Here is a 127110-nt window from a genome sequence, read left to right as displayed (position 1 = left end):
AAGCCTCTGCTTTCTCCTCTGAGGCCGGGTAACCATGGGAGCTCCCTCGTACACAGTGTGGGAATTAAATGAAGGATATGTCCAGGAGCAGTAAACCAGGCGCCGCAGGCACTCGGTCGGTGTCAGTGGCTGGGATGCAGACAGGGTGACAAGGATCATGATGACTTGGTTAATTGATTCTTTTTACATGTTTCCCCCCCTTTTTTTTATTAATTTAACAGAAGAAGGGAGAGGAAGAGAGAGATAGAAACATCAATGGTGAGAGAGAATCATTGATCGGCTGCCTCCTGCACGCCCCCCACTGGGGATGGAGCCTGCAACCCAGGCATGTGCCCTGCCCGGGAATCAAACCGTGACTCCTGGTTCATAGGGCGATGCTCAGCTGCTGCGCCACGCCGGCCGGGCCCCGTCTCCCCTTCTTCGCCAGAACCTCTGAGGAGGAGGAAATGGGTCTGAGTTCTGTCGCCAACACCTGCTGTGCGCCCGGACTGTGGTGCACACGCAGCAAATGTCTCCTAAAATGCAGTGAGACGAACCAGAGTACACCCCCAGACTTTCCCCCCTCCCCCTCCATTGATGGCTGTGTTTGCTGGAGCGGCTGCCCGCCGGGGAGGGGTGGCGGGGGGAGGGGGAGCTGGCGGAGGAGGAGATGCTGGGCGGGCTCACGCCTCCAGGTCTCCGGTTCTCGCTGAGGCTTTGTCCTCAGGTCCGAGTTCCTGTGGTTTTCATTACAGGATGCAGGGCTGTGGCGGAGGGGCCTGAGCCCTTCTTTGGGAGCCAGCTTTGCCTGCGAGTTAAACACCACCCCACCCCACTCTGGATGACCCGCCGGGGAAGGGGCCAAGGCCAGGCTCGCGCGCACACACACACACACACACACAGACACACACCCATCAGCGTCCGCCCCAGGGATCGGGCTGGCCTGGCTTCCCCTTTGGCGTGGGGCCACAGCCGTGTCTGCGCTGCCCCCGGGGAGCTGCGGCCGGACATGGTGAGTGATTGATGTGGGGCCACGTGAGTGAGTTCCCGAGGGCTGCAAAGCCCGTGGAATGGCTGCCCTCCTTCCTCGCCGGCGGCCGGCGGTTTCCGGAAACGTCCAGGAGGAACTTCATTCATTGCGGCGGCTCCTCAGGCGGTTTTGTCTTTCCCGCAACCTCCCCCTCCCGGCCTTCCAGCCACGGCCACCGACGTGATGTGCATTAAAATATATATATATATATATATATATATATATATATATATATATATATATATATTTATTGATTTTTTTACAGAGAGGAAGGAAGAGGGACAGAGAGTTAGAAACATCCATGAGAGAGATACACCGACAGCTGCCTCCTGCACACCTCCTATTGGGGATGTGCCTGCAACCAAGGTACATGCCGCAGACCGGAATCGAACCCGGGACCTTTCAGTCCACAGGCCGACGCTCTATCCACTGAGCCACACCGGTTTTGGCGTGATGTGCATTTTAAACGTGACTGTGTGAAACTCCGCACGTGAAAAATGTCCCACCGTACCATGTTAGGTCAAGTGTCTTTGCGATCGGATCCGCCACGTGGGTGGCGTGTGTGAATGTCTACACTGGTGAGATGCCCTACCGGAGTGGACCATGAGGCGGGGCTAATCTTCGGGGAGCCCTCTGGCTCCCCAGCAGCAAAGCATGGCTCTGAGTCCGCACCTGAGTGCGCCCTGCCCGGTCTGCCCGCCGCTATGACACAGTCAGAACCAGAGCAATTCTCCCTTCGGACAATGAGGTCCCGGGAAAAACCCAAACATAGACCGGGACACACTGCTTCTGTGAAACGCAGGGGTCCCATCGGCAGCTATCCGGCTGTGGAATATATTTTGAGTGGCTTTTTTTACTTATTATTATTTTATTTTTTTTATCACAAAGGTGTTGCTAATGTGCTTGCTATTTCGTAGCTTTCTCCGGCAGTTTTCTTGGGACGGTAAAGAGTGTTCTCCGCCCTACCTTCCTAGTGGTTGCAGAGTATTTCATTGGCGGATTGTTCCACAATCTATTTACCCAAAGCATCGTTGCGGGACGTTTGGGATCATTCTATGGTCATGCAGTCCACTTGTGTGTCTGCCCCGCGTGCAGCAGGCACTGGCCACCAGCCAGGCCTCCTGAGCTCTGTGCCTGGGGAGCTCCCTCCTGGCATCCTGGCAGCCCACAGCCCTGCAGCAGCCACTTATTCCCTCAATAATCTCCAGAGAACAGGCCAGGGTTGACCTGTGCCAGGAAGAGAATTCTACCCACAAACACACCGACCACGGGACAGCCTTCCCTAATGGGCGGGGACGCCTCTGAAAGCCTGCTGTCCCCTCACCCCTGACCTGCACCTGTGGGAAGCGGGAGGTGGGACGCTCCCATTGTCCTGGCTGGTGAGGAACAAGCAGGAACGGGGCTTGTGCAGTGGCTGCTGATCACTACTGAGCAATCGGCTCTCAACATCTATATATATTGTATAAAGGCCTAAGTGACCATTATGACCAAACGACCGAACGACTGGCCACTATAACACACACTGACCACTAGGGGGCAGACGCTCAATGCAGGAGCGGCCCCCTGGTGGTCAGTGTGCTCCGACAGGGAAAGTGCCACCCCCTCCTGGCATCCTGGCAGCCCACCAGCCCTGCAGCAGCCACTCACTCCCTCAATAGTCCTGCAAGTCCAATCTCTAGAGAACGGGCCAGGCGCCGATAGACCAGAGCTGCCAGCATGATCTCGACAGCGCCACCAGCCTCCTGGAGATGGGGCTTGGGCACCGCGGCTGCCTCCCCTCCCTAGACGCTCCACAAGGAAGAAAGGCTATAAAAGGGGCCGCCAGGTGGCTCCCGGCAGCCAGTGGGAACGTCAGTGGGATGGATCCGGATCCCAGGCTGGCAAGGGCGTCCTACCTCCCACCCGGAGGGCCAATCATATCCCGCCTCTCCCCCCTCCCCCCATCGGGACTCCACCTATGCATGGATTCATGCACCGGGCCTCTAGTATATGCAGAACTGCACATGCACAGAGTTAGTTATAAACGTCACTGGTACAAAGCATGTGTGGACGGAAGGGGCCACAGGCCACCTCACCAGCTCAGGGGAGGCCTGCATGGCGGCCTTGCAAGCTCTAAGACCTAAAGTCACCACGGGGACGGTCTGAAGTGAAAACTCTTAACGAAAAGCAGTGATGGTGGACAGGCAGGTCCGAGGCCGGTACCTCCCCTGACAAGGTCAACCTGTACCTTCACCGAGCCTGTTGTCTTTTTGCATCCATGAGAGCATCTCGTTGGAATGTCCCAGTAATTTCCGTTTTTCCGGACTCGCCAAAGCACGGGCACGGCTCCGCGGAGTCCACACATCCCCTCATTGTTACTGAGCTAATTACTGACGGTTCCCTACCCTGACCCGCCCGAGGGAAAGAAGTGTATGTCTGTCATTTACTTTTTATCCAGTCCCAGAGGCCTCCCCTCGCCGCCATCTCCCGCCTCCCTGACCTGTCCCCAGTGGAGGTCATGTCACCCACTCCGGCTCCTCTCTGGCTTGTCAGATGTGAAACGAGGCGAAAAGCCGCCTTTCTCCGGACATTACCCCAGCCTGCTGAGGCCCTGCTTCCCGGGGACTGTGGACAGTTTGGCTCAAATAAACGCACAAAAATCCTTTAAGGCTTGAATGCCTTTTTACGTTAACAGGTGTATAGGACGCAGCTTATCCATCGCTAAAATCGCCTAACAAAAACCAGGGCAGTGAGACGCAGGGACTCTCACTGGGAGGAAGAAGGTATAAAAGCGGCTGCCAGGTGGTTCCCGACAGCCAGCGGGAACTGGGGCTGGGGATGGCACCCCAGTACCCCGACTGGGGCCGGGGACGGAGCCCGCAGCCTAGCGCGTGCCCTGGCTAGAAACTCGCCCCTTCAGTGTCGGGGCAGCAGCCTCACTCACTGAGCCGCACTGGCCAGGGCCGTTCTCTGTATTTAACGACGCGGTGGCATCCTGGGGCCTTGGGGACCTTTCAGCGAATTCCCGGAGATGGCAGCCAACGTGCTCGCCCGCCTCCTTTACCAAACTCTCACACCCAGTCATCCTGGCCCGGCCCTACATCTCCTAGGGCCCATAGCAGACAGCCAGGGACCCCCTGCCGTCCAGGCTCTGCCGGAACTGTCCAAAGGGTTCAGTCCTGAACTCACGTGGTGCCCCTGCCATGCCTCACCCATTCTAACCCACATTAACCACCAGGAAGACTGTGGCAGGCGCCGGCCCCGCCCCGCATCCTGCTCACCCCTGCTGCTCCCCACCCCCCGGCCCCCAGGGCCCCCAGCCCCTGCCTCCTGAGGGCTGTGAGTCTGTGAGTCACACACCCCTTTCCCACGCTGTCCGCTCCCGTCTGTCCTCTGACCGCGCGGACCCAAACCAAATCTTGGATACATTTGAAAACAATGAACTGGGCTCCGGCGGGGGGAGGTGGGGTGGGGGGCAGGGCCCACCTTAGCTTTTCCTCCTGGGCCCTCTGCCCGCACCACCGCCCCGGCATCCGCCTTCAACTGCTCGCTGTGAGGCTCCTCCAGGAATCCCCCCAAGCCGGCCAAGTCTAGGCTGTGATGCTTTGAGCTAAATGCCTTCCGTTTCCACAACACTGCTCCTGGGCGCTCACTGCCCTGCAGAGATTCCCACAAAAACTTCAGATCAGAACAATCGCGATGTCCCCAAGGCCACACGGGGCCGGGGTGGGGACAGGGGTGGGGGCAGGGGTGGGGGCAGGGGTGGGGGCAGGGGTGGGGACAGGGGTGGGGACGGGGTGGGGACAGGGGTGGGGACAGGGGTGGGGGCAGGGGTGGGGACAGGGTCTCGTTGGGGAGACGGCCTTTCTGCCCGGCTCCCGGGGGCCGGGGCTGGAGTCCGCAGTGGGCAGCCTGGCCGTGGCGCCGGCGGCAGCACGAAGATGCTCGCGTGTGTGACGTCACCTGCTGGAAGGGGAGAGCTGAGCAGGGAGGCGACTGCCCAGAGCTCTGTCCTCGGGCCTTTGGGGGCTGGCAGCTTAGACTCAAAGCTCCACCCGTTCTCCCGGTTCGCTCCGGCTGCAGGAGGCCTCCTCAGCCTGCATCTGAAGAGAGGGCCTCGCCTTAGCTGGTGTGGCTCTGTGGATAGAGCGTCAGTCAGCCCGTGGACCGAGAGGTCCCGGGGTTCGATTCTGGTCAGGGCACATGCCTGTGTTGCAGGCTCGATCCCCAGTGTGGGGCGTGCAGGAGGCAGCCGGCCCATGGTTCTCTCTCATCACTGATGTTTCCATCTCTCTGTCCCTCTCCCTTCCTCGCTGGCATCAGTAAAATATGTTTTTTAAAAAAAATAAATAATAAATAAAGTGAGGGCCTTGCTTGAGGTCACCCAGTAGGTCAGCACCCCAATGCCAGCTCCGCCCCCACCTCCACAACCCTGACTCCCAGCCGCCCAGTCCTCCAGCCCGCCAGTCCCCCCAGCCCCCCAGCCCCCTATGCCCCCAGCTCCCCATCCCCCCAGGCCCCCAACCCCCCGCCCCAGCCCCCCAGCCTCCCAGCACCGCAGCCCCCAGCCCCCCAGCCTCCCAGCACCGCAGCCCCCAGCCCCCCCAGCCCCCCAGCTCCTTAGGCCCCAAGCTCCCCAGCCCCCCAGCTCCCCAACCCCCTGCCCCCAGCCCCGAGTCCCTCAGCCCCCCAGCCTCCCAGCACCGCAGCCCTCAGCCCCCCAGCCCCTTAGGCCCCTAGCCCCCCAGACCCCCAGCCTCCTAGCCCCTTAGGCCCCCAGCCCCCCAGCCCCTTAGGCCCTCAGCTCCCCAGCCCCCCAGCACCGCAGCTCCCCGGCCCCACAGCCCCCCAGCCCCCCAGCCCCCAGCCCACCCCCTCCAGCCTCTGCATCCAAAGAGGGCGGGAAGGTAGCCCCTTCCCCAGGGCCCTCCAGGAAAACGAGAGAACCGCCCGCAGGAGAGTTCCCTCCTTCGGATGCCCCAGCGTGTGACTCACGCCCTCACACCCGGCTGTCGACTGTCCGGCTGCGAAGACAAAGCCGGGGCCGGAGGCCAGGCCGCAGGAAGCCTGGCGGCAGCCCAGCAGCCTTTGAAGAGCTGCTTCCTCCAGCCCAGGCCAGGCCGGCCACTCACCCCCCTCCTCCCCGTCCCCCAGCCCCCTGTCTCCGTGTCTTCGCGGAGAACGTCTCCCTATATGGTGCCGTTTGCTCCGCGCTGGCTCCCAAAATAGGAGCTGGAAGCCGCTCCCTCGCTCACCGAGGGAGGGAAGGGCGTTGTCCTGGGAAGGAGCGGCGGAGGGACAAGTGGCCTGGGGTGGTCACTGGGGGGAGACGGTCTGTCTAGTGCTGTGGCCTCCACGCCCACAGTCAGCTGGGAAGGGGCAGGGCGGGCCAGGGCCGGTTCCTGAGCGGCCGGAGGTGGTTGCACCGAGATCTGGCTCTGTCCTCAAAGGATCCCAGAATCGTCTCTTCTTTAAATTAAGGTGAAATCCACACTCACCTCCATCTGCCATTTTAAAGCGTACAATCCAGTGGCACGTGGTACATTCACAGGGCTGTGCAACCACCATCTCTACCTGCGTCCCCAAGCCTGCTCGTCACCCCCAAAGAACACCCTGTACCTGGTAGGCAGTTAGCCCCTACTCCTCTCTCCGCCCCACCCAACCCCCAAACCCTGGCAGGGAGAGTGACAGAGAAACATCAATGATGAGAGAGAAGTATCAATGATGAGAGAGAACTATTGATCGGCTGCCTCCTGCACCCCCACACTGGGATCGAGCCTACAACCTGGGCACGTGCCCTGACTGGGAATTAAACCATGACCTCCTAGTTCATAGGTTAACACTCAACCACTGAGCCATGCTGGCCGGAACTGGACATCCTATATAATAAAAGGCTAATATGCAAATAGACCCAACGGTGGAATGACCAGTCGCTATGATGCACACTGACCACCAGGGGGCAGACGCTCAACACAGAAGCTGCCCCCTGGTGGTCAGTATGCTACCACAGGGGGAGCACCGCTCAACCATGAGCTGGGCTGACGCTGTCAGTTGGGTACCCCCTGAGGGCTCCCAGACTGCTAAGGGGCACAGGCCGAGCTGAGGGACCCCCTCCCCTGTCAGTGCACGAATGTCATGCACCAGGCCTCCAGTTTTATGTTTTGAAGGTTCACTCACGCTGTAACATGTGTCAGTACTTCATTATTTTTTTCAAAATTGAGATACAATTTACATGGAACATTATATTGGTTTCAGGTGTACAATATAATGTTTCGATATAAATATATATTGAGAAACGTTCAGTACACTGAGTCCAGTTAACATCGATCACCACCCATAGCTACACTTTTTTTCTTATGATGAGAACCTTTAAGATCTACTCTCTTAGCAACTTTAAAACACACCATACAGTATTGTTAACTGTAGCCACTATTCTGTACATCACAGGGGACAGCAAGGGGCGCTCTGTCCCCTCAGGGTTAGCACAGGGCTCGGTGCAAGCAGAAACCACCATGCCAAATCAAGAGACGGCAGAAGAAAGAAAAAGCTTTATTTTTTAGGGTCTTCAATGGCATTTTTCTTCCAGTTTGTTTGTTTGTTTGTTTGTAACCAGGCTCCATATTTTCATTTTGACCTGGGCCCTCCAAATGATGTCTCTGGCTCTGAGGTCTGGGTCCAGCCAAAGCAAAATTGCCCCAGTCTCTGGGCGACAGACAACAGCAGGGACCCCTGGGGTCAGGGGAGGAGACAGGCCTGTGCAGACCCAGAAGTCTCTTGAAGAGAGGAAGTGACTCATGGGGAAATGAGTTTTCTGCTATAAATAGTGAGGGCTCTGGTTCTGGAAGATTCCAACCAAAAAGAGAGCTGTAGGAGATGCAGTAGAGGTGATTACTGACGTGAATGCCAGTGACCTCAGAGACCTCATCGAAGGCTAACAGCTCTGCCACTGTGAGCTGGGAGAGCAGTTTTGTGTCCCTTTTCCCTGCTCCTGTGGGGCATGCTAGGGCTGTTAGAAATAAGGCGAGCCCCCCAAGTCAGGGGTCCTGGTAGAACAAAAAACATACTCAGGAGGCAGGCAGCAAGGCAAATGTATTCACATCTATGTAGAAGGGTGCACACATGTGGTCTGGAAACGCATGCACACCAAGCAGGTGGGCTACTTTGAGTTTATAGTCCCTGACTCATGTGACCTGTCCCTTGCTCTTGATTGGAGCTCAGGCGCACAGTCTTTTGTGATTGGCTAATTCAGAGGGACTCGTTGGTCTTTGCTGTTTCAAGATGGCAGTCCCCAGGGGAGCTGCAAGCCATGCGGCCAACATGGCAGCTGCCAAGTCATGCAGTCCAAAATGGCGGCCGTCTAAACTGTTCTTTGACAGAAAAGATGACTTGCTTATTCTCACAGAGGGGATGGTATTGGGGTTTTGTCCCCGGTTTCAGACACAGGGCTGCCAATGCCTTTCGCCTTGTCTGAGTGATACAAGTGTCTTCCTTGGTTCATAAGACGCCCCTTCTTCCTTACGGGAGTTTATGCTAATGAGGCTCCTCTTAGGGAGGCCCAGGTGGTAGCTTCAGGATGGGGGCTGCTTGCCAGAGAAACCACGCCTGTGATGGGAGGGTTGGCACACCCAGCCTCAGCCTCAGACTCCAGGTAGGAGAGAGGGGCTGGGGGTGGAGCTTCATCATCAGTGGCCAACCATGTAATCGCGGGTGTGTTTGTCATGGAACCTCCATGGAAACCCCTAAGTGATGGGGTGGGGGGACTTCTGAGATGGGAGCCCATCCAGGTGCCAGGAGAGTTGTGCACCCCCAAATCCACAGAAACTCCTGTGCTCAGGACTCTTCCAGGCCTGCCCTGTGCAACCTTCCCGAGCCCGTTTGTTGGCATCCTTTACAATAAACCCCTAGGAGTGGAGTGTTTTCTGGAGTTTCGTGAACCGTTCTAGCAAACGACACAACCTAAAGGGAGGCGAGGCGGTGGGAGCACCTCAACTTTGTAACCATGATGGTCAGACGTGGAGGCCACCCGGGCGTTCGAAGTGGGGCGTCCTGTGGGCTGAGCCCGCACAGCGGGGCTCTGAGGCTAAGGCCGGGCAGTGGGTGTCAGCATTGAATGGACTGCATTGTTAGACGCCCGGTGAGGATCCGGAGCTGGGCGAATTGGTGACTTCCGCACCCCCACCTGTTGCCGGCGGCAGTGGGCTTCTTGGGGTGCAGTGGGAATAAGAACTTCCGGAGCCACACCCCCCCCCCCCCCCCAGGAGGATGAGGCATGGTGCACAGCTTTATTTCTGTGGGATTGAACCCTCCATCTCCCTCAGCAGAAGTAGGATCAAAGCCAGTGCCCCGAGCTTCTGGCCCATATTTGCTCAGCCCAGCAGGGCATCTGGTTAGGTGAGCCTGTGTTCCAGCTGCAGGTGTGCAGGTGGGCTCTGCCTGGGCATGGGAGCATGGGCCAGGGCAAGGAAGCAGGAGCAAAGCAAGAGAAACGAGAGAGGGGGGGCGGGGGCGGAGGAAGAGAATCCTTTGTTCTGGGGATTTTAAGTAGGAGCTTATCCAATGAATCCTTCAGGATTGTGAGCACTTGCGGTGTCTCCTCTCCCTGTAGTCAATTATCTGTTCCCCGGATTAGACTGACAGGCCTCTTCCCTGTGCCACCCCGACTTGACTGCGTATGCACCCTCCTCCCTTTTATGTGACTCCTGCCCCCAGTGACCTGCAGGGGCTGGGCGGCGGGTCCCTGTGGAGGTCGACGTTGCAGCTTCCTGGTGAAGCTTCCTCCCCCCCCCCCATCCCCCCCGACGACCAGTGCATAGAACGTCTGGCCTGCCTGTCTCCTTCCCTGTGACTAACATGAGTAACCGGCTCGTGGCCATGGTAACTATCGGAGGCAGAAGGCCCCACGCATTTGGTGTCAGCAGTGTGAGCAAACACAGCCCACCCTGGGATCAGTGCCTCCAGCATCAGACTTGCCTCATCTGAGGAAGAAAACACTGTGCACCTTCCATTGTCAACCTAAAATATATATATAATAAAGAGTTACTTTATCAGCAAAAACATGCGTTTATTTGGGAACAGCACAGAATTGCCATTCAGGACAGGCAAGGTATAGCCAACATCCAAAGACAAGTCTAGAGAACGAAGGAGAGGAATGTATTTTGCAGAGAAAAGGATGAGGGGTGGAGGGGCTGGGAGGAGCAATTCCAGAGCCCATTGGAGGAGGCCGAGGTTAGGATGAGGGGCGTCCCCTTGGCACACCTGCCTGGACCTCCCAACCCGCTGGGGTTTTGTTAGACACACAGACCCGGGCCCCCCGGGCCTGCCGCAGAGCGAGCATCGCTGAGCAGGGCCCGGGAGCTGCGCGGTGCACGGGCTCCCCAGGTGAGTCCCGCCGCAGGCAAGTTTGGGGGTCGGCATGGCATTCCACTGGTGTTGGTAAGACAGACCGACTCACTTCCGTCTGGGGGTGCAACAGCCATGTCTCTGTTGCTCACCCGTAAGCCCCTTGACAGACCAGAGCTCCTGGCCCTAGCGATGTCGGCTTCTGGCAGCCACGCCCGCCCTTTGTCGATGCCCGTGCATCTCCGGACCCCGTGCCCAGTCCCGCCCGCTCCCTGCACTGAGCGGCGGCGCAGCGCCCACCGCTGGCCGCACAGCCATCCGGTGAGCACGGCTGGCTTTGCCCCGTCCCATCCCCGGGGTCTCAGAAACCGTGGGCTCCCGCCCCAGGCCTTCAACCCCCAACGCCCAGCCCATCGGTGCTGCCCAGCTCCGAATTGGCTTGTTTCGGCGGCGATCTGGGGAGGGTTCTGAGCCGGGGGGATGCCCACGTGTCCTCTTGCAGGATGTGGCGGCGGCGTGGTCACCGGAGGAAGCGGCCACCGCCACGGCCGCTCACAAACACTGCGGCCGGCTCCATGGCCACGCGCTCGTATCCCAAACAGCCGGTGGTAAACAGAACGCCTGGCTTTTTCATGTTTATCTCTCTCCGAAGGATGAGGAAATGTGCGGGCGGATGGAATATTTTTTTTTTTTTTTTTTTTTTTTTTGGCCGGGGAGGGGGGCATTCTTAGCCCCAGATGCTGCCAAGAAGAAGTGAAATGATTTTTTCTGTGTGGGTCTCAGGAAGCAATCCGTCACAGTTGAGATCTCTTCAGAAGTGTTTGCTCCTCGTAAACTTCCTGTCCCTCCCTCCTCCAATCTGTGGATCCCGTGAGGTTACGGAGAGAGGGATAGCGGTGCCAGCAGCGTGAAATCCCGGGCGTTCCTCACAAGCGGTTAGGAGCTGGAGCGTGCGGGCCCTGCCATGTGCCGCCCACAGAAAGGCGACTCAGTTTCTCCGAAGCTCAGCTTTGTTTTTTTTGCACAAAAAAGGAATCATCACTGCACTAGGTTACAAAAGTGGCCACAGTCCTCCCCGCCTCCCCCATTCTCCCCTTTTCAGTGTGCTTTGCAGGTCCTCCTGCCAGGAAGTAGCATCTAGCCTGGCCGGCCTGGCTCCATGGTTGAGCATCAACCTATGAACCAGGAGGTCAGGGTTCCATTCCTGGTCAGGGCACATGACAGTAGGGGGCGTGCAGGAGGCAGCTGACTGTTGGTTCTCTCTCAGCCTCATTGTTCATGCCTGCCTCTCTCTCCCTCTCTCCCTCTCTCTCTCTCTCTCTCTCCCTCTCTCTCTCTCTCTCAAAACAATAATAATAATTAAAAAAAAAAAGAAGTGGCGCTCTGACTGTTTTGGCTCAGTGGATAGAGCAGTGGTCGGCAAACTCATTAGTCAACAGAGTCAAATATCAACAATACAACGATTGAAATTTCTTTTGAGAGCAGAAAACCGACTTCTCCGCATGGGCCACGAAGTTTCAATCGCACTATACCTGCGCGCCTGTATGTGGTGTTTTGTGGAAGAGCCTCACACAAGGGGCAAAAGAGCCTCATGTGGCCTGCGAGCTGCAGTTTGCAAACCACTGGGATAGAGCATCGGCCTGCGGAATGAAGGGTCCCAGGTTCGATTCCGGTCAAGGGCATGTACCTTGGTTGTGGGCATGTCCCCAGTTGGGGATGTGCAGGAGGCAGCTGATGTTTCTAACTCTCTATCCCTCTCCCTTCCTCTCTTAAAAAAAAAAAAAATCAATGAAATATATAAAAAGAAGAAGAAGAAGAAGAAGAAGAAGAAGAAGAAGAAGAAGAAGAAGAAGAAGAATCAGCATATATCTCCCAAATCTCTGAATCTGGGTGGGGCTTTTCATTTGCTTTGCCCAAAACAGATGACAGGTACCAGGTTCAAGGTTTAGGCTGCAGAAGCCTTGTGCACATCTGCTCTCTCCTAGAACCCTGCTCAGCTGCCGTGTGGGCAAACGGGAAGATCTACTGGAGGATTAGAGCCTTGTGGAGCAGAAATGAGCCGGGGAGGCCACCCTAGATCAGCTTGCCTCCAGCCTATGTGGCTGCTGAATACAGAGCTGTTAGTGAGCTCAGTTCAGGCCAGAAGAATCTCCATGCTGAGCCCAGCCCAAACTGTCTTACCTGCAGATTGGGGAGCCATGTACGTGGTCACTTTTTTGAGGCCATTAGGTGGACTCCCCATGGCCGCAGGGATCCCAGTGCTGGACCTGACCAAGGTAGAACTCTTTGTGTCCCTAGGTTTGTCTGCTACATCCCCTGCCTCAGGCCCAAACCCAGGCCTTTCCCCCACCAAGGCACTTAGCGCACACCATGGGTGAGTTTGCACAGCCTGAACAATGCTGACTCAGGCTGGGCTGCCTTGTGCTCCAATGTGGAGTGGATGACTTGAGTCCATTGCCATCAACAGTTGTGTATTGTGGTCGGCTGTGCTGGGTGGGCAGGACATGAGGATTCAAAGACTACAAGCCACTCGTCAAGCATGTGAACAGCTCCTAATAAGGAAAGGAAACAGTTACAGGGTTCATCTTCCCCAAAAGGCACTTTGTCTGAAAATCTTTGCTGGCCTGCGGAAAACCTACTGCTTCACAGCCCTTCCTGATCTCCCCACGACCCGCCCGCTCAGACGGCTCTCCCTGTGGCTGCGAATCTAACCACACCCAGACCCTCCCACCATAGCCAACGCCTGTCCCGGCACCTGTAGATAGCACCTAGAAAAAGCACGTGGGCATTTCTTTAGTTATCGTCAGCTGAACTCAGGGCGACAGGCAGAGCTGCGCCCCGGGAACACACTTTGCCAAAAAGGAAAGAGTGTTATCAGCTTGGCCTTCATATCAGCCCAGGTGCTGGAGGTAGTGGGCTTAGATATGTAAATTCAGCCAAGCACCAGGAATGCTAGGGCCTACTCAAGAATGCAAATAAGCTCCTTTGATCCTAAGTTTTGGTGATACTTCCTGGAATTTGGGGTATAAAATAAATGCCCTGCGTGGGCTCGGGGTCCTGTCCCTCCATCAGAGAGGCAGTGTCCCACCTGGATCCCAGCTTGCTTCTATTTCTGAGTCTTGTTTTCTTTCTTTTATTTCTTAATCTCCAGCTTCTCCACTCAGAAACCGGACCCGTTCCTTTTCTGTGCTGGACGCAGAGAAGAGAGAAACACCCCAAATGCACCCTTGCACAACCCCGGGAGACTTTTGCTTCTGGCCGCAGTGTGGGCTGCAGGACGTTTGGTTGAGGGCTGGGACATGGGTTTGGGATCTGGAGCAGAGAGATGTGCATTCGTTTGCTGGGGCTCCATCACCACAGACCGCAGCTTGGCTGGTTGGACAACAGAGATTCCCAGTCTCACAGCTCTGGAGGCCGGAGCCCCAAGAGGAGGTGCCGGCAGGGCTGGTGCCCTCCGAGGCCCCGCTCGTTGGCCTGCAGGCGGCAGCCCTCCTGCTGCTGCTCCACAGGGCCGTGCCCCTGTGCACACATGTCCCTGTGGCTCTCTCTCTGTGTCCCGACCTCCTCTTCTCACAAGGACACGCGCCAGAAGGCACGAGGACTCCCTCTAAGGACCCCAACTTCACTTAATCAATCCTTCAAAGTCCCCGTCTCCAAGCACAGCCACCCTTCCAGGTACTCGGGGGTGAGGGCTTCACCGTGAATTCTGGAGGGACACAGCTCAGCTGGGAACAGGATGGGAGCTGAAATCCTGGGGGTGAACCATCTCGCAGAGGGAGGGGGTAAACAGGGCACAAACTCAACGGAGACCAATGGCCCAAGTGGGCATATTCTTTTAATACAGCGACTTTATTTTACTATGATTCTTATTTTTAGAGCAAGTGGCATTCACCCGGAAAAGTTCTTAATGTTGCTATTTTTTTTTTTTAAATACGTTTTTTGTTTGTTTGTTTGTTTTTTATTGATTTCAGAGAGGAAGGGAGAGTGAGAGAAAAAAACACATCAATGATGAGAGATAATCATGGATCAGCCGCCTCCTGCACACTCCACACTGGGGAATGAGCCCACAACCCGGGTATGTGCCCTGACTGGGAACTGAACCATGACCTCCTGGTTCATAGGTTGATGCTTAAACCACTGAGCCATGCCAGCTAGGCGGTGTTAGTTTCTGAAAACCAACTTGCTCTCGGTATTTCCTCCGCTCCCTCTCTTGATAGCAGCCTTTGCCTGGAGAACAGTGTCTCTATCGTAATAAAACCTATCCAGCAAGTGCCTGTGAAATGCAAATGATGCTCAGTCTCAGCTTTGGGGACAGAGGTGGGTGTGGCAGGGACACAGAGGACCAGAATGGCACACTGTGTCTCAGCCATTCATCCAGCCCCTAAGCTGCCACCCTGTGGTAGAAATGACCCATTGCAGTTAGATTCAGATCGATCTATCTATCTATCTATCTATCTATATATATATATATATATATATTTTAAGGAAGCGGAAAAGATGCATTTTTAAAGTGTACAATACCCCTACTTTATTTATTTATTTTTAAATATATTTTATTGAGATTTTCACAAAGAGGAAGGAAGAGGATGTGCCCTCAACCACTCTGGATGTGCCCTCAACCAAGGTACATGCCCTTGACCATAATCGAACCTAGGACCTTGAGTCTGCAGGCCGACGCTCTATCCACTGAGCCACACCGGTTTCGGTAGCAATACCCCTACTTTAAAATAAAGTTCCAACTGATTCAAACACATGCTGATGGGACAGACTGTGGAATCTCAGAGGGAAGGCAGGGGAGGATGGGGGAGTGGGAAGAGATCAACTAAAACCTTGTATGCACATATGCATCGCCCATGGACACAGGCTCGGGTGGTGAAGGCCTGGGGCAGGGGAGGGGGCAGGAGTCAATGGGGGAAAGGGAGGACACATAATACTTTTAACAATAAAGATTAAAGAGTAAAAAAGATGCTGGAGATCAAGAAAAATAGATCTTAGGCGGTTTGGAGGGTGAGCCACCTGTTTCTAACCTTAGACACAACACGAGAGAAGAAGGGGGTGGGGCGCCAGGAGCTCAGGGGGCCCTGTCTTTTCAGGGGCAGCTGGGGTTTTGTCACCTCTCGGGGCCCAGGTGAGAGCCAGGCTGGGAGCTGAAATGGTCAGAGGAAGGTGGATTCTTCCCGAGGGTCTTACCCTGCTCGCTGGGGCAGAGACAAGCTGCGTCTCCTCGGTGTGAGGTGCACGGCAGGAAGCACCCAGTTCCCCTGTCAATACCTTTTGCCAAACTGACTCCAATCAGGGACCCATCCGCTGACATGACACCGATGGAGGAAATTCCACTGATGTTTTCAGTGAGAAAAAGGGGGGGGGGGGGGAGAGAAGGGCTGTTTCTGTAACTTCACCTGTTTACTACCCCAAACCCAAACCTCTGTCTTTCAGTTCTTCACAAACGGATGGTTCCTTTGACTAAAAATATATAGAAGCCTCCTGCTTTGGTTCTCTCTCTCTCTCTCTTATTTATTGACTTCAGAGAGGAAGGGAGAGGGAGAGAGAGATAGAAACTTCAATGATGAAAGAGAAAAAGTGACCGGCTGCCTCCTGCACGGCCCCCACTAGGGATCGAGCCCACAACCCAGGCATGTGCCCTGCCCAGGAAACAGAGCGTGACCTCCTGGGTCACAGGTCGACGCTCAGCCACTGAGCCATGCCCACCTGGCTGGCCGTTTCTTTTGGTCTCATCTTTTCTGGGGGCGCGCTCAAGTACAAAATTAAATACATCTTCTCCTATTAACCTCCTGTTTGATGTCCATTTAACTGGTATCAGAGCAGCCGAAGCACGCGGGAGGGAAGAGGGGACCGTCTGCCCCGACAGCCGTTACAGGCGCCAGGACCTGTGTCACTGGACGGCCAGCCCCCGGAGTGGAAGGGAGAGACCGTCCCTCCTTCTTAGTTCTCGTCAGTCTCGTGGGAAAGTTGCAAAGGCTGGTAAACCCGGTCTGCTCTGGAGGCTGAGCCACGGTGGGGACATGAACATTCTGGAAGCGTGTTTCTCAGCCGTGGGTCTGGCCCGGTGCCCAGTCTGAGTCTGTGCCTTCCCAGGTCCAAATGCTCCTCACTTCCCTGTGCCCGACAGTCCACGGGTCCGCCTGCCACTGTGCCGGAGCCGTGCTCACCTCCGAGGGCCGAGCGCATTTCCTGATGCCCACTGTGCGCGGAGCAGCTTTCCTCAGCGTCTGAGGTCCCCGTGGTAAGGACAGATCACAAGAGAACAATAAGCAGGAATTAGGAACATGTCTGCTTCCTGTCCACTTGGGAGAGTTGGGGGTCGGAGGCGGGGGGACGGGGTACCAGCACTGGATCACACACAACGCCAGGGCTCGCTGCGGGCAGCCACGGGCACCCGGAGGACAGCAGCTGGGCCCGGCACCCCCTCCGCTCACGGATGATGGAGGAGGCCCGTTTCACAGAGGAGGAGTGGAGGCTGAGGAAGGCTGAGGGGCATGCCAGAATGACAGGTGGTAGACCTGAATTCAAACCCAGGCCTGTTTTCCCGTGGGCAGCACCGTGGGGCAGGAGCCTCTGGATGCTGCTGTCATGATGGGGGGCAGAGGGGTGTGTGTGTGTGTGTGTGTGTGTGTGGGAAGCCCACACAGGTGGCCTGCTTCCTTTGAGAAAAATAATATACTGGGTCATTCAAAATGGAATCAGCGCTGCCGTCCCAGAGGAGCTGCCTGGCTGGCCTTGCACCTCAAACATCTCAAATATTTGAGGTGGGGAAATTGCCCACCTGGACAGGCTCAGTGCTTGAGCGTAAACCAATGAGCCAGGAGGGCATGGTTTGATCCCCACTCAAGGGCAAATGCCTGGATGGCAAGCTTGATGGCCAGTGGGGAGTGTGCAGGAGGCAGCAGATCACTGATTTTATCATCAATGATGTTTCTCTCTCTCTTTCTCTCTCTCTCTCTTTCTTCATCTCAGAAATCAACAAAAATACATTTTTTTAAAAACTTGCCACATGCCATTGTTTCCTCGTAACCCACACTCTTGGGGTTACTCAGACCTATTGTACCTGTGTGGGGGTGATATCATAGAGCAGGGTGGCACCGCACACCTATTCCCATCTCCCATTCCCATTAGGGACACCGTGTCACCAGGTTGAAGTGGACACTGGTGAGAATGTTTACACCGTAGGAATTGGCCAATGTTACCAAACCAGGACTTGATTTGTTTTCTGCTGTGCCTATTGTCTCTAGATGTGAGAAAGTGATGAAGAAAATGTTAATAGTAAAGATTAAACCTACAAGTGTGTCCTGAGTGAATGTTATGGCACGTAAACGGTCTCCCTGGTTTTAAAAAGATGTCTGTAGGCATTCCAGGGCAAACACATCACAGGAATGGAAGGACTCGGGATTGCACCCAGAAAAGCACTACGCCACTGAGCGGTCACTCACCTCGTGAACAAAAGAGTGAGGATCCCACACACACCTTCCGCTTGTCTTACCTGCCAACGGGAGAGAAAGCATCACCCAACCTTCTCGTGGGAAAGACACTCACCCGTCAGAGGAGGGCAAGCACAGCTTGGCTGTAAGTACATCTGTTTGGCGAAAATCAATGAGAGCTTTCTAAGGGAATTAATGAGCTGCGTATATGTTTATATACGTGTGTGTGTGTGTATGTGTGTGTGTGTGTGTACATATAAAGGTATTTCCTCCTTTTCCTCTAGTTGTTGGTAAACATTTGGCTGGATCCTTCTTTCCCGAGGTGTGCCCAACCTGTTCCCATTTCCTCACTGTCCTGCTCTCCCAGGGGGAGCCCCTCTGGGGCCACAGGTGACCCCACCCTCTCTGCAGGCAGACCTCAGCCCTGAGCATCACCTGGATGTTTCCCACCCCCAGACCACACAGCTCCCAGCCAGTGCAGGGTGGGGGGCATGGAGGTCAGGAGGGCGTGGTTAGGGAGTCCTCTCAGCAAGAGGACCCCGTGGTACCGCCCAGGGGCCCAGCACCTGGGTTCCATGGTCTGTGAGCCAGACGTCAGAATTGGAAGCAGCTGAGGGAGTGATGGATGGGAAACAGGGAAGAGGCGGGGGGGGGGGGGGGGGGGGGGTACCCAGCAGGGTCTGGGTGCGGGGGACAAGGTGAGAGAGGAGGCTCACAGAGGCTTTGGTGAGAGGATGGGAAACGGTCTGCTGAGCATTTAGGGTAGGCGGTGTCTTGGGACATCCAAGCTGGAACAGGTCTGGAGGCTCCCAGGGAGGCCTGGGCTAGAGGTGCTCCCAGCCTCGGGGAAGATTGCAGGGAAAGCTGTGGGAGTGCACCAGCTGGTCTGGGGCTGGGGGAGGGGTGATAGCAGAGGGGGTGCACTCATTGGTGAGCCCCATGGAGCACCTGGTCCTCAGAGGGATGGGTGTAGCTAGTGTGGAGGCTGAGGGAGGGAAGTTCAAAGAGGAAGGTCATTGGGTGGTTGCCCAGAGATGCCATGAGGCTGAGGAGCTGTGGGAGGCAGGCAGACCAGTTGGCAAGTCCCTGCCAAGACCCAGGGACAGGGGTGTCGGGGTCCTGGGATGAGAACAGTCAGCTAAGAGGGCGGCAGATTCCAGACCCATTCCCAGTTCAGGGGAGCTACCACCTGTGGGAAGCGGAGAGAGGAGGGGCCCCCCTGCACCACAGGCTTTGGGCTTCTGTGAAGGACAGCTGGTGCCTTGGGTAAGCAGGGAGCCCAGAGGAGGCAGGGGGAGAGGGGGAAGCCTGCAGCCCGGGCAGGGGGTCCAGGCAGCCGACCTCAGGCCTGAAGCTCAGGAGTGGTCAGTGCTAGGGGAGCAGGTGGTCAGCCCTGCAGAGGGGGCGGGGTGAGGGGGGACTGCCTGCACGGTGCAACCCGGGAGCCAGCACCCAGGAAGCTTTCAGTGAGTGTCTGTGGAGGGGATATGGAGTGCCCCAGGGGCTGGCCAGTGGGAGCCCTGGAGAGCTGTCCCAGGCGGGAGAGAGTCAGGGACAGAGGCTGAGTGCTCCCAGGGGGGGCCTGGCCAGAGTCAAACCCTGCAGCAGCCCAAGGCCAGGGGAGGCGGCCTGCAGGGCCTGCGCTCAGTTTGGGTCCAGCACGGGGAGGGCGGCGCGCTGAGTGCAGCTCCCACAGAGCTGGGCCACGGGAAAGAACGGGAAGGAGGGCGAGGAGGCACCTGCCAGCAGAGGCTGGTGAGGAAGGAAGGGTCACGCAGGTGGCAGCTGGACAGCCCGCCATGAGAGTGGGTCGGGGGATCTCAGGTGCCTCCCTCCCTCCTCTGCCTCTTCCCCGTGGAGTAGCCTTGGAAAATCCAAAGGAAGGTCTGGAGCTGAGCTCGCGCTGTGCTGTAGACCCCAAATCAAAATGGATTAAACTCACATGAGCTTACAACACACCCAGGACTGGGACGGCTGCTGCCTGGTGAACAGGAAGCCTCCTTCCTCATCCTCCCACCGCCTGGCCCCGGGAGGTCTGCGTTCCAGGGCCCAGGAGCCTGGGGGCCGACTCGGGGAGCCCGGAGCCCCGACATCGCTGCCAGTGATGCGCAGAGAGGAAAACGAGGACTCAATTCTACACCAACTCACTTTATTAAAAACTCAATTCTACTCCAACTCACTTTCGTACAAGCCATCCTGGATCCGCCCTACAGACTGCTCAGTACAATCTCCAAACACTCGGAAGAAAAGCCTGTCAGTGCTCAGCACATGAGCTCCAAAGGAAAACCTCCTTCAGAACCCCGTCACCAGGCTGACCCCATCCCAGGAAGAGCACCCCAGGAACAACAGGACCCGAACGTGCAGGCACCCGGTCGCAAACATACAGCAGGTGCGAGTCCCCATGGCAAAGATTGACGCCAATTGATGTAAATACAGGCTGTCCCCCAAAACACTATAAAGAGGCGAGGCTGCTGCAGGACAGTAAGTCTCCACTCCCTGTAAATACAGGCTGTCCCCCAAAACACTATTTAGAGGTTAGGCTGCTGCTGGACAATGTGTCCCCGCTGCATGCAAATACAGGCTGTCCCCCAAAACAGGTACAGAGGTCACATGGAAACGGACACTCACAGGATGTAAATATAGGTGTCCCCCCAAAAAGGTATACCAAGGTTAGACACATGGTGGAAATTGCACCCCACTGAGTGGAAATATAGTGTCCCCCCAAATGTACACACTTTAACAACCGCTAAAGCACTCAATTGTCACTCCTTTTCAGGTTTAACCGACTTGAAGAAATGGGTGAAGACAGACTAAGATTTGGATGAAGAACATTTCTCCGTGAGGCTTTCTACGGGGACACACACAAGTTAAAGTTTAGGGACTCACGCCCAGCAGGCGAGGAATCCAGGGCAGCTGCTGGAAGAGATGCGCACAAACACCAAACCGAAGGAGCGATTCTTGATGTTTGGACTCCATGGCCGCGGTAGTCTGGTCCAGGCGCTGCTGCTGAGGAAGCAATGGAACCGCAAACACCGAGAATCGCTGTGTTCGTGTTTCTGCGCATCCTCTGTCCACAGCGGCCCTGGATGCCTGCACTGTGGCCCGGGCGGGACCAGACCCTTCACCTTGTATGTGTCCCCAAAAGATAGTCCAGAGGATACATCTTTGTCCAAAGCTTAGTCTGGTGTCACCCATCCCGTCAAATCCGTTAACCTGAAAAGGAGTGAAAATGGAGGTATCAGCTGTTAAACTGTGTGTACATTTGGGGGGACATGCTGGGTGCATATAGTATTTGGGGGACACCCTGTAGTACCATACATTTGGGGAACAGCCTGTACTACATACATTTGGGGGGGCACCTTAAAGCACAGTGGCTGAGGGGCAGGCCCGTGCTGCCATGGTGGGAGCGTGACCCTGGGGCTGGCACAGCGCTGTCTCTAACAGAGGGATGGAAGCAGCAGAAAGCCTTCCTCGTTCCGAAGGCGATCCCGGCCCCTCAGGTGGATGGGAGAGGGGGCCCAGGCGGTCAGAAGGCTGGTCGGGGTTCGTAAGGTTCAGGAGCTGCGGGGCCAGGAGACGAGTCACCACGGCCACGCTCCATCCTCAGACACCGTCTGCCGGGCCCACGCTGCTGTGGGGCTGCCGCCTGCTCGCTGCCACCTGTTGTTCCCAGGACCCATGTCCTCAGGGGCCGTTGGCAGGGAACCATGTCGGGATCCCTGTATGATCTAGTGGCAGGGAGCCCCGCTCTGTGCTCCTGCCCTGGACCCGTCCCCTCGGAGAGGCTGAGGTCCGCTGGGAAGGGGCCACGGGGCCACTTGCCCTGAGTGTCGGGGCTGGGGCTGGTCCTGGCAGCCGGGGCTGCGTGGTGCTGGGCTGGAGCTGCCGCCTCCTGTGGCCATGGCGGGCTGTGACGGTGGGCAGCAGAAGAACCAGCCTCTCTTCCTTTGGGGGAGCCAGTGAGAAGGACCTCCTGTCCAGGGGTCAGCAGTGGGGCCCAAGCCCTGAAGGAGCTGAAGGAGGAGAGGCAGGGGGTGGCTGGCAGGTTCTCTGCCCCCCAAGGCCTCAGAACCGCCTGAAGGGAGACTCCTGTTTTCACGCCTCTAGCCCGCGGGCTCCAAGCAGCCGGGCCGAGGCCAGGCTGAAGAACCTGTTCAGGGAAGCGCCCGCGGGCAGCTGTGCGGGCGGTCGGACAGCCGCGTGGCGTCCGGCTCTGCCCAGAAACAGGCTCAGGGAGGCGGGCTGCCTCAGGTGCACTGGGTGGGCCTCGGCCTCAGCAGGTCTCAAGCCGGGCTTTACATCCTGCCCCCCTCCAGCAGCTCCCCGGAGGGGCTGGCAGTCCTCCTGCGGGCACAGAGCTGGAGGAGTCCTCCCTCCTCTCCTGGCAGCTGGGCCTGCTGGCCTCCGGTGGTCAGTGGTAGGGAGAGCGTGGTGGTTCTGACCAGGCACCTTGGAAGGTTATCAGGCAACTGGGAGTTTCCTAGAGAGAAGAGAACAGGACAGAAAGGCATGAGTGAGGACAGGAGGGTCCTCGGAGAGCCCTCCCCTCCACCCCCGCGGGCGGCCCCTGCTCAGGCCACATGGCCAGCCCCAAAGTTCCCGCTCCTGCTGGGCCTGCTCACAGCCCAGCGTGGCCCCAGCAAACACAGGCCTTGGCCAGGACGCCAGGGCTGGGTCTGGGTCAGCAGAGGCATGTGTACAGACCAGGCTGCCTCCCAGGGGTGCGGGAGGCTCCAGTCAGTATTAGGTGCCCAGGGCTTGGGGCAGAGAAGGACGGTGAGAAATGGGCTGCCACATCCCATGCCAAGGTGGGCGACCACACCGAGGCCTAGAGCAGAGGCACCAGGGCACACGGAGCCCAGGACAAAAGTGGGCCTGTGCCTCACGGCCGTGGTCTGAGCGGGAGGCCCTGGCCGCAGACCGGAGCCAAGGCCCCGGGAGGCCGGCCCTCACTTTAACCCTCACTCACAGCACGGGCCCTGAGCAGCTGGGAGAACGTGAAGGATCAACTCACGAGGCTCCACCAAATGTCGGCACAAGGCCAGCACAGCAAGTCCTGGGCACAGCTGCTGTGTGACGCTGTGTCCTCAGATCCCTGACCCGTGTCCGCTCAGGACCACCGAGACCTGTGGGCCGGGCCCTCACGGGCCAGGACGGCACACTGAGGACTTGACAACCAAGACGGTGGCCACCCCAACAGCCGTGGGCTTAAGAAGTCCTCATCTCCGCATGGTGCCTTTACTGCACAAGGAGCTCACCTTGTGTTTTGTGCTTTTCTGCAATCTGTGCATTTAGTCGTGAACAATACTCTTATCAAAGGCAAACAGAACCCTAATTTTAAGACACCATGAGGGAAAAACCCCTAAAAAGCCTCCAGCTACCTCGCACTGGGACAAGATGTGCTCTCCAAACCCAAGTGGCCAATGCACGCGGCTGGAGGTCCAGGAGCAGGAGGACAAGGCTGTTTTGCACAGCGTCCGGCTCCAGGCAGCCCGGGGCTGTGGGCCCGGAGCCCCCTCCCTGTCCGGATTGCAGGCCGTCTCCTCACTCTGCCAGGACCTGCCCCCTGCCCCTCAGCTCCTCAAGGTGTACACCCACCATGAGGGCGGAAGCACCTCGTGTTACAACTTGAAATCAGGCATCCAGTGCGTGAACTCACCATGGGGAGAGTGAGGCGGCGATGGACAGACAGCAGCCAAGCCAGAGTAACTTCGCGTTTCCCAATGCGCCTACGGGAGCCCGGCGGAGGCAGGAGCAGGCCGTGGCAGCCCAAGAAGCGGGGCCAGTGCCGGAGTCCAAGTAGATGACACAGAAGTTAGTGGGACACACCGATGGCGGGTCCTTGGCTTTGATGTGGCCTTGTTGTCATGGCGATAGAGGTTTCCATTTGCTACGGGATCTTTTTTTTTTTTTTTTTCCATAAGTACTGATTTTCTTTGGGCTTGTTTCTTTGGTGTTTGTTGTTGTTGATTTTGCCTTTTTTTTTTTTTAAATTTTCAGAAATAAAGGGTATATGGTCAAGACAGGGATAAAGGGGAAGGATATTAAGTCTTCGGGGTCAGAAAAAGGGAAAGGCTAGTTAGGGGGGTGGGGGGGAATTTAACAGTTGCAGCAACATATTAGGTTAGACAAAGTCGAGCTGGCCCTGGGAGGCTGGTCTTTGACTTTGTCCTTCTTCCTGCTCCAAAAGGCACTCCTTTGTTGCCCGGTTGCTAAATTGTTAAGCCAAGGGAGGAAAGATAAAAAACACAGAAAATAGCAAATGAATGAATTGAATAATGACCAATGACGCTACGTTCGCTAAATGTACTTGGGCAATCAGAATCCTGTCCGGCCCAGGAGAGATGCCACATTCCCCACGGCACACCCCGAACCAGGACTCCGTGAGTCACTTGTGCTCTGACTCCACTGAGCCCCCGGAGTGGCGCCTGGAGCCGGTGCTCTGCGGAGCTCCAGAGGAGAACTCTGTGTTGCTGGAGGAGACGACGCATTAGACCACTTTCCAATGTCACCGGGTGACATTATTAAACAAGCTGTTTATCGATTTAGGGCTCGGCTTTTCTTACTCCTCCATGTTTTGGTCCAATGTGTTTTTACTGATTGTCAGAGAGGGGGAGGGAGAGGGAGATAGAAACATCAATGATGAGAAAGATGGATCGACTGTCTTCTGCACGCCCCGTACTGGGGATGGAGCCCGCATCCCGGGCCTGCGCCCTGACCGGGAATCAGAGGGTGCTCTCCTGGTTCACGGGACGATGCTCAACCAACGCAGCCTCACCAGCTGGGCTTACTCATCCATTTTAGAGACAGGCTCCCTGACAACTTGGCTCACACACAACCAACTCCTGCTCCTCCGCAAAGACCTTGGGACACTTAGGGCATGTTTCCGGCCTGCTGCATGCAGTGACGTAGTCCACCCGAACTACTCAGTCGTAATACTTCTTTTTAAAAAGTCCTCACGGGAGGGTATAGTTTTCATTGATCTTTAGAGAGAGAGTGGAAGGGAGGACATAGGTGGAGGGAGGGAGAGAGAGAGAGGGAAACATGGATGTGAGAGAGATACATCCACTGGTTGCCTCTCTCACAAACCCCAACTGTGGTTGTGGATCAATTCTGCAACCGAGGTATGTGCGCCAGACTGGAAAGCAAAGTTGTGCCCCTTTGGTCCTGTGATGCTATCAGCACTGAGCCACACGGGCAGGGCTCACTCAGGATTCTTTTTATTTTTTTACAATTTTATTTTAAAAATATATTTTCCTGCTGTAACCGGTTTGGCTCAGTGGTAGAGCGTTGGTCTGCAGACTGAAAGGTCCCGGGTTCGATTCCGGTCAAGGGCATGTATTATATGTACCTGGGTTGCAGGCACAGCCCCAGTGGGGGGGGTGCAGAAGGCGGCTGATCGGTGACTCTCTCTCATCGATGTTTCTAACTCTCTATCCCTCTCTCTTCTTCTCTACAAAAAAATCAATAAAATATACTTTTAAAAAAGAAAAGAAAAAAGAAAATGTCTACCTCTATTTCATACCCAAACACCCTCAAAACTAAGGATCATCGCAGTTTAGATCCTGACACATCCTCTCCTCTAGGTTTGCCCTTCACAACCTTCAAATCATAGTCTCATGAGAGCAGGCGAGTGGTCTGACTTCCTCAACTCGTCATGTACATGGATGAATAGAAGGGATTTCTCCCAGTTCTCACTGAGGATTCAAGTGCAGGGCTGCACCCCTGTTATTTCTGCCCCCACAGCACCACCTGCTGGCCACAGCTCACACCAAAGGAGAAGGGACCCACTCTTCAGTGCTGGTGCCCCAAGATGGTGTAGCATCTTCAGGGACCAAAGCAGCTGGGAGTGCAGGCCCTGCTCACAGTGGTGAAGAGCTCGGGCCCGTAATCTGTCAGGCCCGGTTTGGAACCCAGCTCCAACACTTGTCCTCTGGGCCAGTGCTTACCCTTGTCAAGCCTCACCTTCCCGGCTCTGAACAGGGGACAGGAAGCATGCCCAGCTCACCCTGCAGTTAGACTCAAGGAGACGGGTTAGGCGGGTCACCTACAGAAAGGCCGCTGAGCCCAGAAAGCACCATCGCGCGGCTGCGGTTACTAACATCAACCACAGACCTGCTCACTCATGGATCCAACCACAGCTGGATCTGTCAAGCAGTTCTTTCTCAGAAAGTGTTGCTAACTCAATTAGGCTGATTATAGCTCACTAATCAACTTAGCCAATCCCAGGAGTTGACGTAGTACATGTCAAAGAGTTTGAAGGGCCAGTATGAAAACCTGAGGCTACAGAACCGTCTGGATAAAACAATGTCAATAAGTCAATAAGCTTCATGATCATTTACCTGCACGTGAGGGTTTCACCCAATTCGCCTCCTGAGAGGCTGGGAATGCAAACACCAGTCCCCAGACAGTGGGTCCGGGAGTGAACACTTCATGGCTGCATCTCGAGCCACACGGCAGGACCTGAAGTGGTGACGGCCCCCCGGAACGGCTGTTGCGCCAGTCACGCTCACACGGCGGCTTGTCCCTGGCCCTTGGTCCTGTCGGATCCTGTAATGCCAGCCCCTGGGAGCGCACGAGTCTCAGGCCTGGCCCGTCTTCAGAAAGTCCCAGTGTCCTTCAGCAAATTGCACTTTCCCAGGGCGCACGTTTGGAGGGTTTACAGGTGAACTAGAGGCCCGGTGAAGAAAATTTGTGCACAGGGGGCAGGGTGTCCCCCAGCCCAGCCTACACCCTCTCCAATCTGAAGATGTTCCACTGCCTACCGGGATCAGGCCTAAATGTGCAGTCGGACATCCTTCTCACAATCCAGGATTGCTGGCTCCCAACTGCTTGCCTGCCTTCCTTCCTGATTGCCCCCAGCTGCTTCTGCCTGCCAGCCTGATCACCCCCTAACCACTCCCCTGTGAGCCGGATTGATGCCTAACGTTCACAACTACTTTCCCCTGCAGGCTTAGGTCCCCGCCACCCAACTGCCCTTTCCTCCAGTCGCCCCACAATTTCCCTCCTCTGCTGCCTGGTCATGCCTAACTGCCCTCTCCTACAGTCTTCAATGCCCCCAACGGCCCTCCCTTGCAGACCTGGTCCCTCCCAACTGCCCTCCCCTGCGGGCCATCTTGTTGTGTCCATATTGTGTCCACATGAGGTCAGTCATCTTTGACTCCAATGGGGCAGCCATTTTGAATTTTGGCGTGACAGTCAATTTTCATATTATTCATTTATTAGATAAGAGGATTAGATAGGATGGAGGGCTGGTGAACGGGTGGGGGCCGGCTGGTTTGCCCTGAAGGGTGCCTCGGACCAGGGTGGTGGTTCCCTTGAGGTGTGAGGTGGCCTGGGCCAGGGGCCTTTTGTGGTTTGCACGCAGGCCACGCCCCCTATCAACCCAAGAGGAGGTCCTGGTATCTGCGATTCATTCATCCTCTATAATTGAAACTTTGTAGCCTTGAGCAGAGCTAAGCCTCCTGCTCACTCTGTGGCTGCAACCATTTTTTGCTGGGATTTATGCATCTTCTATAATTGAAACTTTGTAGGCATTAGCAGAAGCCAAGGCAGACCATGGCAGGCAGAAAGCTTGATTTCCTCCATTGCCGGAGAAACCCAAGCCTTCTGCTCTCTCTGTGGCCGCAGCCACCTTGGTTGGGTTAATTTGCATACTCAATCCTGATAGGATGGTGGGCATGGCTTGTTGGTGTGGCAGAGATATATCAATTTGCATATAACTCTTTAATTAGATAGAATAACCAATAAAATAATATTTCCAAGTGAATTTGAAAACTAATTTAAGCCACCACATTTAAGGCGATGGCTCTCTTCGGTCGGTTGTAAGATGAACAACACCCCCCCCACCCCCCACATACACACCACCACCACCACCACGCCTCACTTCTCTGAAACCAGGATGCAGTCGGGGCATCTCACAGTCACTGTCAGCAAGCTGGCAATGCTGACAAAACCGTCACTGCCACCACCCATTCATTTTCTTTTTATGAGCACGAAATGGGGCAGCTCACAGCTGCCAGCCTCTTGGGTCCCAGGAAACGCAAGCAGCACATGCAGCTAGAAAACCCCTGGCACCTCTGGATCATGCCCGCCACAGTCCTAAATGCGCGCCCCCTGGTGGGAGGATTCAGGGCCGGATCAGGAGGAAGGAGAACCCCACCTGCTTTTAGAGGCCCGGGAAGAGCAGAGCCTGAGCCTTGCTGAAGACCCGGCAGATGTCCATGACGTGTTACATGCGTGGGATCTCCCTACAGAAATGGCTAATCCGAGGCCTGGCACAGACCAGGAAGCCCACAAACATACTCTCCTGAGCTTGTCTCTGCGGTAACTGTCGGGAGATCCGCTCTGGATACTCGAGGACCCACCACAGTGTGCGTGATGGATGGGGAGGCTTCTCATGCTGAAGGTACTAAATGGTTCTGGGACGAAACCACCACAACAGAGACGGGGGTTCACATTCTCTACTTGGGTGTCCACACACGTAAGGGGCCCGACGTGGGTGGGTGTGTGCGGAGCACCCCTTTCAGACTCCAAGCACACGTGTGCACACCCAGCTGGCTCCTCGATGCTTCTGCCCTGCCCACGAGGGAGGCCTGCCATCCTCCCCTTCACTGCCCTCCTGCAGCCAGGCCAGCGCCTCCTACCTTTTGGCAGGGGCTCACTGCCGGTGTCTCTGTCTTCCAGCCGGCCCGAGCCGGCTGGGGTGGCCTCCGGGGACCCGGGAGCACTCTCTGCGGGTGACTTGGCTTGTCCTCTTGAGCCGTGTCTCTGGCGTTGGAAGAATCTGAGGAACGCTCTTAGTCGACTCCTGCGCTGTTTCCTATTAGAAGCAGAGGTTCAGGACATGCCAACCCTCGCTGTCCCTTCAACCGGGAAAGTGGCCGTTAACTGGGGCTTCAGCACCAGGTTCCCACGAACGTGTCACCAGCACCATGACCGTCGCATGTGGCCTCAGGGCATGGGACACATTTGCAGTTCATTGGCACAGACCCAGGGAGGGGAGAAGCGTTCCCGGTGGCAGGAACCACACTAGCCTCTCTCTCGGGAACCAGAACTTCACATGCGGCCTCCACTCTGGGTCCCTGGGAGGCACCGGAACAGGTGCCGTGCTCATCTAGCTGTGCTGGCAATTGTGCATCCAAGGGCCATTTCCATAAGAGCAGGACCTCCTCATTTCCGGCCAGAGCTAATAGTACGTGGGACAGGCGGGCAGACTTTGCCCCTTCCCGGCAGTGAGGAATTGGGGTGAGGGGGCAAGAGGGCAGGCCCAGTGGGCCATTTGGATGAAAAAGAGTGAACACTGACCAGCGTGCCGCAGGGGTTAGAGCACTGGCCTGAGCACCCAAGGGTCCAGGGTTTGATTCTGGGTCAAGGGCATGTACCTGGGTTACAGATTTATCCCTGGGCCCAGTGGGGGGGTGTGGGCTGGCAACCATTCAATGTGTCTCTCTCATATTGAGGTCTCTCTCTCTCTTTCCCACCCCGAGGTGATGTTTAAAAAAACTTAAAATAGCCCTAGCCAGTTGGGCTCAGTGGATAGAGTGATGGTCTCTGGACTAAAGGGTCCTGGGTTCCATTCTGGTCAAGGTTCACATGCCCGGGTTTCGGGCTTAATTCCCCATGTAGGACGTGCAGGAGGCAGCCAATTAATGATTCGCTCTCATCATTGGTGTTTCTCTCTCTCCCTTCCTCTCTGAAAACAATAAAAATGTTTTTCCAAATATATAGACTAGAGGCTCAGTGCACCAATTGGTGCATGGGTGGGGTTTGGCCAGCCCAACCCGATACCGGGCCCCATCTGGCCTGGCCTGCCTGGAGGAGGGACCGCAGGCTGTTGGCTGGCTGTCCCCGTTCCCTGGTCAAACTCCCAGTGAGTGCACAAGTTGCATATTAGCCTGTTATTATAGAGAATAAATAAAATGAAATAAAAATAAATAAATGGAAGCAGTGAACTTAAAGGGTAATCATTGCAGCGAACTTCAAATGGCATTCTCATGTCACAAGAAGAACCGCATCTGGTTCAATCCCGGCTCTGCAGCAGAGCAGCACTGTGCTTCCTCAGCTCCCTCCCTTTCCCCACTGATGCCTTGATGTGCTATCCACTCCAGGGCCGGGCGGAGGCTGGGAAATGCTGAGCTTCTGGGATGTCCACAGGAGGCCTTGCGGGATTCATGGTGATTTGACCCCAAGGCTGGGCTGGGGCAGGACAGCCTGAAGGCCCAACTCTTGGGGCTCAGGCTCGGACCCAGCTGCATTCGCCATGCCCCCGATGGCGATGGCGGGACAGAAAGAAACTCCATTCTTTCAGAGCTGGGAGGGACGTTAGCACAGGGGACCTGCCACAGAAGGGAAGGTGGAGGCCCACCAAACAGGCCCCTGCTCCAGGTGGCTTTTCCCACTCCTGACAGGGCAGCTCTCTGTTCTGAGTTTAAGTTACCGCCGCTGAGAACAACTCACATCTCAGCAGCAGGTTCCTTGGCCTCTTTTGCTTCTTTCCTTAAGTCTTCGTCCTCCTCCTCCTCCGCATTTCCTGGAGGCACTGGTTTCAGTGAGCCTCTGTAAACAGAGGAGAAAGGGAAAACAATTTCATTTATTTTTATTTATTTTTTAAAAATATAATATTTATTGATTTTTTTACAGAGAGGAAGAGAGGGATAGAGAGTTAGAGTCATCGATGAGTCATCGATCAGCCTCGTCTTGCACACCCACTACTGGAGATGTGCTTGCAACCGAGGTACATGCCCTTGACCATAATCGAACCAAGGACCTTTCAGTCCAAAGGCCCATGCACTATCCACTGAGCCAAATCGGTTTCGGCAACATTTTGATGTTAAATAAAATGTGTATATTGACTAATGAGCACAGGCTGGGACCTGGCCCAGAATGGCCGGCATTTCCCTGGGACTCAGACATCACGGAGCTCATGACTGTCATGCTCGCCACGTTTAAATACGGGGATGGAAGCAAGTTGCGTGGGCCCACCGACCTGGCCCCTGCTCCAGGTGGCTTTCCCCACTCGTGACAGGGCAGCCCTCTGTTCTGAGTTTAAGTTACCGCCGCTGAGAACAACTCACATCTCGGCAGCAGGTTCCTTGACCTCCTTTGCTACTTTCATTAAGTCTACGTCCTCCTCCTCCTCCGCATTTCCTGGAGGAACTGGTTTCAGTGAGCCTCTGTAAACAGCGGAGAAAGAGAAAACAATCTGATTTATTTTCATTTATTTTTTCAAATTATATTTATTGATTTTTTACAGAGAGGATGAGAGGGATAGAGAGTTAGAGACATCGATGAGAGAGTCATCGATCAGCCTCGTCTTGCACACCCACTACTGGAGATGTGCCTGCAACCGAAGTATATGCCCTTGACAGTAATCAAACCAGGGACCTTTCAATCCACAGGCCCATGCTCTATCCACTGAGCCAAATCGGTTTTGGCAACATTTTGATGTTAAATAAAATGTGTATATTGACTAATGAGCACAGGCTAGGACCTGGCCAGAATGGCCGCATTTCCCTGGGACTCAGACATCACGGAGCTCATGACTGTCATGCTCACCACGTTTAAATACGGGGATGGAAGCAAGTGGCGTGGGCCCACCGACCTGGCCCCTGCTCCAGGTGGCTTTCCCCACTCGTGACAGGGCAGCCCTCTGTTCTGAGTTAAGTTACCGCCGCTGAGAACAACTCACATCTCGGCAGCAGTTTCCTTGGCCTCTTTGGCTTCTTTGGTTAAGTCTTTGTCCTCCTCCTCCTCCTCCTCCTCATTTCCTGGAGGCACTGGTTTCAGTGAGCTTCTGTAAACAGCGGAGAAAGAAAAAACAATTTGATTTATTTTCATTTATTTTTTCAAATTATATTTCTTGATTTTTTACAGAGAGGAAGAGAGGGATAGAGAGTTAGAGACATCGATGAGAGAGTCATCGATCAGCCTCGTCTTGCACACCCACTACTGGAGATGTGCCTGCAACCGAGGTATATGCCCTTGACAGTAATCAAAGCAGGGACCTTTCAGTCCACAGGCCCAGGCTCTATCCACTGAGCCAAATCGGTTTCGGCAACATTTTGATGTTAAATAAAATGTGTATATTGACCAATGAGCACAGGCTGGGACCTGGCCCAGAATGGCCGGCATTTCCCTGGGACTCAGACATCACGGACCTCATGACTGTCATGCTCGCCACGTTTAAATACGGGGATGGAAGCAAGTGGCGTGGGCCCACCGACCTGGCCCCTGCTCCAGGTGGCTTTCCACACTCGTGACAGGGCAGCCCAATGTTCTGAGTTTAAGTTACCGCCGCTGAGAACAACTCACATCTCGGCAGCAGTTTCCTTGGCCTCTTTTGTTTCTTTCATTAAGTCTTCGTCCTCCTCCTCGTCCGCATTTCCTGGAGGCACTGGTTTCAGTGAGCCTCTGTAAACAGCGGAGAAAGAGAAAACAATTTGATTTATTTTTATTTATTTTTTCAAAATATATTTATTGATTTTTTTTTACAGAGAGGAAGAGAGGGATAGAGAGTTAGAGTCATTGATGAGTCATCGATCAGTCTCCTCTTGCACACCCACTACTGGAGATGTGTTTGCAACAGAGGTACATGCCCTTGACCGTAATCAAACCAGGGACATTTCAGTCCAAAGGCCCATGCACTATCCACTGAACCAAATCGGTTTCGGCAACATTTTGATGTTAAGTAAAATGTGTATATTGACTAATGAGCACAGGCTGGGACCTGGCCCAGAATGGCCGGCATTTCCCTGGAACTCAGACATCACGGACCTCATGACTGTCATGCTCGCCACGTTTAAATACGGGGATGGAAGCAAGTGGCGTGGGCCCACCGACCTGGCCCCTGCTCCAGGTGGCTTTCCCCACTCGTGACAGGGCAGCCCAATGTTCTGAGTTTAAGTTACCGCCGCTGAGAACAACTCACATCTCGGCAGCAGGTTCCTTGACCTCCTTTGCTACTTTCATTAAGTCTACGTCCTCCTCCTCCTCCGCATTTCCTGGAGGAACTGGTTTCAGTGAGCCTCTGTAAACAGCGGAGAAAGAGAAAACAATCTGATTTATTTTCATTTATTTTTTCAAATTATATTTATTGATTTTTTACAGAGAGGAAGAGAGGGATAGAGAGTTAGAGACATCGATGAGAGAGTCATCGATCAGCCTCGTCTTGCACACCCACTACTGGAGATGTGCCTGCAACCGAGGTATATGCCCTTGACAGTAATCAAAGCAGGGACCTTTCAGTCCACAGGCCCAGGCTCTATCCACTGAGCCAAATCGGTTTCGGCAACATTTTGATGTTAAATAAAATGTGTATATTGACCAATGAGCACAGGCTGGGACCTGGCCCAGAATGGCCAGCATTTCCCTGGGACTCAGACATCACGGAGCTCATGACTGTCATGCTCGCCACGTTTAAATACGGGGATGGAAGCAAGTGGCGTGGGCCCACCGACCTGGCCCCTGCTCCAGGTGGCTTTCCCCACTCCTGACAGGGCAGCTCTCTGTTCTGAGTTTAAGTTACCGTCTCTGAGAACAACTCACATCTCGGCAGCAGGTTCCTTGGCCTCTTCTGCTTCTTTCGTTAAGGCTTCGTCCTCCTCCTCCTCCACATTTCCTGTAGGCACCTTCTTCAATGAGCCTCTGTAAACAGCAGAGAAAGAGAAAACGATCTGGTTTTACATAAAATGTGTAAACTGACTTATCGGCCCGGGCTGGGACCTGGCCCACAAGGGCCGGCATTTCCCTGGGACTTAGACATCACTGAGCTCATGACGGTTATACTCGCCACGTGGGAATACGGGGATGGTAGCAAGTGGCGTGGGCCCACCAACCTGGCCTCTGCTCCAGGTGGCTTTCCCCTCTCGTGACAGAGTACCTTTCTGTTACGTGTCTATGTTACTGTCGCCCAGAACAACTCACGTCCCGGACCGTCATGCTGGCCACGTGGGGATATGGAGATGGAAGCATGTGGTGTGGGCCTGGGAACCTAACACGCGAAGAGACCTGCTAAAACCCCACGGGTCAGGCTGGACCTCATCTCAAGAGAGCAAGGCTCGAAGCATGTGAAACTCAGGATCACAAATCCATGGGCTTTGAGAACTCACATCCTGGTTTCCTTGCTGGAATATGAGTCGCCCGGATTGAGGCAGCAGCTCAGGCTCCTTTGGCCAAAAGGCTGCTCAGGTGCCTCCTAATCTGGGGCTTTTCTGAGAGCTCCCCATAAAGTAGGCAGAGTGAGAAGTGATGACTCACAAACCGCTGCCTAGGCCCACCGAACCCGCTGGGTTCCCGGCGCCCTTGGCTCAGCATCTGCTTTTCCAGTCTGTGTTCTTGTCCTCCCACAGTCGTGCTCCTTGGCCTTATGCTAGAGCGCTTCCCTGTCTGCTTTGACCGACCCCCACCACTAGGCATACAATCTCAAGGAGCTCAGGCCCCGCAACCCTCCCTGGGCTGGAGGACTCCCCCCGGAGCAACTCAGGAAGCCAGCCAACTCCCTGGCCTCCTGCAGACACTGTCTAATGCAAACCATCACCACATCATCCCCTGGGTACCAAAGCCCGATGCTTCCAGTTGGCACCTGCCCAACCTCCGCTGGTTATTTATACCCACTGCGTTACAGAGAGCCAACTCAGGCCACAGTCATTTCTGCCCCAAACTACAATGTCGCTTTCCAGGTAAGCCATCCTGAGTGGGTGGCGAGCCGGCTGGAGCTGAGCAGAAGAATCCGGGAGAAGGGTGAAGCAGCACCCTGACCCCGGGGTGCTGGGACAGGACCCTGTGGTCACTGTAACCTTGTCCCTGTCCCTCGGGGCCAGCCATACCCCACCACAAGGAAGGACAGTCCAGCAGCACTAGGACCGAGGGGTGAAGGCCACCCTGGGCCCACCAGATGCCTCTCGGGTTACTTGACTTCCAACCACAAGGTTTCCAGCACCAAGCCGCTCCCTCCTGCCTCATTTCAGGCAGCTCCCTCGGCCTCTAGACCAGCCTCCCATAAACACTCACTCCTAGTGAATCCCACTCCTTAGCGAGGCATGGACGCCTTCCACACCTCAGTGCCCCCTGCTCCGGCTTTCCCTGCTGCCACTGCGTGCGCCTTCCCTGCACCCAGACCTCCCCTGCTCCATCTTCACGCCCCCCCACGTCCCGCCCCACTGGCTGGCCCTGGCTCCATCCGGGTCAGCAGCAGAACCCCGATGCTCACCACCACGCTTCCTTCTACACCTCCATGGAGCTCCTCACCATCTGTCTGCTGTGCACACACTGCTCACATCCCATCACCCCTGCTGGTGCGTGGCCACCGGGTCACAGGTCCTGTGCCCCTCGCAGTGTCTATGCCACAGTCAGGTCCGTGTCATGTCCGCAGAGGGAGGACAATCACGGAGCACCCACAAGCCCCCCTCCAGATCATTCGGGGGAAGTCAGACACAGAAAGGGCTCATCCCGTGATCCTGGATCTCTCCCCTAGGTACCTCTCTTCACCTCTCATATTTTTTAAACGGAGCTTAACTCAAAAGAAGAGGAAGAAGGGGCTGGCAGTGGGCCATGTCTTGGAAGCCAGCAAAATGCAACCACCCCTCCTTGCAGAAATCTAGACCATTCCTGGGAAAGGAGAGTCGAGGGCTCTGGGAAGACGGTCTGTCCCCTTGCCCTGCCTTGGGGACGCCAGTGCGCCAGGGGGCTCTCTGTCCTGAATGTGGAGGCTGGGCGTGGAGCGGGAAGCCCGGAGCCGAGGGGACAGGTGTCCGTCACCCTACACCCTTACTTATTCTGAGGCCAGGTCCCCGCATGCTCTTCCAGGAGAGTCTTGCTCAGCTGTTTCACCGCATCAATTTCGCCCCACAATTGCCTTCTTTCCTCTTCCAAATCCTTAGTCAAGAGGGTGAGCGACTGAAATAGAGATCAACAATGTGTCTCCCACCACGGCCCCTGTGGCTCCACTGCTGGGAAACTGCTCCCAGAGCAGAAAAGCCACGTGCACAAGAGGGCCTTTTCGGTAGGAGCCACACCCGTCGGCAGGACCAACACAGCCAATGACCTGGGGAGGACAAGTGCACCGGCCAATCGGGCGGCCACTGCCCACGTGTGGCCGCTGAGCACTGAAACGCAGCCAGTCTGAGCTGAGAGGCGCCTAAGTGCAAAATGTACAGCAGATTCTGGGCACTTCACAGCCATTTTCAAAAGAAACGTAAACTATCTCATTAATGAGCTGCCCGGCAGGTGTGGATCAGTGGGTGGAGTGGCCTCCCAGCACCAGGAGTCCACTGGTGAGATGCCTATTCAAGCAACACGCCCAGGAGGAGCTGTCGATCCCCAGGAGGGGGCGTGCAGAGGAAGCCATCACAGAAATTCTCTCATCACTGATGTTTCCATCCCTCTCGCTCTCTCCCTTCCTCTCTCTGACATCAATAAAACAAATGACGGGCTGGATAGGAATTTCGGCCTGAGGTGGGAGGGGCAGGAAAGCCAAAGCTCTGGCTTCAGTCAAACGGAGTCCAGACCCTCTGCCTCAGAGGTCTGAGGACGTGCCCCCCAGCTCACAAAGGCATCGCGAGAATTCAATGCAATGACACGGGAGCACAGAGCACAGAGCTCAGCCCAGAGGACAGAGAAAACGGCACTTGGCTATTTCCATGCACCGCCCCAACTCTGCAAAAGCAAAGGTCAGGCCCTAACCAGTTTAGTGCAGTGGATAGAGCATCGGACCTCGTACTAAAGGGCCCTGGGTTCATTTCCGGTCAAGGGCATATGCCTAGGTTGTGGGCGGTATCCCCTGCGGGGGTGGTGTAGAAGGCAGCTGAATGATGCTTCCCTGTCATCACTGATGTTTCTATCTCTTTCTCCCTCTCCCTTGTCCTCTCTCAAATTAAAATATATATATATGTGCTTAAAAAAAGAAAACAGCAAAGGTCCGCTGAAAGGTCTTTTCTGACACATCCCCACCAGCCAAGGTGCTTGTGCCCGTTAAACGCCTCTGGCTGCCTCCCGGCCTCTGGGTGACATTCACACACAGTGTTTGGGCACAGACGCCAATGAGGACCCATGCGGACCTGGCTGGCCCCCGGCTGTCAGCGCAGGGCTCAGGCCCGGTGTCCTGAGGCCCACCAACCCCAGTTCTCACCTCGCACTGGGCACTGAGCTTTGGTAAAGTTATTTCCTTTGATCGTTGCTCCAACATCATCTTGTGGTACAATTTATGAAAGCTCTGGACAGTCTGCTGCTCGTTCTCTAAGGAGCCCTGCAGTTCCTGGTTCTTGGTGAGCAGCTCCTCCTGCCCCGCCTGCAGCTGCTCGGTCCAGGAGGTCAGTCTGCGGGTGGAGAGCCACAGGGCCCAGGGCTGAGGAGCACTCTCAGCCTCCATCCCAGGGGTGTGCCTCCATCACACCCACCACCCCTCTGGGCCTCAGGGTGTCCCCTGAAAATGAGGGCTGAGCACAGTCAGTGCTTCTCCAACTGTGTCCGCTGGGGTTCTATGTGGCCACCCAGTTGTCTCCTGTGGGCTGGGGACACAGGACAGGCAGGCTCGGACACTTCAACAGAGCAGCCTGTGACAGCCGTTCCCATGGAAGGCTTTGCAGAGCCGCCTCCTTGGAAAACGGTTCTTGCACTGAAACACTTTTGGAAAACGTGGAATCAGAACATCTTTGCTCTGAAACTGTCTTTGCCCAGCTCTTCTCCCCAGCCCAAGTCCCTTTCTGATTTCAACTCCTGACACAAATAAACTGTGAGATTCTGGATCATTATGTAAAGCCACTGACATCAGCATCATCATCATCATTGTCATAATTACCCGACTGGCTTTCCGGGGCAAAGGGTTATACCTGAAATCTCAATGCCCAGAGGCGCACAGACTCCATGTGAACACAGAGGGCCCCTGTTTGGCCCACACAGCTTTATTATTTAATTTAAGTTAGTTAGTTATTTAATATTTTAAAATGTCAAGTTTCACATCAACTCTCAGCTATCACCCTTCTCGGAGGGTGGGAGAAAGCATAGAGCAGAGGCCCCGGCAGGTGTGGCTCCGCAGAGACAGCGTCCGCCTGTGTACGGAACCGCCTCGGGCTGGATTCCCAGTCAGGGCCATGCACCTGGCGGTGGGATTGCTCTGTGGCATAGAGGGGTGTGTGCTGTAGGCAGCCAGGAGAAGTGTCTCTCGCATCGCTGTTTCTCTCTAGCCCGCTCCCTGCCTTCCTTTCACTCCCTCTGAAGGGCAGTGCAAAAATTATCCTGAGATGAGGATTAAGTTTTTGTTAAAAAGCAGAAACAAAAGGATGACCCGGCAGCGCAGGCCTGCCTCTAGCTGACAGCCTTCAGAGGGTGTGCATTCTCCAGGAGGCCTGGCCTCCGGCTGACACTCCTCCCCGACCTGCTGGACCTGCCTGCCCCCGCAGGCACCTGAGTTTGTAGCCCCAATATCCAGTCCAACAAGGCTGCGCAAAGGAAGGCTTCCTGTGGTCACGCCTCTGGGATGAGACAAGACCTGGATTTGAATCCTGACTGGCCACTACCCCCAGGATTGACCCGAACATCTTAGTTACTCTCTCAGAGCCCCTTTCCTCATCTTTATGGGGGGGAAAAAGGATAATAGCGCAGTCAATTCTCACGATTCACAGGATAATGTCCTACGAAGCCACTGTGACCACTGAGTCAGTGTAACTGCAACTGTCCCAACTGTTCCTGGAGTCTCTGGCCACATTTCTGTCAACCAATCAAGACCTAAAGATGCTTTGGTTACTATGCTCACAGCCAACAGCACCATACCTCGGGCCTGAAGGACCCTCAGGTGCCACTCCGATATTTTCCCCAAGGCGCAGCGCAGCTTGCACTTGGGGACACTAGACAGCCGAGCAGCACTCCATTCTGGGCCATTTCACACAGCGACATCGCCACCGAAAACCACGAAAATAGAACCCACGGTCCTCAACGGAGCGCGGAAGGGACGCTCATTTGCAGTGTGAGAGCTGAAACAGGCAGGAGTCAGAGGCCTGTTCAACCGCAGCTGCAAATGGGCACATCAGGCGACCCCCGTGTCTCCCCCACTGGACAGGCCCCTCAGAGGCCACGGGGACCGATGTGGGGGCGACAATGCAAGTCAGCCAGGAGGTGAATTCACCCACAGGGAACGTGAGAATGACGCGGAGCGAGCACACGTCCTTCCCGGGATCGCAGGTGTGAGAGGATGAAGGTGCTTGTGCCCGACACCGTCATCACCATCGTCATGTGGGATGGGCGGCCCTCCAACCCTGGACCGCGCTCCATCCCAGCTGTCACTAGTCCTTCCATCCCAGCCACCAGCTGGAGGCCCTTCCCCCGAGACCATCAGCTGTGACACTAACGGGAAAGGGGGGTGGTGCGGCGGGCCTCACTGGAGCTGAGCTCAGGGGGCGCTCAGAGAGCTGGTGGGAATGAAACCCGGCAGATGCCGCTGCAGGGCGGAGGCGGTTACCTGGCCACCTCCTGCTGCAGCCTCTCATTTTCCTGGGTGACCAGGGCATTGGTCTCCTGCTCCCACAGCAGGGCCTCCTGGACTTCAGTCAGCTGCTTCGCCTGCTCCCCCAGCTCCTCAAGCTGCATCTTCTCGGCCCACTCCTGGTTCACGGGGAAAAGGTGAGGATGCCTCACTGGGTGCAGGCCCCGGGAGCTGCTCACTCCCCATCCCTGCACCCCCACACCCAGTGAGGGGCCAAGAGCAGGGCAAGTGCAGACCCCAAAGGAGCAGGGACCCTCGGGGCCGGCAACACCCAGTCATGCTGAGTGCGGTTCTCCCAGCGCTTAAGGAACTGTGCTAGGACGGCCCAGGGCATGAAGGGACCATCACATGGGGCTACGTGAGTCCCGTCTCCTCTCCACACATGGGAACTTTAGGGCAAATGGATCAGCTCCTTGGTTGCCTTCTTTGACCACATTTAAAACCCCATTTTTTAAAGCACATGGAACCTCAGTAAGGATGCAGAATACCTGGACAACACTAACATCTAATTTTCCCAGATATTGACAGAACAACCATCCACCCTGCATAGCCAGCAGCACCTCCTTCTCGGGCCCCCAGTCCTGTCCATCAACAACAAGATGGCCAGTGTCCCGGCGAGGCAATACCTGCCCCGGGGCCCGGCCGTGGCTGAGAATTGCTGGTCTGAGATGCAGCTGAGCTAGGGAACTGGTCACCGGGAATCACTGATCAATGACCAGGACACGGTTGTGATCCTGGACCCTCCCTCTGGCAGGCAGGGGCAACGGGGGCCTGTGCTCTGAGTGCCTACCTGCAGGGACCTGGGCAGCATCTGAATTTCTAAGAGTTTGAACAGCTTTTCTTTGAGGCTTCTCAAGCGATGGTTGGTATCCTTCTCATTTCGTAGTTGGATCTCCAACTCTGCCACCTATAAGCCAAAGACCCAGCCTGTGCCAGTCAGCTCACAAAGTGAACTTGGCTTTAAAGCAAACCGCAAACCTGTCACCCCCTGACACACCCGGCCTCCGGCTGGCCCATATGTTCCGGACACACACGCGCACACACACACACACTCCGTTACCTGCTCCCGGAGCTGCCGGTTCTCTTTCATCAGCTCCTCACACTTGCTGTTGCTCTCCTGCAGGGCCTGGGTATCGCCCTGCAGCTCCAGGACTGTGTTCTGAGGGGCCTGGGAATTTTGCCCCAGTGCCAGGGTCGCGCTGGAGGCTGAAGAACAAAGTGGAGTGAGAGCCCCGATCCCGGGGCCTCAGCTCCCCTCTTGACTCCGCCTCAAGATGGTCATCCCTCCGAGAGGGCCATCCCCCTGAAGCCAAGGTCTAAAGACCAGAGACGGCCAGCTGGATGCCCTCTGTCGTTCGCAGGGTGCTGTCGCTGTGGGTTGTGGCCCCTCTGCTGGCTCCTCTTGGGTGCATTGGGGAGCCACCCAGAGTTTAAGAAGAAAGCAGGTGACCGTGGACAGGCCAATACAAAAGTTCAAGATGCTCGAAATGCTGGAACCACTTTTTGCCAAGTTCCAACCTGACCGTCAAGTCAAGGGTTTCAGACACTCACAGAGAAGGCAAACACATGGCATGGTCTCTGCCAACCCTCAGAGTGGGGTGTTGGGTAGCTCAGCTGGCAATGTGGGGGCCACAAAAATTGACCAGTATGTCTGTGGGGGGTAGAGCCTCTGGGGCGCGTGTGCCCAGAACTTACCACCCCTGGGTAAGGCCCTTGGGGAGGAGGGGTCCCTGAGCAGCCAGCCCCGGCCCAGGGAGACAGAGCAGACTGCACCCATCTGCCCGATGAGGACAGGAACGGAGGAAATCAGCCCAGGCTCCTGTGACAGTGCAGGTTAGTGACCGCGGGGGAAGGTGCCTGCCATCCAGAGCACTCAGTCCCCCACGCACAGTTGTAAGACAGCCGCTGGGGGTCAGCGTGCTGTCCTCTGAAGGCTCCTGGGACTGTCCACATGGGAGCTGAGAAAACTGGCAGCACTGACTTTGTAGTTCATGTCCTGACTTCAATGATGCCAGAACCTTCATGTTCTCCTTGGGGAGAAGGCAGTTGACAGTTCCAAACAGCCCTTGAATCAAACCCCATGGACTTGGGCTGAGGATGGGCTGACCCAGGAGATTCAGAGCCAAGGGCTCAGCTCCCTGGCTGAGGGAGAAGCTGCGGCCAGGCCGGCTCCCCAGCGCCAGGGGCTGCTGCCTACCTTCTGACTCCTGGCCCAGCTCCGCGCTCCGGTGGTCGGACTCGTTGATCCTTAGTCCCTGCTCCGCCTCCAGGGCCATGTTGTCCCCCAGCAGCTCCTCAAGGAACTGCTGGGGGCTCTGTCCAGGCTCCTAGTGCAAGAAGAGGGGTGGGTGAGGATGCGCACCAGGGCACCCTCTGGGCAGGCCCTGCCCCGTGCAGCTGCCCTCCTTCCCCCGGATGCAGGGCCTCCATGCACCTGCTCACTTCCTAACGCACAGCTGCACAGAAGTGACTCCAACACAGGGCCCAGCTGGGACACCTACAGCCACTAAGATATGCTGCCCCAGTGGTAGGTGATGAAGACACCGAGGTCAGTGATGTCTGAACAAAGTGACGCACAGCACAGAGCTGTAAAGCAAGGATAGGAGGACGGACAGCTCTGAGGCCCTTAGCTGGTTTAACATGTCTTGGAAAGGCCATGGGGACCGAAAATCACAGCTTAACGCACATCCTAGATGCCAGCAGAGACCCTTTTTGCCACATCAGCCACCTACATCTATCCTTTCAGAAAAGCAACACAGCAGCCAGGCCTTATCTATAGGTTTGTTTTGTTTTTTTGTTTTTTGTTTTTTTGTTGTTGTTGTTTTTTAAATATCTATACTAAAAAAAGTGTAATATGCTAAATAGAACAGTAGTCTTCTGGACATCCTTCTAGAGAAAGCCAAGGTGGTGGGGACTAAAGCACAGGTGTTAGGGGCATCAGGCCGGCAGGGAAGAGAAGGTACGAGTGATCAAACCAGCAGCAGGGGAGAGGAGTAAGGGAGGGATCAGGCTGGCAGAGGAGCAGTTAAGGGATGGTCAGGCAGGCAGGCAGGGGAGCAGTTAGGAGCCAGTAGTCCTGGATTGAGAGAGGGATGGCTGACTGCCATATTAGGCCTGATCCCTACAGATCCGGGAACCCCAGATTGGAGAGGTGCAGGAGGCCAGGCTGAGGGCCCCCCACCCCGAAGCATGAATTTCATGCACCGAACCTCCAATGTATTTCTTTCAAATATATTTTTATTGATCACAGAGAGCAAAGGAGACGGAGAGATAGACACATCAATGATGAGAGAGAATCATTGACCGCCTGCCTCCCACAGGACACGCCTTGGCATGGAGCCACAACCTGGGCATCACACCTTCAGCAGGCCCTGTCTGCTTTGAGGGCCTCTGTGGTGCCCACTTAAGCCGCTAAGCTTAGCCTATGAGTCTTGGCTGGCAGCAGGCCCCTGTGTCCGCAGGAGCAGAAAATCAGGGAAGCATACCACATAAACCTAACACTGCCCCATCTCTGGTACCCTGATGCGAGAGTGTCTGAGGTGTACAGCCTCGCCTGCTTGGATGAGAGACCTGCTGATAGGTATGGGACTTCACTGAGCCCATTTCCTTAACCAGGAAGGGGTGGGGCTAAGAGCTATCCCGGTTTGAGGGCTGTGCTTAGGCCTCTCAATTCCACAGTCACTCCACTCATCTGGGCACTAGAAATAAATGGCTATTCGGGCGAGTTGTTGTTAAATACAGTTTCCTTCTGAAGAGGTCACACATATCGTCTCAGAAAACCAACAGCTCTGGACAGTGTCCCGGAAATGAGGGCTGAGACACAACAGACAGGACTGTGGGCCTCCGGGTGTCAGGCACATCCGGTGTGGGACGCCATGGTGGGCCCTCACGGGCCCCCTCACGGGAGGAGTCCGTGGGGCCTAGTCCTGTCCCAGGGCCCAGCACACACGGGGGAGCCGATCCGCTCTTTCCCTCATCTCTCCTCCTGCCCAGATCCCTCCCGGAACCAGCAGGTGTCCTCGGGGGCTGAGTCTCCCCAGTCTGCCTTCTCATTTTGGGAACACGCATACACGGGATGTGTCCGTTGCTCTCGGTGGGCAGCTTTCAAAGCCTGGCCCCATGCACAGTTCTAACAACTGGGAGTGGGCAGTAGCACCTGCTTTTCCATTTTGTGTTCATTTTACCCCCACGATCCAGAACCCAAGTTTCTTGGTGGAAGGGAAGCCGTGGACCTACTGCCAGTGGGCGCGGTTCTGATCAATGCCTGGCAGCGGGAAGGGTTAGCTCACAGACTCTGGAGTCGCCTGGGCCCCATCTCTCTGCCCATCGCCAGCCCAGAGCTCGGTGCCCTCTGTCCTTGCTCATTCAATCTTCACAAGAGCCCCGAGGGGGAGGCAGGGAGGGTCCCTTCTTACCCAGGAAGAGGCTCTGCACTCACCGACTGTATGTCCACCCGCTCTTCTCACACCGACTTTTCACACCGACTCTCCACAAACTGACAGTTCACCAAACTACTCCGCACCCTCCAACTCAGCACAAACCCTCTCCGCTCCCACCAACTCCTCACCTACCGACTCCTAACCCTCCTACTCCACGCCTACCCACTCCACAACCACCCGCTCTGCACCTAACATTCCACTGTCTCCATGCCCACCATGCCAAAGGACTCTAGGCCCCGCATTCTAAACAGCTCTGCCAGCGGCTCAGACCCCTCTCCCTACAAAACTTCAGATTTAGCTGGGCATATAAAAAAATAAAGAAACATAAAAGTTAACTTATACACCCTATATCATTATAAATGGAAACTAACCACTTCATTCTAATATGTCTACCCATGTTGTGAAAAATTACTTTCTTCCCATCAGACAAATTATAAAGATTTGACCCATTCCTTTAAGGGAACAACACATTCGCTTTATTTTGTGAAGTCTTACCTAGAGAGCTCAGCTCGGGAATTCTTCTCCCCATCCTCTGGGAAGAGTTCAGACATAGAACCCTGAAGTCCACCAGTCAGCTGCCGAAAAAACAATTTGACAGACCACTAACCAATCCGTATTTTATAAGAAAAATTACCAAAGTAATGCTGTATATTTGGAAAATACTTTATTTATTTAAAAATATATCTTTAGCCGAAACCGGTTTGGCTCAGTGGATAAGAGTGTCAGCTTGCGGACTGAAAGGTCCCAGGTTCGATTCAGGTCAAGGGCATGTACCTTGGTTGCGGGCACATCCCCAGTATGTGTGCAAGAGGCAGCTGATGGATTATTCTCTCTAATCGATGTTTCTAAGTCTCCCTTTCTCTTCCTCTCTATAAAAAATCTATAAAATATATTTTTATCTTTGCCCTTAGCTGGGCCATAAGAACTAGTACTGTAAAATCCAGTGTGGATTGGGGCTGAGTGACACACAGGCTGCTGGAGACCCAGCTGCTCCTCTTAAAAGGCCAGCACCACAACTGAATTTACAAGCTCCCACTTGTGCCAAGTCCAGTGCCTCACAAGGCTCTGGGGACCCAGACAAATACGGGGAGAAACTGGACTGTCTGGCATCGTGGTAGGAATGCGGGGGCAGCTATCTTCCAGATGGAGATGCTAGTAGTGGTCATTATTCCTGTGCTGGAACCTCCCTGGTGCAGGGCTGACTGGCAGCCATTTCTGTTTGCTCTACCCTGAATATTACCTGAGACCTCTCCTCACCCAATTTACAACCCCAACCAAGCTATGAGCAAAGGCTATTATATATAAATGGCCTGTCCCTGTTCAGCCTAAAACTTGTCTACCAAGCTGCAGCTGGAACAGGAAACTGCAAAGCTATCAATAAAAATCCCAAGGCTGGCACCAGCACCAGCCTGCCTTGCTTCACAGCTGGGCCTCATCTTGGCACTTCCAAAGCCCAAACAAAGAGGAGGAATCTGCAGATATCTCTGTAGTTTCTGCTGGGTGGTCTGAGGCAGTGGCTGACTTGGAACCTCCTTGGAGATCCAAGAGTCAGTGTACCCAGTGGTCATTGTGAGACCAGACCAGATTACAACCCTTCACATGCATAAGTGACATCCTCAAGGGGCAGACTCAGTGAGCACCAACGCCCCACCAAAGTAAGTCCTGCCCCATAAGGATGTCTCCTGCACAGCAGCTCTTCCCCTGTAGACCCAGCAAGTCCGCACAACCAATTGGCCTGGAAGGTAATTCCTCCCATTGATACCAACAGCAATCAAGGCTTAACTACAACAATACTGTGCACACAGCTCACAAAGGAGTACACCAAGAGTGTCCCATCTCAGGTGATTGGGGAGGCTGAGTCACTAGGCCCTATAGGAAACCTACCAACCGAGGGCACTCTATCAATTCAAAGAGATTTAGCAGTTACCCAATACATAGAAACAAACACAGGATAGCAACCAAAATGCAGAGACAAAGAAACATGTCACAAATGAAAGAATTGAAGGAAGCAAAATAGTGCATATAGAGGTCAAAATCACAGTTATAAGGTTATTCAAAAATCATCTAAAAACCTCTGAGAAACTATTGTGACTTTCAAAGAACTTAGTGAGAATGCAAAAAAAAAAAAAAAAAAAGGAAAAGGATCAGTCGAAAATTATGTATACATGGACTAAAATAAAGAATAATATATGGAGATTCAACAGTAGACTAGAGGATCCCAAGAATGAAATCAAAGTTCTGAAATATGAGAAAGCAAAAAACACCAACCGGAAAAACAATAAGAAAAAAGAATCCAAAAATATAAAGATAGTGTAAGGAGTGTCTAGGTAACCTCAAGCATACCACTATCAGAATTATGAGGGAACCAGAAGAAGAGAGAGAGCAAGATATTGAAAACATATTTGCAGAAATAATGACAGAACACTTCCTCTACTTAGTGAAAGAATCTGACTTACAAATCCAGGAAACACAGAGAGTCTCAAGCAAGAGAAACCCAAAGAGGGCCACACCAAGACACATCATAATTAAAATGCCAAGGGAAAAAGACAAAGAGAGAATCTTTTTTAATTCAATGAATACTTTTTGTTCAGATTATTGCAATTGTTTCCTCTTCTCCCCCCATAGCTCCCCTCCACCCAGTTCCCACCCCATCCTCTCCCTTTACCTCCCCACCACTGTCCTCATTCATAGGTGTACACTTTTTGTCCAGTCTCTTCCCACACCTCCGAAGAATTGTCAGTCCACTCCATTTCTATGCCCCTGCTTCTTTTATATTCATCAATTTATTCTGTTCATCAGATTTTTTAATTCACTTGATTTTTATTTTTATTTTATTTTTCCTATTTTTATTTTTTAGAATATTTATTGCTGTGAAAACAGACGTGTAGTACAGTAGATGAATCTTGGGTATTAAGCATCATCAGTTGAATCAAGTTAAGTTGAAAACCTGGTAAGAAATCTGTGTGTGCCTGTGAGAAAGTCTGTAAGCCAGTTGACCCAAGAGCAACTGAGATATCTAACTGTTGAGTGAGACCAGATATTATTTTAAATCTCCATTTTTAGAAGGCAATTAAAAATTACAATTCCAACAGCCCACAAACCATATTTTAAAAATCGTAGAAAGCAATTAAAACTACTTGCAAAGAGCCTTTTTCCCCACTCAATTTCAGCACCCCAAGGAGAAATAAAAAAGCATCCATGACTATCACAGAGGAAAACAAAATGAACGTCACTGGAATCAGTTGTTTTTCCCCACCTTGACTTAGCAGGTGAGAGGGTGTGCTTACAGGCAGGTCCCATTGCCCGGGCAGGTTGCTCTGTGCTGCTTCCACCAGTCCCTGCGGCCCTGTAGCAGTACTGCACACTCAGACGGGGTATTAAAACGTGTGCCCTGTGGGGGGGTGTCTCCTACCGTGTGCATGTTGATGCGCTGATTTGAAAAGTACTGACTCTTCCAGCATAAACAATTCAGCTGGCTGGAATAAAGGGCCCCTGAGAGGAGCTCACTGCCACTATTGTCAGGTGTTTGCGATGACGTTTTGCCTGTTTTCTCTTTCATATACAATATATAATGTTTATTGTTAAGATTATTACAGATATCCCTCTTATTTCCCCCATAGCTTCACTCCACCTGGGTCCCACCCCACTGCAGGCCCTTGCCACCTTATTGTCTGGGTGGGAACTGGGTGGAGGGGAGTTATTGGGGTGGGCGGGAACAGGGGAACAATTGTAATAATCTGAAATACACAGAAGCATACTTACTGCATACATGCATATAAGATCTTTGTCTAATCTCTTCCCCCATCACCCCACATCCCATTTCTTCTGACAATAATTTGTCTGTTTCATTTCTATGCCCCTCATTGTTCCATTCACCAGTTTATTCTGTTCATCAGATGTTTTATTCATTTTTAGATTCACTTGTTGATAGATATGTTTCTGTTCTCACTATATTGCTCATAATTTTCTATCTTTACCTTTTTCTTCTTCGTCTTCTTAAAAAATACCATTCAGCATTTCATATATGTAATACTAGTTTGGTAGTGATGAACTCCTTTAGCTTTTACTTATCTGTGAAGCTCTTGATCTGACCTTCAATTCTGCATGATAGCTTTGCTGGGTAGAGTAATCTTTGTTGTAGATTCTTGCTATTCATCACTCTGAATATTTCTTGCCAGTCCCTGTGGCCTGCATAGTTTCTGTTGAGAAATCAGCTGACAGTCCTATGGGTACTCCCTTGTAAGTAACTAACTTTTTCTCTTGCTGCTTTTAAATCGAACCCGGGACCCCGACTTAGCCAGCAGTCTAGCTTCTTGGAGACAAGAGCACCTTACATGTCTGTCTGCAATGCCGCACATCCAACAGCACTCACTGTGATTCACATGCTGACCCTGGAGGAGGAGGAGGCGGGAGCAGGGCCAGGTCAAGGCATGGAGCCCTGTGGAGGGGCACTCTGGAAGGGACACCTACCAAACGCAGACCTGAGGAACCAGCAGCTGTGCCCAGCCATGCAACCACTAGATGGAAAAGATTAAACTCTGAGGGAAAGGAGCTGGAAGAGGAACCCAGATGGGGGGGCATGGGAGAAGAGTAGGTTTCGGGGGCTGCTTCAATTGTCACATACATGTGTCACTGCTGAAGGGCAAACACTAAATGCTGCAAGCCTCCAGAGAAGGAGCAGATGGGTTGCAGAAAAACATGACCTCACAGAGGCCAGCGCCCATAGACAGGGCATATTCTTTAATTAATAAATAATGTCAACTGTGAACTCCCTATTGGAGCTCCTCACTAAAGATCAACCTGAAAAGCAAGCCATGAACACGAGATGTTATGTTCAAAGGTAACTTTAAAAAAGAGATATTAGCCCAGGGGCATGACTCAGTGGTGGAATGTCAACCAACGAACCAGGAAGTGGGGGTTCAATTCCTGGTCAGCACACATGACCAGTTTGCAGGTTCAGTCCCCAATGTGGGGTGTGCCGGAGGCAGATGGTCTATGATTCTCTCTCATCATTGATGTTTCTATCTCTCCCTCACCCTTCTTCTCTTAAATCAATAGAAATGGTTTCAAAAAACAAATTAGAATGCTGTAGTCATCAAGAAAAATTCATGTATAAAATTCTATGGTGGAATGTTATCAACACAGGAATGGATTGACTCAAGTACAATTTCCTCAAATGTATTGGACGTCTTCATATAAAATATAACTTCATATAAAAATAATTGAAAAGGAGCAATACCATCCATGCTGCTGGAGTTGCGTGAGCACACACGGTAATTCCGGCGGGACTCCCATATCTGCAGATACCTGATGGCTGATGGATCCATGAGCAGCAGCAGCTCCGTGAGGGACCGTGGGCTTGGGACACACTCTGGGTCCCACGAGGCCGCTCCTGGCACCACAGACCTGGAGCTCATGGGGCCCCTGGCGTCACTTCCGGTGTCCGTCCTGCCGCGAGGAAGGCTGAAGGGCCCAGTGGGCAGTGACCTCCTGGGCACACGTCCAGGGGACGCCTGACCTGCAGCAGGTGGTCGGGTCCATGGCTTTTACTCCCTGTCGGTGACTTTGTGTGTGAGCCGAACCCTTGGCCTGAGGAGGAGCCGGTCCCACAGGGAGGCCCTGGGCTGAGGAGGACATGGTCCCACACCGAGGCCCCGGGCTGAGGAGGATCCGGTCCCACACGGAGGCCCTGGGCTGAGGAGGAGCCGGTCCCACACCGAGGCCCCGGGCTGAGGAGGAGCCGGTCCCACACCGAGGCCCCGGGCTGAGGAGGACCCGGTCCCACACCGAGGCCCTGGGCTGAGGAGGATCCGGTCCCACATGGAGGCCTTGGGCCGGGAACGCCCCGGAGCTGCGCCCTGAGGGCCCACACGGGGCAGAGCAGCCCGGGCTCCATCGGCCTCTGCGGGGAGGGCGGCCTGGCAGGTGAGGAGGCGGCTTCCTCACAAACAAACCCCGACTCAGAGGGGCCCCCTCGGCCGCTGGAGCAGCAGAGCGGGCCCGATGCCTGGAGGACCTGGAGCCGAGCGGGGCGGTCCTCAGCCCGCGCCCCAGGGCCCCGCAGAAGCTGACTGACTGCCCAGTGAGCGCTGCTCCCCGCGGGGCTGCCCTCCGAGGCCGCAGGCACGGCTCCTCCCGGGCTCAGCCGCCTGAGGGCCCGCCCGCCGCCCCCAGGCCCACCTCCGCCTCGAGGCTCCCTGGCCCAGCGCCACCTGAGGGCCCTCGGGTCACACAGTTCCAGCAGCAAGAGCACCTGCAGCTGACTTCCGGGAGGGGCAGGACTTCCGGGCAGATCATGGTGGGCGGTGCACTGCGAGGAGCCCGTGATCTCCCCCTGCTGGCGGGAGGAGGCAGTACAGCGAGCTGAGCTGCCCAAAGAGTCTCCTGTCAGAGCACTGTGCAAGGAGTAGTGGTGATGCAGAGATGCTCTCCCCCTTCCTACAGGAAAGCCCTGCAGTTTCCTGGTTCACAGGACTCTTCCCGCCCTGCATGGAAGGGGCCATGCCAGTGGCAGGGCGTACATCTTGACATGCGTGGGCACATGGACAGGAAGAGAACAGGCCCATAGGGAATCGTGCCTTGTGCCTGGGCGTGCCTTTGCCAGCATTTATGGGAAATTCCTACTGGGCTTGCTGCTCTGAGTTTGGTGTTTCCACTCAGCCCTGTGCCTCCGTGTCTCCATGTGCCGTGTGGTACCTCTTCTGGGCTGTGTGCTGTGTCCCCTAATCCAAGCGGATGGGACAGAGTGAGCGTGGCCATGTTGGGAATAGGGCCTTGGCAGGTGTCAAGGTCAGAGTGGGTTTCACGATCTTGGATGGGTGAGCCATCGCTGCCTTGACAGGTGACCTCGAAAGAGGGAAATGACCCCTGGGGCACAACCAAATGTTGTGGACGCCAGGACAGATGCCTCAAATTGCTTCTTTATCATGTTAATTGTTCCTGCACTCACCTAAGTAAGAGTCCATCCTTTCACTTTTTATCCAATCCCAGAGGTTTCCCACTGCTTAGTCCATCACCAATGAATTTCATGTAACCCACCAATGTCCCTCCTTTGATTGCAACATAGAAATAGAAATGTAACCTGCCATTCTTTGGAGCATTATCTGAATCCATTGAAGTTCTGCTTCCTGACATATGTCGACAGTTTGGCTCAGATAAACTCACTAAAATTCTTTAAAAAAAAATAAATAAATAAAAATAAAGGAAAGAAAAAAGAAAGAATGAAAAGAAAAGAAAAGAAAAAAAGAAAGAGGGAAATGAAAGTCACTAGCAGAGAGAAGGTGATGTGACTTGGACACATGCAGAGATGGGTGCGGAGGATGGGTCTCCAAGCCAAGGAACCAAGGACAGCTGGCAGCACCAGAAGCTGGGAGAGACTTTGCCTTGCAGCCCCAGAAGGACCAGCCTTGCCCTGATCTCCAGGGGGAGCGTCTCCCGGGCAGAGTGGGGAGCTCTGGTCCCTGCCCAGCTGCCTGGTCACTGTGTCCTTCACTCCTGGACAGAAGCCACAGGAGAGAAAGGGACTCCCAGCTGCAGCCTCCAGGCTGGGGTTGAGGAGCAGCAGGCGGGGTGCCTGCGAAGCTGGCTCATCCCTGGCTCCCTGGGCACCTCACTGCCCCCACCCAAGTCTCTACAGCGTCTCCCTTCTATCCTCCACCCTGGCGCCCATGCCTCTTCCTCATGCAATGATTTCTCTCTGGCCAATTGGGAAGAGGGAGCCATTCATCCCATTTAACAGGAACCAAAGAATTGAACCATTGATTCTCACGGGGTGCTTAGAAGGGGTGTAGCACACAGTAGCTGCTCCCTGAATGAATGCCAGCAATCTCCAAAGGTACTCTGGGCTGTTGGTGGGGCAGGAAGTTCTGTTTCTCTGCTCCTGGTGAGAGGCCTCATCGCAAACATGAGACAGTCCATGAATAACACAGAGGCTGACGGGTGTGCTACAGGGAAAGTGGTATGGACAGGGTGCAGGAGTGCATGCATGTGTGCATGGGAGAAGGACGGAGGGAGGGAGGAAGATATATATATATATATATATATATATATATATATAGAGAGAGAGAGAGAGAGAGAGAGAGAGAGAGAGAGGGAAACAGAAAGAGAAAGAGAAACAGAGACAGACAGAGAAACAGAGACAGAGAGAGAGTTTACAGGACATGTCAGATTTTCATAGGTTGTCATCCTAGAAATAGCTGAGGGAAAATGTATAAATCTATTTTAATGAAAGGGTGAGTGCAAGTTTCCCAGCTACTTCTGTGCCAGCTCACACTCAAATTGAGAGAGGACGGCTGTCCGCCACCCCCACCTCCTTCATTGACTGCTTCCAGGGTTTTCATTGCTGATCTGGTAGGTGAGAGGTGAGCATGGAAATGCGCTGTGAGAAGAGAAGGAAAATGGGGGGACCCTAGGCTGCAAGGTCACCCTGACCCTCTTCTTCAGCTCCTTTCACCAGCCAGCCACCGAGCCACAAGCCAGCTGTCTTCCCTGGTCTCCACCCACTGAGCCTGGGAGAGAACATTCGGGAAGACCTGGGAGCTGACCTGGGGCTCACCCTCACCCTCGCAGGCCCCCTCCCTTCAGCCCACCCAGCCTTTTTACAAAGAAACCCTAAAGCTTGCCACGTGCCATTGTTTCCTTGTAACCCACACTCTTGGGGTTACTCAGACCTATTGTACCTGCGTGGGGGTGATATCATAGAGCAGGGTGGCACCGCACACCTATTCCCATCTCCCATTCCCATTAGGGACACCGTGTCACCAGGTTGAAGTGGACACTGGTGAGAATGTTTACACCGTAGGAATTGGCCAATGTTACCAAACCAGGACTTGATTTGTTTTCTGCTGTGCCTATTGTCTCTAGATGTGAGAAAGTGATGAAGAAAATGTTAATAGTAAAGATTAAACCTACAAGTGTGTCCTGAGTGAATGTTATGGCACGTAAACGGTCTCCCTGGTTTTAAAAAGATGTCTGTAGGCATTCCAGGGCAAACACATCACAGGAATGGAGGGACTCGGGATTGCACCCAGGAAAGCACTATGCCACTGAGCGGTCACTCACCTCGTGAACAAAAGAGTGAGGATCCCACACACACCTTCCGCTTGTTTTACCTGCCAACGGGAGAGAAAGCATCACCCAACCTTCTCGTGGGAACGACACTCACCCGTCAGAGGAGGGCAAGCACAGCTTGGCTGTAAGTACATCTGTTTGGCAAAATCAATGAGAGTTTTCTAAGGGAATCAGTGGGCTGTGTATATGTTTATATACGTGTGTGTGTGTGTGTGTGTGTGTGTGTGTGTACATATAAAGTTATTTCCTCCTCTTCCTCTAGTTGTTTGGTAAACATTTGGCTGGATCCTTCCTTCCCGAGGTTTGCCCAACCTGTTCCCATTCCCTCACTGTCCTGCTCTCCCAGGGGGAGCCCCTCTGGGGCCACAGGTGACCCCACCCTCTCTGCAGGCAGACCTCAGCCCTGAGCATCACCTGGATGTTTCCCACCCCCAGACCACAAAGCTCCCAGCCAGTGCAGGGTGGGGGGCATGGAGGTCAGGAGGGCGTGGTTAGGGAGTCCTCTCAGCAAGAGGACCCCGTGGTACCGCCCAGGGGCCCAGCACCTGGGTTCCATGGTCTGTGAGCAAGACGTCAGAATTGGAAGCAGCTGAGGGAGTGATGGATGGGAAACAGGGAAGAGGCGGGGGGGGGGAGGGGGGGAACCCAGCAGGGTCTGGGTGTGGGGGACAAGGTGAAAAAGGAGGCTCACAGAGGCTTTGGTGAGAGGATGGGAAACGGTCTGCTGAGCATTTAGGGTAGGCAGTGTCTTGGGACATCCAAGCTGGAACAGGTCTGGAGGCTCCCAGGGAGGCCTGGGCTAGAGGTGCTCCCAGCCTCGGGGAAGATTGCAGGGAAAGCTGTGGGAGTGCACCACCTGGTCTGGGGCTGGGGGAGGGGTGATAGCAGAGGGGGTGCACTCATTGGTGAGCCCCGTGGAGCACCTGGTCCTCAGAGGGATAGGTGTAGCTAGTGTGGAGGCTGAGGGAGGGAAGTTCAAAGAGGAAGGTCACTGGGTGGTTGCCCAGAGATGCCATGAGGCTGAGGAGCTGTGGGAGGCAGGCAGACCAGTTGGCAAGTCCCTGTCAAGACCCAGGGACAGGGGTGTCGGGGTCCTGGGATGAGAACAGTCAGCTAAGAGGGCGGCAGATTCCAGACCCATTTCCAGTTCAGGGGAGCTACCACCTGTGGGAAGCGGAGAGAGGAGGGGCCCCCCGGCACCACAGGCTTTGGGCTTCTGTGAAGGACAGCTGGTGCCTTGGGTAAGCAGGGAGCCCAGAGGAGGCAGGGGGAGAGGGGAAAGCCTGCAGCCCGGGCAGGGGGTCCAGGCAGCCGACCTCAGGCCTGAAGCTCGGGAGTGGTCAGTGCTAGGGGAGCAGGTGGTCAGCCCTGCAGAGGGGGCGGGGTGAGGGGGGACTGCCTGCACGGTGCAACCCGGGAGCCAGCACCCAGGAAGCTTTCAGTGAGTGTCTGTGGAGGGGATGTGCAGTGCCCCAGGGGCTGGCCAGTGGGAGCCCTGGAGAGCTGTCCCAGGCGGGAGAGAGTCAGGGACAGAGGCTGAGTGCTCCCAGGGGGGGGGGCCTGGCCAGAGTCAAACCCTGCAGCAGCCCAAGGCCAGGAGAGGCGGCCTGCAGGGCCTGCGCTCAGTTTGGGTCCAGCACGGGGAGGGCGGCGCGCTGAGTGCGGCTCCCACAGGAGCTGGGCCACGGGAAAGAACGGGAAGGAGGGCGAGGAGGCACCTGCCAGCAGAGGCTGGTGAGGAAGGAAGGGTCACGCAGGTGGCAGCTGGACAGCCCGCCATGAGAGTGGGTCGGGGGATCTCAGGTGCCTCCCTCCCTCCTCTGCCTCTTCCCACTGGAGTAGCCTTGGAAAATCCAAAGGATGGTCTGGAGCTGAGCTCGCGCTGTGCTGTAGACCCCAAATCAAAATGGATTAAACTCACATGAGCTTACAACACACCCAGGACTGGGACGGCTGCTGCCTGGTGAACAGGAAGCCTCCTTCCTCATCCTCCCACCGCCTGGCCCCGGGAGGTCTGCGTTCCAGGGCCCAGGAGCCTGGGGGCCGACTCGGGGAGCCCGGAGCCCCGACATCGCTGCCAGTGATGCGCAGAGAGGAAAACGAGGACTCAATTCTACACCAACTCACTTTATTAAAAACTCAATTCTACTCCAACTCACTTTCGTACAAGCCATCCTGGATCCGCCCTACAGACTGCTCAGTACAATCTCCAAACACTCGGAAGAAAAGTCTGTCAGTGCTCAGCACATGAGCTCCAAAGGAAAACCTCCTTCAGAACCCCGTCACCAGGCTGACCCCATCCCAGGAAGAGCACCCCAGGAACAACAGGACCCGAACGTGCAGGCACCCGGTCAGACATACAGCAGGTGCGAGTCCCCATGGCAAAGATTGACGCCAATTGATGTAAATACAGGCTGTCCCCCAAAACACTATAAAGAGGCGAGGCTGCTGCAGGACAGTAAGTCTCCACTCCCTGTAAATACAGGCTGTCCCCCAAAACACTATTTAGAGGTTAGGCTGCTGCTGGACAATGTGTCCCCTCTGCATGCAAATACAGGCTGTCCCCCAAAACAGGTACAGAGGTCAGATGGAAACGGACACTCACAGGATGTAAATATAGGTGTCCCCCCAAAAAGGTATACCAAGGTTAGACACATGGTGGAAATTGCACCCCACTGAGTGGAAATATAGTGTCCCCCCAAATGTACACACTTTAACAACCGCTAAAGCACTCAATTGTCACTCCTTTTCAGGTTTAACCGACTTGAAGAAATGGGTGAAGACAGACTAAGATTTGGATGAAGAACATTTCTCCGTGAGGCTTTCTACGGGGACACACACAAGTTAAAGTTTAGGGACTCACGCCCAGCAGGCGAGGAATCCAGGGCAGCTGCTGGAAGAGATGCGCACAAACACCAAACCGAAGGAGTGATTCTTGATGTTTGGACTCCATGGCCGCGGTAGTCTGGTGCAGGCGCTGCTGCTGAGGAAGCAATGGAACCACAAACACCGAGAATCGCTGTGTTCGTGTTTCTGCGCATCCTCTGTCCACAGCGGCCCTGGATGCCTGCACTGTGGCCCGGGCGGGACCAGACCCTTCACCTTGTATGTGTCCCCAAAAGATAGTCCAGAGGATACATCTTTGTCCAAAGCTTAGTCTGGTGTCACCCATCCCGTCAAATCCGTTAACCTGAAAAGGAGTGAAAATGGAGGTATCAGCTGTTAAACTGTGTGTACATTTGGGGGGACATGCTGGGTGCATATAGTATTTGGGGGACACCCTGTAGTACCATACATTTGGGGAACAGCCTGTACTACATACATTTGGGGGGGCACCTTAAAGCACAGTGGCTGAGGGGCAGGCCCGTGCTGCCATGGTGGGAGCGTGACCCTGGGGCTGGCACAGCGCTGTCTCTAACAGAGGGATGGAAGCAGCAGAAAGCCTTCCTCGTTCCGAAGGCGATCCCGGCCCCTCAGGTGGATGGGAGAGGGGGCCCAGGCGGTCAGAAGGCTGGCCGGGGTTCGTAAGGTTCAGGAGCTGCGGGGCCAGGAGACGAGTCACCACGGCCACGCTCCATCCTCAGACACCGTCTGCCGGGCCCACGCTGCTGTGGGGCTGCCGCCTGCTCGCTGCCGCCTGTTGTTCCCAGGACCCATGTCCTCAGGGGCCATTGGCAGGGAGCCATGTCGGGATCCCTGTATGATCTAGTGGCAGGGAGCCCCCCTCTGTGCTCCTGCCCTGGACCCGTCCCCTCGGAGAGGCTGAGGTCCGCTGGGAAGGGGCCACGGGGCCACTTGCCCTGAGTGTCGGGGCTGGGGCTGGTCCTGGCAGCCGGGGCTGCGTGGTGCTGGGCTGGAGCCGCCGCCTCCTGTGGCCATGGCGGGCTGTGACGGTGGGCAGCAGAAGAACCAGCCTCTCTTCCTTTCGGGGAGCCAGTGAGAAGGACCTCCTGTCCAGGGGTCAGCAGTGGGGCCCAAGCCCTGAAGGAGCTGAAGGAGGAGAGGCAGGGGGTGGCTGGCTGGTTCTCTGCCCCCCAAGGCCTCAGAACCTCCTGAAGGGAGACTCCTGTTTTCACGCCTCTAGCCCGCGGGCTCCAAGCAGCCGGGCCGAGGCCAGGCTGAAGAACCTGTTCAGGGAAGCGCCCGCGGGCAGCTGTGCGGGCGGTCGGGCAGCCGCGTGGCGTCCGGCTCTGCCCAGAAACAGGCTCAGGGAGGCGGGCTGCCTCAGGTGCACTGGGTGGGCCTCGGCCTCAGCAGGTCTCAAGCCGGGCTTTACATCCTGTCCCCCTCCAGCAGCTCCCCGGAGGGGCTGGCAGTCCTCCTGCGGGCACAGAGCTGGAGGAGTCCTCCCTCCTCTCCTGGCAGCTGGGCCTGCTGGCCTCCGGTGGTCAGTGGTAGGGAGAGCATGGTGGTTCTAACCAGGCACCTTGGAAGGTTATCAGGCAACTGGGAGTTTCCTAGAGAGAAGAGAACAGGACAGAAAGGCATGAGTGAGGACAGGAGGGTCCTCGGAGAGCCCTCCCCTCCACCCCCGCGGGCGGCCCCTGCTCAGGCCACATGGCCAGCCCCAAAGTTCCCGCTCCTGCTGGGCCTGCTCACAGCCCAGCGTGGCCCCTGCAAACACAGGCCTTGGCCAGGACGCCAGGGCTGGGTCTGGGTCAGCAGAGGCATGTGTACAGACCAGGCTGCCTCCCAGGGGTGCGGGAGGCTCCAGTCAGTATTAGGTGCCCAGGGCTTGGGGCAGAGAAGGACGGTGAGAAATGGGCTGCCACATCCCATGCCAAGGTGGGCGACCACACCGAGGCCTAGAGCAGAGGCACCAGGGCACACGGAGCCCAGGACAAAAGTGGGCCTGTGCCTCACGGCCGTGGTCTGAGCGGGAGGCCCTGGCCGCAGACCTGAGCCAAGGCCCCGGGAGGCCGGCCCTCACTTTAACCCTCACTCACAGCACGGGCCCTGAGCAGCTGGGAGAACGTGAAGGATCAACTCACGAGGCTCCACCAAATGTCGGCACAAGGCCAGCACAGCAAGTCCTGGGCACAGCTGCTGTGTGACGCTGTGTCCTCAGATCCCTGACCCGTGTCCGCTCAGGACCACCGAGACCTGTGGGCCGGGCCCTCACGGGCCAGGACGGCACACTGAGGACTTGACAACCAAGACGGTGGCCACCCCAACAGCCGTGGGCTTAAGAAGTCCTCATCTCCGCATGGTGCCTTTACTGCACAAGGAGCTCACCTTGTGTTTTGTGCTTTTCTGCAATCTGTGCATTTAGTCGTGAACAATACTCTTATCAAAGGCAAACAGAACCCTAATTTTAAGACACCATGAGGGAAAAACCCCTAAAAGGCCTCCAGCTACCTCGCACTGGGACAAGATGTGCTCTCCAAACCCAAGTGGCCAATGCACGCGGCTGGAGGTCCAGGAGCAGGAGGACAAGGCTGTTTTGCACAGCGTCCGGCTCCAGGCAGCCCGGGGCTGTGGGCCCGGAGCCCCCTCCCTGTCCGGATTGCAGGCCGTCTCCTCACTCTGCCAGGACCTGCCCCCTGCCCCTCAGCTCCTCAAGGTGTACACCCACCATGAGGTCGGAAGCACCTCGTGTTACCACTTGAAATCAGGCATCCAGTGCGTGAACTCACCATGGGGAGAGTGAGGCGGCGATGGACAGACAGCAGCCAAGCCAGAGTAACTTCGCGTTTCCCAATGCGCCTACGGGAGCCCGGCGGAGGCAGGAGCAGGCCGTGGCAGCCCAAGAAGCGGGGCCAGTGCCGGAGTCCAAGTAGATGACACAGAAGTTAGTGGGACACACCGATGGCGGGTCCTTGGCTTTGATGTGGCCTTGTTGTCATGGCGATAGAGGTTTCCATTTGCTACGGGATCTTTTTTTTTTTTTTTTCCATAAGTACTGATTTTCTTTGGGCTTGTTTCTTTGGTGTTTGTTGTTGTTGATTTTGCCTTTTTTTTTTTTTTTTTTTTTTAAATTTTCAGAAATAAAGGGTATATGGTCAAGACAGGGATAAAGGGGAAGGATATTAAGTCTTCGGGGTCAGAAAAAGGGAGAGGCTAGTTAGGGGGGTGGGGGGGAATTTAACAGTTGCAGCAACATATTAGGTTAGACAAAGTCGAGCTGGCCCTGGGAGGCTGGTCTTTGACTTTGTCCTTCTTCCTGCTCCAAAAGGCACTCCTTTGTTGCCCGGTTGCTAAATTGTTAAGCCAAGGGAGGAAAGATAAAAAACACAGAAAATAGCAAATGAATGAATTGAATAATGACCAATGACGCTACGTTCGCTAAATGTACTTGGGCAATCAGAATCCTGTCCGGCCCAGGAGAGATGCCACATTCCCCACGGCCCACCCCGAACCAGGACTCCGTGAGTCACTTGTGCTCTGACTCCACTGAGCCCCCGGAGTGGCGCCTGGAGCCGGTGCTCTGCGGAGCTCCAGAGGAGAACTCTGTGTTGCTGGAGGAGACGACGCCTTAGACCACTTTCCAATGTCACCGGGTGACGTTATTAAACAAGCTGTTTATCGATTTAGGGCTCGGCTTTTCTTACTCCTCCATGTTTTGGTCCAATGTGTTTTTATTGATTGTCAGAGAGGGGGAGGGAGAGGGAGATAGAAACATCAATGATGAGAAAGATGGATCGACTGTCTTCTGCACGCCCCGTACTGGGGATGGAGCCCGCATCCCGGGCCTGCGCCCTGACCGGGAATCAGAAGGTGCTCTCCTGGTTCACGGGACGATGCTCAACCAACGCAGCCTCACCAGCTGGGCTTACTCATCCATTTTAGAGACAGGCTCCCTGACAACTTGGCTCACACACAACCAACTCCTGCTCCTCCGCAAAGACCTTGGGACACTTAGGGCATGTTTCCGGCCTGCTGCATGCAGTGACGTAGTCCACCCGAACTACTCAGTCATAATACTTCTTTTTAAAAAGTCCTCACGGGAGGGTATAGTTTTCATTGATCTTTAGAGAGAGACTGGAAGGGGGACATAGGTGGAGGGAGGGAGAGAGAGAGGGAAACATGGATGTGAGAGAGATACATCCACTGGTTGCCTCTCTCACAAACCCCAACCGTGGTTGTGGATCAATTCTGCAACCGAGGTATGTGCACCAGACTGGAAAGCAAAGTTGTGTCCCTTTGGTCCTGTGATGCTATCAGCACTGAGCCACACGGGCAGGCCTCACTCAGGATTCTTTTTATTTTTTTACAATTTTATTTTTAAAATATATTTTCCTGCTGTAACCGGTTTGGCTCAGTGGTAGAGCGTTGGTCTGCAGACTGAAAGGTCCCGGGTTCGATTCCGGTCAAGGGCATGTATTATATGTACTTGGGTTGCAGGCACAGCCCCATTTGGGGGTGTGCAGAAGGCGGCTAATCGGTGACACTCTCTCATCGATGTTTCTCTCTATCCCTCTCTCTTCTTCTCTACAAAAAAATCAATAAAATATACTTTTAAAAAAGAAAAGAAAAAAGAAAATGTCTACCTCTATTTCATACCCAAACACCCTCAAAACCAAGGATCATCGCAGTTTAGATCCTGACACATCCTCTCCTCTAGGTTTGCCCTTCACAACCTTCAAATCATAGTCTCATGAGAGCAGGCGAGTGGTCTGACTTCCTCAACTCGTCATGTACATGGATGAATAGAAGGGATTTCTCCCAGTTCTCACTGAGGATTCAAGTGCAGGGCTGCACCCCTGTTATTTCTGCCCCCACAGCACCACCTGCTGGCCACAGCTCACACCAAAGGAGAAGGGACCCACTCTTCAGTGCTGGTGCCCCAAGATGGTGTAGCATCTTCAGGGACCAAAGCAGCTGGGAGTGCAGGCCCTGCTCACAGAGGTTAAGAGTTCGGGCCCGGAATCTGTCAGGCCCGGTTTGGAACCCAGCTCCAACACTTGTCCTCTGGGCCAGTGCTTACCCTTGTCAAGCCTCACCATCCCGGCTCTGAACAGGGGACAGGAAGCATGCCCAGCTCACCCTGCAGTTAGACTCAAGGAGACGGGTTAGGCGGGTCACCTACAGAAAGGCCGCTGAGCCCAGAAAGCACCATCGCGCGGCTGCGGTTACTAACATCAACCACAGACCTGCTCACTCATGGATCCAACCGCAGCTGGATCTGTCAAGCAGTTCTTTCTCAGAAAGTGTTGCTAACTCAATTAGGCTGATTATAGCTCACTAATCAACTTAGCCAATCCCAGGAGTTGACGTAGTACATGTCAAAGAGTTTGAAGGGCCAGTATGAAAACCTGAGGCTACAGAACCCTCTGGATAAAACAATGTCAATAAGTCAATAAGCTTCATGATCATTTACCTGCACGTGAGGGTTTCACCCAATTCGCCTCCTGAGAGGCTGGGAATGCAAGCACCAGTCCCCAGACAGTGGGTCCGGGAGCGAACACTTCATGGCTGCATCTCGAGCCACACGGCAAGACCTGAAGTGGTGACAGCCCCCCGGAACGGCTGGTGCGCCAGTCACGCTCACACGGCGGCTTGTCCCAGGCCCTGGGTCCTGTCGGGTCCTGTAACGCCAGCCCCTGGGAGCGCACGAGTCTCAGGCCTGGCCCGTCTTCAGAAAGTCCTAGTGGCCTTCAGCAAATTGCACTTTCCCAGGGCGCACGTTTGGAGGGTTTACAGGTGAACTAGAGGCCCGGTGCAGAAAATTCGTGCACAGGGGGCAGGGTGTCCCCCAGCCCAGCCTTAACCCTCTCCAATCTGAAGACGTTCGACTGCCTACCAAGATCAGGCCTAAATGGGCAGTCGGACATCCTTCTCACAATCCAGGATTGCTGGCTCCCAACTGCTTGCCTGCCTTCCTTCCTGATTGCCCCCAACTGCTTCTGCCTGCCAACCTGATCATCCCCTAACCACTCCCCTGTGAGCCGGATTGATGCCTAACGCTCACAACTACTTTCCCCTGCAGGCTTAGGTCCCCGCCACCCAACTGCCCTTTCCTCCAGTCGCCCCACAATTTTCCTCCTCTGCTGCCTGGTCATGCCTAACTGCCCTCTCCTACAGTCTTCAATGCCCCCAACGGCCCTCCCTTGCAGACCTGGTCCCTCCCAACTGCCCTCCCCTGCTGGCCATCTTGTTATGTCCATCTTGTGTCCACATGAGGTCAGTCATCTTTGACCACAATGGGGCAGCCATTTTGAATGTTGGCGTGACAGTCAATTTTCATATTATTCATTTATTAGATAAGAGGATTAGATAGGATGGAGGGCTGGTGAACGGGTGGGGGCCGGCTGGTTTGCCCTGAAGGGTGCCTCGGACCAGGGTGGTGGTTCCCTTGAGGTGTGAGGTGGCCTGGGCCAGGGGCCTTTTGTGGTTTGCACGCAGGCCACGCCCCCTATCAACCCAAGAGGAGGTCCTGGTATCTGCGATTCATTCATCCTCTATAATTGAAACTTTGTAGCCTTGAGCAGAGCTAAGCCTCCTGCTCACTCTGTGGCTGCAACCATTTTTTGCTGGGATTTATGCATCTTCTATAATTGAAACTTTGTAGGCATTAGCAGAAGCCAAGGCAGACCATGGCAGGCAGAAAGCTTGATTTCCTCCATTGCCGGAGAAACCCAAGCCTTCTGCTCTCTCTGTGGCCGCAGCCACCTTGGTTGGGTTAATTTGCATACTCGATCCTGATAGGATGGTGGGCATGGCTTGTTGGTGTGGCAGAGATATATCAATTTGCATATAACTCTTTAATTAGATAGAATAACCAATAAAATAATATTTCCAAGTGAATTTGAAAACTAATTTAAGCCACCACATTTAAGGCGATGGCTCTCTTCGGTCGGTTTGTAAGATGAACAACACCCGCCCCCCCCCCCGCCCACATACACACCACCACCACCACCACCACGCCTCATTTCTCTGAAACCAGGATGCAGTCAGAGCATCTCACAGTCACTGTCAGCAAGCTGGCAATGCTGACAAAACCGTCACTGCCACCACCCATTCATTTTCTTTTTATGAACACGAAATAGGGCAGCTCACAGCTGCCAGCCTCTTAGGTCCAGGAAACGCAAGCAGCACATGCAGCTAGAAAACCCCTGGCACCTCTGGATCATGCCCGCCACAGTCCCAAATGCGCGCCCCCTGTTGGGAGGATTCAGGGCCGGGTAAGGTGGAAGGAGAACCCCACCTGCTTTTAGAGGCCCGGGAAGAGCAGAGCCTGAGCCTTGCTGAAGACCCGGCAGATGTCCATGACGTGTTATATGCGTGGGATCTCCCTACAGAAATGGCTAATCCGAGGCCTGGCACAGACCAGGAAGCCCACAAACATACTCTCCTGAGCTTGTCTCTGCGGTAACTGTCGGGAGATCCGCTCTGGATACTCGAGGACACACCACAGTGTGCGTGATGGATGGGGAGGCTTCTCATGCTGAAGGTACTAAATGGTTCTGGGACGAAACCACCACAACAGACACGGGGGTTCACATTCTCTACTTGGGTGTCCACACACGTAAGGGGCCCGACGTGGGTGGGTGTGTGCGGAGCACCCCTTTCAGACTCCAAGCACACGTGTGCACACCCAGCTGGCTCCTCGATGCTTCTGCCCTGCCCACGAGGGAGGTCTGCCATCCTCCCCTTCACTGCCCTCCTGCAGCCAGGCCAGCGCCTCCTACCTTTTGGCAGGGGCTCACTGCCGGTGTCTCTGTCTTCCAGCCGGCCCGAGCCGGCTGGGGTGGCCTCCGGGGACCCGGGAGCGCTCTCTGTGGGTGACTTGGCTTGTCCTCTTGAGCCGTGTCTCTGGCGTTGGAAGAATCTGAGGAACGCTCTTAGTCGACTCCTGCGCTTTTTCCTATTAGAAGCAGAGGTTCAGGACATGCCAACCCTCGCTGTCCCTTCAACCGGGAAAGTGGCCGTTAACTGGGGCTTCAGCACCAGGTTCCCACGAACGTGTCACCAGCACCATGACCATCGCATGTGGCCTCAGGGCATGGGACACATTTGCAGTTCATTGGCACAGACCCAGGGAGGGGAGAAGCGTTCCCGGTGGCAGGAACCACACTAGCCTCTCTCTCGGGAACCAGAACTTCACATGCGGCCTCCACTCTGGGTCCCTGGGAGGCACCGGAACAGGTGCCGTGCTCATCTAGCTGTGCTGGCAATTGTGCATCCAAGGGCCATTTCCATAAGAGCAGGACCTCCTCATTTCCGGCCAGAGCTAATAGTACGTGGGACAGGCGGGCAGACTTTGCCCCTTCCCGGCAGTGAGGAATTGGGGTGAGGGGGCAAGAGGGCAGGCCCAGTGGGCCATTTGGATGAAAAAGAGTGAACACTGACCGGCGTGCCGCAGGGGTGAGAGCACTGGCCTGAGCACCCAAGGGTCCAGGGTTTGATTCTGGGTCAAGGGCATGTACCTGGGTTACAGATTTATCCCTGGGCCCAGTGGGGGGGTGTGGGCTGGCAACCATTCAATGTGTCTCTCTCATATTGAGGTCTCTCTCTCTCTTTCCCACCCCCAGGTAATAATTAAAAAAACTTAAAATAGCCCTAGCCAGTTGGGCTCAGTGGATAGAGTGACGGTCTCTGGACTGAAGGGTCCTGGGATCCATTCTGGTCAAGGTTCACATGCCCGGGTTTCGGGCTTAATTCCCCATGTAGGACGTGCAGGAGGCAGCCAATTAATGATTCGCTCTCATCATTGATGTTTCTCTCTCTCCCTTCCTCTCTGAAAACATTAAAAATGTTTTTCCAAATATATAGACTAGAGGCTCAGTGCACCAATTGGTGCATGGGTGGTGTTTGGCCGGCCCAACCCGATACCGGGCCCCATCTGGCCTGGCCTGCCTGGAGGAGGGACCGCAGGCTGTTGGCAGGCTGTCCCCGTTCCCTGGTCAAACTCCCAGTGAGTGCACAAGTTGCATATTAGCCTGTTATTATAGAGAATAAATAAAATGAAATAAAAATAAATAAATGGAAGCAGTGAACTTAAAGGGTAATCATTGCAGCGAACTTCAAATGGCATTCTCATGTCACAAGAAGAACCGCATCTGGTTCAATCCCGGCTCTGCAGCAGAGCAGCACTGTGCTTCCTCAGCTCCCTCCCTTTCCCCACTGATGCCTTGATGTGCTATCCACTCCAGGGCCGGGCGGAGGCTGGGAAATGCTGAGCTTCTGGGATGTCCACAGGAGGCCTTGCGGGATTCATGGTGATTTGACCCCAAGGCTGGGCTGGGGCAGGACAGCCTGAAGGCCCAACTCTTGGGGCTCAGGCTCGGACCCAGCTGCATTCGCCATGCCCCCGATGGCGATGGCGGGACAGAAAGAAACTCCATTCTTTCAGAGCTGGGAGGGACGTTAGCACAGGGGACCTGCCACAGAAGGGAAGGTGGAGGCCCACCAAACAGGCCCCTGCTCCAGGTGGCTTTTCCCACTCCTGACAGGGCAGCTCTCTGTTCTGAGTTTAAGTTACCGCCGCTGAGAACAACTCACATCTCAGCAGCAGGTTCCTTGGCCTCTTTTGCTTCTTTCCTTAAGTCTTCGTCCTCCTCCTCCTCCGCATTTCCTGGAGGCACTGGTTTCAGTGAGCCTCTGTAAACAGCGGAGAAAGAGAAAACAATTTGATTTATTTTCATTTATTTTTTCAAATTATATTTATTGATTTTTTACAGAGAGGAAGAGAGGGATAGAGAGTTAGAGACATCGATGAGAGAGTCATCGATCAGCCTCGTCTTGCACACCCACTACTGGAGATGTGCCTGCAACCGAGGTATATGCCCTTGACAGTAATCAAACCAGGGACCTTTCAGTCCACAGGCCCAGGCTCTATCCACTGAGCCAAATCGGTTTTGGCAACATTTTGATGTTAAATAAAATGTGTATATTGACCAATGAGCACAGGCTGGGACCTGGCCCAGAATGGCCGGCATTTCCTTGGGACTCAGACATCACGGAGCTCATGACTGTCATGCTCGCCACGTTTAAATACGGGGATGTAAGCAAGTGGCGTGGGCCCACCGACCTGGCCCCTGCTCCAGGTGGCTTTCCCCACTTGTGACAGGACAGCTCTCTGTACTGAGTTTAAGTTACCGCCGCTGAGAACAACTCACATCTCGGCAGCAGGTTCCTTGGCCTCTTTTGCTACTTTCATTAAGTATTCGTCCTCCTCCTCCTCCGCAACACCTGGAGACACTGGTTTCAGTGAGCCTCTGTAAACAGCGGAGAAAGAGAAAACAATTTGATTTATTTTTATTTATTTTTTCAAAATATATTTATTGATTTTTTTTTACAGAGAGGAAGAGAGGGATAGAGAGTTAGAGTCATTGATGAGTCATCGATCAGTCTCCTCTTGCACACCCACTACAGGAGATGTGTTTGCAACAGAGGTATATGCCCTTGACCGTAATCAAACCAGGGACATTTCAGTCCAAAGGCCCAGCTCTATCCACTGAGCCAAATCGGTTTCGGCAACATTTTGATGTTAAATAAAATGTGTATATTGACTAATGAGCACAGGCTGGGACCTGGCCTAGAATGGCCGGCACTTCCCTGGGACTCAGACATCACGGAGCTCATGACTGTCATGCTCGCCACGTTTAAATACGGGGATGGAAGCAAGTGGCGTGGGCCCACAGACCTGGCCCCTGCTCCAGGTGGCTTTCCCCACTCGTGACAGGACAGCTCTCTGTTCTGAGTTTAAGTTACCGTTGCTGAGAACAACTCACATCTCGGCAGCAGGTTCCTTGGCCTCTTTTGCTACTTTCATTAAGTATTGGTCCTCCTCCTCCTCCGCATTTCCTGGAGACACTGGTTTCAGTGAGCCTCTGTAAACAGCGGAGAAAGAGAAAACAATTTGATTTATTTTTATTTATTTTTTCAAAATATATTTATTGATTTTTTTTTACATAGAGGAAGAGAGGGATAGAGAGTTAGAGTCATTGATGAGTCATCGATCAGTCTCCTCTTGCACACCCACTACTGGAGATGTGTTTGCAACAGAGGTACATGCCCTTGACCGTAATCAAACCAGGGACATTTCAATCCACAGGCCCAGCTCTATCCACTGAGCCAAATCGGTTTCGGCAACATTTTGATGTTAAATAAAATGTGTATATTGACTAATGAGCACAGGCTGGGACCTGGCCTAGAATGGCCGGCACTTCCCTGGGACTCAGACATCACGGAGCTCATGACTGTCATGCTCGCCACGTTTAAATACGGGGATGGAAGCAAGTGGCGTGGGCCCACCGACCTGGCCCCTGCTCCAGGTGGCTTTCCCCACTCGTGACAGGGCAGCCCAATGTTCTGAGTTTAAGTTACCGCCGCTGAGAACAACTCACATCTCGGCAGCAGGTTCCTTGGCCTCTTTTGCTACTTTCATTAAGTCTAAGTCCTCCTCCTCCTCCGCATTTCCTGGAGGCACTGGTTTCAGTGAGCCTCTGTAAACAGCAGAGAAAGAAAAAACAATTTGATTTATTTTCATTTATTTTTTCAAATTATATTTCTTGATTTTTTACAGAGAGGAAGAGAGGGATAGAGAGTTAGAGACATCGATGAGAGAGTCATCGATCAGCCTCGTCTTGCACACCCACTACTGGAGATGTGCCTGCAACAGAGGTATATGCCCTTGACAGTAATCAAACCAGGGACCTTTCAGTCCACAGGCCCAGCTCTATCCACTGAGCCAAATCGGTTTCGGCAACATTTTGATGTTAAATAAAATGTGTATATTGACCAATGAGCACAGTCTGGGACCTGGCCCAGAATGGCCGGCATTTCCCTGGGACTCAGATATCACGGAACTCATGACTGTCATGCTCGCCACGTTTAAATACGGGGATGGAAGCAAGTGGCGTGGGCCCACCGACCTGGCCCCTGCTCCAGGTGGCTTTCCCCACTCCTGACAGGGCAGCTCTCTGTTCTGAGTTTAAGTTCCCGTTGCTGAGAACAACTCACATCTCGGCAGCAGGTTCCTTGGCCTCTTCTGCTTCTTTCGTTAAGTCTTCGTTCTCCTCCTCCTCCACATTTCCTGTAGGCACCTTCTTCAATGAGCCTCTGTAAACAGCAGAGAAAGAGAAAATGATCTGGTTTTACATAAAATGTGTAAACTGACTTATCGGCCCTGGCTGGGACCTGGCCCACAAGGGCCGGCATTTCCCTGGGACTTAGACATCACTGAGCTCATGACGGTCATACTCGCCACGTGGGAATACGGGGATGGTAGCAAGTGGCGTGGGCCCACCCACCTGGCCTCTGCTCCAGGTGGCTTTCCCCTCTTGTGACGGAGTACCTTTCTGTTACGTGTCTATGTTACTGCCGCTCAGAACAACTCACGTCCCGGACCGTTATGCTGGCCATGTTGGGATATGGAGATGGAAGCATGTGGCGTGGGCCTGGGAACCTAACACGCGAGGAGACCTGGTAAAGCCCCACGGATCAGGCTGGACCTCATCTCAAAAGAGCAAGGCTCGAAGCATGTGAAACTCAGGATCACAAATCCATGGGCTTTGAGAACTCACATGCTGGTTTCCTTGTTGGAATATGAGTCGCCCGGATTGAGGCAGCAGCTTAGGCTCCTTTGGCCAAAAGGCTGCTCAGGTGCCTCCTAATCCGGGGCTTTTCTGAGAGCTCCTCATAAAGTAGGCAGAGTGAGAAGTGATGACTCACAAACCGCTGCCTAGGCCCACCGAACCCGCTGGGTTCCCAGTGCCCTTGGCTCAGCATCTGCTCTTCCAGTCTGTGTTCTTGTCCTCCCACAGTCGTGCCCCTCGGCCTTATGCTAGAGCGCTTCCCTGTCTGCTTTGACCGACCCCCACCACTAGGCATAAAATCTCACAGAGCACAGGCCCCGAAACCCTCCCTGGGCTGGAGGACTCCCCCCGGAGCAGCTCAGGAAGCCAGCCAACTCCCTGGCCTCCTTCAGACACTGTCTAATGCAAACCATCACCACATCATCTCCTGGGTACCAAAGCCCGACGCTTCCAGTTGGCACCTGCCCAACCTCCGCTGGTCATTTGTACCCACTGCGTTACAGAGAGCCAACTCAGGCCACAGTCATTTCTGCCCCAAACTACAATGTGGCTTTCCAGGTAAGCCATCCTGAGTGGGTGGCGAGCCGGCTGGAGCTGAGCAGAAGAATCCGGGAGAAGGGTGAAGCAGCACCCTGACCCCGGGGTGCTGGGACAGGACCCTGTGGTCACTGTGACCTTGTCCCTGTCCCTCAGGGCCAGCCATACCCCACCACAAGGAAGGACAGTCCAGCAGCACTAGGACCGAGGGGTGAAGGCCACCCTGGGCCCACCAGATGCCTCTCGGGTTACTTGACTTCCAACCACAAGGTTTCCAGCACCAAGCCGCTCCCTCCTGCCTCATTTCAGGCAGCTCCCTCGGCCTCTAGACCAGCCTCCCATAAACACTCACTCCTAGTGAATCCCACTCCTTAGCGAGGCATGGACGCCTTCCACACCTCAGTGCCCCCGGCTCCGGCTTTCCCTGCTGCCACTGCGTGCGCCTTCCCTGCACCCAGACCACCCCTGAGCCATCTTCACGCTCCCCCCACGTCCCGCCCCACTGGCTGGCCCTGGCTCCATCCGGGTCAGCAGCAGAACCCCGATGCTCACCACCACGCTTCCTTCTACACCTCCATGGAGCTCCTCACCATCTGTCTGCTGTGCACACACTGCTCACATCCCATCACCCCTGCTGGTGCGTGGCCACAGGGTCACAGGTCCTGTGCCCCTCGTAGTGTCTATGCCACAGTCAGGTCCGTGTCATGTCCGCAGAGGGAGGACAATCACAGAGCACCAACAAACCCCCCTCCAGATCATTCGGGGGAAGTCAGACACAGAAAGGGCTCATCCCTTGATCCTGGATCTCTCCCCTAGGTACCTCTCTTCACCTCTCATATTTTTTAAACGGAGCTTAACTCAAAAGCAGAGGAAGAAGGGGCTGGCAGTGGGCCATGTCTTGGAAGCCAGCAAAATGCAACCACCCCTCCTTGCAGAAATCTAGACCATTCCTGGGAAAGGAGAGGCGAGGGCTCTGGGAAGATGGTCTGTCCCCTTGCCCTGCCCTGGGGACCCCAGTGCGCCAGGGGGCTCTCTGTCCTGAATGTGGAGGCTGGGCGTGGAGCGGGAAGTCCGGAGCCGAGGGGACAGGCGTCGGTCACCCCACCCCCTTACTTATTCTGAAGCCAGGTCCCCGCACGCTCTTCTAGGAGAGTCTTGCTCAGCTGTTTCACCGCATCAATTTCGTCCCACAATTGCCTTCTTCCCTCTTCCAAATCCTTAGTCAAGTGGGTGAGCGACTGAAATAGAGATCAACAATGTGTCCCCCACCACGGCCCCTGTGGCTCCACTGCTGGGAAACTGCTCCCAGAGAAGAAAGGCCACGTTCATAAGAGGACCCTTTCGGTAGGAGCCACACCCGTCGGCAGGACCAACACAGCCAATGACCTGGAGAGGACAAGTGCACCGGCCAATCGGGCGGCCACTGCCCACGTGTGGCCCCTGAGCACTGAAACGCAGCCAGTCTGAGCTGAGAGGCGCCTAAATGCAAAATGTACAGCAGGTTCTGGCGACTTCACAGCCATTTTCAAAAGAAACGTAAACTATCTCATTAATGAGCTGCCCGGCAGGTGTGGGTCAGTGGGTGTAGGGGCCTCCCAGGCACCAGGAGTTCACTGGTGAGATGCCTATTCAAGCAACACGCCCAGGAGGAGCTGTCGATCTCCAGGAGGGGGCGTGCAGAGGAAGCCATCACAGAAATTCTCTCATCACTGAGAATCCAAGATGGCCGTTCGGGTAGACACCTAACCGCAGCAGCACACAACAATTTCAATGGAATGCAACTAAAATGTAGAGTGGACATCGCCCAGAGCTACAGGTAGTCCACTGACTGAAAATTCTACAACAGGGAAAGAGAAAACCAGAAGGAAAATCAGAGGAGCTGAAAAAAAGCCGAAGGTACGGAGACATGCTGCGCCCTCGCACGCACGCGCGCGGAGAGGTCGCAGCCGGAAAGGAGGAGAGGGCTGGGTGGTGCCCAGCGTTCCCTAGCAGGAAGGAAATAAAACCCCCAGCCTGGGCTGAACCCTGGAACCGGCAGCGCTGAGCCCCAAGTTATGGGCCAGACCCTGGGGACCCAGGCTCGAGCAGGGGGAGATGGGGCTGTGAGGCGGAATCCCAGGGGAGTGGCGAAAAGCGGAGCCCCCAGAGTCGTGCGTACTGCGCGCAGAGGACAGTCTGTTGACTCTGATCCTAGACTCCCCTAGTGGGAAAGAGAAAAAAAAGCTCCAGACTGGAGGAATGCGACAGGGAGCAGGAGCCCCTCCCTGACACCGGCCAGCAGGGCGCTGGCAGGGAGCTGGGAAACGGGGCCCCCAGGGGGGGGGGGGGTGCCCCTGAGCCTTCGACCTCTGAGCACGGGCAATGGAGCCAAGGCCTTGGGCTGCTTCCTGGGCGGCGCCAACCCACGCAACAGGCTGGAGCAGCGCGGGAGCCCGCAGAGAACAAAGGGGTGCCACAGGCCAACCTGCTGAGCTCCCAGGACAAGGAGGAAGAAACCAAAGAAGTTCTCAATGTGAAGAAATCAAGTAAGAGCAAAAGATAGTAAAATTACTTAAGAAAGAATACAAAGAAGATCTTGAAAAATCAAAGACTAAGTCAGAACTCAACTCACCAGCCAACATTGCAACATATATGCGTTTAAAAAAAAAAAAAAAAAAAAAAAAAAAAAAAAAGGACAGAATGTTGGAACAGCAGCGGCCAGGCCTAGAGTGCCCAGGCACAAGGCAGTGGCAACCGGGCCTGGAGCAGCAGTGGCCAGGCCCCAGAGCAGCAGCAGCCAGAACCAGAGCAACAACAGCCAGCACTGGAGCAGCCAGACCTGGGGCAGTGGCAGCCAGGCCTGAGGCGGAGGCAAGCAAGCCCAGGGTGGCCAGTCCAGGAACACCCAGACCCGGAATGGCCGGGCCAGGAGAAGCCGGGCCCAGAGCAGCCGGGCTGGGAGCGGCCAAACTCGGAGCGGCTTGGCCCGTGGAAGCTGGGCCCAGAGCAGCCGAGTCGGGTGCAGCCAGGCCCGGAGCAGCAGCTGCCAGGCTGGGAGCGGCCAGGCCCGGAGAAGCCGGGTCTGGTGCGGCCAGGCCCGAAGCAGCGGTTGTTAGGCTGGGAGCGGCCAGGCCCGGAGCAGCCGGGTCTGGTGTGGCCAGGCCCGGAGCAGCAGCTGCCAGGCTGGGAGCAGCCAGGCCCGGAGCAGCCGGGACTGTTGCGGCCAGGCCTGAAGCAGCGGTTGCCAGGCTGGGAGCGGCCAGTCCCGGAGCAGCGGCTGCCATGCTGGGAGCGGCCAGGCCCGGAGCAGCCGGGTCTGGTGCAGCCAGACCCGGAGCAGCGGTTGCCAGGCTGGGAGCGGCCAGGCCCGGAAGAGCCGGGTCAGGTGCGGCCAGGCCTGAAGCAGCGGCTGCCAGGCTGGGAGCAGCCAGGCCTGGAGAAGCCGGGTCTGGTGTGGCCAGGCCTGAAGCAGCGGCTGCCAGGCTGGGAGCGGCCAGGCCCGGAGCAGCCGGGTCGGGTGCGGCCAGGCCCGGAGCTGCCGGGTCGGGTGCTGACAGGCCTGGAGCAGCAGCAGCCAAGTCCAGAGCAACTGGGTCAGGAGCGGCAGTGACCAGACCCGGAGCTGCTGGTTGTGGAACGAACCAGAGCAACAGAGGCCAGGCCCTGAGCAGCCAGGTCCGGAACAGCTCGCTCCTCGCCTGCCCCTGCCCACGGCTGCCTCTCAGACATGGCTGGAAACTTTTGTGGGAACTTGAGGGTCTGCTGAATCAAGAGATGAAGGCTTAGATCTGGATGTGTTGAGTAAGTATAGGGCTGGGGTGTTGATCTGTGAGTGCCTTGGGTGGGGCCTGGATGAGGCTGGTTGACCTATTTGGAAATGTCTTTTGTGTGAAATGTATCATTGGGCAAGTGGAGGTATTATTGATATGAGAAAATGCTAAGTAACTGATTTACTATCTGAAAAGGGATTTACTATCGGGGAAAGGGAGGGAGGAAGACACTGAACATAAACTGCACTTATGGATGAGGACAATGTGGGATGGGGAGGGGGCGTAGGGTGGGGTGGGAACCTGGTGAAGGGGGGAAGAAATGAGGAACCTTTGTAATAATATGAACAATAAAGATTGATTTAAATAAAAAAAAAAAGAAAGAAAAGAAATTCTCTCATCACTGAGGTTTCCATCCTCTCGCCCTCTCCCTTCCTCTCTCTGACATCAATAAAACAAATGACGGGGTGGATAGGAATTTCGGCCTGAGGTGGGAGGGGCAGGAAAGCCAAAGTTCTGGCTTCAATCAAACGGAGTCCAGACCCTCTGCCTCAGAGGTCTGAGGACGTGCCCCCCAGCTCACAAAAGCATCGAGAAAATTCAATGCGATGACACGGGAGCACAGAGCACAGAGCTCAGCCCAGAGGACAGAGAAAACGGCACTTGGCTATTTCCATGCACCGCCCCGACCCTGCAAAACCAAAGGTCAGGCCCTAACCAGTTTAGTGCAGTGGATAGAGCATCGGACCTCGTACTAAAGGGCCCTGGGTTCCTTTCCGGTCAAGGGCATATGCCTAGGTTGTGGGCAGTATCCCCTGCGGGGGTGGTGTAGAAGGCAGCTGAATGATGCTTCCCTGTCATCATTGATGTTTCTATCTCTTTCTCCCTCTCCCTTGTTCCCTCTCAAATTAAAAAATATATATATGTGCTTAAAAAAAGAAAACAGCAAAGGTCCGCTGAAAGGTCTTTTCTGACACATCCCCACCAGCCAAGGTGCTTGTGCCCGTAAAACGCCTCTGGCTGCCTCCCGGCCTCTGGGTGACATTCACACACAGTGTTTGGGCACAGACGCCAATGAGGACCCATGCGGACCTGGCTGAGCCCCCGGCTGTCAGCGCAGGGCTCAGGCCCGGTGTCCTGAGGCCCACCAGCCCCAGTTCTCACCTCGCACTGGGCACTGAGCTGTGGCAGACTGATTTCCTTAGATCGCTGCTCCTCCATCATCTTGTAGTACATGTTCTGAAAGATCTGAAAATTCTCCCGCTCGTTCTCTAAGGAGGCCTGCAGATCCTCGATCTTGGTAAGGAGCTCCTCCTGCCCCGCCTGCAGCTGCTCGGTCCAGGAGGTCAGTCTGCGGGTGGAGAGCCACAGGGCCCAGGGCTGAGGAGCACTCTCAGCCTCCATCCCAGGTGTGTGCCTCCATCACACCCACCACCCCTCTGGGCCGCAGGGTGTCCCCTGTAAATGAGGGCTGAGCACAGTCATTGCTTCTCCAACTGTGTCCGCTGGGGTTCTATGTGGCCACCCAGTTGCCTCCTGTGGGCTGGGGACACAGGACAGGCAGGCTCGGACACTTCAACACAGCAGCCTGTGACAGCCCTTCCCATGGAAGGCTTTGCAGAGCCGCCTCCTTGGAAAACGGTTCTTGCACTGAAACACTTTTGGAAAACATGGAATCAGAACATCTTTGCTCTGAAACTGTCTTTGCCAAGCTCTTCTCCCCAGCCCAAGTCCCTTTCTGATTTCAACTCCTTACACAAATAAACTGAGATTCTGGAGCATTATGTAAAGCCACTGACATCAGCATCATCATCATCATTGTCATAATTACCCGACTGGCTTTCCGGGGCAAAGGGTTATACCTGAAATCTCAATGCCCAGAGGCGCACAGACTCAATGTGAACACAGAGGGCCCCTGTTTGGCCCACACAGCTTTATTATTTAATTTAAGTTAGTTAGTTATTTAATATTTTAAAATGTCAAGTTTCACATCAACTCTCAGCTATCGCCCTTCTCGGAGGGTGGGAGAAAGCATAGAGCAGAGGCCCCGGCAGGTGTGGCTCCGCAGAGACAGCGTCTGCCTGTGTACGGAACAGCCTCGGGCTGGATTCCCAGTCAGGGCCATGCACCTGGCGGTGGGATTGCTCTGAGGGGTGTGTGCTGTAGGCAGCCAGGAGAAGTGTCTCTCGCATCGCTGTTTCTCTCTAGCCCGCTCCCTGCCTTCCTTTCACTCTCTCTGAAGGGCAGTGCAAAAATTATCCTGAGATGAGGATTAACTTTTTGTTAAAAAGCAGAAACAAAAGGATGACCCGGCAGCGCAGGCCTGCCTCTAGCTGACAGCCTTCAGAGGGTGTGCATTCTCCAGGAGGCCTGGCCTCCGGCTGACACTCCTCCCCGACCTGCTGGACCTGCCTGCCCCCGCAGGCACCTGAGTTTGTAGCCCCAATATCCAGTCCAACAAGGCTGCGCAAAGGAAGGCTTCCTGTGGTCACGCCTCTGGGATGAGACAAGACCTGGATTTGAATCCTGACTGGCCACTACCCCCAGGATTGACCCAAACATCTTAGTTGCTCTCTCAGAGCCCCTTTCCTCATCTTTATGGGGGAAAAAAGGATAATAGCCCAGTCAATTCTCACGATTCACAGGATAATGTCCTACAAAGCCACTGTGAGCACTGAGTCAGTGTAACTGCAACAGTCCCAACGGTTCCTGGAGTCTCTGGCCACATTTTTGTCAACCAATCAAGACCTAAAGACGCTTTGGTTACTATGCTCACAGCCAACAGCACCATACCTCGGGCTGAAGGACCCTCAGGTGCCACTCCGATATTTTCCCCAAGGCGCAGCGCAGCTTGCACTTGGGGACACTAGACAGCCGAGCAGCACTCCATTCGGGGCCATTTGACACAGCGACATCGCCACCGAAAACCATGAAAATAGAACCCACGGTCCTCAATGGAGCGTGGAAGGGACGCTCATTTGCAGTGTGAGAGTTGAAACAGGCAGGAGTCAGAGGCCTGTTCAACCGCAGCTGCAAATGGGCACATCAGGCGACCCCCGTGTCTCCCCCACTGGACAGGCCCCTCAGAGGCCACGGGGGCTGATGTGGGGGCGACAATGCATGTCAGCCAGGAGGTGAATTCACCCACAGGGAACGCGAGAATGACGCAGAGCGAGCACACGTCCTTCCCGGGATCACAGGTGTGAGAGGATGAAGGTGCTTGTGCCCGACACCGTCATCACCATCGTCATGTGGGATGGGCGGCCCTCCAACCCTGGACCGCGCTCCATCCCAGCTGTCACTAGTCCTTCCATCCCAGCCACCAGCTGGAGGCCCTTCCCCCGAGACCATCAGCTGTGACACTAACGGGAAAGGGGGGTGGTGCGGGGGGCCTCACTGGAGCTGAGCTCAGGGGGCGCTCAGAGAGCTGGTGGGAATGAAACCCGGCAGATGCCGCTGCAGGGCGGAGGCGGTTACCTGGCCACCTCCTGCTGCAGCCTCTCATTTTCCTGGGTGACCAGGGCATTGGTCTCCTGCTCCCGCAGCAGGGCCTCCTGGACTTCAGTCAGCTGCTTCGCCTGCTCCCCCAGCTCCTCAAGCTGCTTCTCCTCGGCCCCCTGCTGGTTCACGGGGAAAAGGTGAGGATGCCTCACTGGGTGCAGGCCCCGGGAGCCACTCACTCCCCATCCCTGCACCCCCACACCCAGTGAGGGGCCAAGAGCAGGGCAAGTGCAGACCCCAAAGGAGCAGGGACCCTTGGGGCAGGCAACACCCAGCCGTGCTGAGTGCGGTTCTCCCAGCGCTTAAGGAACTGTGCTAGGACGGCCCAGGGCATGAAGGGACCATCACATGGGGCTTCGTGAGTCCCGTGTCCTCTCCACATATGGGAACTTTAGGGCAAATGGATCAGCTCCTTGGTTGCCTTCTTTGACCACATTTAAAACCCCATTTTTTAAAGCACATGGAACCTCAGTAAGGATGCAGAATACCTGGACAACACTAACATCTAATTTTCCCAGATATTGACAGAACAACCATCCACCCTGCATAGCCAGCAGCACCTCCTTCTCGGGCCCCCAGTCCTGTCCATCAACAACAAGATGGCCAGTGTCCCGGCAAGGCAATACCTGCTGAGAATTGCTGGTCTGAGATGCAGCTGAGCTAGGGAACTGGTCACCGGGAATCACTGATCAATGACCAGGACATGGTTGTGATCCTGGACCCTCCCTCTGGCAGGCAGGGGCGCCGGGAGCCTGCGCTTTGAGTGCCTACCTGCCTCTGGTCTTCTATGATGTTGAACATGTACTCCTGTTCTCCCTCCAGATCTTCTTGGACGCTCCTCAAGTACTCGTTGGTGTTCTTCTCCATCTGTAGTTGGATCCCCAACTTTGCCACCTGCAGAGCCAAAGACCCAGCCCGTGCCAGCCAGGTCACAAAGTGAACTTGGCTTTAAAGCAAACCGCAAACCTGTCACCCCCTGACACACCCAGCCTCCGGCTGGCCCATATGTTCCGGACACACACACACACACACACACACACACTCCGTTACCTGCTCCCGGAGCTGCCGGTTCTCTTTCATCAGCTCCTCACACTTGCTGTTGCTCTCCTGCAGCGCCTGGGTATCGCCCTGCAGCTCCAGGACTGTGTCCTGAGGGGCCTGGGAATTTTGCCCCAGTGCCAGGGTCGCGCTGGAGGCTGAAGAACAAAGTGGAGTGAGAGCCCCAATCCTGGGGCCTCCGCTCCCCTCTTGACTCCGCCTCGAGATGGTCATCCCTCCGAGAGGGCCATCCCCCTGAAGCCAAGGTCTAAAGACCAGAGTTGGCCAGCTGGATGCCCTCTGTCGTTCACAGGGTGCTGTCGCTGTGGGTTGTGTCCCCTCTGCTGGCTCCTCTTGGGCCCATTGGGGAGCCACCCAGAGTTTAAGAAGAAAGCAGGTGACCGTGGACAGGCCAATACAAAAGTTCAAGATGCTCAAACTGCTGGAACCACTTTTTGCCAAGTTCCAACCTGACCGTCAAGTCAAGGGTTTCAGACACTCACAGAGAAGGCAAACACATGGCATGGTCTCTGCCAACCCTCAGAGTGGGGTGTTGGGTAGCTCAGCTGGCAATGTGGGGGCCACAAAAATTGACCATTATGTCTGTGGGGGGTAGAGCCTCTGGGGCGCGTGTGCCCAGAACTTACCACCCCTGGGTAAGGCCCTTGGGGAGGAGGGGTCCCTGAGCAGCCAGCCCCGGCCCAGGTAGACAGAGCAGACTGCATCCATCTGACCGATGAGGACAGGAACGGAGGAAATCAGCCCAGGCTCCTGTGACAGTGCAGGTTAGTGACCGCGGGGGAAGGTGCCTGCCACCCAGAGCGCTCAGTCCCCCACGCACAGTTGTAAGACAGCCGCTGGGGGTCAGCGTGCTGTCCTCTGAAGGCTCCTGGGACTGTCCACATGGGAGCTGAGAAAACTGGCAGCACTGACTTTGTAGTTTATGTCCTGACTTCAATGCTGCCAGAACCTTCATGTTCTCCTTGGGGAGAAGGCAGTTGACAGTTCCAAACAGCCCTTGAATCAAACCCCATGGACTTGGGCTGAGGATGGGCTGACCCAGGAGATTCAGAGCCAAGGGCTCAGCTCCCTGGCTGAGGGAGAAGCTGCGGCCAGGCCGGCTCCCCAGCGCCAGGGGCTGCTGCCTACCTTCTGACTCCTGGCCCAGCTCCGCGCTCCGGTGGTCGGACTCGTTGATCCTTAGTCCCTGCTCCGCCTCCAGGGCCATGTTGTCCCCCAGCAGCTCCTCAAGGAACTGCTGGGGGCTCTGTCCAGGCTCCTAGTGCAAGAAGAGGGGTGGGTGAGCATGCGCACCCGGGCACCCTCTGGGCAGGCCCTGCCCCGTGCAGCTGCCCTCCTTCCCCCGGATGCAGGGCCTCCATGCACCTGCTCACTTCCTAACGCACAGCTGCACAGAAGTGACTCCAACACAGGGCCCAGCTGGGACACCTACAGCCACTAAGACATGCTGCCCCAGTGGTAGGTGATGAAGACCCCGAGGTCAGTGATGTCTGAACAAAGAGACGCACAGCACAGAGCTGTAAAGCAAGGATAGGAGGATGGACAGCTCTGAGGCCCTTAGCTGGTTTAACATGTCTTGGATAGGCCATGGGAACCGAAAATCACAGCTTAACGCACATCCTAGATGCCAGCAGAGACCCTTTTGCCACATCAGCCACCTACATCTATCCTTTCAGAAAAGCAACACAGCAGCCAGGCCTTATCTATAGGTTTTTTGTTGTTGTTGTGTGTTTTTTTTGTTGTTGTTGTTTTTTTAAATATCTATACTAATAAAAGAGTATATGCTAAATAGACCAGTAGTCTTCTGGACATCCTTCTAGATAAAGCCAAGGTGGTGGGGACTAAAGCACAGGTGTTAGGGGCATCAGGCCGGCAGGGAAGAGAAGGTAGGAGTGATCAAACCAGCAGCAGGGGAGAGGAGTAAGGGAGGGATCAGGCTGGCAGAGGAGCAGTTAAAGGGTTGCCAGGCAGACAGGGGAGCAGTTAGGAGCCAGCAGTCCTGGATTGAGAGAGGAATGTCTGACTGCCATAGTAGGCCTGATTCCTGAAAATCAGGGAGCCCCGGATTGGAGGTGCAGTCCCAGATTGGAGAGATGCAAGAGGCCAGGCTGAGGGCCCCCCAACCCGAAGCATAAATTTCATGCACCGAACCTCCAATGTATTTCTTTCAAATATATTTTTATTGATCACAGAGAGCAAAGGAGACGGAGAGATAGACACATCAATGATGAGAGAGAATCATTAACCTCCTGCCTCCCATAGGACACCCCTCAGCATGGAGCCACAACCTGGGCATCACCCCTTCAGCAGGCCCTGTCTGCTTTGAGAGCCTCTGTGGTGACCACTTAAGACACTAAGCTTAGCCTATGACTCTTGGTTGGTAGCAGGCCCGTGTCCGCAGGAGCAGAAAATCAGGGAAGCACACCACATAAACCTAACACTGCCCCATCTCTGGTACCCTGATGCGAGAGTGTCTGAGGTGTACAGCCTCGCCTGCTTGGATGAGAGACCTGCTGATAGGTATGGGACTTCACTGAGCCCATTTCCTTAACCAGGAAGGGGTGGGGCTAAGAGCTATCCCAGTTTGAGGGCTGAGCTTAGGCCTCTCAATTCCACAGTCACTCCACTCATCTGGGCGCTGGAAATAAATGGCTATTCGGGCGAGTTGTTGTTAAATACAGTTTCCTTCTGAACAGGTCACACATGTCGTCTTGCAAAACCAACAGCTCTGGACAGTGTCCAAGAAATGAGGGCTGAGACACAACAGACAGGCTGTGGGCCTCCAGGGGTCAGGCACATCTGGTGTGGGACGCCAAGGCTGGGCCCTCACAGGCCCCTTCACGGGAGGAGTCCGTGGGGCTGTTCCTGTCCCAGGGCCCAGCACACACGGGGGAGCCGATCCGCTCTTTCCCTCATCTCTCCTCCCACCCAGATCCCTCCCGGGGGCTGAGTCTCCCCAGTCTGCCTTCTCAGTTTGGGAACAAGCATACACGGGATGTGTCCGTTGCTCTCGGTGGGCAGCTTTCCAAGCCAGGCCCCACGAACGGTTTTAACAGCTGTGAGGGGGCGGTAGCTCCTGCTTTTCCATCTCATGTTCATTTTACCCCACGATCCAGCACCCAAGTTTCTTGGTGGAAGGGAAGCCGTGGACCTACTGCCAGTGGGCGCGGTTCTGATCAATGCCTGGCAGCGGGAAGGGTTAGCTCACAGACTCTGGAGTTGCCTGGGCCCCATCTCTCTACCCATCGCCAGCCCAGAGCTCGGTGCCCTCTGTCCTTGCTCATTCAATCTTCACAAGAGCCCCGAGGGGGAGGCAGGGAGAGTCCCTTCTTACCCAGGAAGAGGCTCTGCACTCACCGACTGTATGTCCACCGGCTCTTCTCACACTGACTTTTCACACCGACTCTCCACAAACTGACAGTTCACCAAACTACTCCGCACCCTCCAACTCAGCACAAACCCTCTCCACTCCCACCAACTCCTCACCTACCGACTCCTAACCCTCCTACTCCACGCCTACCCACTCCACAACCACCCGCTCTGCACCTAACATTCCACTGTCTCCATGCCCACCATGCCAGCATTCTAAACGGCTCTGCCAGCGGCTCAGATCCCTCTCCCTACAAAACTTCAGATTTAGCTTGGCATATAAAAAATAAAGAAACATAAAAGTTAATTTATACACCCTATATCATTATAAATGAAAACTAACCATTTCATTCTAATATGTCTACCCATGTTTTGAAAAATTACTTTCTTCCCATCAGCCAAATTATAAAGATTTGACCCATTCCTTTAAGGGAACAACACATTCACTTTATTTTGTGAAGTCTTACCTAGAGAGCTCAGCTCGGGAATTCTTCTCCCCATCCTCTGGGAAGAGTTCAGACATAGAACTCTGAAGTCCACCAGTCAGCTGCCTAAAAAACAATTTGACAGACCACTAACCAATATGTATTTTATAATAAAAATGACCAAAGTAATGCTGTATATTTGGAAAATACTTTATTTAAAAATATATCTTTAGCCGAAACCGGTTTGGGTCAGTGGATAGAGTGTCAGCCTGCGGACTGAAAGGTCCCAGGTTCGATTCAGGTCAAGGGCATGTACCTTGGTTGAGGGCACATCCCCAGTATGTGTGCAACAGGCAGCTGATCTATTATTCTCTCTAATCGATGTTTCTAACTCTCCCTTTCTCTTCCTCTCTATAAAAAATCAATAAAATATATTTTTATCTTTGCCCATAGCTGGGGAAAGAAGTCTTGTGGCCGGGCCATAAGAACTAGTATTGTAAAATCCAGTGTGGATTGGGGCTGAGTGACACACAGGCTGCTGGAGACCCAGCTGCTCCTCTTAAAAGGCCAGCACTACAGCTGGATTTACAAGCTCCCACTTGTGCCAAGTCCAGTGCCTCACAAGGCTCTGGGGACCCAGACAAATACGGGGAGAAACTGGACTGTCTGGCATTGGGGCATGAATGTGGGGGCGGCTTTCTTCCAGATGGAGATGCTAGTAGTGGTCATTATTCCTGTGCTGGAACCTTCCTGTTGCAGGGCTGACTGGCAGCCATTTCTGTTTGCTCTACGCTGAATATTCCCTTAGACCTCTCCTCACCCAATTTACAACCCCAACCAAGCTATGAGCAAAGGCTATTATATATTAATGGCCTGTCCTTGTTCAGCCTAAAACTTGTCTACCAAACTGCAGCTGGAACAGGAAACTGCAAAGCTATCAATAAAAATCCCAAGGCTGGCACCAGCACCAGCCTGCCTTGCTTCACAGCTGGGCCTCATCTTGGCACTTCCAAAGCCCAAACAAAGAGGAGGAATCTGCAGATATCTCTGTAGTTTCTGCTGGGTGGTCTGAGGCAGTGGCTGACTTGGCACCTCCTTGGAGATCCAAGAGTCAGTGTACCCAGTGGTCATTGTGAGACCAGACCAGATTACAACCCTTCACATGCATAAGTGACATCCTCAAGGGGCAGACTCAGTGAGCACCAACGCCCCACCAAAGTAAGTCCTGCCCCATAAGGATGTCTCCTGCACAGCAGCTCTTCCCCTGTAGACCCAGCAAGTCCGCACAACCAATTGGCCTGGAAGGTAATTCCTCCCATTGATACCAACAGCAATCAAGGCTTAACTACAACAATACTGTGCACACAGCTTACAAAGGAGTACACCAAGAGTGTCCCATCTAAGGTGATTGGGGAGGCTGAGTCACTAGGCCCTATAGGAAACCTACCAACCAAGGGCACTCTATCAATTCAAAGAGATTTAGCAGCTACCCAATACCTAGAAACAAACAGAGGATAGCAACCAAAATGCAGAGACAAAGAAACATGTCACAAATGAAAGAATTGAAGAAAGCAAAATAGTGCATATAGAGGTCAAAACCACAGTTATAAGGTTATTCAAAAATCTTCTAGAAACCTCTGAGAAACTATTGTGACTTTCAAAGAACTTAGTGAGAATACAAAAAAAAAAAAAAAAAGGAAAAGGATCAGTCGGAAATTATGGACTAAAATAAAGAATAATATATAATATATGGAGATTCAACAGTAGACTAGAGGATCCCAAGAATGAAATCAAAGTTCTGAAATATGAGAAAGCAAAAAACACCAACCGGAAAAACAATAAGAAAAAAGAATCCAAAAATATAAAGATAGTGTAAGGAGTGTCTGGGAAACCTCAAGCATACCACTATCCGAATTATGAGGGAACCAGAAGAAGAGAGAGAGCAAGAGATTGAAAACATATTTGCAGAAATAATGACAGAACACTTCCCCTACTTAGTGAATGAATCTGACTTACAAATCCAGGAAGCACAGAGAGTCCCAAGCAAGAGAAACCCAAAGAGGGCCACACCAAGACACATCATAATTAAAATGCCAAGGGAAAAAGACAAAGAGAGAATCTTTTTTAATTCAATAAATACTTATTGTTCAGATTATTGTTTCCTCTTCTCCCCCCATAGCTCCCCTCCACCCAGTTCCCACCCCATCCTCTCTCTTTACCTCCCCACCACTGTCCTCATTCATAGGTGTACATTTTTTGTCCAGTCTCTTCCCACACCTCCGAAGAATTGTCAGTGCACTCCCTTTCTATGCCCCTGATTCTTTTATATTCACCAATTTATTCTGTTCATCAGATTTTTTAATTCACTTGATTTTTATTTTTATTTTATTTTTTCTATTTTTATTTTTTAGAATATTTATTGCTGTGAAAACAAACCTTGTAGTACAGTAGATGAATCTTGGGTATTAAGATTCATCAGTTGAATCAAGTTAAGTTGAAAACCTGGTAAGAAATCTGTGTGTGCCTGTGAGAAAGTCTGTAAGCCAGTTGACCCAAGAGCAACTGAGATATCTAACTGTTGAGTGAGACCAGATATTATTTTAAATCTCTATTTTTGGAAGGCAATTAAAAATTACAATTCCAACAGCCCACAAACCATATTTTAAACATCGTAGAAAGCAATTAAAACTACTTGCAAAGAGCCTTTTTCCCCAGCTCAATTTCAGCACCCCAAGGAGAAATAAAAAAGCATCCATGACTATCACAGAGGAAAACAAAATGAACGTCACTGGAATCAGTTGTTTTTCCCCACCGAGGTATAAAATCTATATAGAAATTTGATTCTATTCTATAACAAATTGTACTTCTCATAGTTCTGTTTTAATTTCCTTTAAACCCTGTTTAATATAGTTTATTTTTTTGGTAAAAATGTTGTTTTCATGATTCTGAACGTGGTTCCAGTTCTTTTCATATATTTTTATATCAATCTTTAATATACTGGCCGAGACCGGTTTGGCTCAAGAGATAGAGCGTCGGCTTGGGGACTGAAGGGTCCGGGGTTTGATTTCGGTCAAGGGCATGTACCTTGGTTGCGGGCATATCTCCAGTAGGGGGTGTGCAAGAGGCAGCTGATCGATGACTGTCTCTCATTGATGTTTCTAACTCTCTACCTCTCTCCCTTCCTCCTTGTACAAAATCAATAAAATATATATTTAAAAATATATATGTATATTTAATATACTGGCTACCAGTTCTATCTTGGGAATTCTTCATCGTGACAGCATTTCCAACGGAAATCACTGCTGTGCAAGCAGACCCTCAGAGGTGCAGCTTTCCAAGCACATGTTGATTATTTCACTGTCGGAATAGTCTTTACAATGACTCTTGACGAAAGCCTCTTCGACCTTGTAAACATCAGTGTGCACAGTCTCGCTATGTGGCAGGAGGCTGGTTCACGGCGTGTGAGGAATGAGTCTACTCTTACTGGCTGAGAACAGTCACCTGCAGGAGGGAGCACTGTCCCCTTTTTGCAACTTAAGAATGTGGCAGAAATGTGTGCTGAGGTAGCCCAGTCAACCCTTATTGTTTCGGTGTGTGAATTTGGTCTCAGAATATTTCCAGAAGGGTAACGTTGCGGAGAAGCCACTGCTGGGACCGGGCTCCACTGCAGTCTCTGATGCTGGGCATCTGGCTGTCCTCCTCCATGGCTTTGTCCAGGCACTGGTTGCTGTTCACATGCTGCAGGGTCAGTTTGAGGGGATCATACTCCCAAAGTTGGTTGCCTTTTAGGTGATGGCATTTGAGCATTGTGACTGGGCCGTTGAGTTTGGAGACATCCAAGCAAAGGTCATCCGTCCTAATTTCTTTGTTGGCAGTGTAAGAGAAACCTGATTACCTCCCATACCATGACAGTTAAAGATTCCAACTTTTTCATTCTCTTTTCTAGCCATGTTATCAAGACATTGATTTGTTTCCACATTGCGTGTCTCTCCCAAAGAGAAATAGTGACGTGGAATCTGTGAATCAGGATAAATATTCTCTAGGTACCAAGAGAATGGTTTGCACTGGAGTTTGTGTCTTAGACCAAGTCTTGATGTTATCTCTCCATAATCTACCTTTGTAACACCTGGAGAAATTATATAGAAGAAATTCTTGAATTCATCTATCCATACTTCTGCGAGGCGTCTGTTATTTTTATTGATAATCTGTCCTGTGCCTCCTGGAAATGTGTAAGGTGTCGCTTTCCGAAACACATGTCCAACATGTGAGCAAGTAATGATCTCCAGGGTGCCTCCCCATTGCCAAATCCTAAAGGAAATTTCTAGGTTTTCTCCTCCCCAGATATCCATTCCAGCATCGTATGTTCCAATCTCCTGGAAGTAATGTCTGTCTATTGAAAACAGGCCTCCAGCCATGGTAGGCGTTTTGACAGGAAGAGTCCGGTCACCTTTCCTTCTGTCCATTTCTCTCTGGGGAACAGGGTACAGGCAAAACTGAGCTTCCAATTGAATCCCCCATAGGTCATATCAGAACCCGCCATGTACTCAAAAGTATCATCACTGATCACGTCGATGATGGGACAGACCACCGTTTTCCTGTCCTGTTTGATCCTGGCTAAGAGAGGCTCCAGCCACCCACCTGTGCACTCACAGTGAGCATCTAAGAACGTGATCACTTGGCCTTTGGACACAGGGGCTCCTTTTAACCTGGCTCTAATCAACCCAGAACGTTGTTCCATTCAAATTACATGAACTGGTACTTTCAATTTTTTTCACGTAACTCTTTTCAAAAAGTCTCTTTCACTGGCATCATCTACTAGAACAATTTCTTCTAGCATGTGTCTTGGTGAGCGATTTATGACACTATGGATTTATGACACTATCGTAGAAGTGTGCTCCAGGCCTCATTGTGGAAAACAATCACCACACTTGTTGTAGGAAGATGATCTGGATACACCTTTGTTTTACACCCTTCTAGCCTAACATCAGGTAAAGATCTGTTGAGTGCAATCATCTCACTTGCCACTAAGTTGAACTGATTGATTTTAAACATCTTTCATCTTTTCTTGATCCTCTTTAGGAATGATGACTGGTTTTCCCATTTCTCCCGGACCTTCATGAGGCTTTTGTATTGGCTCTAAAACATCCCCAGCAGGAAGTCCTCTCTCCTTTTTTTCATCACATTTGTTGCATTCACTGAAGTAAAGCAGCAGGAACATACCCAAAATTACCCAAATCAAGGGGGTGGCTAGGACCACCTTGCAATATGCAAATTTTCTCATGGCACTTAAGTCAAATGCAAAATTTTAAAATACATATATATAAATATACAAAGACCATGTAAACATTTCCAATCCAGCTTCATAAAAAATCACATTCATAACCTCGGTCCCAGCAGCAGTGGCGGCGGCAGCGGCAACAAGGGCGTTCCTCGGGGCCAGCCCGGGTGGTGGCGGCGCGGTCCCGCGGGCCCAGCGCGGGCGCTCTTCTCGGGCCATCGGCCGCCGCGCCGCCTCCTCGGCCACTCTATTCACTTGATTTTTAGATTCACTTGTTGATAGACATGTAGTTGTTGTTCATAATTTTTATCTTTACCGATTTCTTCCTCTTCCTTTTATTAAAGAATACCTTTCAGCATTTCATATAATATAGGTTTGGTGGTGATGAACTCCTTTAGCTTTTTCTTATGTGTGAAGGCTATTGATCTGACCTTCAGTTCGAAATGATAGCTTTGCTGGGTAAGGTCATCTTGGTTGTAGGTTCTTGCTATCATCACTTTGAATATTTCTTGCCACTCCCATCTGGCCTGCATAGTTTATGTTGAGAAATCAGCTGACAATTATATGGGCGCTCCCTTGTAGGTAATTGACTGTTTTTCTCTTGCTGCTTTTAATATTCTTTGTGTTTTGCTCTTGGCATTTTGATTATGATGTGTCCTGGTGTGGTCCTCTTTGGATTCCTTGTTTGGGCTTCTGTGCACTTCCGGGACTTGTAAGACTATTTCTTTCATCAAGTGGGGGAAGTTTTCAGTCATTATTCTTCAAATAGGTTTTCCGTATCTTGCTCTCTCTCTTCTTCTGGAACCCTCATAATACGCATGTTGGTACACTTGAAGTTGTCCCAGAGGCTCCTTACACTATCTTCATATTTTTGGATTCTTTTTTATTGTTGCTTTTCCGGTTGGGCGTTTTTGCTTCTTTGTATTTCAAATCTTTAATTTGATTCTTGCGATCCTCTAGTCTGCTGTTGTATCTCTGTATATTATTTTTTATTTTAGTCAGTATATGTTCAATTACTAGTTGGTCTTTTTCATAACCTCAAGGGTCTCGCTAATATTATCAGCCTTTTCTAGGAAATGCTTGAAAAACCTTATGACCATGGTTTTGAACTTTATATCCAGTCGTTTACTTTCCTGAATTTCTTTCATTTGTGATGTGTTTCTTTGTCTCCGCATTTTCACTGCTTTCCTGAGCTGGTAGAGTAGCTTTGTGTGCTAGGTGTCCTATAGGGCACAGTGGCTCAGCCTCCCCAGTTACCTGAGGTGGACACTCGGGGTGCACCCCTTTGTAGACTGTGTGCTCAGCCTTTTTGTAGTTAAGTCTTGATTGTTGTTGGTATCACTGGGAGGAACTGACCTCCAGGCCAAATGGCTGTGAGGATCAGCTGTGTCTACGCTGGAAGAACTTTTGTACTGGAGACACTCTCATGAGACAAGACTTACAAAATTGCAAAAGCCTGTGTTCTCAGCTTGGATGGGGTGGAGTTTGAGCGGAGCAGACGGCTTTCCCATCAGCCCGGCCCTATGAGGCCCCTGGGTCTCAGTGACCCTCAGTAATCACTGCAAGCACCTCTGAGAGAAAGCCACCCTTGAGTTTTGCCCGCTGCCAGCCAGTCCAGTTTCTCCCCAAATGTGACGGGGTTCCCAGAAACTCGTCCGGAACTGGAGTTCAGCACAGTTGTGAGCCCTTGTCTCCCTCCCACTTTAGAAAGCCAGCCACGCACTCAGCTGCCCGTGCACATAGTCGCCCGTCCCCTCCATGTGCGCATTTCCGTACCTCAGCCTTTTGTAACTCCTCAGAATCAATGTGCTTTCCTCTTTTCTTTTAGTTGTAGAATTTACACTCAGCTAGCTTTTCTATGGTTCTGGATGGTGTCCATTTCATCTTTTAATTGTAGTTTTGACACTGTTGTGTGAGGCAGCAGTTTAGGTATTTACCTATGCTGCCATCTTAGTTTTTCCCAAAGAGAGAATCTTAAAAGCAGCAAGAGAAAAAGTTAGTTACCTACAAGGGAGTACCCATAGGACTGTCAGCTGATTTCTCAACAGAAACTATGCAGGCCACAAGGGACTGGCAAGAAATATTCAGAGGGATGAATAGCAAGAATCTACAACCAAGATTACTCTACCCAGCAAAGCTATCATGCAGAATTGAAGGTCAGATCATGAGCTTCCCAGATAAGTAAAAGCTAAAGGAGTTCATCACTACCAAACTAGTATTACATATATGGAATGCTGAATGGTATTTTTTAAGAAGAGGAAGAAGAAAAAGGTAAGATAGAAAATTATGAACAATATAATGACGACAGAAACATATCTATCAACAAGTGAATCTAAAAATGAATAAAAAAATCTAATGAATAGAATAAACTTGTGAATGGAACAGAATCAGGGGCATAGAAATGAAACAGACAGATGATTCTCAGAGGGAATGGGATGTGGGGTGATGAGGGAAGAGATTAGACAAAGATCTTATATGCATGTATGCAGTAAGTATGCTTCTGTGTATTTCAGATTATTACAATTGTTCCCCTGTTCCCGCCCACCCCAATAACTCCCCTCCACCCAGTTCCCACCCAGACAATAAGGTGGCAAGGGCCTGCAGTGGGGTGGGACCCAGGTGGAGTGAAGCTCTGGGGGAAATAAGAGGGATATCTGTAATAATCTTAACAATAAACATTATATATTGTATATGAAAGAAAACAGGCAAAACGTCATCGCAAACACCTGACAACAGTGGCAGTGAGCTCCTCTCAGGGGCCCTTTATTCCAGCCAGCTGAAGTGTTTATGCTGGAAGAGTCAGTACTTTTAAAAATCAGCGCATCAACATGCACACGGTCGGAGACACACCCCCACAGGGCACACGTTTTAAGACCCCGTCTAAGTGTACAGTACTGCTACAGGGCCGCAGGGACTGGTGGAAACAGCACAGAGCAACCTGTCCGGGCAATGGGACCTGCCTGTAAGCACACCCTCTCACCTGCTAAGTCAAGGTGGACTGCCTCAGCCAGCAGTCTAGCTCCTTAGAGACAAGAGCACCACACATGTCTGTCTGCAATGCCGCACATCCAACAGCACTCATGGTGAATCGCATGCTGACTCTGGAGGAGGAGGAAGTGGGACCAGGGCCAGGTCGTGGCATGGAGCCCTGTGGATGGGGCACGCTGGAAGGGACACCTGCCAAACGCAGACCTGAGGAACCAGCAGCTGTGCCCAGCCATGCAACCACTAGATGGAAAAGATTAAACTCTGAGGAACAGGAGCTGGAAGAGGAACCCAGATGGAGAGGCATGGGAGAAGAGTAGGTTTCGGGCGCTGCTTCAATTGTCACATACATGTGTCACTGCTGAAGGGCAAACACTAAATGCTGCAAGCCTCCAGAGAAGGAGCAGATGGGTTAGAGAAAACCATGACCTCACAGAGGCCAGCGCCCATAGACAGGACATATTCTTTATTTAATAAATAATGTCAACTGTGAACTCCCTATTGGAGCTCCTCACTAAAGATCAACCTGAAAAGCAAGCCATGAACACGAGATATTATGTTCAAAGGTAACTTTAAAAAAGAGAAATTAGCCCAGGGGCATGACTCAGTGGTGGAATGTCAACCAATGAACCAGGAAGTGGGGGTTCAATTCCTAGTCAGCGCACAAGCCCGGTTTGCAGGTTCAATCCCCAATGTGGGTTGTGCCGGAGGCAAATGGTTTATGATTCTCTCTCATCATTGATGTTTCTATCTCTCCCTCACCCTTCTTCTCTTAAATCAATAGAAATGGTTTCAAAAAACAAATTAGAATGCTGTAGTCATCAAGAAAAATTCATGTATAAAATTCTATGGTGGAATGTTATCAACACAGGAATGGATTGACTCAAGTACAATTTCCTCAAATGTATTGGACGTCTTCATATAAAATATAACTTCATATAAAAATAATTGAAAAGGAGCAATACCATGCATGCTGCTGGAGTTGCGTGAGCACACACGGTAATTCCGGCGGGACTCCCATATCTGCAGAGACCTGATGGCTGAAGGATCCATGAGCAGCAGCAGCTCCGTGAGGGACCGTGGGCTTGGGACACACTCTGGGTCCCACGAGGCCGCTCCTGGCACCACAGACCTGGAGCTCATGGGGCCCCTGGCGTCACTTCCGGTGTCTGTCCTGCCACGAGGAAGGCTGAAGGGCCCAGTGGGCAGTGACCTCCTGGGCACACGTCCAGGGGACGCCTGACCTGCAGCAGGTGGTCGGGTCCGTGGCTTTTACTCCCTGTCGGTGACTTTGTGTGTGAGCCGAACCCTTGGGCTGAGGAGGACCCGGTCCCACACCGAGGCCCCGGGCTGAGGAGGAGCCGGTCCCACACCGAGGCCCCAGGCTGAGGAGGATCCGGTCCCACACCGAGGCCCCAGGCTGAGGAGGATCCGGTCCCACATGGAGGCCTTGGGCCTGGAACGCCCCGGAGCTGCGCCCTGAGGGCACACACGGGGCAGAGCGGCCCGGGCTCCATCGGCCTCTGCGGGGAGGGCGGCCTGGCAGGTGAGGAGGCGGCTTCCTCACAAACAAACCCCGACTCAGAGGGGCCCCCTCGGCCGCTGGAGCAGCAGAGCGGGCCCGATGCCTGGAGGACCTGGAGCCGAGCGGGGCGGTCCTCAGCCCGCGCCCCAGGGCCCCGCAGAAGCTGACTGACTGCCCAGCGAGCGCTGCTCTCCGCGGGGCTGCCCTCCGAGGCAGCAGGCACGGCACCTCCCGGGCTCAGCCGCCTCAGGGCCCGCCCGCCGCCCCCAGGCCCACCTCCGCCTCGAGGCTCCCTGGCCCAGCGCCACCTGAGGGCCCTCGGGTCACACAGTTCCAGCAGCAAGAGCACCTGCAGCTGACTTCCGGGAGGGGCGGGACTTCCGGGCAGAACGCCATGGAGAGTGCACTGCGAGGAGCCCGTTATCGCCCCCTGCTGGCGGGAGGCGGCAGCACAGCGAGCTGCGCTGCCCCAAAGAGTCTCCTGTCAGAGCACTGTGCAAGCAGTAGGGGTGATGCAGAGATGTGCTCCCCCTTCCTACAGGAAAGCCATGCAGTTTCTTGGCTCACAGGCCTCTTCTCGCCCTGCATGGAAGGGGCCATGCCGGTGGCAGGGCGTACATCTTGACATGCGTGGGCACATGGACAGGGAGAGAACAGGCCCATAGGGAAACGTGCCTTGTGCCTGGGCGTGCCTTTGCCAGCATTTATGGGAAATTCCTACTGGGCTTGCTGCTCTGAGTTTGGTGTTTCCACTCAGCCCTGTGCCTCCGTGTCTCCATGTGCCCTGTGGTACCTCTTCTGGGCTGTGTGCTGTGTCCCCTAATCCAAGCGGATGGGACAGAGTGAGCGTGGCCATGTTGGGAATAGGGCCTTGGCAGGTGTCAAGGTCAGAGTGGGTTTCACGATCTTGGATGGGTGGGCCATCGCTGCCGTGACAGGTGACCTCGAAAGAGGGAAATGACCCCTGGGGCACAACCAAATGTGGTGGGCGCCAGGAAAGATTCCTCAAATTGCTTCTTTATCATGTTAATTGTTCCTGCACGCGCCAAAGTAAGAGTCCATCCTTTCACTTTTTATCCAATCCCAGAGGTTTCCCACTGCTTAGTCCATCAACAATGAATTTCATGTAACCCACCAATGTCCCTCCTTTGATTGCAACATAGAAATAGAAATGTAACCTGCCATTCTTTGGAGCATTATCTGAATCCATTGAAGTTCTTCTTCCTGACATATGTCGACAGTTTGGCTCAGATAAACTCACTAAAATTCTTTAAAATAAATAAATAAATAAATAAATAAATAAATAAATAAATAAAGGTAAGAAAAAAGAAAGAAAGAAAATAAAAGAAAAATAGAATGAGGGAAATGAAAGTCACTAGCAGAGAGAAGGTGATGTGACTTGGACACATGCAGACATGGGTGCGGAGGATGGGTCTCCAAGCCAAGGAACCAAGGACAGCTGGCAGCACCAGAAGCTGGGAGAGACTTTCCCTTGCAGCCCCAGAAGGACCAGCCTTGCCCTGATCTCCAGGGGGAGCGTCTCCTGGCCAGAGTGGGGAGCTCTGGTCCCTGCCCAGCTGCCTGGTCACTGTGTCCTTCACTCCTGGAGAGAAGCCACAGGAGAGAAAGGGACTCCCAGCTGCAGCCTCCAGGCTGGGGTTGAGGAGCATCAGGCAGGGTGCCTGCGAAGCTGGCTCATCCCTGGCTCCCTGGGCACCTCACTGCCCCCAACCAAGTCTCTACAGCGTCTCCCTTCTATCCTCCACCCTGGCGCCCATGCCTCTTCCTCATGCAATGATTTCTCTCTGGCCAATTGGGAAGAGGGAGCCATTCATCCCATTTAACAGGAACCAAAGAATTGAACCATTTATTCTCACGGGGTGCTTAGAAGGGGTGTAGCACACAGTAGCTGCTCCCTGAATGAATGCCAGCAATCTCCAAAGGTACTCTGGGCTGTTGGTGGGGCAGGAAGTTCTGTTTCTCTGCTCCTGGTGAGAGGCCTCATCGCAAACATGAGACAGTCCATGAATAACACAGAGGCTGACGGGTGTGCTACAGGGAAAGTGGTATGGACAGGGTGCAGGAGTGCATGCATGTGTGCATGGGAGAAGGAGGGAGGGAGGGAGGAATATATATATATATATATATGTATATATATATATATATATATATATATATATATATATAGAGAGAGAGAGAGAGAGAGAGAGAGAGAGAGAGGGAAACAGAAAGAGAAAGAGAAACAGAGACAGACAGAGAAACAGAGACAAAGAGAGAGAGAGTTTACAGGACATGTCAGATTTTCATAGGTTGTCATCCTAGAAATAGCTGAGGGAAAATGTATAAATCTATTTTAATGAAAGGGTGAGTGCAAGTTTCCCAGCTACTTCTGTGCCAGCTCACACTCAAATTGAGAGAGGACGGCTGTCCGCCACCTCCTTCATTGACTGCTTCCAGGGTTTTCATTGCTGATCTGGTAGGTGAGAGGTGAGCATAGAAATGCCCTGTGAGAAGGGAAGGAAAATGGGGGGACCCTAGGCTGCAAGGTCACCCTGACCCTCTTCTCCAGCTCCTTTCACCAGCCAGCCACCAAGCCACAAGCCAGCTGTTTTCCCTAGTCTCCACCCACTGAGCCTGGGAGAGAACATTCGGGAAGACCTGGAAGCTGACCTGGGGCTCACCCTCACCCTCACAGGCCCCCTCCCTTCAGCCCACCCAGCCTTTTTACAAAGAAACCCTAAAGCTTGCCACGTGCCATTGTTTCCTTGCAACCCACACTCTTGGGGTTACTCAGACCTATTGTACCTGCGTGGGGGTGATATCATAGAGCAGGGTGGCACCGCACACCTATTCCCATCTCTCATTCCCATTAGGGACACCGTGTCACCAGGTTGAAGTGGACACTGGTGAGAATGTTTACACCGTAGGAATTGGCCAATGTTACCAAACCAGGACTTGATTTGATTTCTGCTGTGCCTATTGTCTCTAGATGTGAGAAAGTGATGAAAAAAATGTTAATAGTAAAGATTAAACCTACAAGTGTGTCCTGAGTGAATGTTATGGCACGTAAATGGTCTCCCTGGTTTTAAAAAGATGTCTGTAGGCATTCCAGGGCAAACACATCACAGGAATGGAGGGACTCGGGATTGCACCCAGAAAAGCACTATGCCACTGAGCGGTCACTCACCTCGTGAACAAAGAGTGAGGATCCCACACACACCTTCCGCTTGTCTTACCTGCCAACGGGAGAGAAAGCATCACCCAACCTTCTCGTGGGAAAGACACTCACCCGTCAGAGGAGGGCAAGCACAGCTTGGCTGTAAGTACATCTGTTTGGCAAAAATCAATGAGAGCTTTCTAAGGGAATCAATGAGCTGCGTATATGTTTATATACGTGTGTGTGCGTGTGTGTGTGTGTGTGTGTGTGTGTGTGTGTATAAAGGTATTTCCTCCTCTTCCTCTAGTTGTATGGTAAACATTTGGCTGGATCCTTCCTTCCGAGGTGTGCCCAACCTGTTCCCATTCCCTCACTGTCCTGCTCTCCCAGGGGGAGCCCCTCTGGGGCCACAGGTGACCCCACCCTCTCTGCAGGCAGACCTCAGCCCTGAGCATCACCTGGATGTTTCCCACCCCCAGACCACACAGCTCCCAGCCAGTGCAGGGTGGGGGGGCATGGAGGTCAGGAGGGTGTGGTTAGGGAGTCCTCTCAGCAAGAGGACCCCGAGGTACCGCCCAGGGGCCCAGCACCTGGATTCCATGGTCTGTGAGCGAGACATAAGAATTGGAAGCAGCTGAGGGAGTGATGGATGGGAAACAGGGAAGAGGCGGGGGGGGGGGGGGGGGGGAGGGGGTACCCAGCAGGGTCTGGGTGCGGGGGACAAGGTGAAAAAGGAGGCTCACAGAGGCTTTGGTGGGAGGATGGGAAACGGTCTGCTGAGCATTTAGGGTAGGCAGTGTCTTGGGACATCCAAGCTGGAACAGGTCTGGAGGCTCCCAGGGAGGCCTGGGCTAGAGGTGCTCCCAGCCTCGGGGAAGATTGCAGGGAAAGCTGTGGGAGTGCACCAGCTGGTCTGGGGCTGGGGGAGGGGTGATAGCAGAGGGGGTGCACTCATTGGTGAGCCCCATGGAGCACCTGGTCCTCAGAGGGATGGGTGTAGCTAGTGTGGAGGCTGAGGGAGGGAAGTTCAAAGAGGAAGGTCACTGGGTGGTTGCCCAGAGATGCCATGAGGCTGAGGAGCTGTGGGAGGCAGGCAGACCAGTTGGCAAGTCCCTGCCAAGACCCAGGGACAGGGGTGTCGGGGTCCTGGGTTGAGAACAGTCAGCTAAGAGGGCGGCAGATTCCAGACCCATTTCCAGTTCAGGGGAGCTACCACCTGTGGGAAGCGGAGAGAGGAGGGGCCCCCCTGCACCACAGGCTTTGGGCTTCTGTGAAGGACAGCTGGTGCCTTGGGTAAGCAGGGAGCCCAGAGGAGGCAGGGGGAGAGGGAGAAGCCTGCAGCCCGGGCAGGGGGTCCAGGCAGCCGACCTCAGGCCTGAAGCTCGGGAGTGGTCAGTGCTAGGGGAGCAGGTGGTCAGCCCTGCAGAGGGGGCGGGGTGAGGGGGGACTGCCTGCACGGTGCAACCCGGGAGCCAGCACCCAGGAAGCTTTCAGTGAGTGTCTGTGGAGGGGATGTGCAGTGCCCCAGGGGCTGGCCAGTGGGAGCCCTGGAGAGCTGTCCCAGGCGGGAGAGAGTCAGGGACAGAGGCTGAGTGCTCCCAGGGGGGGGCCTGGCCAGAGTCAAACCCTGCAGCAGCCCAAGGCCAGGGGAGGCGGCCTGCAGGGCCTGCGCTCAGTTTGGGTCCAGCACGGGGAGGGCGGCGCGCTGAGTGCGGCTCCCACAGGAGCTGGGCCACGGGAAAGAACGGGAAGGAGGGCGAGGAGGCACCTGCCAGCAGAGGCTGGTGAGGAAGGAAGGGTCACGCAGGTGGCAGCTGGACAGCCCGCCATGAGAGTGGGTCGGGGGATCTCAGGTGCCTCCCTCCCTCCTCTGCCTCTTCCCACTGGAGTAGCCTTGGAAAATCCAAAGGATGGTCTGGAGCTGAGCTCGCGCTGTGCTGTAAACCACAAATCAAAATGGATTAAACTCACATGAGCTTACAACACACCCAGGACTGGGACGGCTGCTGCCTGGTGAACAGGAAGCCTCCTTCCTCATCCTCCGACCGCCTGGCCCCGGGAGGTCTGCATTCCAGGGCCCAGGAGCCTGGGGGCCGACTCGGGGAGCCCGGAGCCCCGACATCGCTGCCAGTGATGCGCAGAGAGGAAAACGAGGACTCAATTCTACACCAACTCACTTTATTAAAAACTCAGTTCTACTCCAACTCACTTTCGTACAAGCCATCCTGGATCCGCCCTACAGACTGCTCAGTACAATCTCCAAACACTCGGAAGAAAAGCCTGTCAGTGCTCAGCACATGAGCTCCAAAGGAAAACCTCCTTCAGAACCCCGTCACCAGGCTGACCCCATCCCAGGAAGAGCACCCCAGGAACAACAGGACCCGAACGTGCAGGCACCCGGTCAGACATACAGCAGGTGCGAGTCCCCATGGCAAAGATTGACGCCAATTGATGTAAATACAGGCTGTCCCCCAAAACACTATAAAGAGGCGAGGCTGCTGCAGGACAGTATGTCTCCACCCCCTGTAAATACAGGCTGTCCCCCAAAACACTATTTAGAGGTTAGGCTGCTGCTGGACAATGTGTCCCCGCTGCATGCAAATACAGGCTGTCCCCCAAAACAGGTACAGAGGTCAGATGGAAACGGACACTCACAGGATGTAAATATAGGTGTCCCCCCAAAAAGGTATACCAAGGTTAGACACATGGTGGAAATTGCACCCCACTGAGTGGAAATATAGTGTCCCCCCAAATGTACACACTTTAACAACCGCTAAAGCACTCAATTGTCACTCCTTTTCAGGTTTAACCGACTTGAAGAAATGGGGGAAGACAGACTAAGATTTGGATGAAGAACATTTGTCCGTGAGGCTTTCTACGGGGACACACACAAGTTAAAGTTTAGGGACTCACGCCCAGCAGGCGAGGAATCCAGGGCAGCTGCTGGAAGAGATGCGCACAAACACCAAACCGAAGGAGCGATTCTTGATGTTTGGACTCCATGGCCGCGGTAGTCTGGTCCAGGAGCTGCTGCTGAGGAAGCAATGGAACCGCAAACACCGAGAATCGCTGTGTTCGTGTTTCTGCGCATCCTCTGTCCACAGCGGCCCTGGATGCCTGCACTGTGGCCCGGGCGGGACCAGACCCTTCACCCTGTATGTGTCCCCAAAAGATAGTCCAGAGGATACATCTTTGTCCAAAGCTTAGTCTGGTGTCACCCATCCCGTCAAATCCGTTAACCTGAAAAGGAGTGAAAATGGAGGTATCAGCTGTTAAACTGTGTGTACATTTGGGGGGACATGCTGGGTGCATATCGTATTTGGGGGACACCCTGTAGTACCATACATTTGGGGAACAGCCTGTACTACATACATTTGGGGGGGCACCTTAAAGCACAGTGGCTGAGGGGCAGGCCCGTGCTGCCATGGTGGGAGCGTGACCCTGGGGCTGGCACAGCGCTGTCTCTAACAGAGGGATGGAAGCAGCAGAAAGCCTTCCTCGTTCCGAAGGCGATCCCGGCCCCTCAGGTGGATGGGAGAGGGGGCCCAGGCGGTCAGAAGGCTGGCCGGGGTTCGTAAGGTTCAGGAGCTGCGGGGCCAGGAGACGAGTCACCACGGCCACGCTCCATCCTCAGACACCGTCTGCCGGGCCCACGCTGCTGTGGGGCTGCCGCCTGCTCGCTGCCGCCTGTTGTTCCCAGGACCCATGTCCTCAGGGGCCGTTGGCAGGGAGCCATGTCGGGATCCCTGTATGATCTAGTGGCAGGGAGCCCCCCTCTGTGCTCCTGCCCTGGACCCGTCCCCTCGGAGAGGCTGAGGTCCGCTGGGAAGGGGCCACGGGGCCACTTGCCCTGAGTGTCGGGGCTGGGGCTGGTCCTGGCAGCCGGGGCTGCGTGGTGCTGGGCTGGAGCCGCCGCCTCCTGTGGCCATGGCGGGCTGTGACGGTGGGCAGCAGAAGAACCAGCCTCTCTTCCTTTGGGGGAGCCAGTGAGAAGGACCTCCTGTCCAGGGGTCAGCAGTGGGGCCCAAGCCCTGAAGGAGCTGAAGGAGGAGAGGCAGGGGGTGGCTGGCTGGTTCTCTGCCCCCCAAGGCCTCAGAACCTCCTGAAGGGAGACTCCTGTTTTCACGCCTCTAGCCCGCGGGCTCCAAGCAGCCGGGCCGAGGCCAGGCTGAAGAACCTGTTCAGGGAAGCGCCCGCGGGCAGCTGTGCGGGCGGTCGGGCAGCCGCGTGGCGTCCGGCTCTGCCCAGAAACAGGCTCAGGGAGGCGGGCTGCCTCAGGTGCACTGGGTGGGCCTCGGCCTCAGCAGGTCTCAAGCCGGGCTTTACATGCTGCCCCCCTCCAGCAGCTCCCCGGAGGGGCTGGCAGTCCTCCTGCGGGCACAGAGCTGGAGGAGTCCTCCCTCCTCTCCTGGCAGCTGGGCCTGCTGGCCTCCGGTGGTCAGTGGTAGGGAGAGCGTGGTGGTTCTGACCAGGCACCTTGGAAGGTTATCAGGCAACTGGGAGTTTCCTAGAGAGAAGAGAACAGGACAGAAAGGCATGAGTGAGGACAGGAGGGTCCTCGGAGAGCCCTCCCCTCCACCCCCGCGGGCGGCCCCTGCTCAGGCCACATGGCCAGCCCCAAAGTTCCCGCTCCTGCTGGGCCTGCTCACAGCCCAGCGTGGCCCCAGCAAACACAGGCCTTGGCCAGGACGCCAGGGCTGGGTCTGGGTCAGCAGAGGCATGTGTACAGACCAGGCTGCCTCCCAGGGGTGCGGGAGGCTCCAGTCAGTATTAGGTGCCCAGGGCTTGGGGCAGAGAAGGACGGTGAGAAATGGGCTGCCACATCCCATGCCAAGGTGGGCGACCACACCGAGGCCTAGAGCAGAGGCACCAGGACAAAAGTGGGCCTGTGCCTCACGGCCGTGGTCTGAGCGGGAGGCCCTGGCCGCAGACCTGAGCCAAGGCCCCGGGAGGCCGGCCCTCACTTTAACCCTCACTCACAGCACGGGCCCTGAGCAGCTGGGAGAACGTGAAGGATCAACTCACGAGGCTCCACCAAATGTCGGCACAAGGCCAGCACAGCAAGTCCTGGGCACAGCTGCTGTGTGACGCTGTGTCCTCAGATCCCTGACCCGTGTCCGCTCAGGACCACCGAGACCTGTGGGCCGGGCCCTCACGGGCCAGGACGGCACACTGAGGACTTGACAACCAAGACGGTGGCCACCCCAACAGCCGTGGGCTTAAGAAGTCCTCATCTCCGCATGGTGCCTTTACTGCACAAGGAGCTCACCTTGTGTTTTGTGCTTTTCTGCAATCTGTGCATTTAGTCGTGAACAATACTCTTATCAAAGGCAAACAGAACCCTAATTTTAAGACACCATGAGGGAAAAACCCCTAAAAGGCCTCCAGCTACCTCGCACTGGGACAAGATGTGCTCTCCAAACCCAAGTGGCCAATGCACGCGGCTGGAGGTCCAGGAGCAGGAGGACAAGGCTGTTTTGCACAGCGTCCGGCTCCAGGCAGCCCGGGGCTGTGGGCCCGGAGCCCCCTCCCTGTCCGGATTGCAGGCCGTCTCCTCACTCTGCCAGGACCTGCCCCCTGCCCCTCAGCTCCTCAAGGTGTACACCCACCATGAGGTCGGAAGCACCTCGTGTTACCACTTGAAATCAGGCATCCAGTGCGTGAACTCACCATGGGGAGAGTGAGGAAGCGATGGACAGACAGCAGCCAAGCCAGAGTAACTTCGCGTTTCCCAATGTGCCTACGGGAGCCCGGCGGAGGCAGGAGCAGGCCGTGGCAGCCCAAGAAGCGGGGCCAGTGCCTGAGTCCAAGTAGATGACACAGAAGTTAGTGGGACACACCGATGGCGGGTCCTTGGCTTTGATGTGGCCTTGTTGTCATGGCGATAGAGGTTTCCATTTGCTACGGGATCTTTTTTTTTTTTTTTTTTCCATAAGTACTGATTTTCTTTGGGCTTGTTTCTTTGGTGTTTGTTGTTGTTGATTTTGCCTTTTTTTTTTTTTTTTTTTTTTAAATTTTCAGAAATAAAGGGTATATGGTCAAGACAGGGATAAAGGGGAAGGATATTAAGTCTTCGGGGTCAGAAAAAGGGAGAGGCTAGTTAGGGGGGTGGGGGGGAATTTAACAGTTGCAGCAACATATTAGGTTAGACAAAGTCGAGCTGGCCCTGGGAGGCTGGTCTTTGACTTTGTCCTTCTTCCTGCTCCAAAAGGCACTCCTTTGTTGCCCGGTTGCTAAATTGTTAAGCCAAGGGAGGAAAGATAAAAAACACAGAAAATAGCAAATGAATGAATTGAATAATGACCAATGACGCTACGTTCGCTAAATGCACTTGGGCAATCAGAATCCTGTCCGGCCCAGGAGAGATGCCACATTCCCCACGGCACACCCCGAACCAGGACTCCGTGAGTCACTTGTGCTCTGACTCCACTGAGCCCCCGGAGTGGCACCTGGAGCCAGTGCTCTGCGGAGCTCCAGAGGAGAACTCTGTGTTGCTGGAGGAGACGACGCATTAGACCACTTTCCAATGTCACCGGGTGACATTATTAAACAAGCTGTTTATCGATTTAGGGCTCGGCTTTTCTTACTCCTCCATGTTTTGGTCCAATGTGTTTTTACTGATTGTCAGAGAGGGGGAGGGAGAGGGAGATAGAAACATCAATGATGAGAAAGATGGATCGACTGTCTTCTGCACGCCCCGTACTGGGGATGGAGCCCGCATCCCGGGCCTGCGCCCTGACCGGGAATCAGAGGGTGCTCTCCTGGTTCACGGGACGATGCTCAACCAACGCAGCCTCACCAGCTGGGCTTACTCATCCATTTTAGAGACAGGCTCCCTGACAACTTGGCTCACACACAACCAACTCCTGCTCCTCCGCAAAGACCTTGGGACACTTAGGGCATGTTTCCGGCCTGCTGCATGCAGTGACGTAGTCCACCCGAACTACTCAGTCGTAATACTTCTTTTTAAAAAGTCCTCACGGGAGGGTATAGTTTTCATTGATCTTTAGAGAGAGAGTGGAAGGGAGGACATAGGTGGAGGGAGGGAGAGAGAGAGAGGGAAACATGGATGTGAGAGAGATACATCCACTGGTTGCCTCTCTCACAAACCCCAACCGTGGTTGTGGATCAATTCTGCAACCGAGGTATGTGCGCCAGACTGGAAAGCAAAGTTGTGCCCCTTTGGTCCTGTGATGCTATCAGCACTGAGCCACACGGGCAGGGCTCACTCAGGATTCTTTTTACTTTTTTACAATTTTATTTTAAAAATATATTTTCCTGCTGTAACCGGTTTGGCTCAGTGGTAGAGCGTTGGTCTGCAGACTGAAAGGTCCCGGGTTCGATTCCGGTCAAGGGCATGTATTATATGTACCTGGGTTGCAGGCACAGCCCCAGTGGGGGGGGTGCAGAAGGCGGCTGATCGGTGACTCTCTCTCATCGATGTTTCTAACTCTCTATCCCTCTCTCTTCTTCTCTACAAAAAAATCAATAAAATATACTTTTAAAAAAGAAAAGAAAAAAGAAAATGTCTACCTCTATTTCATACCCAAACACCCTCAAAACCAAGGATCATCGCAGTTTAGATCCTGACACATCCTCTCCTCTAGGTTTGCCCTTCACAACCTTCAAATCATAGTCTCATGAGAGCAGGCGAGTGGTCTGACTTCCTCAACTCGTCATGTACATGGATGAATAGAAGGGATTTCTCCCAGTTCTCACTGAGGATTCAAGTGCAGGGCTGCACCCCTGTTATTTCTGCCCCCACAGCACCACCTGCTGGCCACAGCTCACACCAAAGGAGAAGAGACCCACTCTTCAGTGCTGGTGCCCCAAGATGGTGTAGCATCTTCAGGGACCAAAGCAGCTGGGAGTGCAGGCCCTGCTCACAGAGGTTAAGAGCTCGGGCCCGGAATCTGTCAGGCCCGGTTCGGAACCCAGCTCCAACACTTGTCCTCTGGGCCAGTGCTTACCCTTGTCAAGCCTCACCTTCCCGGCTCTGAACAGGGGACAGGAAGCATGCCCAGCTCACCCTGCAGTTAGACTCAAGGAGACGGGTTAGGCGGGTCACCTACAGAAAGGCCGCTGAGCCCAGAAAGCACCATCGCGCGGCTGCGGTTACTAACATCAACCACAGACCTGCTCACTCATGGATTCAACCACAGCTGGATCTGTCAAGCAGTTCTTTCTCAGAAAGTGTTGCTAACTCAATTAGGCTGATTATAGCTCACTAATCAACTTAGCCAATCCCAGGAGTTGACGTAGTACATGTCAAAGAGTTTGAAGGGCCAGTATGAAAACCTGAGGCTACAGAACCCTCTGGATAAAACAATGTCAATAAGTCAATAAGCTTCATGATCATTTACCTGCACGTGAGGGTTTCACCCAATTCGCCTCCTGAGAGGCTGGGAATGCAAGCACCAGTCCCCAGACAGTGGGTCCGGGAGCGAACACTTCATGGCTGCATCTCGAGCCACACGGCAGGACCTGAAGTGGTGACGGCCCCCCGGAACGGCTGGTGCGCCAGTCACGCTCACACGGCGGCTTGTCCCAAGCCCTGGGTCCTGTGGGGTCCTGTAACGCCAGCCCCTGGGAGCGCACGAGTCTCAGGCCTGGCCCGTCTTCAGAAAGTCCCAGTGTCCTTCAGCAAATTGCACTTTCCCAGGGCGCACGTTTGGCGGGTTTACAGGTGAACTAGAGGCCCGGTGCAGAAAATTCGTGCACAGGGGGCAGGGTGTCCCCCAGCCCAGCCTACACCCTCTCCAATCTGAAGATGTTCCACTGCCTACCGGGATCAGGCCTAAATGTGCAGTCGGACATCCTTCTCACAATCCAGGATTGCTGGCTCCCAACTGCTTGCCTGCCTTCCTTCCTGATTGCCCCCAACTGCTTCTGCCTGCCAGCCTGATCACCCCCTAACCACTCCCCTGTGAGCCGGATTGATGCCTAACGTTCACAACTACTTTCCCCTGCAGGCTTAGGTCCCCGCCACCCAACTGCCCTTTCCTCCAGTCGCCCAACAATTTCCCTCCTCTGCTGCCTGGTCATGCCTAACTGCCCTCTCCTACAGTCTTCAATGCCCCCAACGGCCCTCCCTTGCAGACCTGGTCCCTCCCAACTGCCCTCCCCTGCTGGCCATCTTGTTGTGTCCATCTTGTGTCCACATGAGGTCAGTCATCTTTGACTCCAATGGGGCAGCCATTTTGAATGTTGGCGTGACAGTCAATTTTCATATTATTCATTTATTAGATAAGAGGATTAGATAGGATGGAGGGCTGGTGAACGGGTGGGGGCCGGCTGGTTTGCCCTGAAGGGTGCCTCGGACCAGGGTGGTGGTTCCCTTGAGGTGTGAGGTGGCCTGGGCCAGGGGCCTTTTGTGGTTTGCACACAGGCCACGCCCCCTATCAACCCAAGAGGAGGTCCTGGTATCTGCGATTCATTCATCCTCTATAATTGAAACTTTGTAGCCTTGAGCAGAGCTAAGCCTCCTGCTCACTACGTGGCTGCAACCATTTTTTGCTGGGATTTATGCATCTTCTATAATTGAAACTTTGTAGGCATTAGCAGAAGCCAAGGCAGACCATGGCAGGAAGAAAGCTTGATTTCCTCCATTGCCGGAGAAACCCAAGCCTTCTGCTCTCTCTGTGGCCGCAGCCACCTTGGTTGGGTTAATTTGCATACTCAATCCTGATAGGATGGTGGGCATGGCTTGTTGGTGTGGCAGAGATATATCAATTTGCATATAACTCTTTAATTAGATAGAATAACCAATAAAATAATATTTCCAAGTGAATTTGAAAACTAATTTAAGCCACCACATTTAAGGCGATGGCTCTCTTCGGTCGGTTGTAAGATGAACAACACCCCCCCCACCCCCCACATACACACCACCACCACCACCACGCCTCACTTCTCTGAAACCAGGATGCAGTCGGGGCATCTCACAGTCACTGTCAGCAAGCTGGCAATGCTGACAAAACCGTCACTGCCACCACCCATTCATTTTCTTTTTATGAGCACGAAATGGGGCAGCTCACAGCTGCCAGCCTCTTGGGTCCCAGGAAACGCAAGCAGCACATGCAGCTAGAAAACCCCTGGCACCTCTGGATCATGCCCGCCACAGTCCTAAATGCGCGCCCCCTGGTGGGAGGATTCAGGGCCGGATCAGGAGGAAGGAGAACCCCACCTGCTTTTAGAGGCCCGGGAAGAGCAGAGCCTGAGCCTTGCTGAAGACCCGGCAGATGTCCATGACGTGTTACATGCGTGGGATCTCCCTACAGAAATGGCTAATCCGAGGCCTGGCACAGACCAGGAAGCCCACAAACATACTCTCCTGAGCTTGTCTCTGCGGTAACTGTCGGGAGATCCGCTCTGGATACTCGAGGACCCACCACAGTGTGCGTGATGGATGGGGAGGCTTCTCATGCTGAAGGTACTAAATGGTTCTGGGACGAAACCACCACAACAGAGACGGGGGTTCACATTCTCTACTTGGGTGTCCACACACGTAAGGGGCCCGACGTGGGTGGGTGTGTGCGGAGCACCCCTTTCAGACTCCAAGCACACGTGTGCACACCCAGCTGGCTCCTCGATGCTTCTGCCCTGCCCACGAGGGAGGCCTGCCATCCTCCCCTTCACTGCCCTCCTGCAGCCAGGCCAGCGACTCCTACCTTTTGGCAGGGGCTCACTGCCGGTGTCTCTGTCTTCCAGCCGGCCCGAGCCGGCTGGGGTGGCCTCCGGGGACCCGGGAGCACTCTCTGCGGGTGACTTGGCTTGTCCTCTTGAGCCGTGTCTCTGGCGTTGGAAGAATCTGAGGAACGCTCTTAGTCGACTCCTGCGCTTTTTCCTATTAGAAGCAGAGGTTCAGGACATGCCAACCCTCGCTGTCCCTTCAACCGGGAAAGTGGCCGTTAACTGGGGCTTCAGCACCAGGTTCCCACGAACGTGTCACCAGCACCATGACCATCGCATGTGGCCTCAGGGCATGGGACACATTTGCAGTTCATTGGCACAGACCCAGGGAGGGGAGAAGCGTTCCCGGTGGCAGGAACCACACTAGCCTCTCTCTCGGGAACCAGAACTTCACATGCGGCCTCCACTCTGGGTCCCTGGGAGGCACCGGAACAGGTGCCGTGCTCATCTAGCTGTGCTGGCAATTGTGCATCCAAGGGCCATTTCCATAAGAGCAGGACCTCCTCATTTCCGGCCAGAGCTAATAGTACGTGGGACAGGCGGACAGACTTTGCCCCTTCCCGGCAGTGAGGAATTGGGGTGAGGGGGCAAGAGGGCAGGCCCAGTGGGCCATTTGGATGAAAAAGAGTGAACACTGACCGGCGTGCCGCAGGGGTTAGAGCACTGGCCTGAGCACCCAAGGGTCCAGGGTTTCATTCTGGGTCAAGGGCATGTACCTGGGTTACAGATTTATCCCTGGGCCCAGTGGGGGGGTGTGGGCTGGCAACCATTCAATGTGTCTCTCTCATACTGAGGTCTCTCTCTCTCTTTCCCACCCCGAGGTGATGTTTAAAAAAACTTAAAATAGCCCTAGCCAGTTGGGCTCAGTGGATAGAGTGATGGTCTCTGGACTGAAGGGTCCTGGGTTCCATTCTGGTCAAGGTTCACATGCCCGGGTTTCGGGCTTAATTCCCCATGTAGGACGTGCAGGAGGCAGCCAATTAATGATTCGCTCTCATCATTGGTGTTTCTCTCTCTCCCTTCCTCTCTGAAAACAATAAAAATGTTTTTCCAAATATATAGACTAGAGGCTCAGTGCACCAATTGGTGCATGGGTGGGGTTTGGCCGGCCCAACCCGATACCGGGCCCCATCTGGCCTGGCCTGCCTGGAGGAGGGACCGCAGGCTGTTGGCTGGCTGTCCCCGTTCTCTGGTCAAACTCCCAGTGAGTGCACAAGTTGCATATTAGCCTGTTATTATAGAGAATAAATAAAATGAAATAAAAATAAATAAATGGAAGCAGTGAACTTAAAGGGTAATCATTGCAGCTAACTTCAAATGGCATTCTCATGTCACAAGAAGAACCGCATCTGGTTCAATCCCGGCTCTGCAGCAGAGCAGCACTGTGCTTCCTCAGCTCCCTCTCTTTCCCCACTGATGCCTTGATGTGCTATCCACTCCAGGGCCGGGCGGAGGCTGGGAAATGCTGAACTTCTGGGATGTCCACAGGAGGCCTTGCGGGATTCATGGTGATTTGACCCCAAGGCTGGGCTGGGGCAGGACAGCCTGAAGGCCCAACTCTTGGGGCTCAGGCTCGGACCCAGCTGCATTCGCCATGCCCCCGATGGCGATGGCGGGACAGAAAGAAACTCCATTCTTTCAGAGCTGGGAGGGACGTTAGCACAGGGGACCTGCCACAGAAGGGAAGGTGGAGGCCCACCAAACAGGCCCCTGCTCCAGGTGGCTTTTCCCACTCCTGACAGGGCAGCTCTCTGTTCTGAGTTTAAGTTACCGCCGCTGAGAACAACTCACATCTCAGCAGCAGGTTCCTTGGCCTCTTTTGCTTCTTTCCTTAAGTCTTCGTCCTCCTCCTCCTCCGCATTTCCTGCAGGCACTGGTTTCAGTGAGCCTCTGTAAACAGAGGAGAAAGGGAAAACAATTTCATTTATTTTTATTTATTTTTAAAAAATATAATATTTATTGATTTTTTTACAGAGAGGAAGAGAGGGATAGAGAGTTAGAGTCATCGATGAGTCATCGATCAGCCTCGTCTTGCACACCCACTACTGGAGATGTGCTTGCAACCGAGGTACATGCCCTTGACCATAATCGAACCAAGGACCTTTCAGTCCAAAGGCCCATGCTCTATCCACTGAGCCAAATCGGTTTCGGCAACATTTTGATGTTAAATAAAATGTGTATATTGACCAATGAGCACAGGCTGGGACCTGGCCCAGAATGGCCAGCATTTCCCTGGGACTCAGACATCATGGAGCTCATGACTGTCATGCTCGCCACGTTTAAATACGGGGATGGAAGCAAGTGGCCTGGGCCCACCGACCTGGCCCCTGCTCCAGGTGGCTTTCCCCACTCCTGACAGGGCAGCCCTCTGTTCTGAGTTTAAGTTACCGCCGCTGAGAACAACTCACATCTCGGCAGCAGTTTCCTTGGCCTCTTTTGTTTCTTTCATTAAGTCTTCGTCCTCCTCCTCGTCCGCATTTCCTGGAGGCACTGGTTTCAGTGAGCCTCTGTAAACAGCGGAGAAAGAGAAAACAATTTGATTTATTTTTATTTATTTTTTCAAAATATATTTATTGATTTTTTTTTACAGAGAGGAAGAGAGGGATAGAGAGTTAGAGTCATTGATGAGTCATCGATCAGTCTCCTCTTGCACACCCACTACTGGAGATGTGTTTGCCAACAGAGGTACATGCCCTTGACCGTAATCAAACCAGGGACATTTCAGTCCAAAGGCCCATGCTCTATCCACTGAGCCAAATCGGTTTCGGCAACATTTTGATGTTAAATAAAATGTGTATATTGACTAATGAGCACAGGCTGGGACCTGGCCCAGAATGGCCGGCATTTCCCTGGGACTCAGACATCACGGACCTCATGACTGTCATGCTCGCCACGTTTAAATACGGGGATGGAAGCAAGTGGCCTGGGCCCACCGACCTGGCCCCTGCTCCAGGTGGCTTTCCCCACTCGTGACAGGGCAGCCCAATGTTCTGAGTTTAAGTTACCGCCTGCTGAGAACAACTCACATCTCGGCAGCAGGTTCCTTGACCTCCTTTGCTACTTTCATTAAGTCTACGTCCTCCTCCTCCTCCGCATTTCCTGGAGGCACTGGTTTCAGTGAGCCTCTGTAAACAGCGGAGAAAGAGAAAACAATCTGATTTATTTTCATTTATTTTTTCAAATTATATTTATTGATTTTTTACAGAGAGGAAGAGAGGGATAGAGAGTTAGAGACATCGATGAGAGAGTCATCGATCAGTCTCCTCTTGCACACCCACTACTGGAGATGTGCCTGCAACCGAGGTATATGCCCTTGACAGTAATCAAACCAGGGACCTTTCAATCCACAGGCCCATGCTCTATCCACTGAGCCAAATCGGTTTTGGCAACATTTTGATGTTAAATAAAATGTGTATATTGACTAATGAGCACAGGCTAGGACCTGGCCAGAATGGCCGGCATTTCCCTGGGACTCAGACATCACGGAGCTCATGACTGTCATGCTCGCCACATTTAAATACGGGGATGGAAGTAAGTGGCGTGGGCCCACCGACCTGGCCCCTGCTCCAGGTGGCTTTCCCCACTCGTGACAGGGCAGCCCTCTGTTCTGAGTTAAGTTGCCGCCGCTGAGAACAACTCACATCTCGGCAGCAGTTTCCTTGGCCTCTTTGGCTTCTTTCGTTAAGTCTTTGTCGTCCTCCTCCTCCTCATTTCCTGGAGGCACTGGTTTCAGTGAGCCTCTGTAAACAGCGGAGAAAGAAAAAACAATTTGATTCATTTTCATTTATTTTTTCAAATTATATTTCTTGATTTTTTACAGAGAGGAAGAGAGGGATAGAGAGTTAGAGACATCGATGAGAGAGTCATCGATCAGCCTCGTCTTGCACACCCACTACTGGAGATGTGCCTGCAACCGAGGTATATGCCCTTTACAGTAATCAAAGCAGGGACCTTTCAGTCCACAGGCCCAGGCTCTATCCACTGAGCCAAATCGGTTTCGGCAACATTTTGATGTTAAATAAAATGTGTATATTGACCAATGAGCACAGGCTGGGACCTGGCCCAGAATGGCCAGCATTTCCCTGGGACTCAGACATCACAGAGCTCATGACTGTCATGCTCGCCACGTTTAAATACGGGGATGGAAGCAAGTGGCGTGGGCCCACCGACCTGGCCCCTGCTCCAGGTGGCTTTCCCCACTCCTGACAGGGCAGCTCTCTGTTCTGAGTTTAAGTTACCGTCTCTGAGAACAACTCACATCTCGGCAGCAGGTTCCTTGGCCTCTTCTGCTTCTTTCGTTAAGGCTTCGTCCTCCTCCTCCTCCACATTTCCTGTAGGCACCTTCTTCAATGAGCCTCTGTAAACAGCAGAGAAAGAGAAAACGATCTGGTTTTACATAAAATGTGTAAACTGACTTATCGGCCCGGGCTGGGACCTGGCGCACAAGGGCCGGCATTTCCCTGGGACTTAGACATCACTGAGCTCATGACGGTTATACTCGCCACGTGGGAATACGGGGATGGTAGCAAGTGGCGTGGGCCCACCAACCTGGCCTCTGCTCCAGGTGGCTTTCCCCTCTCGTGACAGAGTACCTTTCTGTTACGTGTCTATGTTACTGTCGCCCAGAACAACTCACGTCCCGGACCATCATGCTGGCCACGTGGGGATATGGAGATGGAAGCATGTGGTGTGGGCCTGGGAACCTAACACGCGAGGAGACCTGCTAAAACCCCACGGGTCAGGCTGGACCTCATCTCAAGAGAGCAAGGCTCGAAGCATGTGAAACTCAGGATCACAAATCCATGGGCTTTGAGAACTCACATGCTGGTTTCCTTGTTGGAATATGAGTCGCCCGGATTGAGGCAGCAGCTCAGGCTCCTTTGGCCAAAAGGCTGCTCAGGTGCCTCCTAATCTGGGGCTTTTCTGAGAGCTCCCCATAAAGTAGGCAGAGTGAGAAGTGATGACTCACAAACCGCTGCCTAGGCCCACCGAACCCGCTGGGTTCCCGGCGCCCTTGGCTCAGCATCTGCTTTTCCAGTCTGTGTTCTTGTCCTCCCACAGTCGTGCTCCTTGGCCTTATGCTAGAGCGCTTCCCTGTCTGCTTTGACCGACCCCCACCACTAGGCATACAATCTCAAGGAGCTCAGGCCCCGCAACCCTCCCTGGGCTGGAGGACTCCCCCCGGAGCAGCTCAGGAAGCCAGCCAACTCCCTGGCCTCCTGCAGACACTGTCTAATGCAAACCATCACCACATCATCCCCTGGGTACCAAAGCCCGATGCTTCCAGTTGGCACCTGCCCAACCTCCGCTGGTTATTTATACCCACTGCGTTACAGAGAGCCAACTCAGGCCACAGTCATTTCTGCCCCAAACTACAATGTGGCTTTCCAGGTAAGCCATCCTGAGTGGGTGGCGAGCCGGCTGGAGCTGAGCAGAAGAATCCGGGAGAAGGGTGAAGCAGCACCCTGACCCCGGGGTGCTGGGACAGGACCCTGTGGTCACTGTGACCTTGTCCCTGTCCCTCAGGGCCAGCCATACCCCACCACAAGGAAGGACAGTCCAGCAGCACTAGGACCGAGGGGTGAAGGCCACCCTGGGCCCACCAGATGCCTCTCGGGTTACTTGACTTCCAACCACAAGGTTTCCAGCACCAAGCCGCTCCCTCCTGCCTCATTTCAGGCAGCTCCCTCGGCCTCTAGACCAGCCTCCCATAAACACTCACTCCTAGTGAATCCCACTCCTTAGCGAGGCATGGACGCCTTCCACACCTCAGTGCCCCCGGCTCCGGCTTTCCCTGCTGCCACTGCGTGCGCCTTCCCTGCACCCAGACCTCCCCTGCTCCATCTTCACGCCCCCCCACGTCCCGCCCCACTGGCTGGCCCTGGCTCCATCCGGGTCAGCAGCAGAACCCCGATGCTCACCACCACGCTTCCTTCTACACCTCCATGGAGCTCCTCACCATCTGTCTGCTGTGCACACACTGCTCACATCCCATCACCCCTGCTGGTGCGTGGCCACCGGGTCACAGGTCCTGTGCCCCTCGCAGTGTCTATGCCACAGTCAGGTCCGTGTCATGTCCGCAGAGGGAGGACAATCACGGAGCACCCACAAGCCCCCCTCCAGATCACTCAGGGGAAGTCAGACACAGAAAGGGCTCATCCCGCGATCCTGGATCTCTCCCCTAGGTACCTCTCTTCACCTCTCATATTTTTTAAACGGAGCTTAACTCAAAAGCAGAGGAAGAAGGGGCTGGCAGTGGGCCATGTCTTGGAAGCCAGCAAATTGCAACCACCCCTCCTTGCAGAAATCTAGACCATTCCTGGGAAAGGAGAGTCGAGGGCTCTGGGAAGACGGTCTGTTCCCTTGCCCTGCCTTGGGGACGCCAGTGCGCCAGGGGGCTCTCTGTCCTGAATGTGGAGGCTGGGCGTGGAGCGGGAAGCCCGGAGCCGAGGGGACAGGCGTCGGTCACCCTACACCCTTACTTATTCTGAGGCCAGGTCCCCGCATGCTCTTCCAGGAGAGTCTTGCTCAGCTGTTTCACCGCATCAATTTCGCCCCACAATTGCCTTCTTTCCTCTTCCAAATCCTTAGTCAAGAGGGTGAGCGACTGAAATAGAGATCAACAATGTGTCTCCCACCACGGCCCCTGTGGCTCCACTGCTGGGAAACTGCTCCCAGAGAAGAAAAGCCACGTGCACAAGAGGGCCATTTCGGTAGGAGCCACACCCGTCGGCAGGACCAACACAGCCAATGACCTGGGGAGGACAAGTACACCGGCCAATCGGGCGGCCACTGCCCACGTGTGGCCGCTGAGCACTGAAACGCAGCCAGTCTGAGCTGAGAGGCGCCTAAGTGCAAAATGTACAGCAGATTCTGGGGACTTCACAGCCATTTTCAAAAGAAACGTAAACTATCTCATTAATGAGCTGCCCGGCAGGTGTGGATCAGCGGGTGGAGTGGCCTCCCAGCACCAGGAGTCCACTGGTGAGATGCCTATTCAAGCAACACGCCCAGGAGGAGCTGTCGGTCCCCAGGAGGGGGCGTGCAGAGGAAGCCATCACAGAAATTCTCTCATCACTGATGTTTCCATCCCTCTCGCTCTCTCCCTTCCTCTCTCTGACATCAATAAAACAAATGACGGGGTGGATAGGAATTTCGGCCTGAGGTGGGAGGGGCAGGAAAGCCAAAGCTCTGGCTTCAGTCAAACGGAGTCCAGACCCTCTGCCTCAGAGGTCTGAGGACGTGCCCCCCAGCTCACAAAGGCATCGCGAGAATTCAATGCAATGACACGGGAGCACAGAGCACAGAGCTCAGCCCAGAGGACAGAGAAAACGGCACTTGGCTATTTCCATGCACCGCCCCAACTCTGCAAAAGCAAAGGTCAGGGCCTAACCAGTTTAGTGCAGTGGATAGAGCATCGGACCTCGTACTAAAGGGCCCTGGGTTCCTTTCCGGTCAAGGGCATATGCCTAGGTTGTGGGCAGTATCCCCTGCGGGGGTGGTGTAGAAGGCAGCTGAATGATGCTTCCCTGTCATCATTGATGTTTCTATCTCTTTCTCCCTCTCCCTTGTTCCCTCTCAAATTAAAAAATATATATATGTGCTTAAAAAAAGAAAACAGCAAAGGTCCGCTGAAAGGTCTTTTCTGACACATCCCCACCAGCCAAGGTGCTTGTGCCCGTTAAATGCCTCTGGCTGCCTCCCGGCCTCTGGGTGACATTCACACACAGTGTTTGGGCACAGACGCCAATGAGGACCCATGCGGACCTGGCTGGCCCCCGGCTGTCAGCGCAGGGCTCAGGCCCGGTGTCCTGAGGCCCACCAACCCCAGTTCTCACCTCGCACTGGGCACTGAGCTTTGGTAAAGTTATTTCCTTTGATCGTTGCTCCAACATCATCTTGTGGTACAATTTATGAAAGCTCTGGACAGTCTGCTGCTCGTTCTCTAAGGAGCCCTGCAGTTCCTGGTTCTTGGTGAGCAGCTCCTCCTGCCCCGCCTGCAGCTGCTCGGTCCAGGAGGTCAGTCTGCGGGTGGAGAGCCACAGGGCCCAGGGCTGAGGAGCACTCCCAGCCTCCATCCCAGGGGTGCACCTCCATCACACCCACCACCCCTCTGGGCCTCAGGGTGTCCCCTGAAAATGAGGGCTGAGCACAGTCAGTGCTTCTCCAACTGTGTCCGCTGGGGTTCTATGTGGCCACCCAGTTGTCTCCTGTGGGCTGGGGACACAGGACAGGCAGGCTCGGACACTTCAACAGAGCAGCCTGTGACAGCCGTTCCCATGGAAGGCTTTGCAGAGCCGCCTCCTTGGAAAACGGTTCTTGCACTGAAACACTTTTGGAAAACGTGGAATCAGAACATCTTTGCTCTGAAACTGTCTTTGCCCAGCTCTTCTCCCCAGCCCAAGTCCCTTTCTGATTTCAACTCCTGACACAAATAAACTGTGAGATTCTGGATCATTATGTAAAGCCACTGACATCAGCATCATCATCATCATTGTCATAATTACCCGACTGGCTTTCCGGGGCAAAGGGTTATACCTGAAATCTCAATGCCCAGAGGCGCACAGACTCCATATGAACACAGAGGGCCCCTGTTTGGCCCACACAGCTTTATTATTTAATTTAAGTTAGTTAGTTATTTAATATTTTAAAATGTCAAGTTTCACATCAACTCTCAGCTATCACCCTTCTCGGAGGGTGGGAGAAAGCATAGAGCAGAGGCCCCGGCAGGTGTGGCTCCGCAGAGACAGCGTCCGCCTGTGTACGGAACCGCCTCGGGCTGGATTCCCAGTCAGGGCCATGCACCTGGCGGTGGGATTGCTCTGTGGCATAGAGGGGTGTGTGCTGTAGGCAGCCAGGAGAAGTGTCTCTCGCATCGCTGTTTCTCTCTAGCCCGCTCCCTGCCTTCCTTTCACTCCCTCTGAAGGGCAGTGCAAAAATAATCCTGAGATGAGGATTAAGTTTTTGTTAAAAAGCAGAAACAAAAGGATGACCCGGCAGCGCAGGCCTGCCTCTAGCTGACAGCCTTCAGAGGGTGTGCATTCTCCAGGAGGCCTGGCCTCCGGCTGACACTCCTCCCCGACCTGCTGGACCTGCCTGCCCCCGCAGGCACCTGAGTTTGTAGCCCCAATATCCAGTCCAACAAGGCTGCGCAAAGGAAGGCTTCCTGTGGTCACGCCTCTGGGATGAGATAAGACCTGGATTTGAATCCTGACTAGCCACTACCCCCAGGATTGACCCAAACATCTTAGTTACTCTCTCAGAGCCCCTTTCCTCATCTTTATGGGGGGAAAAAGGATAATAGCGCAGTCAATTCTCACGATTCACAGGATAATGTCCTACGAAGCCACTGTGACCACTGAGTCAGTGTAACTGCAACTGTCCCAACTGTTCCTGGAGTCTCTGGCCACATTTTTGTCAACCAATCAAGACCTAAAGACGCTTTGGTTACTATGCTCACAGCCAACAGCACCATACCTCGGGCCTGAAGGACCCTCAGGTGCCACTCCGATATTTTCCACAAGGCGCAGCACAGCTTGCACTTGGGGACACTAGACAGCCGTGCAGCACTCCATTCGGGGCCATTTCACACAGCAACATCGCCACCGAAAACCACGAAAATAGAACCCACGGTCCTCAACGGAGCGCGGAAGGGACGCTCCTTTGCAGTGTGAGAGCTGAAACAGGCAGGAGTCAGAGGCCTGTTCAATCGCAGCTGCAAAAGTGCACATCAGGTGACCCCCGTGTCTCCCCCACTGGACAGGCCCCTCAGAGGCCACGGGGACCGATGTGGGGGCGACAATGCAAGTCAGCCAGGAGGTGAATTCACCCACAGGGAACGTGAGAATGACGCGGAGCGAGCACACGTCCTTCCCGGGATCGCAGGTGTGAGAGGATGAAGATGCTTGTGCCCGACACCGTCATCACCATCGTCATGTGGGATGGGCGGCCCTCCAACCCTGGACCGCGCTCCATCCCAGCTGTCACTATCCTTCCATCCCAGCCACCAGCTGGAGGCCCTTCCCCTGAGACCATCAGCTGTGACACTAACGGGAAAGGGGGGTGGTGCGGGGGGCCTCACTGGAGCTGAGCTCAGGGGGCGCTCAGAGAGCTGGTGGGAATGAAACCCGGCAGATGCCGCTGCAGGGCGGAGGCGGTTACCTGGCCACCTCCTGCTGCAGCCTCTCATTTTCCTGGGTGACCAGGGCATTGGTCTCCTGCTCCCACAGCAGGGCCTCCTGGACTTCAGTCAGCTGCTTCGCCTGCTCCCCCAGCTCCTCAAGCTGCATCTTCTCGGCCCACTCCTGGTTCACGGGGAAAAGGTGAGGATGCCTCACTGGGTGCAGGCCCCGGGAGCTACTCACTCCCCATCCCTGCACCCCCACACCCAGTGAGGGGCCAAGAGCAGGGCAAGTGCAGACCCCAAAGGAGCAGGGACCCTCGGGGCCGGCAACACCCAGCCATGCTGAGTGCGGTTCTCCCAGCGCTTAAGGAACTGTGCTGGGACGGCCCAGGGCATGAAGGGACCATCACATGGGGCTACGTGAGTCCCGTCTCCTCTCCACACATGGGAACTTTAGGGCAAATGGATCAGCTCCTTGGTTGCCTTCTTTGACCACATTTAAAACCCCATTTGTTAAAGCACATGGAACCTCAGTAAGGATGCAGAATACCTGGACAACACTAACATCTAATTTTCCCAGATATTGACAGAACAACCATCCACCCTGCATAGCCAGCAGCACCTCCTTCTCGGGCCCCCAGTCCTGTCCATCAACAACAAGATGGCCAGTGTCCCGGCGAGGCAATACCTGCCCCGGGGCCCGGCCGTGGCTGAGAATTGCTGGTCTGAGATGCAGCTGAGCTAGGGAACTGGTCACCGGGAATCACTGATCAATGACCAGGACACGGTTGTGATCCTGGACCCTCCCTCTGGCAGGCAGGGGCAACGGGGGCCTGTGCTCTGAGTGCCTACCTGCAGGGACCTGGGCAGCATCTGAATTTCTAAGAGTTTGAACAGCTTTTCTTTGAGGCTTCTCAAGCGATGGTTGGTATCCTTCTCATTTCGTAGTTGGATCTCCAACTCTGCCACCTATAAGCCAAAGACCCAGCCCATGCCAGTCAGGTCACAAAGTGAACTTGGCTTTAAAGCAAACCGCAAACCTGTCACCCCCTGACAAACCCGGCCTCCGGCTGGCCCATATGTTCCGGACACACACGCGCACACACACACACACACTCCGTTACCTGCTCCCGGAGCTGCCGGTTCTTTTTCATCAGCTCCTCACACTTGCTGTTGCTCTCCTGCAGGGCCTGGGTATCGCCCTGCAGCTCCAGGACTGTGTCCTGAGGGGCCTGGGAATTTTGCCCCAGTGCCAGGGTCGCGCTGGAGGCTGAAGAACAAAGTGGAGTGAGAGCCCGGATCCTGGGGCCTCCGCTCCCCTCTTGACTCCGCCTCGAGATGGTCATCCCTCCGAGAGGGCCATCCCCCTGAAGCCAAGGTCTAAAGACCAGAGACGGCCAGCTGGATGCCCTCTGTCGTTCGCAGGGTGCTGTCGCTGTGGGTTGTGGCCCCTCTGCTGGCTCCTCTTGGGTGCATTGGGGAGCCACCCAGAGTTTAAGAAGAAAGCAGGTGACCGTGGACAGGCCAATACAAAAGTTCAAGATGCTCAAACTGCCGGAACCACTTTTTGCCAAGTTCCAACCTGACCGTCAAGTCAAGGGTTTCAGACACTCACAGAGAAGGCAAACACATGGCATGGTCTCTGCCAACCCTCAGAGTGGGGTGTTGGGTAGCTCAGCTGGCAATGTGGGGGGCACAAAAATTGACCAGTATGTCTGTGGGGGGTAGAGCCTCTGGGGCGCGTGTGCCCAGAACTTACCACCCCTGGGTAAGGCCCTTGGGGAGGAGGGGTCCCTGAGCAGCCAGCCCCGGCCCAGGGAGACAGAGCAGACTGCACCCATCTGCCCGATGAGGACAGGAACGGAGGAAATCCGGGCTCCTGTGACAGTGCAGGTTAGTGACCGCTGGGGAAGGTGCCTGCCATCCAGAGCGCTCAGTCCCCCACGCACAGTTGTAAGACAGCCGCTGGGGGTCAGCGTGCTGTCCTCTGAAGGCTCCTGGGACTGTCCACATGGGAGCTGAGAAAACTGGCAGCACTGACTTTGTAGTTCATGTCCTGACTTCAATGCTGCCAGACCCTTCATGTTCTCCTTGGGGAGAAGGCAGTTGACAGTTCCAAACAGCCCTTGAATCAAACCCCATGGACTTGGGCTGAGGATGGGCTGACCCAGGAGATTCAGAGCCAAGGGCTCAGCTCCCTGGCTGAGGGAGAAGCTGCGGCTAGGCCGGCTCCCCAGCGCCAGGGGCTGCTGCCTACCTTCTGACTCCTGGCCCAGCTCCGCGCTCCGGTGGTCGGACTCGTTGATCCTTAGTCCCTGCTCCGCCTCCAGGGCCATGTTGTCCCCCAGCAGCTCCTCAAGGAACTGCTGGGGGCTCTGTCCAGGCTCCTAGTGCAAGAAGAGGGGTGGGTGAGGATGCGCACCAGGGCACCCTCTGGGCAGGCCCTGCCCCGTGCAGCTGCCCTCCTTCCCCCGGATGCAGGGCCTCCATGCACCTGCTCACTTCCTAACGCACAGCTGCACAGAAGTGACTCCAACACAGGGCCCAGCTGGGACACCTACAGCCACTAAGACATGCTGCCCCAGTGGTAGGTGATGAAGACCCCGAGGTCAGTGATGTCTGAACAAAGTGACGCACAGCACAGAGCTGTAAAGCAAGGATAGGAGGACGGACAGCTGTGAGGCCCTTAGCTGGTTTAACATGTCTTGGAAAGGCCATGGGGACCGACAATCACAGCTTAACGCACATCCTAGATGCCAGCAGAGACCCTTTTTGCCACATCAGCCACCTACATCTATCCTTTCAGAAAAGCAACACAGCAGCCAGGCCTTATCTATAGGTTTTTTTGTTTGTTTGTTTGTTTGTTTTTGTTTTTTAAATATCTATACTAATAAAAGGGTAATATGCTAAATAGACCAGTAGTCTTCTGGACATCCTTCTAGAGAAAGCCAAGGTGGTGGGGACTAGAGCACAGGTGTTAGGGGCATCAGGCCGGCAGGGGAGAGAACGTCAGAGTGATCAAACCAGCAGCAGGGGAGAGGAGTAAGGGAGGGATCAGGCTGGCAGAGGAGCAGTTAAGGGATGGTCAGGCAGGCAGACAGGGGAGCAGTTAGGAGCCAGCAGTCCTCGATTGAGAGAGGGATGGCTGACTGCCATATTAGGCCTGATCCCTACAGATCAGGGAGCCCCAGATCGGAGAGGTGCAGGAGGCCAGGCTGAGGGCCCCCCACCCCGAAGCATGAATTTCATGCACCGAACCTCCAATGTATTTCTTTCAAATATATTTTTATTGATCACAGAGAGCAAAGAATATGGAGAGATAGACACATCAATGATGAGAGAGAATCATTGACCGCCTGCCTGCCACAGGATACGCCTCGGCATGGAGCCACAACCTGGGCATCACCCCTTCAGCAGGCCCTGTCTGCTTTGAGGGCCTCTGTGGTGCCCACTTAAGACACTAAGCTTAGCCTATGACTCTTGGCTGGCAGCAGGCCCCTGTGTCCGCAGGAGCAGAAAATCAGGGAAGCACACCACATAAACCTAACACTGCCCCATCTCTGGTACCCTGATGCGAGAGTGTCTGACGTGTACAGCCTCGCCTGCTTGGATGAGAGACCTGCTGATAGGTATGGGACTTCAGTGAGCCCATTTCCTTAACCAGGAAGGGGTGGGGCAAAGAGCTATCCCGGTTTGAGGGCTGAGCCTAGGCCTCTCAATTCCACAGTCACTCCACTCATCTGGGCACTAGAAATAAATGGCTATTCGGGCGAGTTGTTGTTAAATACAGTTTTCTTCTGAACAGGTCACACATATCGTCTCAGAAAACCAACAGCTCTGGACAGTGTCCCGGAAATGAGGGCTGAGACACAACAGACAGGACTGTGGGCCTCCGGGTGTCAGGCACATCTGGTGTGGGACGCCAAGGGTGGGCCCTCACAGGCCCCCTCACGGGAGGAGTCCGTGGGGCCTAGTCCTGTCCAAGGGCCCAGCACACTCGGGGGAGCCGATCCGCTCTTTCCCTCATCTCTCCTCCTGCCCAGATCCCTCCCGAAACCAGCAGGTGTCCTCGGGGGCTGAGTCTCCCCAGTCTGCCTTCTCATTTTGGGAACACACATACACGGGATGTGTCCGTTGCTCTCGGTAGGCAGCTTTCAAAGCCTGGCCCCATGCACAGTTCTAACAACTGGGAGTGGGCAGTAGCTCCTGCGTTTCCATTTTGTGTTCATTTTACCCCCACGATCCAGAACCCAAGTTTCTTGGTGGAAGGGAAGCCGTGGACCTACTGCCAGTGGGCGCGGTTCTGATCAATGCCTGGCAGTGGGAAGGGTTAGCTTACAGACTGTGGAGTCGCCTGGGCCCCGTCTCTCTGCCCATCCCTAGACCAGAGCTCGGTGCCCTCTGTCCTTGCTCATTCAATCTTCACAAGAGCCCCGAGGGGGAGGCAGGGAGAGTCCCTTCTTACCCAGGAAGAGGCTCTGCACTCACCGACTGTATGTCCACCGGCTCTTCTCACACCGACTTTTCACACCGACTCTCCACAAACTGACAGTTCACCAAACTACTCCGCACCCTCCAACTCAGCACAAACCCTGTCCGCTCCCACCAACTCCTCACCTACCGACTCCTAACCCTCCTACTCCACGCCTACCCACTCCACAACCACCCGCTCTGCACCTAACATTCCACTGTCTCCATGCTCACCATGCCAAACGGCTCTAGGCCCCGCATTCTAAACAGCTCTGCCAGCGGCTCAGACCCCTCTCCCTACAAAACTTCAGATTTAGCTGGGCATATAAAAAATAAAGCAACATAAAAGTTAACTTATACACCCTATATCATTATAAATGGAAACTAACCACTTCATTCTAATATGTCTACCCATGTTTTGAAAAATTACTTTCTTCCCATCAGACAAATTATAAAGATTTGACCCATTCCTTTAAGGGAACAACACATTCGCTTTATTTTGTGAAGTCTTACCTAGAGAGCTCAGCTCGGGAATTCTTCTCCCCATCCACTGGGAAGAGTTCAGACATAGAACCCTGAAGTCCACCAATCAATTGCCTAAAAAACAATTTGACAGACCACCAACCAATATGCATTTTATATAAAAAATTACCAAAGTAATGCTGTATATTTGGAAAATACTTTATTTATTTAAAAATATATCTTTAGCCAAAACCGGTTTGGCTCAGTGGATAGAGTGTAGGCCTGCGGACTGAAAGGTCCCAGGTTCGATTCCGGTCAAGGGCATGTACCTTGGTTGTGGACACATCCCCAATAGGTGTGCAAGAGGCAGCTGATCAATGATTCTCTCTAATCGATGTTTCTAACTCTCTATCCCTCTCTCTTCCTCTCTATAAAAAATCAACCATATATATATATATATATATATATATATATATATATATATATATATAGAGTTCAGAGGAGAAAGGAGAGGGGGAGAGAGAGAGAAACATCAATGAAGAGAGAAGCATTGATCTACTGCCTCCTGCAAGCCCCATAATGGGGATCCAGCCCCCAACCCGGGCATCTGCCCTGACTGTGTATGGATCCGTGATCTCCTGGTTCATAGTTTGATGCTCAATCACTGAGCCATGATGGCCAGACTGGAAAATATTTTAACAATAGGATTATGTATATGACTTTCTGTGGAAGGAGTACTGAATTAGCCCATGTAAGAAAGACATTTAGAGAACAAATATATAGGTATACTCAGAACAGAATTTAAACATTTAGGCTGCCAATCAATGAGCTAAAAGTGTCTACCCATGTTTTGAAAAATTACTTTCTTCCCATAAGCCAAATTATAAAGATTTGACCCATTCCTTTAAGGGAACAACACATTCACTTTATTTTGTGAAGTCTTACCTAGAGAGCTCAGCTCCGGAATTCTTCTCCCCATCCTCTGGGAAGAGTTCAGACATAGAACCCTGAAGTCCACCAGTCAGCTGCCTAAAAAACAATTTGACAGACCACTAACCAATATGTATTTTATGAGAAAAATGACCAAAGTAATGCTGTATATTTGGAAAATACTTTATTTAAAAATATATCTTTAGCCGAAACCGGTTTGGCTCAGTGGATAGAGTGTCAGCCTACGGACTGAAAGGTCCCAGGTTCGATTCAGGTCAAGGGCATGTACCTTGGTTGAGGGCACATCCCCAGTATGTGTGCAAGAGGCAGCTGATCGATTATTCTCTCTAATCGATGTTTCTAACTCTCCCTTTCTCTTCCTCTCTATAAAAAATCAATAAAATATATTTTTATCTTTGCCCATAGCTGGGGAAAGAAGTCTTATGGCCGGGCCATGAGAACTAGTACTGTAAAATCCAGTGTGGATTGGGGCTGAGTGACACACAGGCTGCTGGAGACCCAGCTGCTCCTCTTAAAAGGCCAGCACCACAACTGGATTTACAAGCTCCCACTTGTGCCAAGTCCAGTGCCTCACAAGGCTCTGGGGACCCAGACAAATACGGGGAGAAACTGGACTGTCTGGCATCGGGGCATGAATGCGGGGGCGGCTTTCTTCCAGATGGAGATGCTAGTAGTGGTCATTATTCCTGTGCTGGAACCTCCCTGTTGCAGGGCTGACTGGCAGCCATTTCTGTTTGCTCTACCCTGAATATTCCCTTAGACCTCTCCTCACCCAATTTACAACCCCAACCAAGCTATGAGCAAAGGCTATTATATATAAATGGCCTGTCCTTGTTCAGCCTAAAACTTGTCTACCAAACTGCAGCTGGATCAGGAAACTGCAAAGCTATCAATAAAAATCCCAAGGCTGGCACCAGCACCAGCCTGCCTTGCTTCACAGCTGGGCCTCATCCTGGCACCTCCAAAGCCCAAACAAAGAGGAGGAATCTGCAGATATCTCTGTAGTTTCTGCTGGGTGATCTGAGGCAGTGGCTGACTTGGCACCTCCTTGGAGATCCAAGAGTCAGTGTACCCAGTGGTCAGTGTGAGACCAGACCAGATTACAACCCTTCACATGCATAAGTGACATCCTCAAGGGGCAGACTCAGTGAGCACCAACGCCCCACCAAAGTAAGTCCTGCCCCATAAGGATGTCTCCTGCACAGCAGCTCTTTCCCTGTAGACCCAGCAAGTCCGCACAACCAATTGGCCTGGAAGGTAATTCCTCCCATTGATACCAACAGCAATCAAGGATTAACTACAACAATACTGTGCACACAGCTCACAAAGGAGTACACCAAGAGTGTCCCATCTCAGGTGATTGGGGAGGCTGAGTCACTAGGCACTATAGGAAACCTACCAACCAAGGGCACTCTATCAATTCAAAGAGATTTAGCAGTTACCCAATACCTAGAAACAAACAGAGGATAGCAACCAAAATGCAGAGACAAAGAAACATGTCACAAATGAAGGAATTGAAGAAAGCAAAATAGTGCATATAGAGGTCAAAACCAAAGTTATAAGGTTATTCAAAAATCTTCTAGAAACCTCTGAGAAACTATTGTGACTTTCAAAGAACTTAGTGAGAATACAAAAAAAAAAAAAAAAGAAAAAAAAAAAAGGAAAAGGATCAGTTGGAAATTATGTATACATGGACTAAAATAAAGAATAATATATGGAGATTCAACAGTAGACTAGAGGATCCCAAGAATGAAATCAAAGTTCTGAAATATGAGAAAGCAAAAAACACCAACCGGAAAAACAATAAGAAAAAAGAATCCAAAAATATAAAGATAGTGTAAGGAGTGTCTGGGAAACCTCAAGCATACCACTATCCGAATTATGAGGGAACCAGAAGAAGAGAGAGAGCAAGAGATTGAAAACATATTTGCAGAAATAATGACAGAACACTTCCCCTACTTAGTGAAAGAATCTGACTTACAAATCCAGGAAGCACAGAGAGTCCCAAGCAAGAGAAACCCAAAGAGGGCCACACCAAGACACATCATAATTAAAATGCCAAGGGCAAAAGACAAAGAGAGAATCTTTTTTAATTCAATAAATACTTATTGTTCAGATTATTGCAATTGTTTCCTCTTCTCCCCCCATAGCTCCCCTCCACCCAGTTCCCACCCCATCCTCTCCCTTTACCTCCCCACCACTGTCCTCATTCATAGGTGTACATTTTTTGTCCAGTCTCTTCCCACACCTCTGAAGAATTGTCAGTCCACTCCCTTTCTATGCCCCTGATTCTTTTATATTCACCAATTTATTCTGTTCATCAGATTTTTTAATTCACTTGATTTTTATTTTTATTTTATTTTTTCTATTTTTATTTTTTAGAATATTTATTGCTGTGAAAACAAACCTTGTAGTACAGTAGATGAATCTTGGATATTAAGATTCATCAGTTGAATCAAGTTAAGTTGAAAACCTGGTAAGAAATCTGTGTGTGCCTGTGAGAAAGTCTGTAAGCCAGTTGACCCAAGAGCAACTGAGATATCTAACTGTTGAGTGAGACCAGATATTATTTTAAATCTCCATTTTTGGAAGGCAATTAAAAATTACAATTCCAACAGCCCACAAACCATATTTTAAAAATCGTAGAAAGCAATTAAAACTACTTGCAAAGAGCCTTTTTCCCAGCTCAATTTCAGCACCCCAAGGAGAAATAAAAAAGCATCCATGACTATCACAGATGAAAACAAAATGAACGTCACTGGAATCAGTTGTTTTTCCCCACCTTGACTTAGCAGGTGAGAGGGTGTGCTTACAGGCAGGTCCCATTGCCCGGGCAGGTTGCTCTGTGCTGCTTCCACCAGTCCCTGCGGCCCTGTAGCAGTACTGCACACTCAGACGGGGTCTTAAAATGTGTGCCCTGTGGGGGTGTGTCTCCTACCGTGTACATGTTGATGCGCTGATTTGAAAAGTACTGACTCTTCCAGCATAAACACTTCAGCTGGCTGGAATAAAGGGCCCCTGAGAGGAGCTCACTGCCACTATTGTCAGGTGTTTGCGATGACGTTTTGCCTGTTTTCTCTTTCATATACAATATATAATGTTTATTGTTAAGATTATTACAGATATCCCTCTTATTTCCCCCATAGCTTCACTCCACCTGGGTCCCACCCCACTGCAGGCCCTTGCCACCTTATTGTCTGGGTGGGAACTGGGTGGAGGGGAGTTATTGGGGTGGGCGGGAACAGGGGAACAATTGTAATAATCTGAAATACACAGAAGCATACTTACTGCATACATGCATATAAGATCTTTGTCTAATCTCTTCCCCCATCACCCCACATCCCATTTCTTCTGACAATAATCTGTCTGTTTCATTTCTATGCCCCTCATTGTTCCATTCACCAGTTTATTCTGTTCATCAGATTTTTTATTCATTTTTAGATTCACTTGTTGATAGATATGTTTCTGTTGTCACTATATTGCTCATAATTTTCTATCTTTACCTTTTTCTTCTTCGTCTTCTTAAAAAATACCATTCAGCATTTCATATATGTAATACTAGTTTGGTAGTGATGAAGTCCTTTAGCTTTTACTTATCTGTGAAGCTCTTGATCTGACCTTCAATTTTGCATGATAGCTTTGCTGGGTAGAGTAATCTTTGTTGTAGATTCTTGCTATTCATCACTCTGAATATTTCTTGCCAGTCCCTTGTGGCCGGCATAGTTTCTGTTGAGAAATCAACTGACAGTCCTATGGGTACTCCCTTGTAGGTAACTAACTTTTTCTCTTGCTGCTTTTAAATCGAACCCGGGACCCCGACTTAGCCAGCAGTCTAGCTTCTTGGAGACAAGAGCACCTTACATGTCTGTCTGCAATGCCACACATCCAACAGCACTCATTGTGATTCACATGCTGACCCTGGAGGAGGAGGAGGCGGGAGCAGGGCCAGGTCAAGGCATGGAGCCCTGTGGAGGGGCACTCTGGAAGGGACACCTACCAAACGCAGACCTGAGGAACCAGCAGCTGTGCCCAGCCATGCAACCACTAGATCACATGTGTCAAACACAAGGCCCGCGGGCCAAATCCAGCCCGCCAGGCCTTGCAATGTGGCCCGCACCGCGCTGTCATCACTGCACTCCGCTGTCAGTTTATGACATTGTCAGTTTATGACTGTTCAGTAAACCATTCGGCCCGCGATTTAGGCTGGATTTTAGATTTTGGCCCCTTCTCTGATTGAGTTCGACACCCCTACACTAGATGGAAAAGATTAAACTCTGAGGAAAAGGATCTGGAAGAGGAACCCAGATGGAGGGGCAGGGGAGAAGAGTAGGTTTCGGGGGCTGCTTCAATTGTCACATACATGTGTCACTGCTGAAGGGCAAACACTAAATGCTGCAAGCCTCCAGAGAAGGAGCAGATGGGTTGCAGAAAAACATGACCTCACAGAGGCCAGCGCCCATAGACAGGGCATATTCTTTAATTAATAAATAATGTCAACTGTGAACTCCCTATTGGAGCTCCTCACTAAAGATCAACCTGAAAAGCAAAACATGAACACGAGATGTTATGTTCAAAGGTAACTTTAAAAAAGAGAAATTAGCCCAGGGGCATGACTCAATGGTGGAATGTCAACCAACGAACCAGGAAGTGGGGGTTCAATTCCTGGTCAGCACACATGACCAGTTTGCAGGTTCAGTCCCCAATGTGGGGTGTGCCGGAGGCAGATGGTCTATGATTCTCTCTCATCATTGATGTTTCTATCTCTCCCTCACCCTTCTTCTCTTAAATCAATAGAAATGGTTTCAAAAAACAAATTAGAATGCTGTAGTCATCAAGAAAAATTCATGTATAAAATTCTATGGTGGAATGTTATCAACACAGGAATGGATTGACTCAAGTACAATTTCCTCAAATGTATTGGACGTCTTCATATAAAATATAACTTCATATAAAAATAATTGAAAAGGAGCAATACCATCCATGCTGCTGGAGTTGCGTGAGCACACACGGTAATTCCGGCGGGACTCCCATATCTGCAGAGACCTGATGGCTGAAGGATCCATGAGCAGCAGCAGCTCCGTGAGGGACCGTGGGCTTGGGACACACTCTGGGTCCCACGAGGCCGCTCCTGGCACCACAGACCTGGAGCTCACGGGGCCCCTGGCGTCACTTCCGGTGTCCGTCCTGCCGCGAGGAAGGCTGAAGGGCCCAGTGGGCAGTGACCTGGGCACAGGTCCAGGTGGTCGGGTCCGTGGCTTTTACTCCCTGTCGGTGACTTTGTGTGTGAGCCGAACCCTTGGGCTGAGGAGGATCCGGTCCCACACGGAGGCCCTGGGCTGAGGAGGACCCGGTCCCACACCGAGGCCCTGGGCTGAGGAGGATCGGGTCCCACATGGAGGCCCCGGGCTGAGGAGGAGCCGGTCCCACACGGAGGCCCCGGGCTGAGGAGGAGCCGGTCCCACACGGAGGCCCTGGGCTGAGGAGGATCCGGTCCCACATGGAGGCCTTGGGCCGGGAACGCCCCGGAGCTGCGCCCTGAGGGCCCACACGGGGCAGAACGGCCCGGGCTCCATCGGCCTCTGCGGGGAGGGCGGCCTGGCAGGTGAGGAGGCGGCTTCCTCACAAACAAACCCCGACTCAGAGGGGCCCCCTCGGCCGCTGGAGCAGCAGAGCGGGCCCGATGCCTGGAGGACCTGGAGCCGAGCGGGGCGGTCCTCAGCCCGCGCCCCAGGGCCCCGCAGAAGCTGACTGACTGCCCAGTGAGCGCTGCTCCGCGCGGGGCTGCCCTCCCAGGCCGCAGGCACGGCTCCTCCCGGGCTCAGCCGCCTCAGGGCCCGCCCGCCGCCCCCAGGCCCACCTCCGCCTCCAGGCTCCCTGGCCCTGCGCTGCCTGAGGGCCCTCGGGTCACACAGTTCCAGCAGCAAGAGCACCTGCAGCTGACTTCCGGGAGGGGCGGGACTTCCGGGCAGAACGCCGTGGGCGGTGCACTGCGAGGAGCCCGAGATCACCCCCTTCTGGCCGGAGGCGGCAGGGTGCAGTAGGCAGCACAGGGAATGAGCAGCAGGGAAATGGCTGTGTTCACCCAGGTGGTCCCAGGACTGATGGGCTCCTGTCCGCGAGGAGGTAGTGGAAGGGTCTTCCTGTTTCTCTGTTCCTCACTGTTTGTCCCCAGGGCGGGACCCGTTCCCGCGCTGCCCGTGGGGAGGGAACTCTGCTGGAGAGGGAAGAAGGGCCTGGTTCCAGTGAGTCCACCAGGAAACGGAGCTGCGTGACTTGGGGCTGAGCCCTAGCCGCTGTGCCTGGGCTCTGAAGGCCCGACTGCTGGAGCCTTAGGACGAGGAGGCCTCAGGGGCTGCCAGGCCGTTTTTCTGACTGTGTGTCATACTTTAATAAGAAGCCGTATTGATCCAAGGCAGTCCTGCCCAGGCCCGCAGAAAGGGGGCCCGAGGGCTGGGTTCCGCCAGGACCCCCATTTACTTGGTGGGGCAGGTCTGGATTCACGCGAGGACTTTTTTTTGAGTGTGTGTGTGTATTTAAAAATATATTTTATTGATTTTTTTTTTACAGAGAGGAAGGGATAGAAAGCTAGGAACATGGATGAGAGA

The 127110-nt window shown here is 53.7% G+C and overlaps 3 protein-coding genes across 9 annotated transcripts; all 3 read right to left on the bottom strand.

Annotated features, from left to right (window-relative positions):
* Positions 1–26960: 26960 nt before the first annotated feature.
* On the bottom strand, positions 26961–49858 carry LOC311629907 (uncharacterized protein). Of its 4 annotated transcripts, XM_084898470.1 has the most exons (13): positions 48917–49858; positions 44173–44252; positions 41436–41565; positions 40299–40444; positions 40029–40145; positions 39215–39357; positions 36890–37076; positions 35534–35658; positions 33310–33408; positions 32693–32791; positions 32077–32175; positions 30223–30321; positions 26961–28585 (listed from the first exon to the last, which is right to left on the bottom strand). In XM_084898470.1, the coding sequence occupies exons 3-13, from the start codon at positions 41512–41514 to the stop codon at positions 27904–27906; spliced, it is 1875 nt and encodes a 624-aa protein (XP_084754596.1). In that variant the 5' UTR covers positions 41515–41565; positions 44173–44252; positions 48917–49858; the 3' UTR covers positions 26961–27903. The 4 variants fall into 4 exon arrangements, with proteins under 4 accessions (XP_084754596.1, XP_084754597.1, XP_084754598.1 ...); XM_084898471.1 differs by lacking the exon at positions 48917–49858 and having other exon boundaries at positions 39215–39354; positions 44173–45734; XM_084898472.1 differs by lacking the exons at positions 32077–32175; positions 32693–32791; positions 48917–49858 and having other exon boundaries at positions 44173–45734.
* An 8820-nt stretch (positions 49859–58678) lies between these two features.
* Positions 58679–125876, bottom strand: LOC311629897 (uncharacterized protein). Of its 4 annotated transcripts, XM_084898439.1 has the most exons (19): positions 125481–125876; positions 120500–120583; positions 116880–117009; positions 115747–115892; positions 115475–115591; positions 114661–114803; positions 112338–112524; positions 110982–111106; positions 108758–108856; positions 108141–108239; positions 107526–107624; positions 106908–107006; positions 106291–106389; positions 67038–67136; positions 66423–66521; positions 65808–65906; positions 65191–65289; positions 63378–63553; positions 58679–58943 (listed from the first exon to the last, which is right to left on the bottom strand). In XM_084898439.1, the coding sequence occupies exons 3-19, from the start codon at positions 116956–116958 to the stop codon at positions 58831–58833; spliced, it is 1977 nt and encodes a 658-aa protein (XP_084754565.1). In that variant the 5' UTR covers positions 116959–117009; positions 120500–120583; positions 125481–125876; the 3' UTR covers positions 58679–58830. The 4 variants fall into 4 exon arrangements, 2 of the variants coding, with proteins under 2 accessions (XP_084754565.1, XP_084754566.1); XR_014796285.1 differs by lacking the exons at positions 58679–58943; positions 63378–63553; positions 65191–65289; ... (1 more) ...; positions 66423–66521; positions 67038–67136 and adding exons at positions 99779–100043; positions 102174–102501; positions 104478–104653; XR_014796286.1 differs by lacking the exons at positions 58679–58943; positions 63378–63553; positions 65191–65289; ... (1 more) ...; positions 66423–66521; positions 67038–67136 and adding exons at positions 99779–100043; positions 102174–102396; positions 104478–104653.
* Positions 84351–85728, bottom strand: LOC311625607 (polypeptide N-acetylgalactosaminyltransferase 1-like). The gene is given in 3 exon segments (XM_084890103.1): positions 84351–84752; positions 84755–85351; positions 85354–85728. Coding segments are annotated over 3 exon segments (1128 nt in total). The 5' UTR covers positions 85604–85728; the 3' UTR covers positions 84351–84471.
* Positions 125877–127110: the final 1234 nt, after the last annotated feature.

Source organism: Pipistrellus hanaki (genome assembly GCF_964339955.1).
Source record: "Pipistrellus hanaki genome assembly, chromosome: 1".
Classification (NCBI taxonomy): domain Eukaryota; kingdom Metazoa; phylum Chordata; class Mammalia; order Chiroptera; family Vespertilionidae; genus Pipistrellus; species Pipistrellus hanaki.
Note: the sequence above shows the minus strand (reverse complement) of the source record. Positions and strands in the feature narration are given on the sequence as shown.

What these genes read in the sequence shown, in the direction of transcription:
- LOC311629907 (XM_084898470.1), bottom strand. Translation starts at nt 41,514, where the DNA reads ATGGCCCTGGAGGCGGAGCAGGGACTAAGGATCAACGAGTCCGACCAC. An exon ending in GCTGGGCCAGGAGTCAGAAG is followed by an intron (nt 40,445 to 41,435) that starts GTAGGCAGCAGC and finishes TTTGTTCTTCAG; the next exon opens with CCTCCAGCGCGACCCTGGCA. An exon ending in TGCTGCCCAGGTCCCTGCAG is followed by an intron (nt 39,358 to 40,028) that starts GTAGGCACTCAG and finishes CCCGTGAACCAG; the next exon opens with GAGTGGGCCGAGAAGATGCA.
- LOC311629897 (XM_084898439.1), bottom strand. Translation starts at nt 116,958, where the DNA reads ATGGCCCTGGAGGCGGAGCAGGGACTAAGGATCAACGAGTCCGACCAC. An exon ending in ACCGGCAGCTCCGGGAGCAG is followed by an intron (nt 115,592 to 115,746) that starts GTAACGGAGTGT and finishes TTTGGCTTATAG; the next exon opens with GTGGCAGAGTTGGAGATCCA. An exon ending in AAGGAACCTGCTGCCGAGAT is followed by an intron (nt 65,907 to 66,422) that starts GTGAGTTGTTCT and finishes CGCTGTTTACAG; the next exon opens with AGGCTCACTGAAACCAGTGT.